Raw genomic sequence first — 130,663 nt, 5'->3', positions numbered from 1 at the left:
TTTTAAAAACAGGATACAGTAATACACACTCAGTTGAAAAGGGTTTCATGCACTAAAGACTTGACTTAATTTAATCAATCAAGCAGCACTTAACAACAACAACAAAAAAGAGTTTTTAGTGCTCCCTTGTATTGATTATGCCAAGTATGGTGTGCTGGTTGTTTTTGTGACGGGCACTCAAGCAGTCGCTGTTTTAACAGATGTAGCAGTATACTAATCACTATCCCACGTTGGATTGTGGGGGGTTGCACTCACTGAGCATGGTGGATGGTTGCATTATCACCTTGGAACGTGTGCTGGTCAGGGTAGACTTTCAGCATTGTGAGGTGGGCTTCAGTAGCAGTGCTCAGGTACTCACACAGCAGGGTAGAATTAGAGGACCCAGTCTAGTTAGCACATGGGTAGTGGACTTTATTGATAAAGTAACTAGCAAGTGTGTATATATATATATATATATATATATATATATATATATATATATATATATATATATATGTTATAGGAAAACTGCTGTGTACCAAAAGGTGCAAGAAAAAAGTAACGTAGGTACACACAAATGTGAATAATTGATAAAGAAAATCTATTATATCAGAACGTTTTGGACACGAGTCCTTCTATAGCTGGATGGAAAAAGCAGTGTATATATGACTTGTGTCACATAGCAATACTATCACAATTCGGATTCAGATGACAATTTTCTCAGTCGTATCCTGTATTTTATATGCGGTACATTCATAGGGAATGATAACTGGCTAACTGGATGAAAACAAATCAGATGCAAGTTCAAAATGTTTTCTGCTATCAGACAAACACGTTATTCACAATGATGTAATAGAAATTACAGGATTTGGTTCTAACAGAGATTGCAAATAAAAAGAAAGTAAGCCAAGTTAAGACATTCCTTTCACTTAAGAAAGTGTATTTAAACTGAAAAGAGGGCCATGAAATACCTTTCTCAGCCCACTAGGCTGCAGAATAAATCAGTCCCTCTAGACTTCTGGCAGGAAGCCCAAGGTAATAAACACTACAGTACACACATCTGTAACCCAATCTGCAGATTTACAATATTGGACACTTACTGGTTAATTTAAATCTGTCAGTAGTGTTTTAAGTTAAACCTTAAGCAGATTTGTATAACCCACTTAAGAGTTATTAGGTGTTCAAATTCTCCTAGACGTTCTGTTTTATTTGTGTTACAGATCTGCCATCCCTCTGCCCCATGTGATTCCCCCGCAGCAGCGCTGTGTTGGTACACACGTTCATTGCAAACAAACAGATTGTAAACCACAGAGCTGAACCAAGCCTTCTATCCACTATGCCTAAGGCTTGTGGTGAGGTCTGGCATCTAAACAATTGATTCATTCTTCTCAATACCACACATATGTCATCCCGTAACATTAAACATGAACTGTTTCTCTGTTCTTAAATGTTTCCAATGAGGGAGGAACCATCAGTGTAAACCTGAGACTGTAGGAAGAAGGGAATGTTGCATATGTTCAGGACCAACAACATTCTTAATTTGTGTTGATTTCTAAAGGGTGCGGGTACTGCCGTTTCATTTTGAGTCCATCAAAGGTTCTAACTCAGAACTCAATTCACGTTTTACCTGGAAGGTTCCAGGTTGAATGAAGTAACTCATTTCTCATTTGAATACAATTACGAATTTCTAGCGCTGTTGTTCATTATTTAATGTTCATGCAGTACTGTGGTTTTTCCACACATGGTGATGAAACCAACAAAATGGCTTGGTTACAGCCATCCTCATGAAAGAAATAAATCAATCCATGAACGTTCATGTGTTGTGTTTATACTGTATAACAAACACATTGTATGAAAAACAGCTGAATTCAGAGAATTATTTTCTTAAATCAAGTTTTGCATCTTTTTATTAACACGGCTTAATTTGGAACAGTGCAATTCACCCAAATAGTCTGCTGTTGTTTTTGAATGAATGCAAGAGGAATTCCAAAATGAGAACCAATAAAGAAATATTGACTTTGCATCACGGAATACAAGGAAGTCATTTATCACTAGAACTCTCTTGTATAATGCATGTTCTGCTTGACTAGAAGGACCCTCCTAATCAGCGGTCTCCAACCTGCAGTCTAGCCAGGATCTTGTTCCAGTGTTAGTCATGAAATGTATATTCATAAAACATACAGGGCCTTCAATTCTTCAAGTAAACTACATTTTTCAGATAAACTAATTCAGAAAATGTGGCTTTGAAGAATCTACATTTTTGAAGAAACTCAACTACCTGAATGACCAGTACAAAGAAACTACTGCACATACTGTGGCACAGTCCAAAGCCTGGATCAGCCCTCATAAAAGTTTGCCACAGTATTTGAGCAGTTTTACAGATTAACTGTAGTTTACCATGGTTTCCCACGTTTTTTAACATGCTCTTCCATACCACTTTGGAATTTATAATGCTTACCTATGCTTTACCATGTTTTCACTATGCTGTATTACATGTTGCTATGCTTTTACTATGGTCAACTTTTATAAGGGAGCATGGAGACAGATTAACCTTTAGCCCATGAAACAGGGGAGCCCTCCTGCTCAGGACTAGGGTCGTTGGACGGTCAGCATGTGAAAGATCGGGTTTCACAAGCTAACACTGAACCTGTAAATAAGCACATGACTTCAGTTTCCAGTTACATATTTGCAAGAAGTCAGACGGAATGCATCAGAAAAACATTTTTACCAGTGAAAAATAATATTTTAAAAAATCATGCACCCATTATTTTTGCTTATTTAAATAATCTTCATGTAAATTTAGAGTAAGCTGATTTATTTTACCCTTCTCAACAGTAGAAAAATAATTATAAGTAGTACACAAATTTAATGTACATTTTAAGGATGCTGTATATTGGAAATATAATTGTTTAATTAGAAGGGTTCACAATTCACACACTTGTTTTGGTTTAATGAAATAGAATGCCAAAGGGGATTTGCATCCATGTAAATGTTTTTAAAAGCCACCTGTGGCAAATGCATTGTTTAACATTAAAACTGACAAAGAAACAAAAATGAAAAGTGTCTTTGGCCCAATCCTTATAGTAAATGAATCCTGCTTCATTTACTATAGGTTTTGTTTGAATAAGAATACGAACAACACTGTTTTTGGCTGTACAATATGTACATGTGATATTAGATTGATTAACTCCAGAACCAAACAACATAAAAAATGATATAATGAATTGGTATTGCCATGAAAGACCTAGATTTCAGTTGCTTACTTGTCATTTTGTTGTGCATATTCTAAATTGATTGATTGTATTTAATATCAGTCTGTTTATTCTATCATATAGTTTATTGAATGTCTTGTAATACTGTAATTTATGTATCTTCAGAGGTCCACTGCTTTCATCTGAAACATCTTTCAATTACTAAAGAGTGCTCTGAGTTCAAATCATATGCTAATGTTTCTTGACCTTTCGCTAATCTGACAAATTTAATTCAGGTGGTGATGGTTCACCCCAGCCATCATTACTACGGTGTTAACCAAACATGTTGCCGTATATGTCACCCTATATTACTTTGTCTTATCATGTCAGACATCAATTGGCAGTCTCTCATAACTTTACTTGGCTTCTCTAGTAGTTCTATTCTCTGTTTTAATTTCTCATCACATTTCAACCCACCCTTTACACTGAGGAACCAAAATACCATGACAGCTTGGATCATAGACTTTTGTTGTGTTACATGACGGCAGTGGTAGCCACATCTTATAGATGTAACCACTACTTTAGCTGTAGCTATTTAGTAGCTACTGGAAGACAATGATAACATTTAGATTTGAGATAATTGTTTCACTATGCATGCTCTATGTAAGCCACTCTACAAAATATTATGATCATTGCATCTGGTTTCTGAACACATTTAATAAACATTCAAAATTGATGCAGTTTGTTTATAAATCTACTATATATATATATATATATATATATATATATATATATATATATATATATATATTGCACTGATTAAAATATTTATGTCTAGCATGGTTATCATTAGATTTGCATAAATGTCACATATCTGTATGTATTTAAATTAACATCTGGTTCTGTGGAATGGGCAACGTAGTGATATATTAATGTAGTACTCACTTATACAATCTTTATAATTCAGTTATCCTACTTCATCCCATATCACTGAACAGACCAATAGACAGGGAGTTGAATATAAACTGCTGCAAACAGTCAACATGTAACAGGTACAGGTTAGCATCTCTAGCTAAGGGAGACTGAACTGAATATGAAAAGGCTGATTATATACAGGTGATTTAACATTGTAAATATACAGTATATACACAAGAATTTGACAAAATGGTATAAAGATGCAATCAAAAAGTATAGCACTGCTTTATGACCCTGTGTTAACAGGTAATAACAGGGAACAGTTTATTGTAAAATAAATTCAAATAGGACTACAGTTTTTACTACAATTTAAAAAAAAAAATGCTTTTTTTGTATTTTCACATAAAGAATGGTAATTAATGAATGATACAAAGTTTACATTAACCCAGTCAGTAATGAACAGTTTATTTCAAACATTATTCTTCTCACATTTGTTGTCCTTTTAATTGTCAGATATGCCAATTGCCCCAGAGCGGTATAACCTTCGGGGAAGGTTTAGAGATCAATTAGCTGCAAGAAATCTGCTGGAGAAGACATTATTAGGATTGACTAAGAGACTCACAGCCAAATATTGGGTTGTTGTGGAAAGAAATGTGGTTTTAATTGTAAGATTTGCAGAATGTATGGCCTATTTTTATTATTGCATTGCAATGTTATGTACTGCAAGTAAAGCAAGCCAAGGCTATTCTTCTTATTCTGTTTGTTTAGGCCCATTTGCTGCTGTGAGGAATCACAGAACTTCGTCAGTCTGTTTGTGTGTAGTTTGTTCCTTATCTTTACTCCAGAGTTGGACCAGCTTATCTACTGCCTCTTAAGTGAGACCTGTCAGCACTGTTTGAGGTGTTCATTTGGAGGAGCAATAGGAAACATACACACATTGATATGTTATATATCAGGACTCTAGTGAAATGCTTTTTAAAGTAAACTTTTAAACCAGCCAATCTTAGCTTACATTTCAGTGGCTGCTACGTGTGGATGTAAAAGAAAATGGATCAGTAAAACTAACTTCTAGGGGAGATGTAGTGTAGGGTTGTGGGAGTGCCGAGACCTGAATGTACAACTGTGAAATTGCACACCTGACCCCACAGAAAAGATGTTTTTAAAGTATTTCTGTCAGTTTGTGACTTGAGCCATTATGTTTCATTGATACATTTTACATCATTATACAAGACCCAGCAGTTTTTACAACAAAAAGGAATATTGTTTTTGCTGTATCCCTTGCTGTCCCTATGAGTCAATATATTTTTAAACAGGATCCTGATTGTAGTGATATTTTCATACACATTGTGTGTCACAAGTAAACTAGGGAATTATACTGAAAATATTTCTCAACAGAGTATTTGTCTTATGGATGTCTATTGAGGGAACAGAAAATCACCAGCAGTGATGCAGGAGGGAGTCTGATCTGGATACACTATGACACAAGAAAAAACATTCTTATGTTGGATACTACCTAGTGAATACAGCAAAGGTAAAGTAAATATTGCAAACACTACAGAATGCTCTCATCGTGTGTGACGGAATGTAGGTGGCAGTGTAAAACTGTATAAATTATGTACAGTAGTGTTTAGTAACACCACAGCAGTGAAGTTGTTTTTGTTTGACCCCAGTATCAAGTTTCTAGCAACACCACTATTGACAGAAATTGTCTCAGGAAAAAGTAATGGGAAGAATTTTGGATTTAGCTACACAATACAGTAAAAGCAAGAGGGGCGGGGGGGGGGGGGGGGGGGGGGGGACTGTAAACTGAGAGTCATGTTTCAAATCTTATTTAAGAAAATGTACAAGATCAGTTGCTGTCAAGAACGTGCTAAATTGTACAGTCAGATGAAACTGTTTATACGAAATGCTTTTTGAGGTTACACTGTAATGCAGGTCTAATGTATGACTGTATAAGTTCATATGTCATCGTATCTGGAATTTCTCTTATTGTTACTCTTGTGCAATACAATGGTTCTGGCTGCTAAAGCTATGTAAAATGATGTATCTTATGATACACGCGGTGTGTTAACTTATTATAAATCACAAAAAAACAATAAGGTACTCGGAAACTGCTATTAAACTAAAATATAACAGTTAATTTAATGTTGATGTATGTTTCATGTACAGGATGGCATCTGAACACAAGATAAAATGGTTGGAATTGTGACAAATTCTTGACAGTTATTTCTCATGCATGATTTATAATCAATACTATGTTAGACATCAGCTTGGTATTCAAAACTGATTCCATTTGACAAAACAGACCTATCTGTGCTGCTTTGCCATCATAATAATTTACACTGTGTGTAAACCAGCACACCTCTGTGTAACAGATTTTTTTTTTTAGCGGTGAACTAATCTATAATGTTTAGTAGTACCACATAAATCATGCTAAAAGGACAAGGTTACATTTGTGATCTTTAGCTGTGTGTTTTACAAAATGTAGTGCTTCTTTTTTCTTCTTCCAGGAGCGTGCTTCAGCTTAAAGAGCAAGTAAATGTGGTAAAGTTAGCAATATGCTAAAGAACCTGAAATAATAATGTTTATAGATATCATTTACATTCTAGAGAGTCGTATACGTTGTTTTTATACGTAATCAGAATATATGTCATTAATTTAAAATACTGTATAAAACACAAACACAATTTTAAAATCTGAATAAAAATGCTTTTCAGCCCACAAAATTAGGTTAATAATATTGCCTCAGCAGCAGCTCATGCGTACTTAATCGCTTTATCTCTGTAGTTCAAATGATTTAGCCAAACTTAAGATAGAAACTGTGATTCAGTCAATTAAAATAGCATGCAATAACAGTTCTGTTAACAGTACAGTGCTAAAGCATTTGCAACTGACAAGGTCTTATAGCCGAGGTTACAGCAGTCTGCAAGACTGTACACAACTTATTTTTTCAGGTAAATAGCTGCAAGTGACTGCCAAACGTCTGTAATTTTTCAAGAGTGCAATCCATTCAAGTGAATTGTGTGAGGTCAAATAATAAGGACAACTTTCCTTCATGCAGCATCATTAATCAGATCAGTGGGCCTCTGGCTTCAAATTCTTGCCATGACTGCTAAATGTTATGCACAGAATTCAATGTGTTGTCTTCTAATATACAGTACCCTGTATCTAATGATGCAAAGCGCCTTATATGTTAGCATGGTATACTGTGGTAACAGCATAGTAAATTGAAGCCATGGCAAAGCACTGCATTATGGCACAATAATCTATAAAAGCATTAGGCTTTGGGGCTTTATGTTTGATTTATTTATACTGAGAGTGAGAGGAAGAATGCCATATACAGAATACACATTACATAGAATACATTTTAAACATGGTTTAAAAATGGCCTAAAGTATGACTAATATCTGAAATAGCATACTGGTAATAATTCAATTCCTCAATATACCCTTAGACATTCTCATTGCCAGGCATGTAAACATGTCCTGTGATAAATTATGATAAAAGACAATTGCAGTGCTCAGTATCGAAGTTAGGGTAAAAGTGATATTTAAATAGTTTAGTGCCAGGTGTGGGTCCTCATCTTCAATATATATTTTAGTCACGCTGGCCAACATTCACTTAAGGTTCAGATATGGTAGGCCCAAGAAAAGCAGCAATCTGTTAACACAACAAAGCAGCACTAGCTCTGCTCACATTTGAACGGTCTACATTAAAAGCCCTTGGGGATCATTTAATGCCATATTAAAATCGGATCTGATTAGCTGCTGTATAAAATATGTTTTAAGTATAGGATTTATTTTCCAGGTTCACGAAAGCATAAAGTTTATATTTTCCACTGCAATACAGAAATAGTCTGGATTTATAAATATGTTTTATTGTTAAAGGCTCTCAGTGTATCCCCTAACTAGTAAAATGTATTCAATGAATCCCGCACATTCTGCATTGAATAAATCTCCTATCTGCATATCCCAGTTCGGTTGGGACCAACTCCATACCAGCTGACCCACAGTTACTTAAGGTTATTCTAAATGGGAAGTAAGCTATAATGATTATGCATTTCTCATTGGATGGGCTTGTTTTGAGAATGTTGGAATGGTGTATGTGGTGGAATGTCTCCTGATTGGCTGAGCTTTTCTCACCTTGAACATTCCCTCCTAGGTAACTTTTAGTTTATGCTTACTAACTCCTTAACAAACGTTGTTCATTTTGTGTTATAGTAAGAAAATATATATATTAAACTATTTATAAACTAATAAAAAAGTGTAGGGAAATATAACCTTATGAAACTTACAAGATATCAGTATTATTCCAAAATGTATTGGCCAAAGTTTTACATTGCTCTGTTTTTCAGTGTGTGTCTTTCATGTGGAAACAATGAGTTCATTATTGCTGCACTTGGTGTGACTCCTCAAGCAACATAAATGTGCTTGCCTTTCTCTCCATGTATCTCTGTTGTGAGGAGACTTCATGGGGGAAACACACAAGCACCATTACTTATCTATCAACTGTTTATTGACATGTAACTGAACTTTAATAAATGGATAATTGCATATCATGTCAGCCTTGCGAAAGTATTCGGCCCCCTTGAACTTTGCGACCTTTTGCCACATTTCAGGCTTCAAACATAAAGATATGAAACTGTAATTTTTTGTGAAGAATCAACAAGTGGGACACAATCATGAAGTGGAACGGAATTTATTGGATATTTCAAACTTTTTTAACAAATAAAAAACTGAAAAATTGGGCGTGCAAAATTATTCAGCCCCTTTACTTTCAGTGCAGCAAACTCTCTCCAGAAGTTCAGTGAGGATCTCTGAATGATCCAATGTTGACCTAAATGACTAATGATGATAAATAGAATCCACCTGTGTGTAATCAAGTCTCCGTATAAATGCACCTGCACTGTGATAGTCTCAGAGGTCAGTTTAAAGCGCAGAGAGCATCATGAAGAACAAGGAACACACCAGGCAGGTCCGAGATACTGTTGTGGAGAAGTTTAAAGCCGGATTTGGATACAAAAAGATTTCCCAAGCTTTAAACATCCCAAGGAGCACTGTGCAAGCGATAATATTGAAATGGAAGGAGTATCAGACCACTGCAAATCTACCAAGACCTGGCCGTCCCTCTAAACTTTCAGCTCATACAAGGAGAAGACTGATCAGAGATGCAGCCAAGAGGCCCATGATCACTCTGGATGAACTGCAGAGATCTACAGCTGAGGTGGGAGACTCTGTCCATAGGACAACAATCAGTCGTATACTGCACAAATCTGGCCTTTATGGAAGAGTGGCAAGAAGAAAGCCATTTCTTAAAGATATCCATAAAAAGTGTCGTTTACAGTTTGCCACAAGCCACCTGGGAGACACACCAAACATGTGGAAGAAGGTGCTCTGGTCAGATGAAACCAAAATCGAACTTTTTGGCAACAATGCAAAACGTTATGTTTGGCGTAAAAGCAACACAGCTCATCACCCTGAACACACCATCCCCACTGTCAAACATGGTGGTGGCAGCATCATGGTTTGGGCCTGCGTTTCTTCAGCAGGGACAGGGAAGATGGTTAAAATTGATGGGAAGATGGATGGAGCCAAATACAGGACCATTCTGGAAGAAAACCTGATGGAGTCTGCAAAAGACCTGAGACTGGGACGGAGATTTGTCTTCCAACAAGACAATGATCCAAAACATAAAGCAAAATCTACAATGGAATGGTTCACAAATAAACATATCCAGGTGTTAGAATGGCCAAGTCAAAGTCCAGACCTGAATCCAATCGAGAATCTGTGGAAAGAACTGAAAACTGCTGTTCACAAATGCTCTCCATCCAACCTCACTGAGCTCGAGCTGTTTTGCAAGGAGGAATGGGCAAAAATTTCAGTCTCTCGATGTGCAAAACTGATAGAGACATACCCCAAGCGACTTACAGCTGTAATCGCAGCAAAAGGTGGCGCTACAAAGTATTAACTTAAGGGGGCTGAATAATTTTGCACGCCCAATTTTTCAGTTTTTTATTTGTTAAAAAAGTTTGAAATATCCAATAAATTTCGTTCCACTTCATGATTGTGTCCCACTTGTTGTTGATTCTTCACAAAAAATTACAGTTTCATATCTTTATGTTTGAAGCCTGAAATGTGGCAAAAGGTCGCAAAGTTCAAGGGGGCCGAATACTTTCGCAAGGCACTGTAAATACCTATGTATGACAAAATATAGCATTACCCAATGAAGATACCAGGTAATGCAATATCATGTTTTCATTTGAATGGCCTAGCTAGTGTTTTTTTCAGGGACTGCCCATTGATTTATGGAAAATAATTTCACTGACATGCATATGAGTATACACTCTGTGGCACTTATGAATAATGTTAAGTCAAAAGCACTGTTTTAAAATTCCCAAATTCAAATCAAGTTTCAATCTGTATATTCTTCTTGTAGCAGAAATTTGCTTTTACATTCTTGTCATTCTAGGCTCCATTGCAAACATCTTTATTTGACACACATCAGAGACCTGATGCATGTGGCAAGAAAAAAAAAGTAGCCATCACTCATGCCTCATTGGATTCCTATGACAGAACAATCAAACTGTGTGGAACCTGGCATAAGCACATCATTACTGAGTTCTGCCTTAGCATTTCTTAACTGATCACGAATGCAGAAGTCCTTGGTGGCTCTTGTTTTCTGCCACTATTTGTAGTTATTTGACCTTTTCTCAGTGGATAATCCGCACAAAGAAAGCCCTAATTACTTCTCCAGCTTGGAACGGCCCATCAGCACATGAATAATCAATAGGCTTGATTTAGGTATTGTGCCATTAGATGCTTATGCTGTTTAAAGAACATTTTTTCCATTGACCCGCCACAGCTGTAGGACAGTAACAAGCCTCAAAGCTGCTGCTGTAATCACAAGCTGACCAGCTGACTTTATTGGGCTGAGCTTGATTACCACAGCCTTCATTTAAGTAGCATCATTTTAGCACAGTTTTGAATTATCACAGCCACCTAGATGTATTTAACAAAATAACAGTGTTATAATTTGATACATATCCATACGTTTTGTTTGTGTGCAACTAAATATATTTCAGTAAATACACTCAACCTTGAAATAATATCCTCCTGCATATAAATTTGCAGATCTGTTATGTAAAATATTTAAATAACTAGGAAAGAAAGGTATTTTATATACAAAATAACTATTATTTTTTATATATCTCTCCTAGTGGAACAATTCCAAGACTCATGAAACAGTACGGTGCTAATATTATGTTTCCCATTTAAAATTATAACCCAATTTCCAACTGATTTGTGGCCCTACTGTGACGAATAACATTTTTCTGTTTTATGCATTTTGAGATTGAGAGGGGTGAATTCAAATGCATTCAAATGTGTACTTTGTTTCTGTTTTTTCCATTTAAAATACAATTAGTATACCATTTGCCATCTCTCAAAAATCATACTGTTAGTCTAACAAAGCTTATTCATACTTGCATTTGAAGGCTTTTTATGGCTGCAAGAACAAGACATTTCTAAATAATAAATATTCATTGCCTATAGAAAGTTTACACCCCCTTGAACTTTTTTCACATTTTGTCGTGTCAGTGCCTCAGAGTTTCATGCATTTAAATGAGGATTTTTTTCCACTTATCTATAAATCATACTCCACACTCTTAAAGGGAAAAAAGTTTTTATTGAGAAAAAAATTCTATATTAAAAATACAAAACTGAAAGATCATAATTGGATAAGTCTCCACCCCCCTGAATTAATACTTGGTGGAAGCACCTTTGGCAGTAATTACAGCTGTGAGTCTGTTGGGATAGGTCTCTACCAACTTTGCACACCTAGATTTGGCAATATTTGACCATTATTCTTTACAAAACTGTTCAAGTTCTGTCAAGTTCCTTGGGGAGCATTGATGGACAGCAATCTTCAAGTCATGCCACAAATTTTCGATTGGATTTAGGTCGGGGCTCTGACTGGGCCACTCAAGGACATTTACCTTTTTGTTCTTTAGCCACTCCAGTGTAGCTTTGGCTGTGTGCTTTGGGTCGTTGTCATGCTGAAAGGTGAACTTCCGTCCCAGTTTCAGCTTTCTTGCAGAGGGCAGCAGGTTTTCCTCAAGGACTTCTCTGTACTTTGCTCCATTCATTTTCCCTTCTATCCTGACAAGTTGCCCAGTCCATGCTGATGAGAAACATCCCCATAACATGATGCTGCCACCACCATGCTTCACAGTAGGGATGGTGTTCTTTGGGTGATGCACTGTGTTGGGTTTGCGCCAAACATAACGCTTTGCATTTAGGCCAAAAAGTTCAATTTTAGTTTCGTCAGACCACAAAACTTTTTGCCACATGGCTACAGAATCTGGCTACAGAGTGTTTTTTTGCATACTTCAAATGGGATTCAAGGTGGGCATTCTTGAGTAATGGCTTCCTTCTTGCCACCCTACCATACAGGTCAGATTTGTGGAGTGCTTGGGATATTGTTGTCAACTACACACTTTGACCAGTCTTGGCCATAAAAGCCTGTAGCTCTTGCAAAGTTGCCATTGACCTCTTGGTAGCCTCTCTGATCAGTCTCCTTCTTGCTCGGTCATCCAGTTTGGAGCGATGGCCTGATCTAGGCAGGGTCTTGGTGGTGCCATACACCTTCCACTTCTTAATAATCGTCTTGACCGTGCTCCAAGGGATATTCAAGGCCTTTGATTTTTTTTATACCCATCCCCTGATCTGTGCCATTCAACAACTTTGTCCCAGAGTTCTTTTGAAAGCACCTTGGTGCTCATGGTTGAGTCTTTGCTTTGAAATGCACTACCCAGCACTGCTGAATTTATCCTGAAATCATGTGAATCACTACAATTTAATACAGTTGGAGGCCACTTAACTTGGTGTGTGATTTTGAAGGCAATTGGTTACACCTGAGCTAATTTAGGCTTGCTATTACAAGGGGGGTGGACACTTATCCAACCAAGCTATTTCAGTTTTTATTTTTAATTAATTTTCTACAAATTTCTAGAATATTTTTTTTCACTTGGAAGTTGTGGGGTAGGATGTGTAGATCAATAAAAAAAAAAAACTATTTTAATTCCAGGCTATAAGGCAACAAAAGGTGAACATTTTGAAAGGGGGTGTAGACTTTCTATAGGCACTGTATATATACACAGTTAACAATTAATCTTGTAAACAGTATCAACTCTTCCAAACAATTATCTCAATTACCTTGATTTTTCATGGGCTGGCTATCAATTTATGGAAAACAATTTAACTTTGGAAAACTGACAGAGATATGATAACTATATAGCGGAATTTAATGTCGTTTGAGAAGAGAGAATATTGGACTGGGTAAATTATACCTAATAGAAAGCAGAGGAAGGCAAAGGATACTGGATTGTCTCCTAGCAATTCACAAGTAGACATTAACTTAGCTGAAAGCTAGTTAGAGACACTTATAAGGTAAAGGTGAAGTGAAAACTCATTAAAATATTGTTTACAGTAGGTAATTCACTTGCGCAGCACATTTTGAACATTCTGTTTTTCTTGCGGAAATAATTAAATCGATTTGAAATATAAAATGTTTTGCAATACTGTGATGCAATCAATGAGTTTACCACTGTAACTTTGCACAGTAGTTTTGTAGTTTTCCCAAGGCTGTTGACCATTTCCCATTTACCATTGTTTATCATCGTGTGCCACGTTTTTTTTAAATGTACTTTACTATATAATGCTTGTCTGTGCTTTACCATGGTTTCACTGTGCTTTTACTATGTTAAACTTTTAAAAGGGATAAACCCATCCATACATGACTGATAGCTCTGTCGCATATCACACCATTTTAAACTGCAGACATTAGAACATATATTTCAAATAAGAGCACTTTGCAGGAGTAAATGAATGCCCAGAATTACATTGCGCCTTAGTCAGTAGCCAAAGGCAGTGAAGTTAGAAGGAGTACATCTTAGCATGTCAGCATAGCCACAATGTCAGCAATCCAAGGGCAGAAGGTGCTTGATAATATGCCTAAGGTACCATACTTGTTGAGTGAAATGACAAATAGCTGTTCGCTTTGCAAAGGACTCCAACATGTCAGTCATCAGCCAATCAATGACACTTGAACCTACTTCAATCAGGTCATGACTTCAGCTCAGCTTGAAGAGGGCAATGCAGAAGCCTCACCTTTAAAATGATATATCGTACAGATTTATTTAATAATGCTCCAGCCCTCTTCAATATTCTTCTCCAAGGATATTTTATCTCCCGCCCTGTGTGTAGAGCCAAGCACCTGCTTGTTCTTCTACTTCTTACACAGAACAGGGAATTGGTAAAGGTCTTTCGGAAGCTGCCATCTCCCTGGTGGTGATGAGAGGGACCCGAAGGGATTAGCAGTGTGAGTTTCACAGTTTGTGCATGCAGCAGGGTTAGAAGGGCGTGCTTAGATCAAGGAACAAGCAGATTAAAGCAAACATGACCCCTCAGCAGTTCCTTTGCATGCGAATGAACGTCTTGTTTTAATGAGGAGCTCTTCTGTCACCCTCCTCTGAATAAGCTGTTGAGGCTGTCACCAATTTGATTGTTTTAAACAGCCCTTATCTTAAAGACTGCAATATTATTGTAATATTGTCAGTCATTTTATCATTAGAACATCATCATGCATTGTCCTTTATCACATGATTTCTCATGAAATGAAAGAAATCAAAAGGCTATTTTCAGTTATTTATCTCCTGATATTGATCTATAAACCCATTTTGTAACCACTATGATTTATATGTAGTGCTTTACTGTACTGTACCCATTATTATTGCTATAATAGGTTGTTGTACCAGACACATGTTAACATACCGTATGTAATCTGTTCTTGCTAATCTTAAGGGACAGGTTTTTAATGTATTAGTTGTTTACAACTAGCTTACTAACAAATGTTGTTATTTTTTTTGTCAATCGTTGTTGTGACCTTTTTATGAACTAATAAGGCTCAGCAAACATCTGATCTCTACTTTGGGTTTATCAACTCCAACTCCAAGATATTACTGGTGTGTTTTTTAGCAAAGGAGATGAGGTTTTGTTTTATTATATGTTTTTAAAATATAAAAATAGTTAATTATATATTTGCTCACTATTGACACAAAATAAGCAACACGTGCTAGGAAGCTAGCTGTTTAAGGCAAAAGAAAAAAATGAAGCTTAACCTGTACTCTTTCAGTTGGTTCATGATAATCGTATAATACCTAAAAGATTAAAAAGGCTACAGTGATATTGTTTGAGTTTGCATATGGGGGCTGTTTGAACTGTATCACCTAGGGAGCATCCTCAATCCCCTGTTTACTGTGCTGAAAAACATTATACTAATCTTGATGTCTTAAAGAGATTTTAAGTAGCCCATTTATCTCATTGTACTCTGACATCCCTAATTTAGGTTTAGTCACTTTAACAATGTTGGTCACGTCCTTTTCTGACACTCATTTGCATTTTATATACACACAAATATACAGATACACATTTAATATGGACCAATTAAGTGCTTATTAGAGGCTTAATCGGTCAGTTGGAACAAACACCAGGAGGGACACCGGCCCTCCAGGACTGGAATTGCCAACCCCTGCACTAGACACTCAATTATACACAGCTCTCCACTGATGCATATTTTATTTTGATGGTCAGATTTTTTTGGAAAAACCAGTATACTTATGCTTATATTATTGCCACAAATTCAAAGGGCATAATAATAGGAGCATGCTATAGACCGCCAAATTCGGACACTGAGCAAAATAATCTGTTGTACAATGACATTTGAAATGCGTGTAGAAAAGGAGAAGCCATACTAATGGGGGATTTCAACTTCCCCTGTATAAAATGGGAAAACCCGATGGGGGGCACGACGGATGAAATTGAAATGGTGGAAATGACAAATGACTGCTTCCTAACGCAATTTGTCAAGGCACCGACTAGAGGGGAGGCATGCCTTGACTTAGTCTTTTCAAATAATGAAGACAGAATAACTAAAACAGAGGTCAGAGAGCCATTGGCAAACTCAGACCACAGCATGGTCTCATTTGAAATATTTTTTAAAACCCCAAAAGTAATGACTAAAGCTAAGGTTTACAATTTTAGAAAAGCAAACTACGAAGGTATGAAACAGAGACTAATAAAAGTAGATTGGAGTAAAATAGAGAAAACATCCACAGAAAAAGGATGGCTGTTTTTTAAAAATGTAGTACTAGAGGCACAAAACAATTACATCCCAAAAGTAGACAAATCTAAATCTAAAACAAAATGGCCAAAATGGTTTAATAGATCAATTAAAAAAATATTCAGCGAAAAAAGGCACTTTACAGAGCGTTTAAAAGGGACCAAAAACAAAGCACACAGAAAGAGTACTTGGAACTGCAAACACAAGTCAAAAAGGAAGTTAGAAAGGCCAAGAGAGAGATAGAAATCAATATTGCTAAGGGGGCTAAAACCAATTCCAAAATGTTTTTCCAATATTATAACAGCAAGAGAACATTCAAAGAGGAGGTTAAATGTCTAAGAGACACAAATGGCAAAATCATAGATGAAGAAAAAAATAGCAAATATATTAAATGATTACTTTTCACAGGTTTTTACAAAGGAGGACACGGACAACATGCCCCACATGACGACCTGTTCCTATCCAATTTTAAATAACTTTAGCATAACAGAGGCAGAAGTGTTAAAGGGACTAGGAGCTCTTAAAATAAACAAATCCCCTGGGCCAGATGAGATCCTCCCAATAGTACTCAAAGAAATGAAAGAAGTTATTTACAGACCGCTAACCAAGATCATGCAACAGTCTCTTGACACAGGGGTTGTACCGACAGACTGGAAAATAGCAAACGTAATACCGATCCACAAAAAGGGAGACAAAACCGAACCAGGTAACTACAGACCAGTAAGCCTGACTTCTATTATATGTAAACTTATGGAAACTATAATAAGATTCAAAATGGAAAATTACCTATATGGTAACAATATCCTGGGAGACAGCCAGCATGGTTTTAGGAAAGGGAGATCATGTCTAACTAACCTACTTGACTTTTTTGAGGATGCAACATTGAAAATGGATAACTGCAAAGCATACGACATGGTCTATTTAGATTTCCAGAAAGCTTTTGACAAAGTCCCGCATAAAAGATTAATTCTCAAACTGAACGCAGTAGGGATTCAAGGAAATGCATGCACATGGATTAGGGAGTGGTTAACAGGTAGAAAACAGAAAGTACTGATTAGAGGAGAAACCTCAAAATGGAGTGAGGTAACCAGTGGTGTTCCACAGGGATCAGTATTAGGTCCTCTGCTATTCCTAATCTACATTAATGATTTAGATTCTGGTATAGTAAGCAAACTCGTTAAATTTGCAGACGACACAAAAATAGGAGGAGTGGCAAACACTGTTGAAGCAGCAAAGGTCATTCAAAATGATCTAGACAGCATTCAGAATTGGGCAGACACATGGCAAATGAAATTTAATAGAGAAATGTGTAAAGTATTGCAACCGGGCAATAAAAAATGTGCATTATAAATATCATATGGGAGATAGTGAAATTGAAGAAGGGAACTATGAAAAAGACCTAGGAGTTTATGTTGACTCAGAAATGTCTTCATCTAGACAATGTGGGGAAGCTATAAAAAAGGCTAACAAGATGCTCGGATATATTGTGAGAAGTGTTGAATTTAAATCAAGGGAAGTAATGTTAAATCTCTACAATGCATTAGTAAGACCTCGCCTAGAATATTGTGTTCAGTTCTGGTCACCTCATTACAAAAAGGATATTGCTGCTCTAGAAAGAGTGCAAAGAAGAGCAACCAGAATTATCCCAGGTTTAAAAGGCATGTCGTATGCAGACAGGCTAAAAGAATTGAATCTAGTCAGTCTTGAACAAAGAAGACTACGCGGCGATCTGATTCAAACATTCAAAATCCTAAAAGGTATAGACAATGTCAACCCGGGGGACTTCTTTGACTTGAAAAAAGAAAAAAGGACTAGGGGTCATAAATGGAGATTAGATAAAGGGGCATTCAGAACAGAAAATAGGAGGCACTTTTTTACACAGAATTGTGAGGGTCTGGACCCAACTCCCCAGTACTGTTGTTGAAGATTACACCCTGGGATCCTTCAAGAAGCTGCTTGATGAGATTCTGGGATCAATAAGCTACTAACAACCAAACGAGCAAGATGGGCTGAATGGCCTCCTCTCATTTGTAAACTTTCTTATGTTCTTATGTTCTTATGTTCTTATGCCTTTAGGACAGAATCATATAACAGGAATGTATTGTGCAAAAAGTTAAATATAAATTAAAAAACATATAGATATTTATGCAACATCCAAATATTGGCTACAGAAGCTTTAAAATGCAAGACAGGGTGCAAGTTGCTTAGCTGATCCAAATGCCAGTCTATAGATTTGAAAGACTAAAGATCACATCATCATGAGGCAGACAGAACTGACACTTAGCAAAGTGCCAAATGATTTATGCCAATGTCCTGCCTGATGATACTATTATAGACAGCACTGTCATTAAAGAGTCCCCACTGACTTCAGCCATCGTTTATGCTGCACAAATTATAACCAAACCCAAAGATCGAAACCCTCCTGCCTTTGGGTTAGAATGCATACATGGTCAATCATCACAGAGCACACTGAGGTTCTGCAAATATATATATACATATGTACTATATTGCTATTTCTAGTGCACACATATTTACAGTATTGCACTTTCATAAGTTACACAATATACAATTTTAAAAAAATGTCTTGGTAATGAATTTCACACAACTTAATGGTCTAAAGCAGGGGTGCCCAAACTGTGGGCTGTGGGTGCAATGATTTTGTTATATATAGTTGAGATTAAAAGCTCTTTATGCAGACAAGCAGACAATCCCAGCTCTTCTTTTGCATAGTGGTAAGACACTCATTTGTGGTGTGCAATGTCGCTAGTTCGCACCCAGCCTTCCCCTGTCACATCAGCATACCTGACAATTACACCATGTCAGATGCTTTAGACGTGCCTGGAAAGGAGTGGAAGGGGCACAAAATGAATAGTAAGAAAACACCTAAGACCACAATAGCTATTGTTTTACCTATTTCAAAGATTGTGCCGTACCAAATAAAATAAAAATTAGTTAGAAATTTCAGATATCACATGCAGATCATTGTCTCCCTCCTAAAACATTTTTTAATGCTGTTACATTTTCATAAATAAAATGAATACCTGTGGCTGTCTGCCTTCTGTGTAACTCCCTAAGTTCCCAGAAATGCATAACATAAAGGACATGCCAATCAACTGGAATTATTAACGGATGTAACTAACCTGGAGAATTATATATGACAATGGAGAGAAAGAAAGATACCTTAAGGAACAGTTTGAGATGAAATTACTGACTTGTGTAAGATTTACGATTCCCAGTTGTAGAGACATAAAGGTGAGTTAGACTTTACCTCCTGGGCTTTTACGCATTACAATACTCAGGTGTTGTTTTAAAAGGGATTAGTATACGTTTACAATCTGCTTCAGACTTTTTTACAGGTCCTGGAACAATTGCAAACAGACGCTGTGCTAATAAGTAAAACCAAACCGGCCTGTATTATTCCGTTGTGCAAATACTGCTGCACCACATATTGGTTATGCTAGTATTTACATCAAGCTGTTCCTAGCCATTTATCAAAAACAAAACACAAACTTCAGGGGGGGGGATGATTGATACAGGTCTATTCAGTGAATAGTCTTTCTTTGAAATGCTCTCTGGAAACCAGAGATTGGTCTTTAACCGTTCATTGCTGTTATTTAGCAGTACACACGTGGAGTCTTCTCACTTGAAGTAATGAAAGTTGCCAGTTAAATCATTTCCAGGTGTTGGAAAGCTGCTGTTTGTTAGTGTTTTTTTTTTTCTAAATGACAGATGGTGCTGACCTGGAGGATGAGACAGAAATCCTCAACTCATCATCCTCAAAGATGAGATCCTTCACGAAGCAGCCAGTCGCTCCTGTCATGAGGTAGACTCCTGCTTAGAATCACCACAGTCAGGCATTGATTGGATGCACTGGTGCTGACATATAGCCTTGATAATGCATGGCTCCATGGATAAGAAACTTATAATACTGATTAACCAACATATATTAAATTTATTTACTTTGTGATCAATATTTGATAAAAGTATTTATAAAAATAAAAAAAACATAAATAATTTCGAAAATCCACCCTCCTTCTGAAATAGTAAATTTCATCTTGCATAGGGCACAATCACCATTGTTAAGTTTACCTTTTTTTCTCTAACAAAGTCACAAAGTTTCAAACTTAATCTAAGAACGTTTTTGTTAGTACAGGTGCATTAACTACACTGTAGCAATGGTGCACTTTTGTTACATTATTTAATTTATTTCAATGAACAAATTAATATGACCAGAAAAGAAGGTTGTTTAAATACATCTTGATCACATGCGGAGTTCCACTCTCACAATCACACAGTCATTGTAAGCTATATAGTAAATATAGTAAATCAACCCACTAGAGCAAATACAGCACAAACAAACATCAGATGCAGTTTTCCATCTTTTAAACTCAAGCCCTTGGCCTTTTTTGTTTTGTACATGAAATCAGTTTTTGTGTTCTGTGCAGTTATTGTGCCAATACCTGGCTTTGTGTGTGTGTGTCTGTGTGTGTGTGTGTGTGTGTGTGTGTGTGAGAGAGAGAGAGAGTTGGAAGAAAAGAAAATGTCAAGTGACTATAATTAGCTGCGGCTGTGCACATTATATTTTGTTTTGTTTTCTTTTGGATTTAGTATATTAGTATTTTGGTTTTTCACATTTGTTATGTTTCACATTTTATTTTGTTTATTACCCAAAGGGAGGCACGTTGCTCCTTATTTTGTATTATTATGTTAAATTATTTTGGTTCAGTGTGTGTGATTAATTTGTTATATGGCACAGGTGATTAGAAGGAGAAAATAGTCCCATTCCCCAAAGTCTAGATGCAGCCAAGTGTTTTCCATTTGCACCAATTAACTATCATTGACCTTCCATTATAAAAAGGGAACTAAAAGTACAGGAAGGGTGTGTGTGGTTCCAGGGGGAATCGAACAGAGGACACAGGAAGTCAGCAATCTTGATTGATCGATCGATCGATCAACCGACCAACCGACCAACCAACCTGGATGGTAACAACAAGGATTATTTGGAACTCTAAAGGGTATACAGAAGGATAAAGACATGGCAGCTCAATGGAAGGAAGGACCAGTCAGAAACTGATAGCAAAGCTATAGATTAAAAGAAGACTATTAATATTATTACACCAAGGATGATTCAGAAGTAAAGACATTTGGCAGAAATATTTAGATTTACCGATATTAATTGTGACTTATGACAAGGTGTTGTACTGCTTCACTTCAAGGTACCCCCCTCCATGCCAGACACCCTGGAGGAGCAAACAGGCACTAACCAAGGGACAGACTGCCAGCTCCCTGTACACACCTGAGATGCAAGGTCCTACCCTGCTTAAGTTAAGTACCACTGGTTGGGGTGTGCGTGGTGAATGACCAGGGACACAGAGGGAGTGTGGAGATCAAGTGCTGTTTGTTCTTCTGTTGCAGGATCCTGCGTCATGGTGCTGGAGAAGGGAGATTGAGCCTGAAGGGAGCCAAATACAAGCCTTACACCAGGACGAACAAACGGATTAGGAGGTTCTTGGGTTGGTCACCTTCAACTTTACCTTTTCTTGTTGGCGTTTCTACCGGCACAGTGTTTGGCGACTTGGATTAAGTACAGGACCTACAAACTGAGTTTTCTAGGCCTTTTTGAGGCCCAGGTGTATATACTGGAACTATCGTTTCACCAGATTGCTGCTTATATTGATCGGGACTGTGTTGTGGTAATATATTGTGTGGAATTGAATAATTGTAATAATATCTCCCTGAAGTCATAAGTAGCCTGTTAACAATGTTTTATGGAAGGTTTTAGTGGTTTTACTTGGTGCACAGTTTTAGGTGTTTTTAGGATAGCTTTTGTACTGGGATATACTGAAAGGTGTTTTGAAGGGGGGGGGGGGGGGGTTGTAAATTGTCATTTAATGTAAGCTGTATTAAATTTGTATTATTTACTGTAATAAAGAAATCATTATTTTTTACTTACCTGTTCATGTGGTTCCGGTACACTCATTGGGGAAGGTCCTGTGGTCAGTTCAAAATCCAAAACAACCTGAGGGCAAAAGGTTATAAAGATAATTATAAAAAACGTAGACTTACCTGGAATTAACAGTATTAGACACTGACAAAAACATTATAGTCAAGAAATATAGATGGTGTAAATGTTTTAGAGACAACAGCCAGTAAAAGGCAATGTTTTTTAAGCAAGAGCCTTGCTTTTTTAAAAGCAATAGGTTGGCAATTTCTGCTGCCAAAACACCCTTATTATTAGTTGCTTAGAGAGAATAGTAGCCTACATGTACAGTAATATAAGCCTGATACATTTATAGACCTGTACAGTATGTGCAAATAAATACAGTCTGCAATATGGCAACTATTTATCTGCAAAGCACCACAATACAAAAAAAGAGTCACTAATAATAATAATAATAATAATAATAATAATAATAATAATAATAATAATAATAATAATAAGTACAAATAAGAAAACTCTGACCTGGAAGTATAATAGATAAAAACAATAAACCACAAATTATCCCTGAAGCTATTAGGCTACATACAATGAAGATATGAACAGATGAAAGTTTATACATCCCACGTAAGTAAATGAAACTAGTATTCAAATTACATTTACGAACCATGAATATTAAATCAAGAGCTGACAGACTCGGAAGTATAATTTCCATTGACTGAGCGCATACACAACGACAAACACCATACGAAACTGCAAACCTCATGTATACACAACCTAAATGAAACACACAAGTGGCACAAAAGAGTGATTTACAAGCAAAATAACTTTTATATATATACAGACCAAGTGCCTAAAGGTTTTTGTTAAAAACACGCCTGTATTCATAAACGTCATATAATTACAGGGCTCACTTAAGTGTGCCAAAAAATAGTGGATGCTTGTATTCAGATAGCACACTATTTAAAACAAAGTTTTCTGAAACCTCAAGTGCGCTCCAACCCACACTGAAGTGTCAATAAAAGGTAAACCATCACTATGAGTTTTGTTTCAGAATACATTCGTCCAATACTGTACTGTACTGAGCTCTTTCATGGCTCCTGTCAGAATAATAATATAGTCAGGCAGCGCAGGTGCAAAGTCTGAAGTGGTGGGCGTCACACTAAGTCCCTCACCGGCCTACTTCTTCCACATGGCCCAGCTGCAGTTTGACCCTACAGACTGCAGCCCTCCAGGGTTTCATTTTGAAAGCCTACTGTTCAATGACGATTGAAGGTTTATCTCTTGTGTTAAGGGACAATGCCAGGTGTTGCATGAAGTTGCAGAGGCATGTTCATTAAATACATGCAATGCTTTAATTAATAGTTTGTTATTATTATTATTATTATTTGTTTATTTAGCAGACGCCTTTATCCAAGACGACTTACAGAGACTAGGGTGTGTGAACCATGCATCAGCTGCAGAGTCACTTACAACTACATCTCACCTGATAGACGGAGCACAAGGAGGTTAAGTGACTTGCTCAGGGGCACACAATGAGTCAGTGACTGAGGTGGGATTTGAAGCGGGGACCTCCTGGTTACAAGCCCGTTTCTTTAATCACTGGACCACACAGCCTCTATTGTTTTTGAACAATATTTCAATGTTTCATTCTCATACATGCCTGTACTACAGGTTTAACAAAGCATTCTTTGTTAAGTAGTTTAATCCAGATTAATTTTGACATTTCGAGTACATCAATGGAAAAAGGTATTCACAGGATTAAAATCATATTCATATTCAAATTGGAAGGCTTGGAGATGAACATTCCTCTTTATTTACATATGCACTATATTGAGTCCATATTATAATTAGGAAATAAATTACTGTAAAAACATAGCCTGAGGGATACATTAACTTTCAAATGTTGATCCCTATGGAAATAATGTGTTGTAAGGATACATCATTTCTACATAATAATTTCCATATCTGTTCAGTAATTAATGAGAATGGTAGCATCAATGAGTATTGTTTAGCATTTTTCGATGTCTATTTACAGTACCAGTAATATCATAATTCATAACTAAAACAAATATTAGCATTCATTTGATTATTAAATCATTCAATGCAAGCTATTACCAACAGAATACACCTGATCTTTTTAGTAAATACTATGCTCATATTCCTCAACTTTCACTCGGCTCTTAAGATTGCCAGTGTTTTTCCACATGTTAGATCTTTTAGTGAAGAACACTACACTATAGTATGAATTGTGTCTAAAGCATAAGGGACCTTGGCCAGACCCAGCCCTTTCCTCCCTTGGAGATCCTCTTAGTTTCCTGATTGCTTGTTACCTGTGTTAATGATTTCCCGCAGGTTTTAAATACATAAGAAAAGTGTAGGTTGAATACATGTTGAATTATTCACACATTTATTTGAAGGGGGGTTAGGGTTAACATCTGAGTCTTTGTTTATAGTACTGTATTATAGAATAAACCTCACTGTAGTTAGTATCAGTATAAACTATACATATGTAATGGGCAGTGGTGTGTGATGCACTGCAATTACAAATTCTGACCCCTGTCAGAGAGGTGAGATGAGGCTGTGTGGTCCGGTGGTTAAAGAAAAGGGCTTGTAACCAGGCACTCCACGGTTCAAATCCTGGCTCAGCCACTGACTCACTGTGTGACCCTGAGCAAGTCACTTAACCTCCTTGTGCTCTGTCTTTCAGGTGAGACATTGTTGTAAGTGGCTCTGCAGCTGATGCATAGTTCACACGCCCTAGTCTCTGTAAGTCGCTTGGATAAAGGTGTTTGCTGTAATAATAAAGATGTGGTTAAAAGCTCAACCACAAATGCAGACAAGGTTGTATAGTGGTTAAGATGCTTTGTGCCCATCCTTTGGCCTGTTACACATTATGTACTATAATATTGTTATATGCTTTACAAGCATTGCATACAAAATGGCCTGTTTCTTATTGCTGTATAATGGGCTGTGGAAAATACTAGGGAAAATGGGATGTCTTCATGCGATCAGCAATCAGTTACAGTTATACTGTAGATCTCCAAAATTCCTCAAGGATGGCCTTATCTGGTCTATAATGTTGAACTTCCAACAGTGTTGGAGATATTTAGAGCTCCACAGCCCCATGTTAACCATCACATCTCTGTGGTGTGGATCTACTGTATATTGTGGTTACGCTTGGACATCCCCTAACCCTAACCCCAACCCACCCTTGTCAACTCTGAGATGATTATATCAATGAAAAGGGGTATAAAAAGAAACTGGTCATATTCCTTGTGTTGCGTACATGTGAACCTGTTCCACAATGTGTTTGTGTGTGTGATTAAACTGAGACGATTGTAACCCATGATCCCGCAACATATAGATGCAATGGATAATGTGTGTATCAGCTCTTCTTATCTGTATCTAATATTAGTTACACACAACTACAGCATATCACATGAGAACAGAAAAGGACAATTTCAATTGTGTCTTCTGTACTTTTACATTAAAGTAGACATCATCCTGTGTGGGCCGTCCAGTTCATGAGAAACCCAGATGTCAAAAGAGTAGTACAATCCACAGCACCAGCCTTGGGCTGTACACAGGAATAGATGAGACCTTAGCAAATTCCTTTACTTACAAATGGTTATGTGATCATAATCTGTGGTGCCATTTTCTGGTATGAAAATATACTGAAATTGCTGGACATGTACAACATGCTTATTACACTACCTAGTCATAAAATTTGAATGACAGCTGATTTTTCTCTTAGTATTGTTATATTATTATATTATCACTGGTATACATTATTATATGTGAATATAGGAGAACTGGTTTAAATCCTGATCCACTCACCAGTCCTGCTTTATCAGGCACATGTCAGTAGTTTACTAACAAAACTATCTAACTATAATCTGTTTCAATAAAAGTTTTTGCTCAAGAGCAAACTTCCAAACATTTTGGTACATTTATCATACCTTTGTCAATGGAAAATGTGTTTGAAAACACAGTGGAGATACTTATAGGCTTGATCTATTAATGTGCTTGTGATGTAATTTACTACATAGTTAATGATGTAACAATCTACTATTCCTTTCTATGTAAACCTTCAGGCATCATGGTATTGAATCTATTTATACATTAATTTCCCTTTATTCTTCTGTTGTGTACATTTTATAATTTAGTTTCTTCTGAAACTAGACATTTGAGGTCATTCATGTTTTGTTTATTTACTTTTCTTTTCTTATGTTTGAGAGGTGATTCTGTATTCTTTTATATAATGCTGTACCAGTCTCTCCTACCTATTTTATTTTGTTACATATTTTGCAAAATATAACATAAACAAGGTTGCTAGTTGTGCATGATGGGTTTCTTAAGACTGAATGTTTATTTTCTCTATTTGCAATTTCCCTTTGAACAGTACAAATATATCTGAAATATTTGCATGTGCTCTTACAGGTTATAATGTCCTTTAATGTGTCTGTGATCCATTTATGTTTACTGTGGGTCAAAATGTCAGCTAAAAGTCACTACTGGCACTTTTGGAAATATATTTTTCATTTTCTTCTGAATTAGGAAGTATACATAAATGCTTCCAAACTATTTTTGAAATGGTGGGTAATATATTAACTCTTGGCGATATGGCCAGCTTGAGTCATGACCAGTCGAGTGGGGGTGTAGGGAGTCATCTCTCCCTACACCCCCACTCGACCTCTCCGCTCCGCCTGCACTAGAAGACTAGCTCTACCACCGCTACGCTCCCCTGCCTCCAAAGCCCGCTCCTTCTCCACCCTTGCTCCGCAGTGGTGGAATGACCTTCCCACAGATGTCAGGACTGCCCAGTCCCTGACCACATTCCGGCGCCTCCTTAAGACTCACCTCTTCAAAGAGCACCTGTAGAACTCCTCTGTTTGTATCCTGGGACACTATCACCCTTCATGTAAATGTGCTTTATTTTGCTCTTATCAGCCCCCTATTTTACTGCATTTAATCCTGTACTTCAGAATACTGTAATCTGCCAAGTTTTTAATCTGTAGTACTTTGTATTTAATCACATCCTGATGTAACTATCACTATTTAATCATATCCTGATGTAACTATCACTATTATCTGCTGTATTATTGAATTGTGGTATGTCACACTTGTACTTTGCTTGAACAAAAGTTATTGTATTTCTTGCTCTTATTGTATTACTTGTATTGTAACGTTTGAAATGTTTTTGCTTACGATTGTAAGTCGCCCTGGATAAGGGCGTCTGCTAAGAAATAAATAATAATAAATAATAATAATAAACACTGAACTCTAGTGTGACAAGATCATGATTTTTAGTCACAATATTATTCCTTGCTGACCATAAACCATATTAATAAATCATTAGCATGTCTGTAGATGCACATGACTTTCATTTGTAGGCATGTTTATGAACAAGATCCCCTTTTACACTATTTTAAAGAAATCCCGATGGTGGTGTGCAGGTTTAGATATTTAAAGTCTTGCTTGCCAGATAACCTTTAGACTTTCATTCCCGGTTACACACTGTCCAAAGGCTTTGATGCCAGATCACTCCAGCTGAAAACCTTGGTCAATGACAGAAGGATCAGTGATGCTTATCATCACTTCACCAGACTCTGGACCATCAGCACCCCTCACCCTCAGATACTGCTTCCAGATCAGAAGGGCCATCAGTGACAAGCTGAGAGAAGTTCCATGTCCACTCAGGTCAAATTCAGTTCACTAAGTCAATCCAGGGTTATTGGCTGTCAAAGCTTTAACAGTAGAAACCATTGTATGTTCAGATATAAAGCAGATACACAATGGCTGACCTTGAAAACATAGTCATCTTAAATGTGGTAACATTTCTACATAATAATTTCCATATCAGTTCAGTGATGAATGAGAATGGTTGCATCAATGAGTATTGTTTAGCATTTTGCGATGTCTATATACAGTACCAGTAATACAAATCATAACTAAAACAAATATTAGCATTCATTTGATTATTAAATCCTTCAATGCAACTATTACCAACAGAATGCACCTGATCTTTCTAGTAAATACTATGCTGATATTCCTCAACTTTCACTCGGCTCTTAAGATTGCCAGTGTTTTTCCACATGTTAGATCTTTTAGTGAAGAACACTACACTATAGTATGAATTGTGTCTAAAGCATAAGGGACCTTGGCCAGACCCAGCCCTTTCCTCCCTTGGAGATCCTCTTAGTTTCCTGATTGCTTGTTACCTGTGTTAATGATTTCCCGCAGGTTTTAAATACATAAGAAAAGTGTAGGTTGAATACATGTTGAATTATTCACACATTTATTTGAAGGGGGGGTAGGGTTAACATCTGAGTCTTTGTTTATAGTACTGTATTATAGAATAAACCTCAGTGTAGTTAGTATCAGTATAAACTATACATATGTAATGGGCAGTGGTGTGTGATGCACTGCAATTACAAATTGTGACCCCTGTCAGAGAGGTGAGATGAGGTTGTGTGGTCCAGTGGTCAAAGAAAAGGGTTTGTAACTAGGCAGTCCCTGGTTAAAATCCTGGCTCAGCTATTGACTCACTGTGTGACCCTGAGCAAGTCACTTAACCTCCTTGTGTTCCGTCTTTCGGGTGAGATGTTGTTGTAAGTGGCTCTGCAGCTGATGCATAGTTCACACACCCTAGTCTGTGTGTGTCTGTGTGTGTGTATATATGTATGTATGTAAAGGCAGAATGCATACAGTATAAAGCGCAGGTTGTTGATTCATTCAATGGAAAATTATCTGGGAAGTTGTATGGCTCCAGTGGCATTAACACATATCTTGGGCTCATACCTTCAAGCTTTAGGTTGCAATGTAAAAATGACTAACGGGAGGTTTCCAAAGTCTAGAAAATGTCAGGCTTAGGAATATGCTATTGTTTTCAAAATATGTACAGTATTTCATTGTAATTCTTTTTCCAGCAAAAATGAAGATTCGGCTTGTATTGAAATTTATCTGCAGCAGTGCAGCCGTGGTTGTATGGACAGTGTATGTCTATATGTAAATCTCTATGCGTGGAGCTGCAGTTCTGGGTGTGAAATATTTTCCTCACAGCAACTTGGGGACTTTATATATAAAAGAACTGCACTCCCTTTGTATGAAAGCAACATAATTGTATTAGTCCTATGGTTGAATCAATGGAACTGGGGATGTAATGATAAGGTACAGCTGGCCTAAGAGTCTTTGTAATAAAGATTGGGCATGTTTTTCTTTAATTATATTTCAGTGTGTCGTCGTTGTTGTCAAATGTAATCAGTATTAAGCTGACTACAGTAGATTTGGGAACAAGGATGCCAACATGTGAGGTGAATTCTAAAGGAGAAAAACATGTTGTAGGTCAGAACTGAAATCAAAGCAAAATACTTTGGCATATAAATACTCAATTTCCTTTCACATCTGTACACTGCAGTTCATGAACTCCCACTGGCTATTCTGACAATGAGCTGGGCTTCCACAAGAGGAATCGTGAAGACAAACTGTTTCCCTTCCACATCAGCTTCCCAAGAGTCTGACAGAAAACATCAGTGCCCTATGAGTTCTCAGAGGAGGGTTCTTCATGTGAATAAGGCGTACCAACAGGATGCAAGCTGGAGTAATTATATAGAAATGGATTTTAAAGCCCTGGCAGCCCCATAATAGCAAATACACACCTCTGTAATTTCACTTCAAACTGCAATGCAGCATTGCATGCTAAATAAATGATTTTTTTTTTTTAAAAGCTGTATATCATTTAACAAACCATTATACATTCTGTATTATTTAATGAACAAATTTGAAATTATTATTATTATTATTATTATTATTATTATTATTATTATTATTATTATTATATTTATTTATTTATTTATTAGCAGATGCCCTTATCCAGTGCGACTTACAATTGTTACAAAATATCACAGTACAAAGTATTGCACTATAAAATATCACATTACAAATTATCACATTATGAAATATCACATTACAGAATATCATAATACAGATAAGAGCAGTACAAGATCAAATTTCAGTAAGAGCAAAATAAAGAATACATTTTTAATGTATTGTTGGTATTTGATGATGAATTATTTGTAGTACTTAATTCAATTAGATGCATTACAAGTCCCTCACAAAATGCTTCCTGTGGGTCTTGCTGTTATAGAATAGAATGTGGAACAATACCATCATTTAAAAAGAGGATCTTGTTCTGTTTGCTTCCAGAGTAATTAAATAAGAAAAAAAATAATAGTGGAGGAAAAACTCTTGAATATGCTTGCCAATGAGATTTACACAATGTTACAGGTTCAGTATTTATCAGTTTCAGGCAGGTTTAGTTCCACAAAACCTAATAGCTCACTATAGTTATGTATGACCATTAAAATACATTAGATTAAAAGCATTTAAACTACGCAGTGTTTATAACCAAGCGTTTAAAAACTTCAATTCTCTATTTTTTTCACAACTTCTTGCATTCCAGATAATTGAACACACCAAATCTACACTAGTGTTCTGTGCTGGACACTTCCATTGGAGCTACAGTGTTGTGGCATGAAGAATGCTTTAATAAAAGCCAATTTGTCATTTTATACAATATTTTTGTCTCTGGACCTTATTTCTTTTACACCCAACTAACAAATAAGAGCCTTTTAAAGCCCTTGGTGATTACAGTTTTAAAGGACAGTCAGGATACAAATGACTTGAAATCCCTAAAATACTGTGTTTCCATTGGTTTTTTGACACTTCCATACGCTAACCATTTGTCTGTCTGATGAACTGTCTGATCTGCACAGTCTTTTCCTTTGAAGGATCTTGAGATATTTCTGTTGAACTGTTCTTTGCTTTTACTATGATATGAAATGGGATTAGTCACAGGGTGATGAAATGTCTTTACCTTAGGACAGAAAGCTTTCTTTTATCACAGTTCTCAATGTCACACTGTATAATTTTCTTATTAGCAGAGATTACCTTTGGGCAGCCTTCACATTAGCTGTCAATCTGTCCGCACTGCATGTCATTTGCAACAAACTGAACTCAGTTCTGTCAGAAAGTGTACCATTAAAGACAACACTTTTGCCCTTTAAACAGAAGCGTGTGAAATTCCAGCAAGTCAATACTTTAAGGGGAAAACTGGTTCTTTTCTCAAAAGTGCCAAAAGAATTTGTAGATTCATGTCTCACTAAGCCATCAATAATTGGTTTACATTGCTAAACATTTGTTTTGAAGAATTTAAATGAGTACAAGTCACATTGTCTGAATCGTTCTGTAGACCATTCTTTATAGGTTGTAAGGTAAAAGTGTATACTACCAAAGACACCATATTTAAAGCCCTATTTTGAAGTATTTTAGCTGAATGATATTATTTCCTGTAACAAAATAATGTATTGCTAGTTTTAATATATATAAGGGAATTTATATATATATATATATATATATATATATATATATATATATATATATATATATATATATATACACATACATATATATATATATATATATATATATATATATATATATATATATATATATACACACACACATACACACACACATACAGTACTGTGCAAAAGTTTTAGGCAGGTGTAAAAAAATGCTGTAAAGTAAGAATGCTTTCAAAAATAGACATGTTAATAGTTTATATTTATCAGTTAACAAAATGCAAAGTGAGTGAACAGAAGAAAAATCTACATCAAATCAATATTTGGTGTGACCACCCTTTGCCTTCAAAACAGCATCAATTCTTCTAGGTACACTTGCACACAGTTTTTGAAGGAACTCGGCAGGTAGGTTGGCCCAAACATCTTGGAGAACTAACCACAGTTCTTCTGTGGATTTAGGCAGCCTCAGTTGCTTCTCTCTCTTCATGTAATCCCAGACAGACTTGATGATGTTGAGATCAGGGCTCTGTGGGGGCCATACCATCACTTCCAGGACTCCTTGTTCTTTAGGCTGAAGATAGTTCTTAATGACTTTCGCTGAATTGATGATCATTAGCACCTGTTTGGTATAATTGTTTAATCATACACCTGACTATATGCCTACAAAATCCCTGACTTTGTGCAAGTGTACCTAGAAGAATTGATGCTGTTTTGAAGGCAAAGGGTGGTCACACCAAATATGGATTTGATTTAGATTTTCCTTCTGTTCACTCACTTTGCATTTAGTTAATTGATAAATATAATCTATTAACACGTCTATTTTTGAAAGCTTTCTTACTTTACAGCATTTTTTCACACCTGCCTAAAACTTTTGCACAGTACTATATATATATATATATATATATATATATATATATATATATATATATATATATATATACATATATATTATATGTGTGTGTATATAATATATATGTATATGTATATTACATACTCACACACCGTAATCAAGCAATAAAAACACAATAAAACACAATTAAATACATACATTACAATATATTGTAAACTCTGTAATATAGTTAATTTACTGTGATAACTAACTGTGAAAACCCCATTTGTTTTAAATGTATCCACATATAATTTTGCAGTATTTCCTTGTAAAGATTCATGAAATATATTGTTTACCTGATTTTAAAAGGAGCAGTTTAAATGATTTCTTTAAGAATACATTAGCATGGCTATGATCATTCTATGAGGCTAGTTAGAGTGATTGCCTTCAGCATAAATTATCTGAAAAATAAGCAGCTGAAGCCCATATGGGCCATGCCAGTGCTTGTTAAGCTTGTATTAGTCACTGTAAGCACACACTAGTAAAAGACTGTAAAAGGTCTGAAACTGCACAATTATTTTGCCTGAGTAGCTGCTCATATGAAACTTCAAGGAAAACAAAGAAAATGATATACTAGAGAACCGGCTACATGTAATAATACAGATATACCTATGTGCTATGTGTTGAACATACAGTACACTATTAGAATAAATGTAATAGCACTGTTAAATTTTAACCCAATCTATCTATCTATCTATCTATCTCTCTCTCTCTCTCTCTCATATATATATATATATATATATATAGTGAAACGATCGCACCACTCACGGGTTCGTGCCCCTTTAAAATTACGACACAGCACAGAAAAATTGAGTTTTTAAGCGCGGTTGCGCTACTTTTAATTCAACACAAAAACAAACAAATACAAAACAAAACCCTAACTCCCTTTGGAGCGCTTACTAAACAGGTACTTTCCCTGACTAACTTGCAGGACGGCTAAGCCGTTTACCTGGCACCACACAACACACACTAACACAACATTTACTTCACTCTGGCTACTCGGAGACAGAACACCTCTTCTGCCTCCTTCTACTCAGCAGCCTTGAGCTGACTGACTGCTCCTCTTAAATACCCTGCACCTGGTCACAATTCTCAATTACTGCCCAGGTGCAGGGGATAATTAAATAATAAAACAGTTAAATTAAACAAAAGAACAATTAACAAAACTGATTAACTGAAAAACAAAACAATTAAATACAAAAGGTGAATTTTTTTCTTTTTTCTTCTTCAGGGAGGTTTTAACCCCCTCCCTGCTGTCTCACACAACACGCTGCCTTACAATATATATACTTAAACACAACTGTAAGGTATTCACAAACTAAACAATCATGAAAAATGTCATCTCATAACACAAAAGCATAGAATACTGTGGCCACTATGGTGTTTGTGAAACAACCAAGTTACTAACCACAAGCTAGACTATGCCATATCATAATAATTGTTTATACTGTATTAAACAAACCATGGGGTTGGTGCATTGACAATAACATTGACATCATTGTCTCTGCAGCAGTTGAGAATGACATTACTCTAAATTAGATTTTGCATCTCCCCTATACTGTAGGCTTACATGTCCAACAGATATTAAAATACCTTAGAATAGCCGCTGGTGACTTATCATCTATTTTTGTATATGTTCCTGAATGTTTCTTTTTACATGTAAGTTAACCATGCTAGCAGTCCATTGTGTGACTTCCACACACCAGTTTTATAATTAATGTGTAAATCTTAATTGCATGCCTTCCCTTGGCCTGCTTTCTTTCCAGCAGCCTAGAAAGCATGGAACGCTAGTAGTTGCTGAGTTTTATTTGCTTTATTTACTCAACAGGAGTTAGAACTGCCCTATATGGCAGACCAATGCATTGCATTGATGTTTTCCTGAGCCATAAACTGGGTAACACGAGCACGAGTCTTGGGTCATGCTTATCATGTACATGGTCATTATTATTATTATTTATTTATTAGCAGATGCCCTTATCCAGGGCGACTTACAATTTTTACATACAATTACCCATTTATACAGTTGGGTTTTTACTGGAGCAATCTAGGTAAAGTACCTTGCTCAAGGGTACAGCAGCAGTGTCTCCCACCTGGGATTGAACCAACGATCCTCCTGTCAAGAGTCCAGAGCCCTAACCACTACTCCACACTACTGCCCATAGAATCTATTGGTCCGCAGTTCTCCAAAACTCTTTAAGATCATACTGCATAGTCACCATATGTATTGGCACTCAGGCACTCTTAATGTCTTGAGTGCAGCCAGAGTGCTTCAGAATTGTAGTGGAGTACAGCTCGGTTTACAGGTCTGCTGCAGATGGTGTCAGTTCTCTCCTTTGTTTATTTACAGTTCTAACCAGGCTTGCTTTTTTCTTCTTCAAATCTTTTGCCAATTGCAGTGAGGTAAAAAAAAATGTCAGTGGTAACATTTCTCCCTTTTCCTAAGTAGGATGCCATTAGCCAAAGTACCACACTGTCATCCAGCCTTTGGTCAGCTGGGCAAGTCTCATCCTTGCCCAAGTAAGGGTAACCATTGACAAAATATTTGGACTGAATGTCCCTGTCAGCCAACACTTGATCCCAATTTTGAGTCCACTGACACCTTGCTTTTGTTGGAAAAATCTGCTTATCCACTGTAAGTGCACGCTTCTGGTCATATTCAAAGCAGCTGGTACAGGTGCAGGGGCTGATACATGAGTTGTATGCTCATACAACAACCTTTCCATCTCCAGATTCACTTTCAGATAAATTCTGTAGTAACTCTAAGCATTGCTCAGCAGTCTTACGTCTTTGGCGACTCATTTACATTTTCTCCAGTGTAATTGTGGAAGTCTAAATTCCTTTGGGTAACTTCTGACATATGATATATGTGTGGTCCAGTCATTAAGGAAAAGGGATTGTAATCAGGAGGTCCCCATTTCAAATCGCGGGTCTCACTCACTGACTCATTGCGTGACCCTGGGCAAGTCACTTAACCTCCGTGTATGGAGCTCTGTCTTTCGGGTGAGACGTAGTTGTAAGTGACTCTGCAGCTGATGCATAGTTCACACTCCCTAGTCTCTGTAAGTCGCCTTGGATAAAGGAGTCTGCTAAATAAACAAATAATAATAATTATAATATAGTAACCTGAGTGAATCTAAAAATAGGTCACAGGTGATACCTGCTCTCATGACAGACAATAGATGCCTGAGTTACAAAAGGCGATAACTGCTCACATAACAGACAGTAGATGCTACAAAAGGCTGATTGCATTACACCTTAGATTACAAGAAGCCATTCATGTAAGGGCTGCAGACTGATCTACTCACAAACTGATACTACTCAATACATCGCCTGACGACGTCCTGACTGATAAATACAAATAATAAAAAAGAATACCGTACTGTATAAGCAAAATACAATTGTTTTTGATGTAATGGTTAATTTGACTGGTCTGGTAGTTCTAGGTATAACCCCACATCACATACTTTATCAGAATAATTAATACATGTATTTAGGAAAAGTCATAAACGCACAGCCCCGTATCTGCCAGACAGGTGGAGTAAATTGACCGCCTTTGTAGTTCTAGTGTTAAACCACCAGATCCCAAAACACTATATATTGTGGTGGTGTCTGTTTTCTACTTCTGCTTAGGAAATAGAACAGTTGAGCAAGTGAGAGATAAAGCACATTTAGAGCACATGTTAAGTTCATAATTGACAGTAATTAGTATCTTCCAGTTTTCTGGGTATATAAAGACAATATTTATTTCACTTTGGGCTGCTTTGGAGAAAATACATTTATTAATGTGTAAAGTGTCTTTCGACAGGCACTGCATGGTATGAACAAAGGCAATCTGTAGAGAATGGATTCTTTAGGATTAATGTTGGCATATGGCAATACATTTTGGTTTACTTAATTCTAATATATTGCTGTCACATATTATGGCACAATCTTTTTAAGACTTTCACAGTGTACACTGACTGCCCTGAATGAGCAAACCCCACTGATGAGCAATTATCTCATTTTGCATTGGGCTAGGCTGTATATCATACCACATTTGACACTTCTTGTATCATTGGTCGCTGTACGTTTCCAAATCAAAACACTTTTCTTACACTTATAATTCCCTGCAAGTTCAGTGACACTAAATAATCCTTCACTTAATCCTCTCTCATCAAATGAAATGTCTTTGGCTTCAGGTATACCATTTTCCACCCATGTCAGATAGAAACATGTATATAATATAGAGTAGCAATCTTATAGTGTAATTTGGTTTCTGCTTTTTGACAATTTTCTAATCACTATTTACAGCAATTAGGATATCTATGGTAGTCACGATGAGTGTATGCTAATATGGACAATGGAGTCAATACCTACATATGACAATAGTTAATAGAAGAACATTTTATAGCTACCAAAATGTTATTCCCTTTCTGAAACAGGTGTTAAATTACTTGATATTTCTAAGTGCATTTAAGCCTTCTTTTAGATTTAGGTTCTGTGAATACTCGACACCAGATGTTTTTGTTACTTTTAGGCTGCAAGGCATGGAGCTCATCTGTTCAGTTGATCAAAGTATCTTTAAATTGTTCTTCAATAGAAAGTCTTTTGACAGCCGATGATAGACTTGGCTTAGGTATTACATTTGTTTTACTGCTGAAAGCTTTTCACAGTCTTCTCATTTCACCTCTTCATATTGAACTCTTTTCTCCTGACATACCGTGACTACAGTTATGAAGTACATTTTAACACTTTACTTGACAAAACATTGCCACAGAACATCTTACCTGTTTTCACAATAAACTGTTACTGCTTATTGTGGGTTATGTATACAATACTGTTGCTTTTGCTGTATATGTTACAATACCTAAAGAAGAAACTCATTTTTATAAGGATGGCAGGCTATTATACAGTTTTTATGTTCTGTATGCATGTAGATCTAGCAGGAAAACATATTCAAGGCCGCACCTAAATCTGTTGACATGAACATGAGCTGTTTGTAAATGATGCACTGCTGCAAAATTATATTAATCAAACATGGGATACAACAATAAAATATTAGCAACAGTGTTTAATAAAATATACCATTTTCAGAAATGTCTTAAAGTCTGCTCTCACAGAATAAACACATTTTTTAAATGATTCATTATACTTCTGACACACACGGGGGAAAAAACGATTCCAACCCTTTTTATTGTTTTACCATTTTAGACGAGTTGTTATTAGGTCCCGTCTAGCTATTAAGGTAATAAGTGTGATCTTAGAGGATGATAAATGTGCTCCCAGTTGATGTACGTAAAATACATTTCTCATGTAAGTTACTTTTCTTGTTTGACTTCTTTAAGACTAAACATGGTATATCATGACATTGTAACAATGGCTTGTTTTGAAGCAACAGAGATCAAATGCATTCAATCTGTATAAGAAAGTGGTTTGCATCCCTCTGAACCATGAACTCATTGTGGTTCTATCAAGGTGGATATTTTATACAAATTCAAGAGTGTTGTTCAACCTGAGCCAAAACCATTCGACTTCAAACAAGATAATAGAAGAATTGTTTAATAATATGACATTGAGTGGGATGCATGGTGGATGGCATGCCGTCAAGTTCCATAAACTCAAGACACTGCAGTGGTCTGGGCTGTGTTCAAGTACTCACACATTTGACAAATATGTTTGACACACATTACCTTTCTAGAGCTATTATTTGTAGCCAACAAAAGAAAAAGGCATGTCCACAAACATTTCAATACAAAAGAAAAAGGCATGTCCGCAGACATTTGAATAGTCAAACGCAGCCCATTGAGTGTTTATAGTATGGTTCCCACAGTGCAGTTAGGGTTTACCATGGTGGAATAATTTCTATGCAGCTTTGATACTGGTAGTTAATTAGGGATTCTTTATTAAAGTAGTAGTTAATGACCTGTATGGGGCTACTATAAAGTTGATTCCACCGTACAAGTGTCATGTAACCCCCCATTGATGGGATCTGCCTAGGTCCTGTCTGCAACGAACCTCGCTCGCTGTTACCTACGGGGTGATATTGAGTGGGGGGTGGAACATTGTTCCATAAGTCACCTAAAATCATCTTTGTAAATTCCGCTAGCTGGTCCTGCACCCCTCGCAATACCTCTGGCAAGCCGAGAGCCCCACTCGTTACAACTCTTGCTCCCCCTCATGGAACAGTCTCCCCTTTGGCATCCTTGAGGGTCATGGCTGGCCGCTGTCATACTTATCAATGTAACTCTTGTCGGATGCTCCTTTCCCGTAGACCACCGATGAGCTGGTCCCTCAGCAACCTGTCTCTGTAAACTATCCCATCGGGGTCCCCGCGCTGCAACCTGGAAAACAATTCTCGGAGCCGAAGGGAAAAGGCCCATACAGATTCATGCTTATCTTGTGTGTTACTGAAAAAATGGGTAAGCAAAGCTACTATCAGCACTTTATTCCCATACAATTCCTCTAGTACAGCACATATTTGTTCAACTGTACCACGATCACGTCTGTCAATAGCCAATATCTCTCTTCTGGTTTCCCCATCTAGTGCTCCCAATGACATGGCTGTCTTTTGTTCTGTGCTAAAAGATTGGCCATGTAGCATGGCTTGGATTTGGGCCTTCCATTCCCCTAATTTCATGTCCGACCCTGTGCCCTTAAATTTGGGTATCCAAGGTGCCCCCATAAAACATGGCATCACCATCATTAGTGAGCCTGCAGTCTGTGCGTCTTCTCCTGGCATGATGGAATAAGCTCAGTGGCTGCTCAATTCTACAAAAAAAATCCTGCCGACTGCACCAAGTGTCACGCCCCCCCCCCCCCCCTCAAGAGCCGGGATGGGAGTGGTCATAAACCTACACAGCGGGCCGCTTATACAATGTAGACCGATTATGCCAGCATGGTAGTTACCCGTGCAGAGAACTAGATACAACAAAGAAATAACACTTATGCTTTCTCAATGGGCATTCATACCTTAACAATACGCCCTGACTAAAGCTTACACAGGTTCGATAGTATTTCTTAGAAGAGAGCCACACCATCTGAAATCCACCACCAGCCAGGACAGAGACCACAAACCACATACATCTATTTAACAGTTTTATTTCATATTAATAACATTCAAATTCAGACTTTCAGGGTTCGCAACAATTAAAACAGTATTATTATTATTATTAATTTCTTAGCAGACGCCCTTATTCAGGGCGACTTACAATTGTTACAAGATATCACATTATTTTTACATACAATTACCCATTTATACAGTTGGGTTTTTACTGGAGCAATCTAGGTAAAGTACCTTGCTCAAGGGTACAGCAGCAGTGTCCCCACCGGGGATTGAACCCACAACCCTCCTGTCAAGAGTCCAGAGCCCTAACCACTACTTCACACTGCTGCCTAGTATGCATTTGCCTCTAGTGCCACTGTCTGGGATATACAGGCAGCCAAGCGTGGAACCACTCATTTCACACAATTTATTACAATTCCACATAAACAGAACTTATTGAAATTGTATGGCCAATTAACGCCCTCCTTCACAAGTGCCGCTCACCCAACCAAGCCCTGTACCGCTCAGCTCTAATTACCACACCTGTAGGGGGCTTCAAGTCAAATCTCTCTTTATCCCGCCCAAGTCAACGACAGTGCTTGTCCTGTATATCTCTTTGCAAGTTCTGACAGGGTGGGATGGGGGATGGTATTTGAAATCCTGTCCCACTCTGCACAGACAAGGCGGACAAACCCGTAATTGGTCCCAGCAGAATTAAAGTTTAAAACAATCCCAATAAAAGCTCTTACATTAATATTCTAAATAAAAACACTAAACTAAGATTCTACCTATTTCTCTAAAATACCAAATTTTTGCAATCTCACCTAAAAGTCTACTGCTGAGTAGCTATAAAATGAAACTAAGGCCCTATTTAGCAATGTTCGCAAATCCCTAAGGCAATCGCAAAATACTTTTGCGGACAGTTAGCGCACCAGAATCAGGCGCACGTGTGGGCAAACAGACTTTGAACATTTGCATTTCAATTGACATGTGAAAACCAGGTCTAAACTGTGCTCAAATTACATGGTTATACAATATACACTATACACTAAATTACGCTGTAACTGCTGCTGAAACTACCAGGGAATCAGGTAAAGAAAAAAGAGAGAGCACTGGATTTCTATGTGGCCAGACAAAGAGAGAGGAGGAGGAGACGTCCCCAAATATTTAGAAGTCATCAATCTTTTCTGAGCCTGTCTGACACACAATGTATGCAGCAATTATGTCTCAACACACAACCAATCACTGACATCTGCCTACTGCTTCAGGCTGACCTGGAAGGAGACATGCAGAGCACACTGTTTGCCTGTAGCAATATGACATGTTATGCCACTGGCTTTTTCCAACGTACTGTGGGTTACTGTATACTGCAGACATAAACCAGTCGGTTGTGCAGCTTTAGTACAGCGGGCAGGAGAATTCATCCATTTCCCTGTCTCTCATGAGCTGCAACAAAATACAAAGCTGGGTTTTCTTGGGAGGTTTTCTGCTGTCCTGGGAGCCATCGATTACACACATGTGCAGCTACACGCACCAACATATAAAACGTAAGGGGACCTATTCTGTCAACGTGCAAGTAGTGTGTGATCTGTGATGCAAACAACTACATCACAAATGTGTATGCAAACCATCCTGGCTCCACTCATTACTCGTTTATCCTTGCTAATTTGCAGGTGGCAGCTGTGTTTCAGTGGGATGACAGTCTGAGAGGCTGGTTGATAGGGGACAATGGGTATCCACTGAATCGGTGGCTGCTGACACTGCTGCTCAACCCCACGACCCCTGCCGAACAGAGGTATAACCGTACCTTTAAATGTGCTTGTACTGTAATTGAGTGAACATATGGAATCCTCAAAATGTGATTCCGATGTTTGGATGTTTCTCGGGGAACACTAGTACACTAATGGATGTGATGTTGGCCTTACAGAGGAACGATTACAGGGTTTGAGGGAAGCAGATGCTGAACTTGAAGCCCAGTGGTGGAGGTTGCAGATGCTGCAAGTGCCAGGAGTTCAGACAAAGCCTTATAGATGACTTTTTTTTTTTATTTTGTAAGTTTTCGCTCTCCACCTCCAGGCTGCAAAAAAAAAAAAATTCATAACCTTGCATGAGGGACTTGGTCATCTTCCTCACGGGCTGCTGGACATTCATTTTTTTGAGCTTTTGTCTCCTTTCTTCTTTTTTGGGGTTTTAAAATGCCATCCGGTCGCTATTGCAGATGCACAGGCGCTGTTAGAGGGAATGTTGAATCCTTATTGGTTGTAACTTTACTCCCCCCACTGTGCTTTGATTGGCTGGGTGCATGATTCACTATTTGATATGCATTAGCCCACGCATGAGACCCGACTTCTAAATCACGTTTTCGTGCGCTATCGCAGCGGTTCACTAACGCTGCCATTTTTGCCCGCGCGAAAGTGGCTGTGCACATATTTGCAAAATAGGGCCCCTAGTCACAATTAGCATAAAACAGGAAAAATAGACATATACATTAATAATTACTTCAATAGAATGGGGAAAAAGATGATAAAATGCAAATAGTGTGGTCCAGTGGTTAAAGTCAAGGGCTTGTAACCAGAAGATCACCGGTTCAAATCCTACCTCTGCCACTGACTGACTCACTGTGTGACCCTGAGCAAGTCACTTAACCTCCTTGCGTTCCATCCTGCGGATGAGATGTTAAATCAATGTCCTATTGTAAGTGACTCTGTATATAATGCACAGTTCACAGCCTACCTCTGTAAAGCTCTTTGTGATGGTGGTCCATTATAAAAGGTGCTATATAAAGATATTATTATTATTATTATTATTATTATTATTATTATTATTATTATTATTATTATTAAACCTCCAACACTCTTATTTATAGGGCTAATTAGAATTAGAGCTTGTATATACTAGCGGATTGATAATATCTGAACAAGGAAGGCAACACTGTAGCGACCTCTTATATCAATATTCAGTAGTGTGTTTTATACAAAAGGAAACAATGTTTAACTTGACTATACAGGGACACTAGTAAAACATTTAGAATAAGCTTCCTTCTAACAGAACAATTACCTTGCAATAATGTGGCTGTTAAGCAAACTGGATTAGTAAACTAAACTAGCATGTCTGTCCAGCTACTGCAACACCACTTCTTCTCAAGGTAGTAAGTAGGTAATAATTTGATCCTTTTTGATTTCAGTCAGGCTCAGCTCCGATATCTCCTCTCTTTTCATTTCTGTTTGTTCTCTTTCTGTCATTTCTCCATTCTCTGTTCTCTGTCCTGTTTGTTCTTTCTCTCATCGTTGTCCGTTGTCCGTTGTCCGTTCTGTGGCGGCTTCCTGCCTTTTAAACCCAGAGCCAGTCGAGCACCTGCATCTCCCTCCAATCTCTGCCACTGAAGATCTGCTAATTGAATCAATAGCCTACAGGTGTTCATAATCGCTGGGGGCTGAAATGCTTGCTTTGCAACAAATACAATATAAAATGTGAAAACCCATACCACACACATACATCAACTACAACGGTGCTCAATAATAAGAAACAAACATGATCAAAAATAAAATGAAAAAAAAAATCTTCAGTGTTCAAGAATAGATAAATAAATAAATAAAATTAATCTACATAACGTCTAGCAGCAAAGCACTAGTGACATATCATAAACACACAATCTAAGGGTACTGGACTGATAACACAAATACATTGAAATACATCAGCACTATTAATGGCACCTCTGAATAATTGTAATTTGATACTGTGGAGTAAATAGACTTTGAATGTTTATTTTTGAAGGTATACTCTGAAGTGAATACTTGTTGGAGCTTGAAAAATAAAAACAAGCTGTTCAATTTATGTAAGTGGATATTTTGATTCCTACTTAAAAGAATCAAAAGTCCCATAGAAAATATTTGACTTGTCTTGTATTAAACATCTAACACTGTGCAGGACTAAGTAACATGTTTTAGCAAATGCCAGGTTTCACTGAAATATTTTACTTCAAGATACTGACAGTGGAACACACTTACTTCTGTATCAAGACCTCAGCAATTATACGCTACTGGTTCCTGTTTACACAATCTTAAAACATGTAAGTCAATTTGGTTTTTTTACCCATTGACTTTTGTATAACATGCAATATATTGTGCATGATCATTGAAGAAATTATATTTTTCCATATTACTGTGGTAACAGTGTTGTAGCAAGTTGGCTCTTGTGGAAATGCACATTTGTTTCTTAAACCCAATTTATAACATCTGCATAAAGCATGATCAATATGGATAGAAGCCATGTGATTTCCATTACATCTGTGATGTCAAACAATGATCACAGATTATGTAGGTAGTTGAAATAGGTTATCATTTGTGAATACAAATAATACACATTCTAGCATGGTGAATATAATCAGCCCTCCGGTATTTATTTGTGGATACTGTGCTTTCAAACTGGTGCATTCCTACTATAGCTGATAAATGGGTAGAATTACTGCTCCACTCGCCCGTATTATAAGCTTATTTGAAAAGGCATGTAAGACATTGCTTTAAGCAACAACAACAAAAAATGTCAAAGGACATCATTAAATATGTTTTCAGTGGGTCTTTTTTGCAATATTATTAAGTGCAACAATCCATTCTGGGGTAGGAAACTGTGTGTCTCTGATCATTAACAAAAGTATAAAGAGGCAAAAACAATTTTCCAATCTGTTAACCATGTTTCCAACCAAATAGTTTCTATTATCAAAAAAATGACTTCTGTTAATTTCACAACCTTTTTCCCTCCACAGTTGAGTACCCTTAAGACTGCAAAGCCCTGGTCTAAACAGACCTGTGTTGCACAGAACCATTAAGGGATGCCTTTTCTCATATGTGAACGCTCCAAAAAACAAAAGGCAGCCCAGGGCCAGCCTAGATTTAAGCCACCATTTTGATGTGGCCCAGGGCCTGCAATCCAGGACCAGGGCTGGCCTTTACATATATATGAACACAAAGCAGACTTAGGGACGCCTTTTCGTATCACATTACTAATTTGAATATGTAGCTCAGTAGCAGGGATCCTAGGAATCCGTTTGCTGTGGAATAACAAGGAAAAACGCTGATAACACGGAAAGAATTTGGATTTTCTATGATGTCTGAGGAGGCTGTGCGGTCCAGTGGTTAAAGAAAAGGGCTTGTAACCAGGAGGTCCCCGGTTCAAATCCCACCTCAGCCACTGACTCATTGTGTGACCCTGAGCAAGTCACTTAACCTCCTTGTGCTCCATCTTTCGGGTGAGACGTAGTTGTAAGTGACTCTGATGCGTAGTTCACAAACCCTAGTCTCTGTAAGTTGTCTTGGATAAAGGCGTCTGCTAAATAAACAAAATAATAATAATAATTTTTTATTTTACATTTGGGGAGGGGGAAAAAACATGCAAGGCTTTTTTTGTATGTTTGCTAATAACGAAATCAATACAAGTACCATATAAACATTAACACAGGCAACTTTGCTTTAAATTACGTAAACATACCTAATAAAACTGCTTCCGGTATTCAAGTTCAGTGTTGAATGAGGCTTACTGCAGTCAGTATCCAGAGCTGTTCAAAGATGCTGAAAGCAATAACAATCATTCCTAAAGATCGGATCAACGAGTTTGGCAAGGATGAATTTCACATTGATGGTAATGTGCTGTTTAGTATTTCATGCAGCAAGGCTGTAGATTACACTCGTAGGCACACCATTGTAGAACACATGGAAGAGCTAAACATAAACTGAGCGAAAGGAAATGTAAAGAACAGCAAACTTGGGATCCTTTTCTGTGCTCAACGCCAGCGTCTCACGACAATCTGGCTGGAGAATGCTGCAGCTCTATTTTACAATAGCCATCCAGATGATGAAGACTAACTAAGTTGAACTAACATATATATAACAACATGGAACTATTTGTAATATTTGAAGTAAAAACAAAACCAAGTTTGTTTGTTTTATTGATTAATGGCACTGATAAGCTTGTAACTTGCTTAGAATTTGAAAGTGTAAAAATTTGTATTTTCACTGTAATATTTCAATGCCTGTTATTGTGATTATTATTGTTAATGTTTTCTACTGGCTATAGAGGACCAAAATCAAGGGGTCTGCGATAATTCTGGAGGGGCAGACAATAGTGGAAGAACCTGAGACAAGGGAGGATTGGCAGAGATGTCCCATCAGAATACAAAATCTTCACTCATTCCCAGTAGAAGCCACCCCCCAGCAAGTACTATGATATGTCTTCTGGGTACAGTAATGAAATTAGAGAAGAACATGAGGTAGTATTGTCCACAGAAAGGCCAGGGGTCACTGGGGTAGCAGTACAGCAAGTAAAACTAACATCCCTTGAAGGGACCCTGACAGTGGATCTACCAGGGGTGGGGCTGGGTGTACAGCAGCAACATCGCCTCACCGCCTTATTGAGGAAATGGGGGAATGTGTTTTCTCACCAGGAGACCGATTATGGTAAACGAATGTGGTTATGGGTGCTTCTGTGTGGACTACAGGAAGCTGAATTCTGTCACTCACAAGGACGCGTACCCCCTGCCGTGCATAGAAGAGTCTCTCACTTATTTAAAACAGGCCTGATGATACTCTACTTTGGACCTGGCCAGTGGTTACTGGCATATTGAAGTGGATCCTACAAATCGTGAAAAGACGGCCTTCGTAACCCCACTGGGCTTGTATGAATTTGAGCGCATGCCGTTCAGTTTATGTAATGCCCCAGCCACCTTCCAGCACCTAATGCAGCGATGCCTGGGATCCCAATTAACTGAGTCATTATTAATATACTTGGATGATGTGATTGTATATTCACCTGATTTTGATTCACACTTGCAGCATCCTGAATCTGTTTTCCAGTAATTCCGGAAGTACAGATTAAAACTGCAACCAAAGAAGTGTTATCTCTTTCGGAGTGAGGTGAAATACTTGGGCCACGTGGTAGGAAGTTGTTGGCTGTACAAGCTTGGGCCCCTCCAGCTATAATCAAACAGGTACGTTCTTTTTAGGGGTTTTGTGGGATATTATAGGTGCTTCATCCCAAAATTCGCCAAGATAGAAGGACCACTATATCGGCAGTTAGAATGGTGGATGGTCGATGGTCAATTCCTGTCATCTGGACTCCGGAGTGTCAGGTCACTTTTGAAGTTTTAAAACAAGCTCTTTTGCAGTTTCCAGTGCTTGCTTATGCTGATTTCACAGCTAAGAGGGAACTGAATGGGTAATAATGTATGCAAGTCGCAGTCTTCATCCAGCAGAAAAATATGATCAGAACTATAGTTCTTTTAAACTAGAATTACTGGCCCTTAAATGGGCCGTAACAGAAAATTTTAAGGATTATTTTGGGGGTGCCATTTGAAGTTTTTACTGATAACAATCCATTGGTAAAGCAGGACTCTACAAGGTTAGGGGCCACTGAACAACGATGTGCTGCACAACTGGTTAACTTTAAATGTACTATTAAATATCATCTAGACCATAGCAACACCAATGCTGACATTCTTTCAGGGGATGCACACCCATATATTTTAGTTGTAGTTGGTCTCTTTTCCAGGTTTGCTTGGGCAATTCCTACTAAAGACCAGACTGCCCAGACCACAGTGAAAATATTGTAGAAGCATGTGATACAACCATCCGGCTGTCCTGAACAGATACATTCATACCTTTGAGTCTAGTGTTATGGCTCAATCGTGTAAAACATAGTGTGTGAAAAGTCGGACAACCCCCTATTATCCGCAGGGTAAAGGGGTCTGTGAAATAATTAATCAAACTCTGATTTCTTTACTAAGAACCCTGTCAGAGGAGAATCTGTCTAGCTGGGCAGAGAATTTACCTGAAGTGACCCATGCATACAATAATACTCTCCAGAGTGGTACTGGGCTTGCACGTTTCTTCGTTATGTTTGGAAGACACACACGATTACCAGTTGACCTGGTATTGGGAGCTATTCCAGGAGAGCGACCTGACAATCTAGACCAGTTTGTAAGGAATCATCAGCATACATTACGGATGGCCTATGAGCATGCCGGTAAGCTGACTGATGAAATACAGCAACAGAGAAAGGGACGGTGGGACTGGAGATCTAAAAAATATGAGTTGATGGCTGGAGAAAGAGTTCTAGTATGAAACTTCAGACAGAGGGCAGAGGGAAAATTAGATGGGGACCTGGGTTATCCATAGTCATTGGACCTGTTAGACCAGGGCACCCTGTTTATAGGGTGAGGCCAGAAGAGATGGACCAGAACAAACCATAAATCGGTGAAATTTACATGTCTGTACCTTTCAGCCTGTCACCATGATTGAACCAGTCCTACTAGTTCCACCACCAGTTAAGGCCACCGACTGGATGGGGTGGGAATGGGCTATGTGGCTGTGCAAGATAGTTAGGCCACTAGTAATTGAAGAGCTCTTGCTTGGCCCTGCCATTAACTTTGTTCCTGTTACCCCAGAATCTCCCACTGAATTTCACAGGGTTTACCCTGTTATTCTTGTAGATATGCCAGTCTTACCCAGGGTTTTAGACAGTGTTACCGCGGAGGCTCCGGCAAAGTTACACAGGTCAGCGACCCCCTCGATTTATGGAATTATAGAGTATGGTCAGGGACGACCAAAATTTTTCAGGGGAGAATTTAAGAAGTAGAAATATACAGTAGATGTTCTTACTAATGTAGTTTCCCAAGGTTCTGTTTGCGTAAAGAGTGACAGGGCGTTGAGTGAGATGACGCCGACTAAACCGGGAGAGGTAGCACACCCGGTATCATAATTGATAATTGGGAGAGCTGGTGACTGTGGTTACCATCTTAGAACTACATTGATGGCATATTAAGACTGTACATTTGCACTTTGTATTTTTGTTTGTTTTCAGCTCCTCTTTGTGTGTGCTGCCAAGAAGCCACAGTGTAGGGGGAATAATTACTGTTTTATACTATTTATTAGAGGGAGGGATTTTTTTGTGTGGTAGTACACTGTGCTTAACCTGATGAGCTGTAGGGGGTGCTAATGTACAGAAGGTGGGATTGGTTACACTGTATATTGTATGGGTTTTTGGTCGTATTAATAAAGCATTGTAAAATTGACTTTTGGGGTGTGTGATATACTGATTTTGCCAATCGAGTTGATTCCAAGTGTAACCGGTTATTGAATAATTATTTAAAGCCGTGTCTTTCCCTAGGAGGGAGCAGTCGTATTAGGTGGTCAGTCGTGAGCTTGTCTTGCGAATGTCAGTCATTGTATATACAACCTGGTAGTCATTTGCAATCTGAGTGAAGTATCCATTACGAGAATAAATATTTATACCTGTGAACACTAGCAAGTTGCTGTTTCCTGTGTTCTAAATACCTCAGAGAATAATGTGATTGTACGTGGGAGTAAGTTTGGACCGTCACCCTGTTACTCACCATAACATTCAAAGTCAAAATAGTCAATAATATATACGTTTATATATATATATATATATATATATATATATATATATATATATATATATATATATATATATATATATACCATACAAATACTTCTGTGCTGCATTAAATATATATATATATATATATATGTATATATATATATATATATATATATATATATATATATATATATATATATATATATATATATATATAGCAATTCGCCACATTTTAGGCCTCCTTTTCAGTCACATATGTGAGTGCGCAAAGGAGCCTTAAACCGCAAATGTGAACTGAGTTGCAGACCTAAATATGCAGACCTAAATATTTAAGCTAATGGTCAATTCTAGGTCATGAAGATCTTGCTTGCTTTTAGTATACTGCCTGAGACCCCAAATCAGCTTTGCATGAATTTACTACAGAGAACCCACATTACAGGTTGGTACTAAAATACAAGAAGGTGCACCCATAGACCATTTCCATACTTTGCAAGCAACTATGTGTCAGACAAGGCCTTGCTAGACCTGTGAACTCTTGTTCTATATTCCCCAATGCTGGGTATGTTAAAATAACTGGTGAGAGAATTGTTTTTCTTGTCTTTTGTTTGAGATGGACAGTTATCACATCATTACTTTTGTTCTTTCCCTTCTAAAAGTAATGTTTTTCCCATGGTTATACTATGCATTTGCCATAGTTTATTCTGGTTTGCTATGTAATTAATATGCCTTACCATACCTTTGCAATGTTTACCTCTGCTTTACCATGCAATCACTATGCTTTATTAGACTTTGCTATGCTTTTACTATTGTAAACTTGTATCTAGGGTTAACAGTGCTCTTTTACACAAAGCTTGACCTGAGTAAAATAATACAGTCATGCGGTTTCAAAACACAAAATCAATAAAACACAACTTGCTTAGTCACTAGTGACTCAGCTAACAACTTACTTATATAATATGTATTTGTTATGCATTTTAAATGGAATTGAATTACTTTATTACCTGTTAACAAGTAAGTTACTAATATAATAACAAATGTTATTATATTACACTTGTTTAAACACACTGTTATAGATCATGTTACTTTAGTAGGCTAATGTTTGGTAAATTAAATGAGATTTTATATATGTAATATCATTGTGAAAATATGCATATATTATAAATAGGTTACTATAATTAACTAATTAACCAACCATTATAGTTAATCTGTCATTAAAGGATATCCTTTATCCAGGTTAGGTTTAAAAGTGACCCTTAATATCTGTGCCCTCATCATTAGAAACTGTAATAATTTACCCCCCCTCATACAGAAGAAGAAAGCATTGATTGGGTCTGAAAGAGAGTGGTCTTCTTTTCCAGATGCTCTTTATTTGGAGGTGTCAGACTTCGTGTCAGACATTGAAATTGTTTTCCTAACTATACATGGTGAGAACCTGATTCATTCAGCACCGTCTGTCTGTGGATCGTCTCTAAACGACACGAGCGTGTGTTCCATACAAGCGGCGTTCTGAAGTACTGGGCTATCTTTTAGAAATGACGCTACAAATATCTTTGGAATGGTGAAGTGGAATGTGAAGCAGAACGACATTACAGGGTTCTCTGTTTTCCTTCTGCTGTAATTTTGTTGCAGGGTTGTGGAAAAGCAAACGGTCTGGAGAGAGCATCATACTTTTCACTTTGCACTGTATTTCTAATGAAAGCCATGTGTGGGATGAAAAAGCCTACATTTGTTGCCTTCGTCGGAAATGTCAGTCTTTCACCACATTTCGCACAGGGTCGACTCAGGTTCAAAGCTGTACAACCCGAGCCCAGTATGTCCTCCTCGCTGAAGGCAGTGTGCGTGATGCTGACAAACATACAGATGGGTATACCGTCTTCTGATAATGATCTATGAATTAAACTAGATCCAAATCAAAGCTCATATTAAAAGCTAGTTTTCGTTGGTTTTTATTCAGTGTGAATATAACACTTTTAATTTGTATCAATAAATCCACTTGATTTGAATCAACATTTAATGATCAATTCATTCAGCAATGGGTATTTACATAAAACGTTTATCTGTGTATAGATGTAGCCTAATTAAATCAAACAATAACTTGTATACTAAATTTAATCTGTTTTGTTATACATTAATGTATTTTGTTATACACTTCAGTAATGTTCCCCCAGTTTAACTGGAAATAATTTAAATGGTGGCACTTTAATACATCTTAACAATGATGCATTAAAAAAAAAAAAAAAATAAACATATTGTGTCTGTTGTATAAAAATATCAACTCGCTCGGTGGTAGACTAATTATATGTATTATTATTATTATTATTATTATTATTATTATTATTATTATTATTATTATTATTATTATTATTATTATTATTAATAATAATAATAATAATAATAATAATAATAATAATAATACCGAACTCTCAATAAATATTTCCCCTGCTTAATTATTATTTTTTTCTCTCTTGGCTCATGATATAATCATTAGGGACCCTATTTAAAAATATTCTCAAGATGGCAAAAAGGGATTTACTTTTTGGAAGCATGTGCACCTGAACCACTAAAATATTTTCAATTTTTAAAAAAATGCATTTCCTAAAAACATTACAAAGCAGTCTTTGTAATAGGGAAGGTTCATATAATTTATATAACGCATCTTTTTAATGATATTACAACTCTTACTTTCCATAGGATACCCAACCAGCAAGCAGTCCTCAGTAAAAGATTGTAAGCTTTGTTTAGAAGCGAGGGTTTACCTCATACAGAATCGGCCTGCCGTAGGCTATTCAGTGGACTTCCTTGGCTTTGTGAAAACAGAATGCATTACTATCCAATTCATCGAAAACGTGCGCAATGTATTATAGTCTAATCATTTCTCATTTCTGTAAGTTTTCTCTGAATTGTTTTTTAAAGAAACTATTAAACAAGCATCCCGAGACGATTACCATAGTTTTTATAATTATAATGAAATAGTAATTGTGTGAACAAAATACAATAAAAAAACAAAAACATTTTGGGATATTTTTAGCATTACCGATGTGTTTTATCTTTAGGAACTTCACAAGACAGGAAAAGTTTTGTGACTATTTCTGACGTCTTGTTTTCTCTGTAAAATGCCTATTTACTTAAATCATGTATTGATATCACTCCAGATGACAACGTTCTTGCATATTCTCAATGCTTTGGGAGGCATGCGATTGTCCATCTGATGATAATCTCTCTGTGGCTTGAAAGCACAGAAATCTAACCGCGTTGTATCGAAATAACGTATTATCTATGCATTAACCTTAAATATGCGACACTGGAAATGTGCTCCTCGTTAGGGTATTCGTATCCACAGCTGAGAGATGCAGCTGTGGCCAAAAGTTTAGCATCACCATATATAATGAACAACTGTTGCTTCATAAAGTCCAACATAACCTGCTTAATAATGTTACGAAACGTGTTGAATTACATACCGCTTTGTAGTTTTTCATATCCTTAACGAAAAACTGACAAAATTGAAAAATGTGACATTTCAAAATCCAATACGAAATACTGTACTACTGTTATGGCTTCGGTAGATATCATTTACTAGTTTCTTTGACTACATGATTAAAAAAAAAAAAAAAAAAAAAAAAGATCAGCATTGTGTTAATATGGTTTGTTTTTGTTTAATTGTTATTATGTCTCAATTTTAAAATTCTAGGTGATGCAAAACTTTTAGCCATAGCTGTGCTACCTGTGGAGCTGCTTTTCGAGTTTACTCAAGGATGTTTTATTAAATCCTCGCTTTAGATAATAGCCAGCGATCATCATACCCTATTCCCACATTCTTATTTTCTATTTGTTGAAGGTGAAAAGACACTTATTTGTGTAGTTATCTATTTGTTGGATTGCGTTATATTTCAACGTATGCCCTCATGTGATCTGGTATTATTATAATTACATTATAACAATATAAACAAATATATTGATAAGGAGAACAGTAAACCAGGCTTGCCATACGATAATTGTTTAATTACTCTTTAAATATAAATGTATGCGATGAGTGTATTAACTTTTAATCTGTATTGGATGATGATAATAATAATAATAATAATAATAATAATAATAATAATAATAATAATAATAATAATAATAATAATAATATACGGTACATTTACTTTAATATTGACTGTTTTTTCCTCCCATTTTCAAAAGTTAGCAAAACTTCTGGCTGCTAGCCATCTCCGAACTCGTCTTAGCTTGAACTTTCTGTGAACCACAGATTAAACAGACGTCGGACACAGGCATCTTGGTGTTCACTGGCCTTTCAACGACCCTTTCAGGCCGAGTAAATATTGATCAGATTGCCCCAGAGGGAAACAGCGTTTTAAATTTGGAAAATGCACACTTGAGGGGTGAGCACGCACAGCTAAACCAAAACATTAGTATTTTCAATTAGCACTTCTATAGGTCCTACAGCATAACCTCCACTGTCACCATCTCCACACATGCATATTGATTGTGTATGTCTATTGTCATTCATATTGTAATGATGGATCATGCATTGTCGATGCAACTGTTTGATACTAGTTTTCAAACCATCGTGCATATTTGTTCCGTTTTTTTGCAATTAAGTTTAATTTTAGACTTGCAGTGGTACACCAGATACTATAGAGATCGGTAGATCGATAGATCGATAGGTTGGTAGGTAGATAGATCGCTTTTTAAATATGAACATATTGCTACTGTTAATTGCATGTTTTCTGCGAAAAAAAAGTTTTTATCTGAAACTATTAAAAGGGGTAGTTCATGTTGATGCTGTGTTCCCAAGGCAAGACTATACTTCATGAGAATGTATAGTTCGGGAGACTGTAGTGTTTACATGTATGTCAACAGCCTGCTTGGGGTAAAAAGGTCAACCCTTGGAACTGGAATGTTAGGTAGGAATTGTTTTTCTTGGTCGTTTACAATGGGACGCCAAACTGTATGCATATATAATAGCAAGCACATTGAATGCGATAAAATGTCAAGAGAGAGAGAGAGAGAGAGAGAGAGAGAGAGAGAGAGAGAGAGAGAGAGAGAGAGAGAGAGAGAGAGAGAGAGAGAGAGAGAGAGGAGATTAAGACGAGCCAATATGTTTTAGAAGCAAAAACGTTTTAATACATACAATTAAAGACCCGTAAACTTTGCTCTGGTTTCAGATACATTAAGCATATTTTAGAACTGTTCAATTGATTGTACAGAAATATAATTTAAGAGATTACAACTGATAAAACTCAGTGTTTCTGTGAGGTACATCAAAGCTCTGTCCACCATGCAAACATCCTCTACAAATCACATATACATTCGTTTTGCCACAATGCGGTTTCTTAACATCACGCATTTATTTTTAAATAACATCCTGAAATTACGAGGTATTTAAAGATTATGTAATTTGCATGTTCCAGATGAACCAACGATGACTGTCGTTGAGTACACGAAATTTCAAGAGCTCAACATTACTCAGTGCAATTTAGTTTTATTTATCTTCGTATTCACTGTACAAGTGAACTTTTCTGCTCCACGATGTATAGTTATTTTTCTTTATCTGATCGCACACATTACAATAATCAGTTTATTATATAAAATAAAAAATCTGCTACATCACCCGTAGATGCCATCTGTCTACTTCCCCTATTATCTTGTCATCTTTCTTTAAAAATTCTAAAAAGATCAAACTTTTGAACAAAATATATACAATCACTGCATCTCATTGAACACACGTATTACAAGACATAAAATTAACAGATGCCAAGGATATTAATTTATTTAAACACTCATATTGTGCATGTGTTTAAATTTGCCTCAGTGGACTGACTTTCTAGCAGCCTATGAATCTGGGCTTGCAAATCATTTGGCTGCAGTGCCATTTGGTTAAAGTGTTTCCCGTTTATAGTTAAACATGCAACCATGGAAAACTAGGTATATACTAAAATAGAAACCCGTTAATTTTACTTTTAACGAAAGCTGGGTTCCTTGTTCTTTAAATAAAGTTAATAAATAAATATAGAGTGAATTACGTTACTATTTCCAATGACAATGATTAATGGCAATATGGAAAAGCTTAGATCACAGCCAACACCGTGTTATATATCGTGTCTGTGATGTCCTAAATTGAGGTAGTTTGAGTTTCTGCAGAGGACGAAGCTGGAGAAGGTGTTGACGGTGTTGAAATAGATTTGTCTGATGACTCGTCGGCCTTTTCGTCATTTTCTGGTGTTTTGGAAGGAGAAGCCGGTATCAATCCCTCTTTTTCTCGTTTCTTTTGCTTCATTCTCCGGTTCTGGAACCAGATCTTTACCTGAGTCTCGTTAAGCTGCAAGGCAGCGGCTATTTCCACTCTCCTGGCTCTTGTCAGGTACTTGTTGAAGTGAAACTCCTTCTCGAGCTCGGTGAGTTGCTTGGTTGTAAAATTTGTTCTTACTGTGTTCGGCTGTCCAGCGAAACCATATTCTCCGACTTTCCCTGAGAAAATTAAAACATGTGAAATAGCATTTCGCGTATTGATTCGCACAGAAGTATTGCAATGCATGCACATGGAATGGAAATGTGGACATGGGGTAAAGGTCAAAAGTAAACACTTGGGACCTAAAGTTAACAGAATTTAAATGAAATGCACCATATTTAGAATTGGAAGGCTAATCTATTTTCATTGCCAATATATTTTAATAGCATAATCTTAATAGCACGATATTTGCTTAAGCAACTTGCATTAAATGTAAGTTAAAAATTGATTATTTCCGCCCTTAATGTACAACCTACCTTGTACTTTCCTATGTAACTTGTTTACTGTAAACGAACCCACCGCGAAACTCACCAGTTTTGGGCGGATTCCTTTTAACTTTCATCCAGTCAAATGTCTGTGTTGGGGTTGATGCCTCTGATAGAGGAGAGCAGCAGGTTTCCTGGTGACTGGCATGCAGAGGGGATAAGGGGTTATTGCAGGCTGACAGTGTCACATTCTGTTGCTCGTGTCCATAAACTGGATGGGGATACTGGATTGGACCCAATGCTGCTCCGCTGTAACCTTGGTGATGCTGGACCATGGAAGACGAAATATTCCCAGTGTACACAGCTGGGGCACATTGGGGATATCCTGCAGTGGAATCCGCATCCTGGCTCAGTGAATAGTGGCTGTAACCTGTGCAGAAATTCTGCGTGCCATAACCTGTGCTACAGCTGGGGTGGCTGGCGTAAGAGATCCCCAGACTGTTATGGTGCTGGTAAGCTCCAGGCTGGTGATGAGATGGGCCACCTTGGGTACCCCTGCCTACGATAAAGCGATCATCTCGGCTACAAGTATTAGCTGTGACAGCACAGGACTGAAAAGTTGTAATTCCATGGTCTGGGTGATAAGCCCTGGGTGAGCACCCGGTGTCTCCGTTGATGAGCGGGTAATCTAAAAAGGAGCTCATGCTCGCATTGTCTATCTGTCACTGACTGACCAGGTCTACAGTGATTACGGTCTTTCAACCTGGATGACCGTGCCAACTTGCCCACTTCCTCCATAGGGCCAGAAGAGAAGAGGTATGAATGTAAAGCGGTGTTCATGTGACACGTCACAGCCAATTGCTGGGCGCAGTTGCAGAGATATCCTTCTCTTGGCGGTGATGGATCACCGGTTTACTGGCATTTAAATTCGAAACGCTCTTCTATCAAGGTGACGCACACATCAACCCATTTAATGCATTGGTAGTTCAAACAATGGATGAGACAGAATGCAACAGAAATTGTCCAGGTCGCACATATTTGCAGGCTACTCCGATGTAAAGAGTAAAAGTGCCTTCTCCCAGACGGATAATATTGTTTCTATTACCTAAGAAAACAGCTGTATTAACAACATAATCGGTAAGAGAACGCTCATTTTCTTGTATTATCCATGTACCATAATGATTTACGATATTAATTATTTATTTTTATATATATATATATATATATATATATATATATATATATATATATATATATATATATATATATATATATATATATATATAATTTAACTAGCTTGTAACAGAATATGATTATACATGTTCAATTTCTGACAATGTTCTGCTTCAGCTGTATTATAATTATTTCAAACGACTTAAAATGTGTTTATTTTCATAAGTTGTAACCATTCTAAATGGCTTGATTACATACACAAGCATTGGTGATTTTCAACCTCTCAGAACCCGACAGGGAGACAGCTTATGTCGGTCTATATTCACAGCTGTTGGCATGGAAGTGAAGAGCTTGTGTAACCGAATACCATGTATGCTGACACTATGCTGTATTTTAAAAGCTCACAGAAGTACACATATTTAACTTTGTGTAATGGTACTTAAATAGCCCTTATACTATTCTAGATATAATAACGCATGTGTCTGCTGTAGGTGGAACATGAATAATGAAACAATCGGTGATCAGACAGAACATGCCTCTGACGTTGTCCGTCTGTTCGCTTCCTGTAGTTTCTGTCACAGCTGTGCTGAATGCATCTGGTTTTTGGGGAGGTTCAAATCCACGGTGACTTGTCTGGCAGTAGTGCAATTAATGCTTTCTGTCAATCCACAGCTGATCTGACCAAACTGTAACTGTAAACATGTTCTGAAAGTGTAGCTAGACAGATGTCAAGCAATGCATGTTTCGTAGATATCAGGCAGTGAAAATACTTTCATCCTTTAACAGAACTGTATGTGCAGCGTGTGAAAATCCAATAGAAATAAATAACTTTTTTACTACTACTACTACTACTACTACTAATAATAATAATAATAATAATAATAATAATAATAATAATAATAATAATAATAATAATAATAATAATAATAATACTAATAATGTTTTTAATTGGAGGAACAATGTAAATTCGTCAGCGCTTGTTTTGTAAACTCGCGCAACATGAGGCCTGACTGGGAAGCAGTGTTGAATAAAATGGCGCTGCCATACACATCTCCCAAACAGGCCACGCTCTCCCACTGACCAACACTTTCTTTTGTATTGCTTGGGATGCAAAGAGCTTCCCTGTTTGAATTCATCTGTAAAAATCTAAATATAAAAAACTGCTTTTTTTTTTTTTTTTAACTTGACGCGTTTTCCCTTGAAAGCCAATGGTTATTATTGAGGATATTTGCTTGGAATAAATAAATATATCAGGCAATAAATAGACGTTCTGGGACGGGGTGTATTATAAATTATAGGCCTATAGTAAAACACTGTTGTAACTTACTGCTGGTCGCCATTTCTTGTGTTTAAACAATGTACATTGTGAAGAATGAAACTTTGAAGAAAGAACACATTGTTTCCGTGGTATTTTGTTTCGTCCTTTGAAAAATGGGCCCCTATATAATTCTTTGCATCTACTTGTCATTAGGGTAGGCTGCTGCGGAGTCTAGGGTCGAGTGGTTTGTCTACTTGTGACAGATTATTGACAAAATGTCATTGTATTGCCTATATGATTTAGAATTCGATTTAATAAGGTCACACCCTGTTCTGTATGCACATAACACGACAAAAATATATTGATAGTTTCCTTCTTGTGGTGAAATATATGTAAACAATATAAACACGATGGCGTATAAAAGAAGAGTGAATTGCAGAAAACAGGATAATTATACAAAAAGTAAAACTGAATGTTTCTCTTAGGCTATATAGGAATTGTTTTTTTAAATGTAATATTAAAGGCAACGGTACGAAATAGGACAGGCCTTATCAACATGAACGGTTTCTTATAGCAATATGAAAGTGTGTGGAAAGGGATACTGCAGCACGAGTTCTAGTTTAAACCAGCAACGGCAACCACACTGGGGCCACGCCGCTGTTTTGCATAGCAATAAAAAAAATAATTACTGCCGACAAAGGTAATGCTTTTGGCCGGGATTCCCCAGTCCCCACCAATACGTAGGATAATTTTATTTGTGCATGTGCTCCTGCAGTTGATCTCTTTGATGCATTCTCATTCATAAAAAAGAGTTTGATTTATGAGTTTGGGAAGAATTTAATCTCGCCCTTCCAGCTACTGCTGCTTAGGCAACTCCTTTACGCTCTGCAGAGCAAATCGTCGACACATACATAGTCTGAAATATCCATGTGGCCTTTTAGACAATAATATATACTTTTAATGGCATGTTAAAATCGGCATTTTGCATTTGGACATATTTCCATTACAGATGGAAATAGTTTTTTTTAATGACTATTGCACAAAATTATAAATGTAAAGCATGTTTCAAACACATTGGTTATTTAAAAGATCAAATGTATTCATCAAACGGCGACAAAATTATTAAAGTATTAAACTCTGTTTTAACTTACATTTAGTTCATTTATGCGTTTTACACAATTTGAAAAATAAAATAAAATAAACACAATTAGTCAGAATCAACCAGTCAGCGCTTTTTTCTTTTTTCTCTGTTGTGTAAACTATGTCTGCAATAGAACCTTACCTATATTAAGTGAATGTGTTTCTTAATTAAAATACGTTTTGAGACAGAATCGGTTAATTGTAGACCTGCGTGATAACACAAAACTTTGTTTAATTTTTGGATGTTTGTGGTAGATAAATATGAGCGAAGGCTGATCTGTGTAGATAGGGTAATGATATAAAAAGAAGATAGAATTAAACTATTGTTAAAATGAAAACATGTCATAGTAATTTTTTTTTTTTTTCTTGTAGGGCTGCAGCTGAAGGATGCATGTCAGCTTCAGGACAGTGAAAAAGGACACGGCCTTCAATTTGTAAATTTTATTTTCTGCAACTTTGCTGTAACCTCCGAACTTTTTTGAAAATAAATACGTATTGTTATAATTGTGTGTTTTTGTTTTCACATTACTTTAAAAAAAAGTGTGAGAATCATAGAAGTTTGTTTTGCATGACTATTTATACCAGACAAGTTGTAGACTTTTGTATTAGAATATTTTAATTAATCTTATATTTAATTTACTGTATACAGTGTGTGCGATTGCATTTTGTATTATTACTCAACTACATTTAGTTAAACTGCGCTAATAAAAAAATATTTTTAACTAAACGTCTGTTTTGTACTGTTTTCGATAGCAAGAGCAAACAATGGATTCTCGTTCGCAATTATTTTCTAAATAAAACATGAAATGGAAATAATACAGAGACATTTAAAGAAAGCTACCTGTAGCAAGTACAATTTATTCTAACAAAATATTCATGACTATGTACCCGAAAGTGATACAAAAATAAAAGGACAGCAAAGAGTAACTTCTATTACAGATCCAATATATTGCTTTTGTAGAATAACCTAAAAGTGGTTAGTTCAATTTCAATCATTTTTTTTTTATTTTTTTATTTTTTTTTACAACAATTATAGTTTGGATATGAATACATTTGGAATTAATTAGCCAACAAAATGTACTGACCATGTCAAAGGAAAGGGAGATAAACCCAATCAGGTTAATAGGAGAATGTATAGATTACTTTTCTTACTTTTTTGCAATTAAGAGTCATGAGACGAGACTTGACTTTGTTTTTTTTAATAGTTCAGATGTTGCAAGTCGATTGTTGTGAGTGTGTCTGTGAAAAAATCAAAACTGTCCGTAGAAATGTCCACAGGGCTGTCAAGAGATCCTGGCAAACTGGGAGAAAGTGCATCTGAAAGATGTAGGCAGGAATCTGTCGAGAAAACGTTAAAATCCTGTAAAGAAGAGGCATCCAGGGGCTCGGGGCTGTCATTGTTCAGGCCAGCTGCGCAGTTCTGGGCCATTGTTGAGAGGCAGTTTTGAACAGTGGGTAACGGGTGCTGAAAATGTTTCAGATTTTTCTCATTGCTGCTTAAAGGCGACACAGTGAAACTTTGAGATTCTCCATTGTGCACATTCTGTGGCTGTTGTTGAGTCAGGGGATTTTGCTGAAATGTGTAACCTTCTCTTTCCAAAAGGGCGCCGGAGACATTGTTTAGAGCTTGCTCAAAAAGAGACTTCTCCTCCTCACTGTGCGCACTGTCCTCCAGATTCTTAAATTTGCCGTCGTCGTTGTGGTTTTCTTTGCATTGAGTCTGCCTTTTGTGCTTCATCCTCCGGTTCTGAAACCACACTTTGACTTGCCTCTCAGTCAAATCCAGCAAAGCTGCAATCTCCACCCTTCTTGGTCTGCACAGATACTTGTTGAAATGAAATTCCTTCTCCAGTTCCAGAAGCTGAGTGTTGGTATATGCGGTTCTTAATCTCCGTGATCCCCCACCACCGTTATCCAGAATCTCAGGCGAATCTAAATGACACGCACACACACACGCATATCATATTTAAAGTTAGGAAATAACAAACAACTTGAGAATATAGTACATAAAAAATTGCTGCAACAAAATGGCCGCCAAAATGCAGTAAACAAAAAAATCTATTGTTGCTTCTCTGTGCTACTGTGGTCCAGTTTAATAGAAAACATCCACACAGAAGCAAATAAACAAACGAACAAATCCTCAAAAACAGGAATAACAAATACAACTCCAATCCGCTCTCGCCACAATGAAATGAATGCATCAGCTGCTTAGCTGTGCAACAGCAATCTATCACTCTTCATTACTGTCAAATATCAAAACTCTGGAAGCCGTGCAAGGTCAGTCCCTAAATCAAATAAATCATGTTACATTGCAGAAGTTAGTTGAAGTTTTATGAAACACTTAAAGCATGCAGTAAAACCATTTAAAACTACTACACATGCAACACAACATATAATCACTTAATAATAACGACAATAAGACTAACAATAATCCTAATAACCATACATCTTGCGGCTTACCTTTCGGGGGGAAACAGAGCGGTTCTGTTGAAGTGGCTGTTGCTGAAGAAGTCGGCAGGTGATTTTTCTTAGACGCTTTTTTCTCCTTCATCCAGGGGTACTCCGGCGGGAGAGTGGCGGCCGGTAAAGGGCTGCTGCCATTTGGACTCTGTTTTGGCCGGTTGTGGCGAGGGTGGATGCCTGGGTTTAGGCTTGGAATGGTCTGCTCAAAAGGAGGTGGAATCAGTGTCGAGTGTGAAAGCGTCGACTTCTTGATTGATGAACTTTGAAATGTATCACCGACAGGGGGAAAAGATGTCAGGCACTCAGCAAGCGACGGCTGACTATTGATAAAACCAGTCTCTCGCTCAAATCCGTAATTCATTTCCTTCTTCTCAGAGCTTTAGAAAGTTAGCTCTTATTTTTATGTTTTGTGGCCCAGACAAAAATCATAAAATCGCTGCTGGTGTTTTTTCTAATTCACTGATTACAGCCGTATGGGGACCGCGCTACTATTAAACTATTGAATTCATGGAGACAAGGTTGAAATTGGACCGAATTGGTTGTCACATGATTACTTCTGCCCAATGACAATTTGGGGTTTAATCAAAAGAAGCCACTGTCTGCGTGATTGATCCAAAAAAGTATGTAAGGAACGCCTCGTTCTAGGTTAGTGCTGTTTTTATTTACACATTTAGAGCAGTTTTTCATTGCAGTAATATAACATTACATATTTTTAATCGTCAGTGTCAGCAGCTGGTACTCTCCCCTTCTGCCCCTTGCCCACTGCATGTTTTGTTTAAGACTGTCAGAAAAACGCCTTGCACCTCACAAATCAAATAAGCACTTAAATGTGACGCATCGAGTCATTAACAAAGTAATCCATTAATCTTGAAAGTTCTGACACTAGAACCCCCACACCCCCAGCTAAATAAGAAGTTTCACACAAGAAGCTCAATCATTCGGTATTTGATTTCTTTTGGATAACAGGTTTAAAGTATAATGGTATTGTTTCATTTAAATATAGTCTGGATAGTCCCTGTGCAATGCGGATAGCATAAAAGCGAACTCCACAATATTGTATGCTTCTTTCTTCCTACAGACCGACAAATAGAATAAGACATTCCAATATAAATACCCGCAGTTTTGATGCGTGTATAGCTTGTATCAACGTGTTATCTCATGAATATAAAGATTTGGTCATTGCGACGTTGTTATTGTTTATACAGGGTCAGTTGGTGCCGGTAAGTAACATTCCCTGTTAGTTGATGCATATTTTGAAATCATCCTGAGATGGATATTTGCTGTCGGCTTTTGTATCATTTTTCTACTTAAAGACGTGTTATCGTTATTGTTATTGTTATTGTTATTGTTATTGTTATTGTTATTGTTATTTTGTTGTTTGTTTGTTTGTTTGTTTGTTTGTTTGTTTGCTTTTTTGACTAGGCGAAAAGAAAGCAGTGTAGTCGTGATACATTATCAGTTTACCTTATGTTCAATTCTAAGTAAATTTCCTAAGTGTAGCCTACTTTTTCTATTTAGGTTACATGTAAATGAAAAAAAAACAATTGCCTAAATGATTGTTACTTTGTGAAATAACGTGCTGAAGAAGAAGAAAAAAGAAATATGTATTATATGAAATTAACATTTGTGTAACCGTGTCTTTTGGCCTAATTGCTAGAAAAAAAAAATCGTATTCTAAAGCCCGTTTATTGAAGTATTAAATATACTTTTATTTCATGAATAAGTGGAAATCAAAGATTCGTTCACATAATGAGCTAAGCGTCTTATACTTGTAAGGTGAATATTATTGTGGTATTAAATTTACTTTAGTTCATTGTTGAACTCTATTTCATTCTAAAAAAAACTAAAATAAAAAAAAAAAATACAGAGAAGGCCTGTAGGCCTCTCACAGTTTATTGCTTATATTCCAAACAAAGCAGCAAAGAGCCTGCGCGCGATCAATCTTGTTCGCCAAAAGGCCTGACAGCTTCTACCCTAAGAACACATTTAAAGCTTCTTACTCTCGTAGATCAAATGTTTCCAGGAAGAGAGGAAGAACACCGAGCAGCTATTGAGCACAAATATATACAATCGAGCTCTTGTCTTAAACCAGAGGTTTAGTAAGTAACCAAGCTTTACGTTTATATTTGTAAAAAAAATAAAAAATAAAAATCAGTCAAATAAAAAAAAGTTCTATTAACGGTACAACAATATCCAAACGTGGGCCAATGTGTAGGCTTTGGTTCAAATCTGTGAGAAAGAGACCGATGCTTTTTCAATTACATTAAGCTTTGTGTGTGAAATGTGAGTGGGTGTTGGCATTCTGCAAAATCCGTTTCAGTCCCACACAAGGCTTCGGGTAAAATACAGTCCCTTTTCATTGAGTGTTTTAAATCGTCCAGGACAGCTGTAATGAGAATAATACAGAAATGTATTTATTCATACATTATATGTGCATGTAAGTATATACGTATTGTTTTATTTTAAAACGAGTCTTCTAGAAAAATGCATGTCCATGAATCAATTATGCTGCTTGCTTCCTGCCAACCATATGTCACGGAAGAAAACGTGTTCCAGACACTTACTGAAATATCTACGAGAGCGAATAACATGCAGATGATAATAAATCACGAATGTGTAAGTATATTTTCTATATTATTATTATTATTATTATTATTATTATTATTATTATTATTATTATTATTATTATTATTATTATTATTATTATTCGAGGATTATATATTAATGGGTCAGTTATCGATATACCATAACAATTAAACATTTACCTTTTATATCTTTTATTTATCCGCATGAGCCTTTTCAGTGCCTGTGGTACTAAAGTATAAAGAGGTGGAGGTCAGAACGACACAAGGAGGTAAAGTAGGTCACTGTTGTTTTCTTGTAAGTCTCTGGATATTATCTAGTTCTCATTTAATAGTAGTAATTGAAGACCTTGGTTATTTCAAATTATCCTAGTTAGAAATAACTAATTATATTCCAAATGTATGCTTTGTATAATCTTTGTTCAAATTATGGCTAACGTTGTTATTCAAGCGGTCTATATGTTTCATTAGATTTTTATTTTCTTCTGTCGGCAAAGGCGTCTTCCTAAAAATGATGAATACTGGATTATGTATTTGAAATAAATTACTGCTTTTAAAATATCTTTTTACTGTATTTTGTCACGCACTGTTTTGTATGTTAGATGTCTAACAACGTTTTTCTTCATTGCATTAATGTATTAAATAAAAAAAAGTAGGCTAGTATGGGCCATTTGTTTACATATATATATATATATATATATATATATATATATATATATATATATATATATATATATATATATAAAATATATCATTATTCTATAATTATTTGTGTGATTCTCAATTGAATCACATAATAGTATTAAGGCTTTATGAGTTCTCGAGTTACATTTTTTAAAGACATAACGATTATAAAATACGTAGACTAACAATTGTCTTAGTAATTTATTATATTTGTGCAATTGTACCTGTTTGTATTTTACTGCATGTTTCGAGTGCAGACGATAGCTCACATTTATTGAAGCCAGTTCTTTTTTTTTCTTTCAATATGCAGCACAAAAATCATAAAGGAAATGGGTGACCCAAACTAATATACATAACCTATATATTGCGAACCAACAATCGGGTAAAAAAAAACAAAACAAAAACAAAACTGGAAAGACAGTTTAGTTCATAGGATCATAGGATACAGAGTCTTCCACATAAGCCGCGATTGTCCCGTCGAGCAATAATATTAAATTATTTTGAAATTCCTTGTTGAAGCGCGCATTTGAAAATATACGGTTCGTTCTACTGTACTAATGTATAAACATTAGCTTCCTATAATTAGATAATTTCAACTACTTATTTAAACCAAAAGGTAAATGTGAATAACTAAACAACAGACCCCTTTTTACATTTTTCTTTTTTTAGAGAAGCTTTGATGTCAGCAGAACCTTTCCATTTTGATGGATGTTTCTGTGCGGGGGTAGAAACAGAAGGAGCCAACATGGCGCGCTTACACAGCTTGTGAAGCAGTTCAACCTTTCGGCTTACATCATGCTCGTCAACACACATACACGTATTGAAATGAAAGCATTTTTCTGTCTTTTTTTTTATCAAACACTGATCGTGTATTGTAATCCTCTTTTGAATATGTTAACATGTTACCTGTTTCCTGTTCATCTGTACTTTAAAATTACTATTTATTTTCAGAGCACAACACAAACTTATAAAGGATGAAATTGAAACATACCAAAAACATTATTATTATTTTGGTGCACACACCAGTGTTAAAAACTCAGAACTCATATTAATACATACACAATGTATTTTTTTTAATTTTTATGATTTATTTGTCAGAATTAGAGCAGTATGGAATGTATGACAATGAAACAGAAATTTGAATGTTCCATATCAAACATTTTCCAGATTATTATTTCTGAATTGTGTACTGTCTTATTGCACCATTGTTGTTCAAACACCATTAAAAAAGTTTCTCTTTGAAATGTACTTGGGGAATGGTGTCTTATATTCATCGTGTGTTCAAAACAAGGCCAAAGAGGCTAACTAGAATATGAGTTGTACCATTTCTTTATAAATATGATCAGAATGGGGGTAAACAATTCATTTAGAATATTCTATTATCTCAAGAACAAATAAATAAATGTGAATCTCCATCGGAATACACGCACTGGAAGGCTTGATTCCCATAGTTATAGTGAAACCCTGTTCATGCGCTCTTTAGCCATTTTTAAAAACTGGAAGTGCAAAAGAGTTATTCTTCCAACTGGATAAATAAATCAAGAACAAATTTACATTTAAACATTTTAGAAAAAGCGTTCAAATACCCTGTTTTGATAAAAGTATAGAAAATAAAATAGGAAATTGTTAACACTAACAAAGCTATAGAGAAATTCAAGCAAGAAAGTATTGCTACAACATCACACATAAACTATAAATGTAGATAGGCTAGTCAATACAAAAAAGTGTGGGTTCAGAGGTAAGGTAATGAATAAAAGGAGAGGATATCTCCCCACAGCTAACTGCTCCATTACAGGTGCGTCAATTTGGGCGCTTCCTGAATCCTTCCCTGAGACGAATGATGAGAAGTGAGATCAGTATATGTTGGGTGAGGGTCACAAGGTCCATGGTGATGGTTGCTGGGTATGGTGCCAGCGCCATTGTAGTCCATGTTGCCAGATGAGTGAGGGAGGTGTGTCAAACCAAAAATGGAAGGTCCAGAATTAGCCATGGCATCAACATAATTGCTTCCAACATATACTGGGCTTCCCTGCAAATGAGGAGTCCCATAGCCACCATTGCCTTGAAGAAGGTGAGTATCATATTCAGGCGTAACAGCAGCTGCTCCAGTGTACCTCTTCTGTGGAGGCTGGCAATTATTAAGAGAGCTATTCAGAGGCGATGGATATGATGTGGAAAGAGCATATGAATTGTGATGAGGTTTGCTGTAAGCCGTTGGAGACTGTGGTTCATATGGTACACTGTTTACTAGCGAATGCATAGAGTTCAGATATCCTCCCGTGGAAGACTGGTGCACAGGACTCCCGGGGGACTGGCCTCCAGGAGATGGCATCATCCCCTTCCCCTTCTGATCCTTCTTGTACTTCATCCTGCGGTTCTGAAACCATATTTTGATTTGTCTTTCTGTGAGGTTTAGCAAGTTGGCCATTTCGACTCTCCTTGGCCTGCAAAGGTAGCGGTTAAAGTGAAACTCCTTCTCCAGCTCCACCAGCTGTGCGCTTGTATATGCAGTACGGGCTCTCTTTGAAGCAGCCGAGCCAGGGGGACTTTTATCACCAGCACAACTTTCAGCTGCACAAAAAAAGAAACAACAATATTAGGAGAAATATTACACTTAGAAACATCTATCTATCTATCTATCTATCTATCTATCTATCTATCTATCTATCTATCTATCTATCTATCTATCTTTAAGTACAAATGGTCAACTTAACTGTTTATAAATAGGCTGATTGAAGTTGTTTACATGCCTTCATATCCAAAGTATAAGTATCCTGTAGTATAAGCACATGTTATCAATAACACATTTTAAACACTATTGTGTCACTGAAAAATATTGATCTCTAAGGAAATTAAATTAACACTGTGACCCTTTTAATTAAAAAATAAGGTCCTTGTGCACAAAATTGTCTTACTGCCCACATTCACCTAATCAATACCTGAAACCATATATTGTGTTTTCTGGTACTGTTAAGACAATACTGTTTTTTTAAAAGATGTATGACATATATGGCTCAATGACTTAAAAAAAAAAGCCTCGGTAACTTTTCTAATTTACAAATATTCTGGAGGCCTTATCAAACTAATATCTAATAACCAGATGACAAATACTGCACTCATTAAATAAAAATTGAATTGTACCTGAACTGGAACTACTGCTTTTCTGTTTCGAATTGTGTCGGCTGTCCTTCATCCAAGGGAAAATGTGTTTGCTTGTGGCAGCATTCGGTGAAGTATGCGTGGGGTTCTTGCTTGTGCTGTTGCTGGGGTTTTGGGGTGGTGAGACAGAAGGGGGCAGGGGTGGGGGAGCAGCTTGGGGAGCAGGTTGCTGCTGCTGTTGCTGTTTATCCGGTATAATCGTTGGTTGGCTGGCCTGGCTACCACTGGTCCGCATGCAACTGTCTGTGATATCATTGGGTTTCTGATGGGGAATTGGAGTGGCAGGTGACTGCAGAGAGCAAGCGGGTCGATGGTAGCCACTTTCCACATGAGATGAAGGGGGGTATTGCTGCTGATTGCCATTATAACTGAAACCATTAGCTCCTTGATAAGGGTAGCCACTGTATATTGCAGAGCTGTCGTAGTAAGTGGCCTTTTGCATCTCGTTGTTTCCCAATATTTATTTCACAAACTGACAGGGTCTTGACACCCTTATAGAATAACATTGGCACCACTCTGTCATGTGACACCTTTCCTCCAATGGCCTCTTCGGGTAGACCTAAGGTTAGAAGAAGCAGAGTGTGTTAAAGAAATGGGGCAGATCCATCTTACTTTTCAATAGGAATCTGACATGAAAAGCTACAAAGGAAAAAGGAAAATATGGACAGCATTTTTTTTTTTTTTTGCTTTCTCGATTCGCATATGGTATACATTCTTTTAATTAACAAAATCAAACTTAATTTAGCACCAAACCATGCCTTTTCATAACATGTTAAACCCTTGGTAGGTTTATAATACTTTTTGTATAGGCTATATTATATTCTATATTAATATAATATAATATAACAAATGTGCATGCATTATTATTATTATTATTATTATTATTATTATTATTATTATTATTATTATTATTATTATTATTATTATTTCCTGTTGGTCAGAATTTATTATTTATTTTTTTAATAATGTTTACTTCCCTGTTAGATAGTTGGTAATATACTGTAACTGGAACATACCAAATAATGTAACAATGAAGCATATGGTTTTGTATTACAAATAAGATGTTTGCAACTACCCAATCGTGCATTGTTGTCTGTTTATTGTTTACAAACAGCATATGTTGAAAACAGCAGTACAACATGCAGCTAGGGTATTATTTAGCCACCTCTTAAAAGAATTAGCAACCAGATTCTGCATTGTAAAACCAAGATGGATTGAAAATCTCCCGGAACCTGAAAATCCAGCGTTCATCTCCATGACCACGGCTTGAACTTTTCTCCCAACCTCGCAATAATGGATTGTGTCTCGGACCTGCTCTGTAAGTTGATGTATGGGGGTCATTGGGCCGGGGAGTGGAGATGTAAACATGGGCCACAGAAAGCACTTCTATTTGGAGGAATGGGCCTTGTTAACTTACACTGTTTACTGAGCAAGACAGGTTTCTTTTATTTATTTAAATCTAAAAGACACATTTTCGATTGCGTTTAGGCGTGGGGTGTACAAAACTTTTTGTATTTCCTCTATTTTTTAGAATCCAATATTCATTATATATATATATATATGTGTGTGTGTGTGTGTGTGTGTGTGTGTGTGAGTGAGTGTGTGCGCGTGTGTGTGTGTGTGTGTGTGTGTATGTATGTGTGTGTGTTTGTGTGTGCGTGTGTATGTGTGTGTGCGTGTATGTGAGTGTCTGTGTGTGTGCGTGTGTGTTTGTGTGTGTGTGTGTGTGTGTGTGTGTTTCTGTGTGTGTGTGTGTGTGTGTGTGCGTGTGTGTGTGTGTGCGTGTGTGTTTGTGTGTGTGTGTGTGTGTGTGTGTTTCTGTGTGTGTGTGTGTGCGTGTGTGTGTGTGTGTGTGTGTGTGTGTGTGTGTGTGTGTGTGTGTGTGTGTGTGTGTGTGTGTGTAAAGAAAGTATGGCTATGTTCAAAAGAAGAGACCCTAGAAACTACTTGCGTGATAGGAAGCTTTTAAGCTGCCCCTTGGAACTTCCGAACAAAGAACATCTCGCTTCCATTTCTAAGGTTAATATCTTTTCAACTTAATGACTATGTTTTTTTTTTGTTTTTGTTTTTTTTAAACAGAGATTGTAAAACGATTAAATATGTTAGGCAGCAGTAAATAACGACTTTAATTTGCTGGCTATGGGTAATAGAAATATGCTTTTAATTTTTATTTGCACGCTGACCACAAATAAATTATACAGAGACAGGGATTTAAAAAAAAAAATCGTATCTACAATGCTTAGGGATAAACATGTACACCACCAACACCACAACACTGAAGCCCAACGGTCTATATGGAAAATTGACTTTTTCTTGCTATCCAATTGCAAGAAACCTTGACTGAATTAAAGTATACTGAACTACAAAGAATGTGAAATTAGATTCAATTATTTAAAGTCCACATCCTACATATCTATATGTATCTTCTTCCCAGTTAGGGCCAGGCTATTTTAGTTTACATTACCAATCTACAAATGCAGTTTTATCTTATTTATCATAGTTTTCGGTTCTTTTACAGTCGTTTTCGTCACTGAAACGTGGCTTTGCCTATTGTATCATATATGCATTAGAACAATTATGTCATTGAACAACACCATTAAGAAGAAGAAGAAGAAGAAGAAGAAGAAGAAGAAGAAGGAGAAGGAGAAGAAGAAGAAGAAGAAGAAGGAGAAGAAGAAGAAGAAGAAGAAGAAGGAGAAGAAGAAGAAGAAGAAGAAGAAGAAGAAGAAGGAGAAGAAGAAGAAGGAGAAGAACATCTTACGCTTAAGTATTAAAAGATCACAAAATGGTTCTAAAAACCGGTATCACTTAGATAACTCTATTATGACATTAATTTACGACGTAAAGAGTAAACCAACGCAAAATATTGTTTTTACAAATGTGTCAATATACAAACAAACAAACATAAAATAAAATCGAGAATGACATATATATATATATATATATCCTGTAGTCTATAGTTTACATGGGTTAATGGGTGTGCATGCATACGACCCTAAATTGTAGTCTGTAATGTTGCAATATTGTGGAAAACAAGACCCCCCCCCCCCCCCCCCCCCCCACCCTTTAGCTTCCATGAGACACAGAAGAAGTTGAGAAACGAAAAGAAAAAGCCTACGGGTATCAGTCCCGGTATGAAAGGAAGCGAGCTTGTGAACTCTTCTTGAACCGAGATTTAAGTCATATGGTCATAAATCACTGGGACATAAACTCCGCCATATACAACTGATAGCCTATTTCTGTGCAGCTTACCTTAGCCTCTGACGACAAATGCAGAACACGACATAATATTTTTTCATTCAGCAACAAAATCGATAAACCAGGAGTTCCGGAAAACTTTTGCTGAGAGTTGCAACAGATAACGCGTGAGTCCTTGACAAAAGAGCACGGCAAGATGGTTGCAGAGCTGCTAAAGAAACCGAAGAAATCTTTTTTTTTTTTTTTTTCTCGATTTGGAACGACAGCCCTAAGATTATTTTGGTGTGACCTGGTCAGGGAGATACGCGCTATCAGCTCCCAGGACAGCACTTATCTAATGCCAAAGACATGGGTATGTTTCGTATGAATATTTAATGTAGCAGCGCCTGTTTTAAAGATAGTCTCAGTCAAGAAGTCCTGTGCAGATCACTGTGTGAACTCCCCCCCCCCCCCCCCCCCCCAAACAGAGCGTCACTGTGGATCAAGAAAAATTATGCTAATGAACCACTACTTTAGACGCAAGGGCTCGTTCTATTAAATCTCTGTGCTGCAAAATAAGCTTCTTAAATAACGTGGGTATTTAATTACAGTCACACATTAAATAGAATGCACAGTGTTCTCGTTAAAATGTTTATTGCATTTTGCACAATGAAATCAAATACTCACAGATTGATTTATTGTATGGCAGAAAGTATAAACTCAAAATCAACGGGCTGGAAAATATTTCCATGATGTGCCAAATGATTTTGTGCAGTCGTCCATTTAAGAATTGTCTTTTGCATTATTGTAATATAGGTGTATTTTTTCCCTACACACACACACACACACACACACACACACACATATATATATATATATATATATATATATATATATATATATATATATATATATATATATGCAATACTTTGAAGCGAACAGGAATCGTAGAAGATTGACTAAACGAAGATGTTCCCATAATTGAGGTGTCAAAGCTACCGATTGAGTGCGAAGGGGCTTGAGAGAAAAGTTGCACCACAAAACAAAAGCAGAAGGCGAGCAATAAAACAGATATGAGCCAGCGTCTCTTCTGCATACCAATGCTTTTTTTTCTCATTTGCAGCAACGTAAGATTTATGACTTCACGCATAAAGGCTGTAAACAGAACATTAAAACAGTACCACTGGCAATGCTTTGGTTCTGAGGCACATTATAGAACAACAACAAAAAAGAGCAAAGCCGGACAGCGTAGGTGGGGAGAAAGGGGCAAAAATCCACCGTATGCATTTTAGCATTAAAGAAAGACCCCCTTGGTCAATAATCAACTCCTTCGTTTTTTGAAAGTGCTGATTCAGTATTTGTATTATTATTTTGTTGTATCTTCCTTACTGCTATACATTACTGCTACGAAACCAACGTCAGCAGACGCTTAGTTAATTTCGGGCAGTTCCTTCTGCGGTTGGCCGAGAAATTAGCCGAGAAAGCTCTGTATCTGATGCAATTTAAGGATCAAAAGCTTGTTTAGATTTAACTCAATAAAACAGGCACATTGCTCACAGTGCAGGAGCCGAATGGTGTTTTTATACACCAAGTTGCTAATTTTCGGAAGAGAAGGCGAATTAAAAGGTGACACGAGATTGCTTATTTTCGAGGTGTGACTATACTCGTTTTAAGTGATAACTTACACTACAAAGATATGCAAAAGTGAACAAATGACAACAGTGTTTTTGATGGTGTTGTTTTTAAATTATTGTCCGTGTTAAACATTCTTTAATAATGAAAACATATGTATTCTTTATAGAAACCGTTAATGTTTTGTGAATGTTTTAATAGCTAGCAGAAATATATGTATATATAGTTCGTCATCTCTTCCGAAAAATAGCTATTCTATCCAATAAAACACTTACCTAGTTGTGACTCAGTCTCTCTGAAGAGCCCGCGCGTCGGGGGATCTCGATTCCAGATATAATCTGTTAGAGGAAATAACATTGCAATACAACGGGGTAAATGCAAGTGAACACAGTATTGTTATAAATAACGTTTTTAAACGCAGATACTTCAATCTAATTTCCATGAAAGAAGCTCGTGTTAATCCAAGAACCACGAAGCAATACTTAGCTGCACAATATGATACACTGTTTTGGTTGCTGTTGATACGCTGCTGTTTTTTTGAAACAATACAATGTATTAATGTCGCGTATGTTTGTATTCCTGAAGATAACTGTGAAATAAATAATTTTAAGAACTACTGCTTTGACACTGTTATGATTTTTGGTTGAAAAATGATTTATTCCTCAATGCAAACTGTGCCACATTTATAAACCTGTTCGCATTTATCCTATTTCATTATTAGGGCTTGAGTGGATGATATTTGATCACGAAAAGCTGTGCTAGAATGAAACTAAAAAGCAAACAAAAAAAACACCTTGAAACAGGATGAAATAATATCTACCCGTGTTGGCTAGACATGCATACATGAAACAAGGTAATCCGTTAGAAAACAACATTATCGAACAGCGTTAGACATGTACAGATTATGCATTGCTTGTAACAAATATTTAGGATTTAACAAGTGCCGGTATTCTATTTCTTTGTGTTCTTTCCTCGTGACACACACAAAGGCTATCGTTTACTATAAACGAACTACTGTCCATTGCACTACATTTTTTTAATGGACTACCTCTCGATAATAATAATAATAATAATAATAATAATAATAATAATAATAATAATAATAATAATAATAATAATAATAATACCCGAAGTTTACAAAACCTATCCACATGTAATTTGTACACCGAAAGCAGTAAAGAATTCGTTAAGGCAGCTTGCCCAGGCGCGGCTGTCCCAGCTCACTGAAACATAAATCAAATCTCAACGCTCTGACCTTTCTAGAGCTGAACTCAATCCTGGATACAATTTTATAGAACATTTGTATCCTGATATCACAAAGGGAAGACTCTGTTTTGTTTTGTTTATTTTTTTTACAGTGTAAGCGGCTTGTCTTTATTTTAAGCAAATAATATTTAAACACAGTAGTTTATATATATATATATATATATATATATATATATATATATATATATATATATATATATATATATATACAGGCTGTGTTTTATGATTGGGGCACTATTAACCTACACGATAATAATAAAAAAAAAAAATGCAACGCAACACACAACTGCTCACTGATAATAACTGGTTGCTGTTGAAAGGCACACATTTAAGTGGTGTTTTCTTCAGAAAACACTTCTTTGGTTGCATTTCGTTTCGCTGTTTCCTTTCTTTAAACCCTTCGATTTGTACATCGGTACCATATGCTATATACATTGGGTTGGCTAACATAAGAGATCAAGTCTTAAATAATAAGTCGACGTGTATATTTATCGAATTATTTTCATACAAAACAGTTATCAAAAGCATCATTAATCCCAAAATGTAATGTATTTAACATAGAGCGAGGGCGACCTGGCTATACCGATCCCACAGGGTGATGGCTAACAATGGAAGGATATTATATAGCAGCGATTTTATATTATAAAAAGCCGACGTTTCCCGATTCCAAAATATATAACAATAATGTTCACAAATCCTGCTTCAGTAAGCACAATAAATGGTTGTAAAATGAAACTCTGGGGGTCTCTGCCATTTTTCTGACACCCCTAAGCCTTTTCCACTGACCTTTGCCTTGATCAGCAATAACTCACCACATTAATGAACAATCAACGGAAATACCTCAAAATAAAATCCATCCTCCTTGAAGCAGGGGTTCTTTTTTCCCTCTGTTCCGAAAAAAATACATCAATCCGTGAGAGCAGCAAACGACATCCAGAAATAAGCCCTCTTGAAGTAAACTATATAATGTCCTGACTCTTAACAGAAAGTGGAAGAGCGCAATCACAGCCGAAGCTAGCCCGGGTCTCCGCTCCAAATGCCACAATAATGCGCTGTATTATGCGCTCACGTGGTCATACGTCAAGTTAAGTCCTTTTATCTGATTCTGTGAATCATTAAAGGAAGTATTCATTGAGGCTTAATGTTTTACGTTTTTCAAAGTTTACACTCAAAACTGCAAGGGCTTTATTTGAAAGCAAGTCATGAACCCTGCATGTTCAGGGTCTTTTCTGCAAATAAAATTACATTTTAAGGTAAGTGTTAGATATTGAAGTATACAGATATTTAATTAACGCTCGTTTTTTAAATTTGTATGTGATTGTTCTAGGAATCTAAGTACTGGACCGAACATAGCTATTTGATGTTTCACAACACAGCAAGCAATGAAACCTAACATTTTATGCGTAAGGGCATTCCCATAAGGAAACCCCCTAATGGGTAGCCTGATTACCCCTCTGTATTGCCGTCGCCTCATTATAGTGTTGTACTAGGCGTGCTCAACACCTACACAGTCAAATAAAATAAAGCGTCTAATAATTACCTGCCAAAACGCAAAATATTCTCCTCAATGGCTAGTTGATTTTTGTCGCTGTAACACAGTGTGAAGAATGTGCTTGAATGTAATGTGGTAAATCTGAGGGGGCTGTTCAGAGTCTGGGGGGACCCTCTTGCTCAACCTGCTGTTACGCATTTCCTACTACTAGTTGAGTGATGCTCAAAATTATAGGTTCCTATTAAAAAAAGGCATGATGGTGGCCTACAGACCTGAAATTAGCGCAATGATCTGGATTTGAGTATCTTTATTGGTATTCTGAATATATAATAAGCAAACACGTCATTTGGTAATGAGACTCGTATAGACCTTTCTTCTTGGAAATCACGGAAAAGTGTAAAAACTTAATAAAAAAGCGAATATGTACACACAAGCTATACTCTAGGCTGTGTTTTCCATAGCTTATGATATAATACATTTGATTTTAAGTAATTTATTTACGTTCTTGATATTTTATTCTCATCCCGTGGTAGTTAATGATTCTTGTTTTTACACAAAGAATAAACGCTTTTTTTATTATTATTATTTTATATATATATATATATATATATATATATATATATATATATATATATATATATATATATATATATATATATATATATATATATATATATATATACTTACCTGGGTCATTTACACAATGAGTTGGTAATTATATGGACAAGTTAGTCACTATCAACTTAAATGAGTGCTTTGCAATGTAGTCTGCTGCCAGCGTGGGGCGCCTAAGGTTATGGCTCAAACTTTCTGCAAATTCCCTTCTGGTTGTTTCATTTTCAATAGGTATTTAATAACACTGTTTAAAAACATTCAAAGCTATTCTTCATAAAACGTAGTGAATACTTCGGAGTCCGTAGTGAGAAGGCGGCTTTTGGAATGTGCAACCCTCGAGTGTTCAGGACAATAAATCATTAGCACAGGACACAGACTGCTTCATAGTTTAAACACACTAATGTGCAGCAGGCACTCGCCTCTTCAAACTAGCCGACGTCCAAGTACGCTAAACTTTAATGGGCGACTTTTTACACGCGAGGAAGTTCAAAATACTTTACTGGGGACACAACTTACAACCCCTTTGTTTTACAGAGTTCGGATTCTGGAACCAATATCACGAAAGAGGAACATGTATTCTTTTCTTTTTTTGGATAACGAAGGACTGTTACTTCTGTAGGTACAACATGGCTTGTACCACATTCAGAATGGAAGCGAAAGAGAATTCTATTATCCAGGTCCTGGGAATTTTACGTAAAGGATTTTGGCTTGATGGACATTGGATTATTCTGGAAAATCAAAACTACCAGATATAAAAATGGAATTAAAATCGGTTGTATACATTTGATTGGAATTATTTTGTCCCTAGTTTCTTCTATGTACTCTGTTGCGCATAGTAAACACCTTTGTCATATTTTTGTCTTGTAAGTAATACACGGGGTGGGCAGCGTTGTATGCACTGTACCATCCCTGAATCATCTGTAATACGGCAATTCACACTATTGACATAATTCTGAATATCGACAAAATCGCAATATTGACAAAATACTGAAGTTAAGATTACACATGCATTTTTTAAAAATAAATCAAGGCTAAAGGAGTTTGAGTTCAAACACCTACGATTTTTAGTATATTGATGTGCAACTGTTATAAGTTCATGTGCAATTATGCGACTGCATTTTGAAAGAGCATTGAAAGGAACATTTTTCACTTCTGTTTCAATGCGCTGCAGTTGAAAAACATTAAAACTAGACATTACCAGAATGGCAAAGGAAACTGCTTTATATAGGTCAATCTGTTAACATAATGCCATTTCAGGAGGTTAAAACCCTCGATTACCAACCGATAATGTAAACCGCCTTGAACAGAAAGGACCACCAATGTATGATGCCTTCTTGAGGGAAGGTAATAGATCCACAATGCCTCCTTCAACCTTCTAACATCACTGTACTGAGTTATAACGGTAGATACTATAATAAATAATTAATACATCCTCAATGATATTAAATACAAAAACTGCTGTTGATTTATTTGAAATATTGTATTTTTTTTCAATACAAGCAAATGTGGGCTACAGACACAGTGACTAATTCTGATAATTCACGTTTAATTATATAAAAATTAATATAAACACACACACACACACACACACACACACACACACACACACACACACACACACACATTTTATATTTGTATTCCGTATATGTAGCACGATATTCCACGATAACAATGCAATAAAATGATGGTTAAAAAAAGAATATAATATATATACATGCTTAAGAACATTTCGTGTACTTTCTCATAATCATTTCAAACCGTTTTATAACAATGAGAGGCGTCATTTGGTTCAGCCTTTCATCCAATGCAAATAACATTCTTAGCTTATGTCATGCGGGTCCACACATTTCATTAGCCCGTATAATTCTTACTTCTGCCTATGTTGAGAACATTTGGAGCTGACTTAAGATATTTCAATTGTTTTGTAATATTGTGCTTCCTATATAGACATTAAAAGAAAAGCACTAGCAGTCCGATTAGAAAGTGTTTATGTTTGGTTTATTATGTTTAAGAGGTATATAGTTTCTTTGGTGTGTAATAATATGTAAACCCTTCTAGATGAAGAAGCAGTTTCTTTTTTAAGCTGTTGTGCAAGATCATTTTATCAGTAAAATGGCCTGGTTGTTGTTTTGTTTTTCTACATTGATGATTTCTTCACTGTTGTTTTTAATGATAAAATACGCAATTTGATCCCACGTTTCAATGCATTTCACATAGACAATCTTTTCTTTTTTTTTTTTGTTAGATGTAAATAATCCCCGTGTTATCTAAATGCCAATTTAGGAAGACTTATGTAGTATACTAAACCTATATATTTGTCATTTACTGGCATGCCTTTTAGAAACCGAATGGAGCTCTTCCTACAGTAGCGCACAGAAGTACTAGAACTGCTGCAAAGTATGCTTTACTTTACCGGGCATTCCAGTTTTAATTCCACACTGATAAAGCATGGAATGTGCAAGGCACAACCTGATCTCACAGCAACATCAACCACAATGCTTTGCCGGTGAAATATGTTTTTAAAACGTATATTCAAACTGTTGCATTTACACCTTGATGTTTTCAAAACGTATATTCTAATTGTTGCATTTATACCGATGAAAAGAATTGTGGGATATGTGGGATTGAGGGATATTTGGGTTATGGGGTCCCGCCCCTGCATATTGGCTGAGCGCCGCAGAGCAAGCAGCTGGCGGCACATTCAAATTTCAAACTACACAGAAAAACGGAGCACTTAGCTTAAATGTGTTTGAGCTACTGACTGTCTCTGTTGAACCGAATACTGTTTTGTTGTTACCCATATTTTTTTTATTCATTTAGCGTATTTGTTTTTAAGCTGCTGACTGACTCTGTTGAACCAAGTACTGTTTTGTTTTTACCCGTATTTATATTTTCATTGGCACGTTCTGAAAACATCGAGGTATAAATGCAACAATTGGAATATACGTTTTGAAACGTTCTGGTCACCTCGTTACAAAAAGGATATTGCTGCTCTAGAAAGAGTGCAAAGAAGAGCGACCAGAATTATCCCGGGTTTAAAAGACATGTCCTATGCAGACAGGCTAAAAGAATTGAATCTATTCAGTCTTGAACAAAGAAGACTATGCGGTGATCTGATTCAAGCATTCAAAATCCTAAAAGGTATAGACAATGTCGACCCAGGGGACTTTTTCGACCTGAAAAAAGAAACAAAGATCAGGGGTCACACATGGAGATTAGATAAAGGAGCATTCAGAACAGAAAATAGGAGGCACTTTTTTACACAGAGAATTGTGAGGGTCTGGAACCAACTCCCCAGTAATGTTGTTGAAGCTGACACTCTGGGATCATTCAAGAAGCTGCTTGATGAGATTCTGGGATCAATAAGCTCCTAACAACCAAACGAGCAAGATGGGCCGAATGGCCTCCTTTCGTTTGTAAATTTTCTTATGTTTTTAAGGCATCACAATTTCACCTGCAAAGCATTGTAGTTGATGCAGCAAAAACCCTGAAATACGTTAGGTAGGTAACGTTTCAGAGCCTAGTGAAAACGTTACCATGATAACGTTTTTGCTGTGAGATCAGGTTGGCAAGGTAAGTGCACGCGCTTCATTTCCAAATGGTTGTTGCCTGGCTTTCACTGGGTGGGACGCCTATGAAACGGTGATTTATTCAAGACACTAAATCGAATAAAGCAGAGCTGCAGCTGTGGTATCCAGACATACACACAGTGAAGTGGATTTTCATCGTCTGAGTTTGTGTTTGTACTAATTAGTCATAAAACAAACAATAATAATAGGAGATCCTAATAAAATGGTACTTTCGCTGCAATACTACCTGTCACACCAGACTCTCTTCTGATTGTATCATCAGCTGGAAAAAAACACACGTATGATAGTCCCGTTACACAGCTAATATATGTAAAATACATAGCCTACTAGGTAATTTGATACTGCAAGAATTATCTTGTTTACTGAAGGCGCGCAAGGGAAGTTGTTCCTCATTGGTCAGTTCCCTAGTTGCCGCGCGACAAAATCGCAGGCAGGGTGAACTGCTCCTATCAAAAATACATAATATCACATATTTGCTTGTCGCACCGCGTCCCGTGTGTAGAAGCCTTTACACAGGGTATAATCAATAAACTGTCTTAATTTTAGAAAGGAAACGTGGATATTCACTTCAGAGAAGACCCCGTCAGATGCCAATAGCGACTGCATTCGATTTCTGACCCGCTGCATTTATTATTTAACGAGTCACGTGACCAGGGAGATTACAATTTTAATACCTTGACAAGAGGCGACTCGCGTGACCCTTTGCGGTAGTGAAGTTTTGTTTGCTACTTCAATTAAATCATTATTAGTGTTGACATACTATGAGCTTTGTGTGAGTGTTATCAATAACTGATAACACTAAACTGCACCACAAGCACAAGCAAGCCCGCATTGCTTTGCTCGACTCCATTTCTCGATGTTGCTCCACTGTATTTATTACGAACTCGGAGATGAATCTTTCATGCTCTTTCCCTATACCTGTTACTATAATCATTACTTTCACTAACTTCGGTTATTCATATTATACACAAATTGTTAATGAACAAATATATATATATATATATATATATATATATATATATATATATATATATATATATATATATATATATATATATATATATATATAATTGTAAAATACATTCATGATTACTAAAGTCTGTATACATTAATCAGCATGTTGAGTTATATGACCCTGATGTTATTATTTGTAAACTAACGGGGAGTCTTGGACATTATCTGTGCTGAAGGGTCATTGATTTGAAGATTTCAGCGGTCAGTCTGCAACACAAAACGAGTCCGTTTGATGGAAAATGTGTCCTCTTGGTGAACTCCTCTGCTGTTCCAGCCTTTAGCTGACAATACCGACCTCTCAAACAAAAGAGGTATATTTTTACAACTTCTGAACACATCAACTGATATTTAAACACCCCCTCAAGCCCAACTAAGTCTCAAAATAGTTTTTAAAAGCAGAACGTCACAAACGAGTCAAAATTGCTGTTGTATATGAATTTAAACACATTGTCAATTCTCCTTTTTTATTAACAGTACCACTATAACTATAGCACAAAATGAATAAGAATTACGTGTATACATTAAAGTAATGCTCTCTTATCCTTTTTCACCCTTGAGATTTACTTTTCTCTGCATTTTTTTTCTTTTTCTGAGCGCTTTTTAGTGCTTACTAATTATAAAGACCTCGTTATGGAATGTTGATTAATCAATGATTCCTATAAAATAAATTAACTTTACCGTTTTACGCTTGCGTAAACCGGTAAAGAAACTGGCCCATTGAAAGAATTGCATTTTGTTTTATGTAACACTTGATCGTACACGATCTAATGGTATTTATTTTAGATTAATACCATGTATACATCTGTGCTTTTGGTTTTCTATTTATTTTTTTAATACACATATTAGCCTGCAGTTAAAATGAAACAATTTGCCAGAGCCTAGAAATGCATACTGTTGCATGCTGGTTTACTTGCCTATTTGTTACCCAAATACTTTGCTTATTCTTCAGTAGGTTGATTCAAAATAATGAAAGAAAACATACATACTTAAGCACTCTTATTATATTCTACTGCATAAGTGACAAGGCATGTTGCTTGTGATAACCTGGCATAAATAAAATTAAGTGTGAAAGTATGTGAAATACCAAGGTTGCATAGTCCTACTAGAAATATCTACAAAACAGCATAAACCAATTAAAATATTGAACAGCCTCATCTTACGGAAGTTCGTTAGAGGTGTAACATTGTTCATTATGCAGGGGTTTTTTCTGCCTAACAAAACAAATTCAGTTTATTCCAAGAAAAACCAGGAATCATTTACACTAGTTTTTACAAAAATATATTATTTATTCTGTTTTTTTTTTATTGACTGTATATAATAAATGTAATATTATTAAACCAATAATACAGATATTATAAACAACTTTTGCACCTGATTTCTAGAATTTTGGGGAGATATATGTTACTAGATAATATATATTATTTACAAGCTGGTGACGTAGAAACTGTGTGAAACAAAACCAACAAAAAAGATTACCTGTCTCTTTTACTCCTTCTTAGTCTTTGTTCCAAACCAAAAGAGCAAACACACAGCAAACCCGGAACAACATACAATTCTTTATAGAAATGTACATTTCTGGATTATGAACAAGCACTGATTTTAAAACCGTAAGCCAGTCAACAAATAAGCGGGGTTTTTTTTATATACAGGTCTCAGCATACGGATATAGTTCTTGACATACATTTTTATTTAAAGTTCTTTGTTTTTTACATTGTATTTTTCTACATCAACACATGATAACGACAAATAAATCATTCAATTGTACATAAAAAACAACACACAGACACACACACACACATACACACAAATTTTGAACTGTATACAATATCATACAGGAACAAGTATTACATCACAACTTTATATTGTCTAATACTGATTCCAAACTAGTAAAAAAAAAAAAAAAGCAAATTCTACATTCAGAATTATTTCTCAATATATATGTTTTTATTTTATTAAGGTGGCAAGTACAAGCGTGAGCAACCTCCAAAAAATGTACTCGTATTTAGCATCCTGTCCATCTCAACGCCACAAGAACAGCGTAAGTGCAGCCATACGGGGCTTCTGATTAACTTTTAATAAAGAGGGTATCAAAACCAATCCTGCTTAACTTAACGCCCTGCTAGACAAGAGCTCATAAAATACACCAGAAAACAGGTATTGATAAACAGGTAAACAGATAATTGAATAATTGCTCTTCGTTTTCTCAAGTTTTGGTCCAGATGATAATATAGTATAGCGCTATTATTATTAATATCATTTGAGTCTATTTGACTTCATTTTATTTTGGTGTCTGTTCTGTTTTTACTATAAACTGGAGGAATTCGGTGCCGAACCCGCTGCCTGTTGGTTCAGTGAAGGTACCTTTGATTGTTGAATTGCAGGAGATGAGTGTGAAGAGCGCACCTTAGTATTGGGCAGTTTGTGATCTTTCTTCCATTTCATCCTCCGATTCTGAAACCATATCTTGACCTGAAGTTCTGCCAAGCAAAGTGAGTGTGCTATCTCAACACGTCGACGTCTAGTGAGATAACGGTTAAAATGAAACTCCGTCTCTAGCTGAAGAACCTGTTGTCTGGTGTAGGCCGTTCGAGACCTCTTTGGCTCCTCTCCATTATAACTGGGATTTACTAAAGACAAGAAAAGTAACGGGAAAATCAGTTTAGATCAAATCTCAAATATTGATTAAAACAGGGGGATTTAGACGTCACTGGAAACCATAGTAATAGCCGGCACAGATGGTGTAGTACCAGGGGGAGAATATATATTTTGGGTTTAAAATAAACAAAGCCACATGGCCCAGACAACGATACACGGTAATACAATGTACGGGCGGTTCTTAATGACTGACCTAAGAGTTTGGTGCTCGTAAATTTTCTGGGTCTACAGTTACAAAGGGTGTTTACACCTCCTATTAGAAGACTGCCAGCCGTCTCAGTTTACACCCTGACGCAACTTACCCGTCTTAACATGCACTTTTCTCATCCAGGGGTAAACGATAGCCTCTTTAGCACCCTTCTGCGCGGATAGATGTTTCTCTCTGAGGCTGCATTCTGTGGTCATTGCCACAGCTTCATCGTTTGGATTCTGCCGAGCGATGTGGTTTTGAAGGACAGGCTGGGATTGAACGTGACCTCTCTGCGACAAGCCTTCCTGTTCACTGGAATGGATATTGTTGCAGTCGTAGGGCGCTTCCGTGTAGTTTGGTCGCTGATAGAGCGCCTCATGATGCTGGAATCCAGGATCTCTCGGGTGTTCATATTCAGGAGAGCGTCTGGTTACATAGTTGTTCTGCGAATATTCTTCGCACGAAGGGAAATTAGGCTCGGTGTAGTTGGAGTTTATCAAATACGAACTCATGGTCATTAATTTGTGAAGTGCAAAAATACTAATTTTTCTCGCGATGTCGTTTTTCTGCTCTCCCACAAAACCCTCCTACACCCTGTCAAATGTACACAGTTAACCAGTCATGTGACGAAATCCACCAATCAGAGCGCATCTGGTCGGAACCTTCTAAACAGATACACCAATAGTAAATTTGATTTGACGACACAAAAAAAAATGTTCAAGCGGTCAACATTTTGTTTGTTAATTAGATGGAAAATAGAGAATGGAAAAAAGGTATACAATTAAATACGTTCTGTATTATCCATGTGTACAAATACAGCATGCCACTAATTCTGTGTTATATGGTTTAGTGTCAGATGTTTCAAAACCATTCAATTTTCATTTCAGAAGCATCACTGCTCCAAATTAAAACAGGCGATGATACAATCCTGATTATTTGTTTAGCTTTGAAGAACAAACAGAAAATACATCGTAGATATAAACCGATACATTCGGAACTGCTTTGTGCCGTTTGATCATGGACGATATTTAATCTAAATATAACAAGGTTAATGGAATACATCACGGATATATTTCGTATTGTATTTCGTATTTTGTGTTGTATTCGGTAAACTGGTTATTGGACAAGATGTGTTTGTCTAATGGATTGAAAGCAATAGTCGCAACGTGTATAAAAAAAAGTCAATCGAATTGAAAGCTGATAAAGAAACCCGCAGTGTCTTACACAAGGGCAATGTTAGATAATGTCCCAATGTTCACGGACTTATGATTATGTAGTTGCAGGATGTATTTCTTAGCAAGACCATATAACATATGTGTGGTTCAGGTTTCCTGCTTTTTAATCCAGATTTGTAAACGATATATATTTGAAGTAACCTTTGGATACCTACTCGATAAAAAATACAAAACACTAAATCATTTTTGCTTTTCTTCTTAGTCAATAACGTCAGTCTATAAAACAATATACATTCCCAAAACATTTCTACTAAAACATTTAATCTGATATGCGTAAATTGGTAAAGGTATGCGTCATAAACGTAGAGATTATTGACTTCAAGCGAACATGTGATGCTATGAGACTAAAACAAACTGTCATACCTATAGAATACTAACGGCTATCTCAAAATAAATGCAGGTGTTTATATCTTTCTCAGGTAAGCGATATTTAGTTAAAAGTACACGTCAGATATTCTGTAAAATTGTTAAACAATCAACCGTTCCAATAATAATAATAATAATAATAATAATAATAATAATAATAATAATAATAATAATAATGTGATTGTGGTTGTTTTAATAACAATATTAGGCCTAAGTCTATAAAACACTGTGATATTTTCCATTGACTCTCGAAGCAATTCTTTTTAAGTATTGCATAGATTACAAATACTGGAAATTTAAAGAAAGATGTCATAATGGTGTTGTCTACAGTATGCTTCAACATTAGTAAACACATTAGTTTTGCAAAGGTGATTACTGCACGTAATACCGAATGTATCATTATGTTTCTAGACATGTTTCTTTAAATACAGTAGTTGTATTTTTTTGTGTAATTCAATTCACGTTTTGTCAATTACATCTAATTCCCAGTGCATCTGAGTCTTCTCATTAGCGCAATTATGGCCTTTGGTCGTGCACCTGTTTCTTTAAATGCAATTGGATTAAACTCTTGCCAGATCACAATGCATTTCTATTCAGCACCGAGAACCACAATGTATTAATTTACTACATGTCGTTATTGCTGCATATGAATATAGGTTATCCAAATATATATCCGACTACTACTACTACTACTACTACTATTATTATTATTATTATTATTATTATTATTATTATTATTATTATTATTATTATTATTATTATTATTATTATTATTATTATTATTGTACTTTTAATAGGTCTAAATCCAAATTGCTGGACCAAGAGTTACAGAGTCAACGCTTTGGCCACTCGCACAGCCTTCTTACCACAGTATTTTATAATCCGGCTTTAGCCTGCCCCACTGCCGCAATTGCATACTTCACAGAACTCTTAATAATTGCATACCTCTGTTCTAGAAACTGTTTCACACCATGTCGTGGCATCTCAAGCGCACAATGTTATTCTAATTATCAGACAGCAAAGAAATTACCAGGAAAAGCGCATCAGTGGAAATATGGACTCCTCGGACACTCTCCATGGGCCCAATACATTCCGCAATTATACAGCATACAGGTCCATTTAGTATGATATAGATACTTCTGATCCGACTTTTTACTATACGTCCTCGTCAAAGCTAAGCTACCCTAAGTTTTAAAGTGACCTAAAAGTGACACCGGGTGCATTTTATTCCTTATTAATCTTGGAAATTGACACTCTTTGTTAAATAACAAGGCGTGTCTTTCACGAGGAGAAATTTTCATATTTGTTAGACGCAGTGACCTGAAATTCACCTCAGCCTTGGACTTAGCCTTTTCTAAAAGGTCTGTGCAGTTTTGTATAGATAACAGAGTGCTTTACCCAGGTCAACTCCCTACAGAACCAGCAAGACACAAATGTGAAAGAATGGTTTTATAAAGCTTGAATTAAATCTGCCTTATATATCTTATTATTATTATTATTATTATTATTATTATTATTATTATTATTATTATTATTATTATTATTATTATTATTATAACCATTGCATGTTATTTGTACTTGAGGAACGCAAACGTGCCTGTAGTTAAGAGTGGGCTTTATCATAATGTATTTAAATAAGAATGTTTTTCGCAGCTTGAGCTGGCGTGGAGTATTTTATATTTTTTAAAGAGACCCAATCATCGGTCCTATTCAGAAGACGAAATACTTAAAAATGAAGTTAAACGCCTTTTTGTAGAAGATGCTTGGGCTTCATAGACATTGGCTCCTGCGATTTCTGAAGATATAAACTTCTGAAAAGAGTTGACGCTGTTACAAATACAAATTAGCTAATCTTTTCGACATTACCACTTTTTAATTAATTAATTAATTATTCAAAATAAAGCATTGCAAAAATGAACACAGTTTTAAGTAAAACTGATCTACAACAAAAACTGCATTTCTCGCAGATATTTAACATGAAGTGTGTGTTTTTTGTTATAAGAAAGCACTGAATTCAGCACATGCGTGTTAGTATTTGGAGTAGACACATGTTTAAACACAGTGCAGCAGCAAGTGTGCGCAGATGAGATACACCCCATTGCATATAATAATAATCATACGAAAAAAAGGTTTGTGAATAGAATTATTTTAAGATACAAAAATCTTCAACGTAATGCGAATTAAAATAGCAATATGCATTTCTGAGGTGTGTAATTGTAATAATAATAAAAAAAACGTAGTCATTATAGATTATATGAGACATATTAAGATTTTTTGTGCATATGAATAAGTAAACTAAATAATATACAATATGTTTTCTTTCCTGTATCATAATAGCAAGTAAATGCACTCACGCAATTTGATTCGTGTGATGCCAGACATCACATCTACGACGTTTACCCAAATGTCAAATTAATAAACCTAATTTATTAGTAAAGCCCAAACTGACAAGAGTTGTGTGCTTTTTTGATATGTTAACAGATGTAGTGGGGGATCTTTTGATCAGAACGCTGTTATTATTACAGGAATTTGATAAACTAGTCTATTCTATTTATATCGTCCCTTGGTTCTACGGTATTTTAAATTATTAACTTGTCAAATACATAATAATACTAAAAAAAAATATGACGCATTGTTTATTTTTTTCTGAAATAATAATGAATAGTCTATATGTTTGTATATATTGGGTAGTGTGCGGTAGTCAGTGAAATAAATATATCATTTGATTCAACTAACAGCAGAGATATGTTTTAGTGTGTTTACTTAAAATCTACATCTGTGACGAATACGGGTGGTTTTGGTGTTGTTGTTTTGATATCTACCTGTCGCACGTTTACAAGTGCTATGCAAAATACCCCGAATCCATAACTCTGGAAGATATACAGCATGTCCAGATGATGAAAAGAAATGCCCCGTCCCTGTATATAATTGAGGTCGACTTGAAGTCTGAGTTCACCTGGAGTGCAGAGTGATACATGCTTAATTCAGCTATTTTATCTTTTGTGTTGATAGTCAAGATCTCTGTATAACACTGGCATCAAACCTTGTCTGAGCAGATGACTAAGAGACGCTCAAAACGTAAACTTTTGACCCTCATTTTTTGATGTGCTTGTGTCCCCCAGCTAAAAGGTTATAGATCGTTTTTACCGCTGAGCACCCTCGTCTGGTGACCTGCTTTCAACAGTGAGGTACGTGATAAGAGTTCTATATAATCAATATATGGAATACAAAAATGCACGATGCATATTTAGACCCACATTTAGTATTAATCAGGATAGGAAAAATATTCATAAAGGAGACGCCGCGTACTCTGTTGGTGAACGTTTTTTCAGTTGCCTCTGTCAAGGCAAGTCCATCCCGCTCTATATGGTTAAATACATTTTAATGATTTCCTAGCGTTTTTACAAATGTTCATACTTTGCTCAGATGAAGGAACAACACACGCGTGTTCCTGATATTGTTTCCACTCGCGCGTTGACTGTGAACTTGGGCTAAAGCGAGCTCTGCCGGTGACTCCGAGGGTGTGCAGATTGATCTTTCTTGCATTTATTTGACCTAGCAGTGAACTGCATGGGAAGCTATTTGTTATGCTGTGGCACAATCCACTGAAAAGCATACGCCGTTTAGAAACCCTAAACAATGTGCACGTATTGGGATGGTAACAATCACAAAATCGGCTGCTGTATTTATTGCAGATCAATCTGATTTGGTGAAAAGAATGCACTCTCCATTATACATAACAAAATAATTTAATTATATCAATCACACCATATATCATTCTTATATAATAAACAGGCTATCCGGTATCGCATTTGCCAACATTGCTTGATGCAATAGATGCAGGTCTAGTGCCTTTCATAGTTTAATGAACAAAAGTAAATATTTTAACAGTAAAAGCAAAATAGACTAGTCATGGGTTTTCTTTTTTATGTTCAGGGCCTCGAATAGTGCAAACTGGATGTTTATATATTAACTAAAGCCAAATTGAATCACATGCCAAAGTTAAAACACAAACCTAGAGGTGTAGGCTTATATGGCTGCGTACCGTGCAATTAAACAATGACGAGTTGTGGACCAAAATATGATGTCATTATATCCTTTACGTAATATATCAAGAACGCTGCTTCCAAGTAACATATAATAATAATAATAATAATAATAATAATAATAATAATAATAATAATAATAATAATAATAATAATGTATGATATACTCCAAAATTAAGATAAAATCTTGTATTAAAGTCTTAAGATTTTCACGGTGAACTATACTTGGTTATAAAAACTACATTTTATACATTGAACCCAAGTATGAAAAATAACCTTTAATCTAACAAACTTTAAATATTGCATTGAATATGATGATAACACGAAGCTCTCAAAATAAATTTCCTAATTTTTGATAAATTTGTTATTCATAATTTAAGAATGAAAAAGGTTTCATACATACATATGGCAGTTTATCAGATAACTATGCTATGATTGCCTCAACATTCACTAAGAAGAAAGTGTCACACAAAAGTGCTATCTGTGAAGAAACTTTCTGGTTGATCAATCACAATATAATGATCCCCCCCCCCCCCCCCATATCCACAACCACATCAACATCAACATTTACATTACAAACGTGTCATATTGCAAAAGTTTTGGATTTATCAGATTGATAAGATTTGAACAAAGATTATGCCATTTAGAACAAAGACAAAAACAAAAACAAAAAAACCGGTCTACTTTGATTAAACAGATCCAGATAACTATGGGTGGAGTTTCTGAAAGTTAAGTGTTCATAAAACCAATTTTGTCCAAGCTTACCTTGAGCTGTTTGGCCCCATTTTTTCACGTCGTTGGTGTGTGCTGGCTCCATATCACACTCTGTAAGAAGAGTTGCTATTATGGTCAGGAAACACTAACAGCCTGCAAAAGAGTCCAATGAAGTCTTGCGTCAGTGTGATTACATGTTATGTGGAATATACGGTTGATGTCAACTCCCCAAAACCATAAAACTTACTTTAATGGCACCACGTGACTGTTTATAGCCAGTGAGCCTATCTGTCTCTGCTATGGATGATTTTACGATCTAATTTATAGACAAAACCCCGTTCATTTACCACCCAAATGTCATATAGCCGGAACTGGGGCTAACAAAGTTTACTGCTTTAAACTTTAAAAGGAGTTCAGCATGTAGCCAGTTAGGGTACAGATGCAGATCCCCTATTGCTGTTTAGTGACAAGGAGTCTTTAACCAGCCAAGCTATGGGTAAGTACAGTTACAGCTGATGTGCTTTATACCTGTTAACTATTATAAAAATGAAAGGAAACTATGAAAGTGGGATAGGTATATTATGACCGCTTGAAGAAAGTTCTTGAAGTGCCTAAAAAGTTTGATTTTAAAATCAGATTTTTAGCTGAAAGACGATATTGCTGGATAGAGAGGTGGAAACACATTTATCTGGAATCAGAAGGCCATAACGATAGTTCCTAAACTACTTTTAATGACAACAACGTGCAGTATCTGCATGAAATACTTAGGTCTACAGATAAAACTCCCCTTGCTATGTTTATTTTTTACAAGTCATGTGTCTATTACTAAACAAAAAAATGTTACATCAACTCATAATTACTTTGATCAGGAAACCGAAATTCAAACAGTTATTGTCTTTCCTTGTTTAAACAAAATAATCCAATAGAGCTACACAAAAACATCTGAATAGGCCTGCATACAAGTTACTATAGAAAGTTTATTATCGTTTTTTTTTTTTGTTTGCTTGTTTTGTTTTTTTTAATTTCCAGTCAGTCTTAAAAACAAATACAAAAGCTTATTACGATATGTTCAGACAGCCTGGACTATACTGAATACTCTTTTTCACAGAAAAAACAAAAACAAAAAACAACATTACTGTAGATGCGCTTTTAAGAGTTCGTGCAAAGAGTCATACAAAGGCACAGCAAGGACATACTGTTTTGGACTCATAGTTCCTTAACGTGGTCACAACGCACTAAATTTACACTGTTACAAGATAGGTAGTATTGCAATATTTAAATTAACGATAGCATCGGTTACAAAGAAAATAGGTAGTTTGAAACCAAAGTTTCTTTTTTTTCTTACAGCTTGAAGCTATTTAGACATTTAAGCATACATACACACACACACACACACACACACACACACACACACACACACACACACACACACCATTTTGCAGTTCGAGAGCAACACATAACAATTGTACTAAACAGATTTTACTGTTACTTCAAGTAACACACGCTTTCTTTCAGCATTACAGTAAATAAGTTAAAACATCTACTTTTTGTGTTAAGACTATACAGATTCAAGACAAAAGATTTACAGAAAGCAGGCCTACTCATTCAAGCATTATTATACGATAATAAACAGGTCACATGTTTAAAAGACTGGAATAGAGCAAGGTGGTGTTATTATTTTGTGTTCTTCTATTCTCAGAGAAGTACACACGTGTTTGGGAAGTCTCTATAGTACTGATTTTACGGTAATAGTCCATCTTCCATTGCCAGTACTTTGTGAAGTGCTTCGAAATTAAGTGCGATAGACGCCTCCTGCAGCTGCCATGCTCATGCTTTTCAGCTTATTATCTTTTTTCCACTTCATTCTCCTATTTTGGAACCAGATTTTAATTTGTCTCTCAGAGAGGCACAGAGCATGTGCGATTTCGATCCTCCGTCTCCGCGTCAGGTACCGATTGAAGTGGAATTCTTTCTCGAGCTCCAGGGTCTGGTATCTCGTATAGGCGGTCCGAGCTCGTTTCCCTTCTGGTCCGGCCATGGAGTCTGTTACACAAAAATGAGATTGTTTAAAAAGAATATAATAATAATAATAATAATAATAATAATAATAATAATAATAATAATAATAATATATATATATATATATATATATATATATATATATATATATATATATATATATATATATATATATATATATATATATATATCGCTCTGCCTGTTATGTTCATATATTGAAGATGAACTACGTCTTTCTAATTAGTGATCTCCTGATCAATAACAACAATCTTTGAATAATAATAATAATAATAATAATAATAATAATAATAATAATAAAGTTTTCTTTTACAGAGCGAATTTTCTACGGGCACGTTTATTAACGTTTTCGAGAGAAACCATAGAAATGAGTACAATAGATAACAATTCTATATTACAAATAAAATACGTATTTAATAGACACATATGTATTCTTCTCCAAATGCATTGCTATCTTCATGTGGATCAGGTACGAGCTACTGCTCTATTCTGCTCCAACTGCTACACGCTTCCAGTTAAAACAGCAGCAGCATGATACACAACACTATGTTACAATTTTACATCTCTTCACACAAACCAAACAATAAGGTCTTTACCGTGACTCGTGTGTAGCTTTCTCATCCACGGGTATATCTGGGGTTGTGATGATTCCGATGCATTTTGCCCGTTCTGTGAACTTATCTGGCCGTTGCTTGCCGGAGTGTCATCCTCAGTACCAGACGACTTTCCAAGCCCATCTCTGCATAAGTGAGTGCTGCTGCTGTTGTTGTTAGAAGTGGAGGAAGAGGTAGTGGGGCTAGCTATGGAGTTTTTTACAGCGCGGCGAGGCTCGCTGACAGGCGAGCTGGCAACAGTAGAACAAGGTAGTGGGTCAGGTGGAGGCGAGTGGGATGCTGTTGCAGGTTGGTTGTACCTGGTTTCTGCAGATGCTGTTGTTGCACTAGATGCATAGCTGGGAGCACTTTCACCAGCACCAAAGTGGTTCGAGGTCGAGCGCCCAGTGCTAAGATCCATCCCATTGTAACCGTAGCCGTACCTGCTGGAATGCATGGTCGCGGAATCTCTGTATTGCTCGTTCACCGAGCTATGATCTCCATAATTATGTAACTGGTAGTCCGTGCCATTAGGATAACGACCGCAGAATGAGTTTACGAAATAAGAGCTCATTTGTTGTTTTTTTTATTTTGGTTGTTTGTTTTTTTAATATATAGATAGATAGATAGATAGATAGATAGATAGATAGATAGATAGATAGATAGATAGATAGATAGATAGATAGATAGATGTGTGTGTGTGTGTGTGTGTGTGTGTGTGTGTATGTGTATGTGTGTGTGTGTTTGTGTGTGTGTGTGTATCTGTGCTTGATTTGTGGCTCTTGGTCGTTTTGTGCGTCTATAGCATCCCAGCACAATTTATGATGAATTATGGAAATGACTGGGACAAGTACTCGGTTCGCTCCTACGTAGGCACCCAAATATGGGGTACGACTTGGGATCACGTGCTTTTGTTGTCCAGTCGTAAATCCTGCTTGATGAACTCCAGAGGTAAACTCGTGCACAAATAGGAAAGACGGGTGGATGTTGAAGCTCAGGAGCGCGCACTGGAGGGGCGCCCTTGCTTCAATTTCTGCTTGAGTTATCATCTTGCGCCACCGTCTGGAGAGTGACGTGCACTGTTTTGTTTAACCGAGGGACTTGGGATTGGGGTCGAATAAAGGTTAGCATTCATTGCAGCACTATACGTTTTATTTATAGTTCCAGCAGGGCTACGACGTTATTTGTGTTTTCGCTTAAAAAAAAAGATTAACTTCGTGCTATTTTAAAGAGTAGACTTTAGATTTACATGCATATCTTTGTTTGTTACTGGTTTACGAATCAATAATAATAATAATAATAATAATAATAATAATAATAATAATAATAATAATAATAATAATAATAATAATAATAATTCGAGTGGTGTATAGAATAAAAAAATGTAAATTCAGTAGTTATAGGCAATGTTCACACCGTTCATTGAATAGTGTTATTTTAGCAACAATATTGTCCGTAAAATAATAATCTATCATTGCATTTAATAAATACGTGCTAGATTACAATGTATTCCCGTGTTTTCTCTATGTTAAAAAGCCATAGCTTGCATAAAAACGTGTTTAAATGCGTTGTTCCTCCATGATTTAATATTTTGCTCAATCGTAAGAAGAACGCGAACCTATAGTATTTAACATTTTTAAGGGATAGCATTTTTTCGGGATGACAATTAAGGCTAAGCTATATATATATATATATATATATATATATATATATATATATATATATATATATATTCGTTATGTAAAACAAACAAACATTATTATTATTATTATTATTATTATTATTATTATTATTATTATGATTATTAATAAATTAAGCCTATACCAAAAGACATTGAAATGCGGTCCAAATAACATGTATTCAGTTAATGATGTAGCCAGAAGCAGCTACTAAATATTTGTCCATATTTTTGGTTTGTTATTTAAATGTTAACCGATAGCTTCTAGAGAAATTGAAATAATAATTGAAACGGGTGTGGTGTAAGCAACAACAGTTTGTTTCAATAAACAAAATAATAGAACCGCAGACGTTTAATATTTACAGTTTGGAGAACATCTATCTATCTATCTATCTATCTATCTATCTATCTATCTATCTATCTATCTATCTATCTATCTATCTATCTAACTGTATAATGCACATATAATGTAATTAACATAAAACAAAATGCTTCTAATATAACCGATTTTGCCATTTACAATATTTTCATTACTTTACAGGAGTGCTGATAATAGTGTGTAAACAAACAAACAAATAAATAAATAAATAAATAAATAAATAAATAAATGGAACACGAAATGAACACCATTAATCAGCCGACATAACGCTGACACACATTAACCGCGCTGTAAATACACACACTACTCTTTAGATATTTTATTTATTTCTTCACGGTTTGACTGTGTGGTCCCAAGCAGCTTGTTTTCCTTTTTCCATTTCATGCGTCGATTTTGAAACCATATTTTAATTTGCCTTTCTGTGAGACAAAGGGCGTTTGCAATTTCAATTCGACGACGTCTGGTCAAGTATCTGTTAAAATTAAACTCTTTTTCCAATTCTAGAGTTTGGTATCTGGTGTAGGTCTGTCGTCCACGTTTCCCATGTGATCCATATATTGAACCTGAAGACAAACAGAACAAATACGACGGCTAGTTATAGGATGACATGAAAGCCATTTCAATAATTATATTATCAAAGTTAAATACAAAAAGTGCATTTATCTCATTCATGCAGCGGATACAATAATAACCAAAACATGTTAGAAAAAAAACAACTCTGGAAGCGTCAGACTTAATTCAATTCGGCATTTCTTTAACACACCTAGTCCACGAGTCGTTATTTTACCTTACTCTGCATGTTGCATATATTTACATAGAGCCTGTTTGGTATTGATATATCAGATGCTGTACCGGTAGCTTATTTGAAACAATTTTCCAAAAGTATAGCACATGCATTAATAATAATAATAATAATAATAATAATAATAATAATAATAATAATAATAATAATAATAATAATAATAATACAGTAAATCACTTGGGAATTATATACAATATTTACCATTGCAGTTGTTCATCATCCATGGATAAGCTGAACCCGGGTACTTCCGGTCGGGTGGTTGACCCTTCAAGACTTTGTTTTGTGCATACTCTGGTTCGGATTGTTGCTCAGCGTTGAACGGCATGTACTCGCTATGTGTCCTCTGCTCGCCGGCACTGCCTGCAGGAAAGGCGGTAAGTGGGTCCTTCTCTGGATGAAAACAGGATGGCCCATAATCACAGGGCACTCGTGTATCAAGTACTGTATTTGATTGCTGATAAAAACAAGGTGATGGATGAGTCTTGTCTTGGATCGTGGAGGTTCCATAAGAAGCTGGAAGGTGTCTTAAAGCTTCATACCCAGATGTGTACACGGGGATTTGACCGAGGAAAGAGTCCTGACTGCTGGTCAGGGCAGCGGGGAAAGCAGTGTTCACAAAGTACGAACTCATTGCGATTTGTTGTGTATTTGTACATCTGGCTTTAACTATTAGTAGTCTTTCAACTGGTTTGTTTCTAGATGGCTAAGCGCCAAAAGCCACAGCAGTAAAAGTAACCAGCTGATCGCGCACTGGCCAATAGAAATAAGTTTCCCTAGAAATGATTGCTCTCTGGAGAGACAGCGAGAAAACCAGTAAACTTGCCGTCAGCTAAGTCAATTCAGAAACAGCAGCTAGACAATTACATTAACAGTATGAATGTGTGAATTTCACCAGTTACTGGATCAAGCACAATAGAAAGAAAGAAAGAAAGAAAGAAAGAAAGAAAGAAAGAAAGAAAGAAAGCGTCATTGTTTTAACAGATGTCATGATCAATAATCTGGTAGGTCTCAAAGTCATAAAGGGGTTCATTGTAGTTTTCCTACTATAAACTATATATTCCTTAGCTACAGCCTATTGAATAACACGAAGACTACAGCATATCAATGATATTACAACTTTTAAACCTTTAGGATCACATTTACAAACATCTGTTATCATAAATAAGCGTGCTTGCGTTTTGTTTGATCGATGTGATATGTAGGAAATGTAATATCTAAATGGAAATAATATTTAAAAGAACAGATAATTAACTTTGCAGTTATGTGACAGTCTTTCTAAATGCCAATTGTTCTGATTTCCTAATACTTCGTAAAACGATACATAAGCATTAGTATCATGTAGCAATCGGATCAAAGCACATTTTAATGAAGTGACTTTAAAAACCAATTATATTTTGATAGTTTTCTTTTTCTAAAGGATAATTTAGATGTTTCGTTTGGTTGATTTTGTATGTCATTTTCAACGTGTCCTGTGTGTGTTATTTTCATGGTATTAGGTATCTTCAGTATTTAATAGAGCAAATAAAAGGTAAAATACACTGAGCACGGATTTCATCAATCGAAGAAAATATGTTTGTAGTTTTTTTTGTTGTTGTTGTTGTTTTACTCCTCTGTAATTATGTGCTGGCATGTATGTATGTATATATGTATGTATGTAGGCATGTACGTGTGTGTGTGTGTGTGTGTGTGTGTGTGTGTGTGTGTGTGTGTATGCATGTATGTATTATGTGTTATTTATTATGTATTATGTATTATGTTAATGTGTATTTCCATGTCTTATTTTATTTCAAGGTATGAATGTATTTTGAAGACGCATACTCAGATGAGACCAAAGATGATGGTATCCGGGCAGCAGTGTGGAGTAGTGGTTAGGGCTCTGGACTCTTGACTGGAGGGTTGTGGGTTCAATCCCCAGTGGGGGACACTGCTGTTGTACCCTTGAGCAAGGTACTTTACCTAGATTGCTCCAGTAAAAACCCAACTGTATAAATGGGTAATTGTATGTAAAAATAATGTGATATCTGTATAATGTGCTATCTTGTAACAATTGTAAGCCGCCCTGGATAAGGGCGTCTGCTAAGAAATAAATAATAATAATAATAATAATACACAAGTATGCGAAGGAGGCCTCGCGCTTTAGGTGGTCAATTCTATTGTGCTGTGGAATGTCTGGGCCAGTGTTTGTTTACAAAAATCTAATAGGCCCGATTTTTGTATTATTATGTTATGTTATATAAGTCTCGAGGCATGTTATTTAACGTACTATATATTAACCGATTTTCGTAATGTAATTTGATTTAGAATATTGTTTGCCTTGAAGCATGCAAATAAGAACAAAAAAGGAATGCCGTTGACTTAAGATGGAAATTAAATTTGTATCTATCGTAATGTGATTCACGTTGCTGCTATTCTTACAGAACAACGTGTATTATATAATGAGCTTACTTGTAGTTTCAATTCTTATTATTATATAAAAAAAAGGGGGTAAAAGGAAAATAAACCAGTTTTCAAATATGGAAGCCCCTTGGTCTAATATGGGGATTGTTCTTAGAAGTCATACGTCACACGAAAAGTCTTAAACATCAGTATAAACAGGGCTTTTAATAAAATACCACGGTATTTAACAAAACATACCTGTTTATCATCAAAGTTCACACAGAAACGTAGCCAAAATGATTCTTACTTTTAATATAGAGGGATATATGTTTATTTCTGCTGTTGATTTATTCAAACTTTGTATTTTGTTTGATCAGGTTAATTCAAGTATTAGCCAATAAGTGTTCATCTTTTCAATATTTGTGTTTGCCGTTATTTTAGAATTGTATAGGCTGCGTTTTTATTGTTGTATTTAATCATTACAAAAACTAGCAAACATAATATTTTGTTATTAAATGTAAGTATATTTTGAAAATATAGTGTGTTATTAAATGAAATTATATTTTTATAACATGTCTATGTGGTTTGTTTTGTTTTTCTTATTTAAATGTCTTCAATTAAAATTAAAGAAAATTAAACAATTTCAGACCTATTAAGGACCCTGTTCAAAGGATAAGCCATCAAAAATGGTAAGTAAATAAAACACTTTTGGTAGAAAGCTATTCAAATAACATAGAGTTCCTAAGGGATTCAAATTATTCAAATTGTAATAATATTTAGTTTTTCAACATTTTTAGAACTAGCCTGCAAACTACACATATAACGTATTAGTTATAGGGCAGCAGTGTGGAGTAGTGGTTAGGGCTCTGGACTTCTGACCGGAGGGTCGTGGGTTCAATCCCTTGTGGGGGACACTGCTGCTGTACCCTTGAGCAAGGTACTTTACCTAGATTGCTCCAGTAAAAACCCAACTGTATAAATGGGTAATTATATGTAAAAAAATAATGTGATATCTTGTAACAATTGTAAGTCGCCCTGGATAAGGGCGTCTGCTAAGAAAATAATAATAATAATAATAATAATAATAATAATAATAATAATAATAATAATAATAATAATAACGTATTAGCGCTACAATTCATCATAACAATTCGTCATTGAACTATTACTGTAAGAACGAGCCAGCTCTGCTCACTGTGACCAGAAGGTGGCGGTATCGAACAGGAAGCTACAAACAATGAGTACCTATTCCACATAGCAATAGATACTGACAAACACAACACCAACCCGTATCAATCTTTACAGTAGACTTTTTTTTTTTAATGCAGATATTGAATTAAATAGCTTCAGTAATAATATATAACTGGGAAATAATTCTGTACATTTTTTTTTCAGTAGCCAATGTATATGGACTGAATGTGAATAGTCATCTTTAACACGAGGCGCAGTTCTGCTATCTATCTATCTATCTATCTATCTATCTATCTATCTATCTATCTAACTAAAATCAAATGGAAACATTATTATTGAATAGCTCTATATATGTTTTTCAAGAAAAATAAAAGTAGACGGAAGAGTATTATTATATACATTATTATTTTCATTACTGGAAAAAAAATCCTTCTTTAACATGGTTAATCATAGCAATGTTAAACTTCACATAACATATAAGACTACAGATATCTGTTTGTCCATACAGGCTATATATGGACACACACACACACACTCACACACACACACACACACACACACACACACACACACACACATATATATATATATATATATATATATATATATATATATATATATATATATATATATATATATATATATATATATATATATATATATATAACGGCTTACTTTCCCTTCCCTTTCCCTTCTTAGAGGAATAATATAACACAGAAGCCGCGTTAAACAAAAGGTATATTTGCAGTTCAATCGACATTTTTCAGTAAAACGTCAGTAAAATAATAAAAGGTGCCTAAATTCACTACCTGCCTAGAATTCAATACAGTGCAAAACCTGCGTCATGAAAGCCTTGTCATTTAAATAAAGTGGATTTATGTACTAATTCCCAGAAAATAAACATTTGAATATATACATAAACACTCCATGTTCTTACTTGGCATGGTGTTTTGTGACCGCTGTGACAGCTGTGGCTCTGGTCGACGTGGAGACGAATCTTCTTCATGTGTTGTGGCAAAAGAAAGCAGGAAATGAGCCCGGCTGTATACCGAAATACCGCTGCTTTCAATCCAATCCGCCACACCTTGCACTGAAGGAATTCGAAAATGCCATCCAAGAGATCTTTACTGAGACGCTGTTTAAATGGCGAGCCCGTCCACATTGTCCACTGTTGTAAAATAAAGCACAAAAGAGGTGAAAGAACAGGAGCGATCCGAAGCAGGGCGAAGCTAAGCAAAGGAATGCAGCTCTATTCTCCAAAGGGACATTATAAAAAGTTCATGTTCACGGTTACAATCCACATGACCGTCAACGGCCAATAGAAATACCGAACAACTCGTAAAGTTGTATTGCAAACTTGTAAATTGTCATAAACAACAACGGATTAATGGCTTTTTCCTTCTCTGGGAGGGGCGGGTGACAGATAGGCGCCATTTTACAATGGAAACGACTCCCGAGTTTAAAATAGAGAGCATTCATATATTTTCATTTAAGATTATCAATGATGTTATGAGGTGGACGGCTTTCATATACCTATTAGTATTAATGGCAATGCTTTCCCTTGTATGTATATGTAATAAGAGCAAGAATCATTCAATTAATTAATTAATTAATTCGTTGCAAATATTAAGCCACTGATAAAATTGTATTAAGAAAAAATGGTGTCTTGGGGAAAATACTATACATGATGCATCATTTCAATCAACTGTATTGAACATACTTTTTGTTTCTGCTTGGGGCACCTGTTTTAAATAAAGGCTGTGATCTATATTATAAATAAATAAATAATTAAATAAATAAATAAATACAAAAATCTGGTTGTTTCTTATGCTAAGTGTAGAAGCATACAATGTGTTGTGATATAATGAACTATGGAAATACTGAGTGTGTGTTGTGAGATAATGAACTATGAAAATACTGAGTGTGTGCTGTGAGATAATGAACTATGGAAATACTGAGTGTGTGCTGTGAGATAATGAAATATGAAAATACTGAATGTGTGTTGTGAGACAATGAGAAACACTAAAGACAATGCAAGCTATAATGTTTATTCAATGTGTACAGCATTGCGCACAAACAAGATCCCCAGTGTGTTTTGAAAATACAGACAAGACATCGGCAAAAATCATACCATCAAACGACATTATCAGAATAAATATTGTATTTTACAATATTGCACGAGTATGAGTGCTCTTTGGGTGTTTTACAATACGCTTCACAAAGAACGTTATTAAATAAAACAACTAAAACTCTTCTGACACAAGAAATAATTACGTTTAACAAATTTTCCTTCGCTGCAGTTTCGATCTGCATGTAACAACAAATATATAAACATGCCATTAGCAAATTAAACGATTAATATATTGACACCTCACACGAGTAAAGTTTCAGTAAATATATAGCAACCCGCGTACAGCCCCTAACGAAATAAAAACACGCATATTCATGTTGGCAAACACGTTTATTTTTTAGATCACTACATTACTACACTTCACAAGAAAATTACGCAACATACAAACACACTTAGAAACGCTGCATGCCAATCTATTCCTATAATAATGTATATATTAAACAGACACATCGAAAAAAATATATTTAGCCTGACACTATGACATATAACAAAAATGAAATATTTTTTAAAAGAATGTTCAAATAGTATGCAAATTAAAGCTACATGCAGTTTATTGTTATAATAGAGCGAAGCATAATTACTAGAAATATATCTTCATAAGATATCAATTGATTCTGCATGGATACGATATTTCACACATACAATGTTTTAAAGAAAGTAGGTAGCTGCTCTGATTAACAAAGGCATTTAGGAATGTTACTGAATTGGAAGTGAAAACATATTGCCCAAACCCTTGTTTTTCAAAATTAATAACATAATAGGTAGGTTTTGCGTTAACTTAATGCACATACCCTAAAACCTGAAGACCACTTAAGAAATAGGTAGTTTCATTTAGTGCCATCCTCTCTCGGTCTAGATGCAATTCTTTTATTCTACAGACATTTTTCAAATTATTTTCAAAATGATTTAATACAACATTGTTTTTAAAAGATTATTATTATTATTGTTTAATATAAAGCCTGTCAACTATGAAATGTAACTCTATTGAATATATATATATATATATATATATATATATATATATATATATATATAATACAATAAAATATTTATAAGCATTTTCTAACAATTAAGCAACTTATTCAATCACGTTTAGTTTGTCTGTTAAAAGCAATTCTTTAGAAAATGCCCGTTCATATGTATTCTTTTTACAACGTTATTATTATTCAGATACGATTCTTTTTTTTTTTTATGATCCCTCCTCTTCGTCTTTCACTTCAGTTGTTGCTGTCGTTGCTGTGCTGGGGCTCTCATCATTGTGTTCTTTCTTCCATTTCATCCTTCTGTTCTGAAACCAGATTTTGATTTGCCTCTCTGTGAGGCACAGGGCATGAGCGATCTCAACCCGCCTCCTGCGCGTCAGATAGCGGCTGAAGTGGAACTCTTTCTCGAGCTCCAGTGTCTGGTACCGAGTGTAAGTCTGTCTCCCACGCTTTCTATCACCACCTGACAAAAAATAAAATTAAATAAAATACAGTTTTAAAAGCAATACGTTCGCTAAACATTCGTATCAAATGAACCATAAAGTGTATTATTCTTTTCTGAAATAAAAAAAAAAAACTTAAAGAAAACAAATACATTTTAAAAAATTAAAAAATAAAGGTAGGCTGCTTGATTATATCCAAATGCACCGTTTTATTTATTTATTTTAAGTGAAAGATGAAAAAGTAAAATTAAATCAAACACATGTAAGCAAGTCACCCACAAACAGAGAAGCGACATTTAAATTCTGTTTGTATTATTATTATTTTATTTTTTATGATTATTATTTTTCTTTAATTTGGTGGGTTTAATTCAAAATGAGAATACGGGCTTTTACAAGAAAATGTATAAACAAACCACTGAACTTTAAAGCAACGGAAGTGAAATGCATTTACGAGGATGGAACTCATTATATGCGCAATAAAAGTTTTATGATACTCATTTACATACAATGCCACGGGCTTTCAAGGCAAAAGCAGCCGGGCAATAATTAAAACCATAAAGCCTATACCCTCGGTGACTGTAGAGGAGAATGTACATTTACAGACTGCTCTTAATCCATACATTGATCATACCTGAAGTTCTCATCCACGGATACATCTGGAAATGTCCTTCACATCGGGGGTTGAGGGTAGCAGGATCCGTTCTTTCGCAATTGGGTTTGCTCGCCTCATTGTACAGAACAGGAATGTTCTGATCGAGGGAGTTGCAGTGGAGGTTGTAGGCTTCTGAGCCTAGGTTATACCCAGACGTGAACACAGAGTGGTTCTGGTAGATTGCATTATTCACATTGTACAAACCAGGCAAGCAGGAAGAAAAGGCTCCAGTCCCCGGTGCATACCCGGATCTCTGCGTGCTGGATGTGAAAGAGGAAGAAGTCGGGTCTACATTTTGAAAAAGGGAAGTCCCCGCAGTATATTTGCTAAAAAGAGAATTCACATAATAAGAACTCATAATTTTGGCCGGTGATTTGTTGGCCGGGACTCTTCGCTGTCCTTTTTACGAGGTATATAAATGACAGCATTGCACCCCAGATTTACACCAAACCCCATTTTCCTCAGGACTAACCTAGTTTGTTCACGTGACTTATCCTTGTGACTATGGCATCCAATGGTTACCTGCAGAACCACTGGAGGAGATTATAGCAGTGGAAATTAGCACAAAAAGTACATTTAAATATAATGGATCCGGCTAAATGCAGGCGGTTATTTCGCGTGTACGTTATAAAACGTGTAAGTTTTTTCGCGTGTCAGTTATATATCTAACAGTAGGTCATATAGTGCCTAGTCATTATCTTAGTGGCCTTAAATCCAAATAAGTAGGGATCATAACATTAAAAATGTAAGGAAACAATACCCGATGTTACATGTAGCCTATATATCAAGGATGAATGTAAAGCTATGAGGCCCTACTTACCCAGCCGTGTGCTAGGTATACAGTGTGTACGTTCTCCTGCTTCACATTATGAAATGTGAAAGTCACACTAGTAATTCACATTTCTATAAAGACACACATCAGGTTTTATAGACACCAATAGGACCTCTTTAGTATTTAAAGCATATTTTACATTTCTACCACGACGTGTATTTTTGTGATAAAATTAAGATACTCTTTTCAGGATAAAATTTAAATTGCAATACATGGTTTACAGTCATTTATTTCAGAGTTCCCTGCAACTTTCAACCGAATTCGAAACAGCAGAGAACACACTTCATGAAATCCCTAACTTACACATAGGCTGGGACCAACTCAAAACTTTGATAATCGCACTTAACAAAACTGTATTTAATAGCGTTTTCTTTTTGTGAGTAGAAGAAATAAGATACTTACAAAAAAAAAGCTATTAAATACAGTTTTATTAAGTGTGATTAGCGGGTTGTCAAAGTTCTGATTTGGTCCCAGCTATAATATAATATAATATAATATAATATAATATAATATAATATAATATAATATAATATAATATAATGTTTATTCCTAACCCTATGTAAATGCATGCTTTTTGAGCCCACTTATAAGTAACAATACTGGTGATGACTCCTGTTTTACATTGTAAGTAAACCCTAACCCTTAACTGCTAAAGACGCAAACACATGAACAGTAGATACATGCACAGATAACTGGCTCTGTTCACAGTAGATACATGCACAAATACCTGGCTCTGTTCACAGTTAATACATGCACAATACCTGGCTCTGTTCACAGTAGATACTTGTACAAATACCTGGCTCTGTTCACAGATACATGTACAAATACCTGGCTCTATTCACAGTAGATACATGCACAAATACCTCGCTCTGTTCACAGTGTTTCACAAGTTTTCCATTCGTTTTTCTTACTAATCCTCGGTACGCTGCAGTTTTAAATACTGTCATAAAATTCCCAGCAGCCAAATGAATTGGTTTTCAGTGAAGCTCTGTTCTTTCCACGGTCTAATCCTGAACCGGAAAGACTAACTACAGAATAAAGGCTCTCCCCACCCAGCTATATAGCACATCATAAACATTAATGAGAGCAAATGCATTCCTTTAGCGACCCCAGCAAACCAGTACGGCTGCTAAGACTTTCGAGTCTTTCTCGTTTGCGGCTGATGATTAAAACTATGCACCACGTTTTGTTTGTGCGTCTGTAAAAATGTGCTCGTGTTGCACAAAGAAAAATAAGGGCTCGTAGTGATTTTCACTTGCTATAGGTCTGTATTCTCCTGAGAACATCTAACCAAAAACTGTTTTATTCTTCTAAACCACACTTTCAGGGTTACAATGAGTATTCTTAATAAGTACTTTATTTATTAAATGCATGGGAATATAATTCAAATAATAGCGCTTTAATTATTTAAAGTGTTGCCCATATGTCTTTGTGAGAGGGGTTAATGCAGGAAATTAAGACTATATATATATATATATATATATATATATATATATATATATATATATATATATATATATATATAAACCTTTTGACGCCAAACCAGTCCTCAAAGGGGTACAGATGCTACACAAATGATTTGCGTAATTAACAATATAAAGATATATAAAAATTCATTGAATGTTCTCTATGAAAATCTGTTATTTTTTTTATTTATTTTTTTAAATATATTTTTTATGTTTGTTTAGCTAAGCTAATAGTTTGCTTCGGTTTTGACAAATACATTTTTGTCCAGATAATAATTCCAGCATTTACATTCCGTTTCAAAATTGAAATACATAAAATGGAAGAAGAGAGTAAAATATCTGAACACCCAACAGCAATAAGCTTTTTTAAAAACGTTTATTGTATGTTTTGTCCAAATCATTTCTGCGATTTTTATTCATTTTAAAATGCATGTCAATAACTTTTACAATACATAACGCTCTTTTGCTACAAAATTATCAGTGCTAGTTATATCAGCGATTACATTAAGGCAGCTTTGTTTGTCATCTCCATCCATATTAAAATATATGAAAGCCGGGGATATACTGTTGTCTAGAATAAAAAAAAGATAATTGATCATTTGTTTAAGAAGATAATCGTTTAATTTGCTTCTTGATATTTTTAATACGGTCCATATTATATGAATACTATATCAAAGAAAATAGCAGCCTATACATAACCTAACAATACAAATTATATTTACTTTCAGAAAGCGAAACCGGGAAGGCAACATTTGCATTAACACAGTATTATGAGAAGAGAAGTCATAAATAAGAACATATGATCTACACAGTTACCTACAACATAAACAAACAAACAAAAAAAAACAAGCTAACACAGTAAAAAAAATAATAATAAAGACACGAGAGAGGTTTATCCACGCGCAAGCACTTCATGGATCATTCATAAAATATTTAACAGATGTGGACTCTATAATCAAAATTTAGATTATGTTTAAATTTGTCGGGTTATCAAATACGATTCAAATTACCTTATGTAACAATAATAATAATAATAATAATAATAATAATAATAATAATAATAATAATACATAATTTTCTGTTTGTCGTAAATGTTTTGTGTTAGAAATGTTTTTGTTTTTCTTCTAATACATGTATGTTAGTTCCTCGAGTTGAGTTGAGTTCCATTAGCCTAATATATTTTTTCTTTCAATGTTGTCTTTTTGGTCCTGCTTCAAATTGTTTTATTACAAGATTAATATGTGTGTGTGTGTGTGTGTGTGTGTGTGTGTGTGTGTGTGTGTGTGTGTGCAGTGTGTGTGCGTGCGTGCGTGCGTGCGTGCGTGCGTGCGTGCGTGTGTGTATAATTATTTTGAGAATCCACTGCCAACCGGCTCACTATTTCTTAACAAGCATAGGCCTCTTTAAAAAAAAAAAAAAAAAAAAAAAAAAACACGAATCCCTAAATATTTTAAGAGGTTCACAATATTTTGGTGGAATAGTGCTGCCATCTACCGTTCGTATGTGGTAATAGCAAGGAATTCCAACTGCCCAAACAGGCGTTGCCTTTATAACATCAGTAAAGCGCATGAGCTCCAAAAAATGTACAAATTGTATTTAAACAAAACTATTGGCACATATAAAAACATATATCTGAAAAAAGATTAGGACGAGTTGGGTGACGGCTTCAATGGCATTTGGTGCAGGTACAACAAAGACATAGAGCATATCTCTAGGGCCCAGTTGGAAGCGGTCAATAAAGAAAGTTATTTCCGCCGGCCTTTTGTCTAACCCCGCAGAAAACAACAAATGGATGGTCTATTCTGGAAACAACCTAATTGTAGCTGGACGGTTGTAAACTAATTAAAAGTCGAATTCCAGACAGTATTCCAGACCCTTCGTTTTATTGCACAAGTCTCTGTACAAGTCTTTGAAGTGTCTTCCGTCTGCAACATAGGGCCAGTTTCAGCCCGAATGAAATTGCATTCAGTAGTTTCTTGTATTCTTTTAAATTAGGCTTCATTTAAGTGTGAGATTAGACGTAATTTCAATCCATGTACACGCAACGCTGGCGTCGTGTATATTGCAGGTCTTTCGACCCTGGAGCGTTTTGCACCCCATAAACGGTTACAGTAGCAATGTTATTTTATTGCTGTGTAGGGCTAGCAACATCCTCTGCTAAGACTCGCAGCTATCTGCTTAGGGCAGTCCGGAATCCAAGAGGACAACATTTAGCAATGTGTGTCTCTTGAACACTGGGGTTTGTTTGTTTGTTTGTTTGTTTGTTTGTTTGTTTGTTTGTTTGTTTGTTTGTTTGTTTTGTTCTGCCCAAATAGGTAATGTTGTTGAAGCTGACACCCTGGGATCCTTCAAGAAGCTGCTTGATGAGATTCTGGGATCAATAAGCTACTAACAACCAAACAAGCAAGATGGGCTGAATGGCCTCCTCTCATTTGTAATCTTTTTTTTTATGTTCTTAAATCTAAATGCCGCAGTCAAACTTAATATAGGAACAATAGGAACTATAACTATATATCGAACTTTTAAAAACCTATATTTAATCTTCACAATTTTAACTATTACTGATAATTCGACGCCCGTATGAATTGTGGATTGTGTTGTTTACAGAATGGTGGATTCTATGTGATTCTACAGTATTTAAGATTTCCATTACACGAGAGTAGATGTTAAAACTTCATGCTGATTTGAACTCGGCTCTCGCCAAGATAAGCACCAACTAAGAAGCAGTTCCTATAATCGCATTGTTTTAAAAACATTTTTAAAATCAGTTTTATTAGATTACTGTGCAGACCGCCAAGATTATCAATGCTGAAAGCCAGTTTGAGATAGCAGCCTGTTGTAGGCAATTATTCATTCTTTCTTTCTTTCTTTCTTTCTTTCTTTCTTTCTTTCTTTCTTTCTTTCATTTTAAACACACGCACATACATCCAGTTATTATTATTATTATTATTATTATTATTATTATTATTATTATTATTTTTATTATTATTAATTTATTAATTTATTAATTTATTAATTTATTAATTTATTTAACCATTTTAGTGCCAAATAATGTAATTTCAAGAAATGTCAAGAAATGATCATGCATTTAGGAGCAATCGAAGAACACCGGAACATCATTGTGTTGAAAGTGACTGATAAATGAATACCCATGGACATTTTGGGAAGGCACAACCTTTTATTAAAATACAAACGGAACTACATTGGAAAACATAAACGTTTTGTCAACAGGCCACGAGGTAATCTTTCCAGAATGTATACAGTGTTTTCTTACAAACAAAAGTGGTTTAATCTATACACACGCGTCAAAGCATTCAGCCTTGCTCAATAACGTCACGAATAAAACATTACATCTATGTAAGCCTTTCAAATATTTTATGCTTATTTTTTTTACATGAATAAGGTAGTTCAATTAAATTACATATATGTAGTCAAAAACATCTAACATTTGTTCAGTGTTACATAAATAATATCAAAGTATTTGTTCCATTTTATCCTTAAGAGACAGCATATCAAGTTATTCTGCATTCAGTTAAATACGTTATTTTAAATAGGTGCGACAACATGCACCCCATACATTTGTTAGCATATCTCATTACTTGCATTATGTTTGCTAGTTTTATTTATAACACCCACTTATTCTTATTTACAATAGTTTAGTTTCAGCGACGCTTTCCTCATTCCCAACCTGAGTTAAATCGAGATGTAGTTTCCACAATCACAACAGGCTCAACACCAGAACACAAATGTCCAATCACACAAACATCGCTACCAGGCTAAGACAGCGTTTTTAGGAGCAGGTAGGTCTGCTGCATTAAAACAAATACAATTCACTACGGTACACAGATCGAACTGAACAGCCCATTACCAAGTTGTGCAGTAAAAGATAGTTTTCATGTAAAGAATATTTAACTTGTAAATCGATTAAAACTCCATACAAACGTCTTGTGAATTCCCTGTACTTTATGAAAGCCAGTTACGTATTCTTTTTATATTTGCCATTAAGGAAATTTGTGCTGATGTCATGAAATGATATGCTATGCCCTCGTTCAACGAGGCCTGCATGGTTTGCATGTTTTGTAGCAACAACTCGACTAATATCACTCGTCTTTCGGCCGATCTTTATTGATTTTCTTCATCTTCATCCTCCTGTTTTGAAACCAGATCTTAACTTGTCTTTCGGTAAGATTTAGCTGTCTTGCCACTTCGTATCTGCGATCTCTGGTGAGATACATGTTAAACAAAAACTCCTTTTCCAACTCTAACGTCTGGTGTTTAGTGTAAGGACAGCGCTTTTTTCTTGTCGAGCTTGCATGCAGCCAGTTGGCAGCAGGATTATCTGAAAAAAGGTTCAAAATTATAAAACAACAGTTTTATACATATTGACATTAACCATTTCACAGGACAATAACCATTAACCATGGCATAGTGCATTATATCACATTTCAGACGACATTATAATTCCATTGATTATTTAATTTTATACAAATAGATAATAAAGAAACAAATACATACAATAAATAAATATACTAAAATTATGAACTACGTTTTCCATATGTTCTAATTGTAAAGGCCGAGTTCCACAGAGTAACAGCTAATGCACCATTATAGAACATCAGACACATTTTCAGTGTTTGTTTTTCCGTCTTGCTTTTATCTTTATTTATTTTATTATTTTAGCATTGTATTATTTTATCAGATTTTATTGAACTTTTTTGCATTTACAAATGTATTCAAAGGACGATTTCATTGACAGCATTTAACACGGTTTGTATCATTTATTTATGTATTTATTTATTTGTTTATTTACTTATTTATTTATTTTAGCACAGATTATTTAGAAAAATATTTAATATCGATTTGCAGAAAGAACGCTCAACACGATAGACTTACTTGGATCTATTTCTTTTTTGTCTTCAACCGCACTATTGTCGGGAAACGCAATTTCACTGGATTTTTTTCCCTGCTCTCCTGAAGAAGACAGGCCAGGATATTCAGACAAAACCAAAGTGTGTGTATCGAAAGTGTTGCAGTCACCTCTCCTGGTCAGCGGCTCGGGTTTAATGTCGTACTGCCTGTTTGGTGGTAATCCGGGGAAAGGCAAAGCTCCGGGCATTGGCTCCAGTAACCAAGAACGCATACACCTTCCATCGGTTTCTCCAGCCGGAGCCTGGTGATGCGCGTACGGGTGATACACCGTGGAAGCATTGCTGGGTGGCTGAGTGTGAACGGGGCTCCAGGTTGTGCTGAATACACAGGGTTTAGGCTGGAAACTACATGGTGTCTGTTCACTGTGCTCAGCCAAAGCTGGTTGCCTTGCCTGTTGAACCACTGGACCAGAGGGATATCTGGACTGTAAGAGATCCTCGCCCTCGTGGATTATAAGAGAGTCTACATAATAATTGGCAAGAGTCCCTGAAGTCGACATTGCAAAAAAACACAGAGCGCGCTATCCTCAGTAAATAAGAAACTGTAGATTTTCAAGTATCTTGGCCTCACAAAGAACTACAGTCAGCTAATAAATTGAACGTTGCCTAACATTCTATTGGGTCCGAATCGTCACGTGATCCCACCAGCAGAACAATAAAGTATATATCAGTCCGCAGACTGCTAAAGGGTCAATGTTCTCCAGTCATAAAAAGTAATATGCTTTTATGCAAAGGGATATTATTATTCGATATGTACAGTGAAGTTTATTTCAATCGTGGCCAAGAGATTAACATCTGAAATGTGTAGAGGAACTTCTAAGGGACTATTTTATGTCATCATTAAAAAAAAAGATTGTTTCTTAGCAGACGCCCTTATGCAGGGCGACTTACAATTGTTACAAGAAATCACATTATTTTTACATACAATTACCCATTTATACAGTTGAGTTTTTACTGGTGCAATCTAGGTAAAGTACCTTGCTAAAGGGTACAGTAGTAGTGTCCCCCTCCGGGGACTGAACCCACGACCCTCCGGTTAAGAGTCCAGAGCCCTAACCACTACTCCACACTGCTGCATTAATCAGTCCATCAGAAGCTTTTTGTTCTAAAGAATAAATTAAAATCGTTAACCTTCATATAAATTGAGCGCGCGAATGAAGCACAAACAGATTATTTGTTGAAAATGTTCAGTGTATAAGCGCGAATTCACCTTGTTGTTTCTGTGTATTTTTAAAATTATTATTATTATTATTATTATTATTATTATTATTATTATTATTATTATTATTATTATTATTATTATTATTATTCCACGGTTTTGTGTCTTATTACATATATGTTTCCTTTTTTATGTTCAGGGCCAGTTAAATGTGATGGCTCTCCTGGTGTTCAATTATTTTGTGAAATTGTTTAATATGGGCGTGGGAACTGCATTCAGGTTTATGGAGAGACTGCAAAACAATTTGTTTCGATGCCAGTTTTAATATGTGGTGTGCACTTTGAAATGGGCGCAGAATTCCGTTTTCACATTCCAAAACAAACAGATGTAACAAGCCTGCTGATATATAAAAGAGCACATGAATGTAACTTCTGTTATTTCACAATTTAAATATGGAATTTAAACAGGAGGCACACATGGTTTTAACACCAAATTAACAAATACCCTCCCCTCTATTAAAGATGTATAAATAAGGTACGATTTAGTTTAAATGTTTTAACCCAAGTTTTATATTTTCTATTGTTTCATTGTTTTTATATTCTTAATACATACGTTATATGTCTATTGATTACGTTTTTGTATAGGTATATACGGACCAGTTTGTTTGTCTCTTGTTGCATTTGTAGCTTATAATCAACGCTCACTTTAAAAGAAAATATGTTCTAATTAACAAACCTAGTCAACATTCTAACACCAATCTAGCCGACTTCCACGATATTCTGTTATTATGTGTTTATGGTGATTGGGTTAAACGTCTCTTTATGCTACTTTGAATTTAGAAATTACATTCATTAATTTTTATTTTATTTTTGATGTTGTTGTTGTTGTTGTTGTTGTTGTTGTTGTTGTTGTTGTTGTTGTTTCTTTTGTCTATTTGCGAAATTACCTCGGCTGGACACAGAAGAGGAGCGGAGGGTTATATGGGACTAAATCACTGTGATTCGACCTATATCAAGTGCGGTGTTTAAAACCCAGTATATTATTATTATTATTATTATTATTATTATTATTATTATTATTATTATTATTATTATTATTATTATTATTATACAGTGCTGGCGGCATATAATCATATACAGAATTTACAACAGAGACAAACAAGCAAACTAAAGAAAACATGACGCACACATTATTCAAACGATTCGGACACATTAACGCAATTGTTCTGCACTGCAATAATAAATAAAAATAACATATATTTGGTAATTATTTTAAAAAAGGTAAGCCTGCTGGAAAACATTAGGCTATATAAATATACACATAAACAGAACACGACAAATATTGCAAAATATACATACAGAATAATATACATTTACATAACATGTTACAGTCCACTGAGAAATCCACGACCGCTTTTCTTTGAATAAACTGTAAGTTAGTTATTTTAATGCGTCGTTCATAATAGGGCCAATTTAAAAATACTATAACTATAAAAAGAGAAAACGTGAAGCTTGAATTGGAAAACACATCACATTTTATTCTGAGCATTATTTTAAAAGATGAAATATTACACTGTTTATTGTCAAATAATAAAGCTAAGTGTGGAAAAAAAATGCAAATAAATACGAATATACAATGCGTGCAATTACGGTTATAAAACTGATCACAACGCACGAACACCGGAGATGATAATAATACATAGCCTTGCAAAATATAAACTATGAGGAAATCACTGGTACCGTTCAATTTTCTACATACAAATTACAAATCACAATTCTACAGCTGTGTTTTTGGTACCCAAGGACATAACTGAGTTTATTGAATGCTATTGACTATACACCTTTGATATCAGAAATATGCTTAAATCTACAGTTTATTTTGACACATAAAATGAATGTAACATTCTACAAATACATAAATACAAACAAAACATTGACAGTGTGTTTTATGGCGACACACCAGGTTTTGTACCCTGGGCAATACAGTTAATTGGTATTGTAGACTGAACGGAGATTGCGTGCTGTTAAGTCAGTTGAATGGTTATTTGCGTATTTTGTCAGATAACCAGCCTGTCTCCTCTAAACATCTGCAATAAAGGCCCTGTCTGCTGTTGTGTTTAGTGTGTTACACTGCAGGTCCCGACGACGCTTTCCTGGCAGTCCAGCGAGGGCGCTGTTGTACATTTGGTTCCTCAGGCAACTTGGAGCCATGCTAAGTGCAATGATCATAACCGAGGCCTTGTGACTCTGTAAGGATTAGCGAATGTTTAAAACAAATGGCCTATTGACGTTCGTCTTTTTTTTCTTCTTTTTCTGAAAAGACATGTGTTATATCAGACAACAAACCTGAAGCTGGGCTTCTATTTAACCCCTCGTACCGGTCGTGCACATTTGCAGTTTTAAATGGGAACTGAGCATATTGATGTATATTTTGTTTGTTTGTTTTCGTTGTTTTTTTTAACACCATATTCTTAAACAAAATATTACAATTTACACCTTGTGATTTAAAAAAAGCAAACAATTATGATATTAATATTACTGACATAATACACGTTAAAGTAAATGCTCTGCATGCATGCTGATGAGTTTAACTGGAGCAATTGAGACAGTTCCGTGTTGTAGGGAAAGAAAATGGAGCCCCAACAACATGAGACTACCTAAATCACACAGCAGTCCTTCAAAGCATTTCTTTTGTTTCCACAATAAGAACACATAGAAATAAAAGAGAACAACAAAGTTCTCGTGATAATCCCGAACTCTCTGACAAATGATCGCTTGGTAGTCCCCACTTCATTTCACAGATCCTATCAATCATAGATTATGTTGGCCTCTACACATTTTAACCATGTATTGAACTGATTTTTAATGAGATCTAACCATGCTATATTAGTAAATAAACGTATTTCCATGTGGATACATATAAACTGGTACGGCACTCCAATTGAATATGCCCTATATATTAAAAGACACAAAATATATTTAAAAAAAAACACTTGTGGTTTAATTTTCTTCCAATTAAAAGAGGAAAGGCATAACAGCCCGTCCTCTCTGTGGGCTCACCTTTTCCGACGCTCTTTTCCCGCAGATTAAGTTAAGTGTTCCTGCATTCGAAAGATCCACCATCAGTTCCAGGCTCAAAGGAACTCAATTTCCTCAAGTTAAGCAATGTAATGTGCTTCCTCTTTCTCTGCAGCTTTCACTCAACTGAAACCAGTCGCCCAAGACAGCAACAATCCAGATATACTAGCTAGTCATAAAACTTAACAAAAGCCGACAAACCTAACAGCACTATTGCTATATGGCCCAGACAAATTACGACCGTCTAGGTAATATTTAAATGGCTTTCCAACTGTAATTGCGGGCAGTAGGCAGCTGTAAACAATGTGCAAGACTAGAACAAATTCTCAAAAACACGTCTGTTACACAGGTTGTCAAAAAAGATATTCGTTAAATGCATAACACCACACACACACAGACACACACAGACACACACACAGACACACAGACACAGACACACACAGACACAGACACACAGACACACACAGACACACACAGACACAGACACACACACACAGACACACAGACACACAGACACAGACACACACAGACACACACAGACATAGACACACAGACACACACAGACACAGACACACACACACACACACACACACACACAGACACACACACACACACAGACACACACGTTTAAAATTTGAAGAGGGAAAACTGCTGCGTACTAAAAGGTGCAGAATCTAAAAGAAAAATGTAATGTAGGCACGCAAAAATGTGAAGAATTGATAAACATCTATTATATCAGGACGTTTCGAACTACTTCTTCAGCTGGATGGAAAAATCAGTGCTATGAGATTTGTGGGATACAAATGCAGCCATGGCGCAAAAAGAACGCGAATTCATTTTCAAATTAAACACTTTAAACCCTCTTGGAATGAATATTCTATTCTGAAGTCATTATCCAGAACTTTTCTTTTAAAAGACAGCTTGTTTGTAACAACAGCTTGTTTACAACCGTGCTTTTTGCATCCAGCTGAAGAAGAACTTGCAGACCGAAACGTCCAGATATTATAGATTAGATAGATAGATAGATAGATAGATAGATAGATAGATAGATAGATAGATAGATAGATAGATAGATAGATAGATAGGATAACATAAACGGTTGTAGCGAATCAGTGCTTTAGGAAAAGTCGGTTTACAAAAGAAATAAACCTGTTCAAAAACAGTGTATAGAGCTGATCATTCATTAATAATGCCAGACATATCTGCTTTCATTATAATACCACCACCATTATTTTATTATACCACAATAAGTGACCATTACTTTTCACAGTATAGAATGAATAACAATCTTTTTTTTTTCTTGGTCTATATTTTTCTGAACCAAGCACATGTTTTTCCATTGGCAGAAACAGAAACATGGCAAATTGAACATTATAAAGTCTGCCTTTCAATGGCAACGCCATAGTCAAAAGTGTTTATATACACGCAACAACTGGGTTGTATACGCAAATATCTGCATAGCATTATGCTAACATGTCTAGTTAAAGCCTCATCCTTTTGTGAGATGACGTATTAGATTTCTGGTATATGCTCAGTGTTATTCTACACACTCACTTGATCTTTATATTGAAAATAAAGACATCTACCTCCCTTATATCCATGCATCTCATTTCATTTCAGTCGAAATTTGAACCTAATCTAGTAAATAGAGTAAACATCTAATTGAAATCAATCCAATTAAGTCCTTTGGAAATTATTTGGTTTTTGAAAAACTTCCCATGATGTTTAATATTTCATAGCCCACAATTTAAAAATAATGATAAAAAAAGTAAAATAATATAAAATAGACCCTTGTAAACCACAGACGTAATTCTAAGAAATTATATTCTTCCAATTATTTAACACTTTTACCCACAACATTTCAATTGTAATGATACACAGTCGAGCAGCAACTCGTTTAGGGTGTGTGTGGAAAATGCAGGCAATCTCTCAAGAATTTGAAAAAAAAAGGTAGAAGATAGGCAGCTGTGGAGTTTATCACGAAAAGCTCAAATTCGCGGTGAGCTCGCGAATCCTGTTCTCCCGGCTCATTTTCTTCAGTTTCATTCTTCGGTTCTGAAACCAGATTTTGACTTGTCTGTCAGTCAGGTGGACACAGCGGCTGATCTCTAGGCGCCGCTCTCGAGTCAGGTACATATTGAAAAGGAACTCCTTTTCTAGCTCCAGAGTCTGGTGTTTGGTGTAGGGACACCTTTTCTTCCTTCCACTTTTCGCTGTCAACCAGTTCACAGTGCTTTCACTTTTTGTATCTCCTTGAGAGAAGGGGAAAAAAGTCACATTTTTTGTTTGTTATGTGCCTTTGACTGTAAGCCAGTAGGTATGTGCAAGGCCGGTGTAATTCAATGGAAATTTCAATTTAGTTCTAAATGTATGTTGTTTTTGTCATTCTCGTTTTAACATAGCAATACTAACTGTGTATAACACAATATTAAAAAAATCGTGAATTTTCAGTAGTAACAATGATATAATTGTATGTATAGGCAAATAATGCAATATATATTGTAAAAATAAAAAAGCTAAAAACGTTTTATTCTAACGTTTGGTGTGTAAATTGATGTAGCTTCTATGTGTTTCAAATAGACTACATAAGATAATCTAATACTGAGGAATTTATAGAGCTACACAGCATATACGCTATTCCTTCAAAATGTATGTTATACGTTTTATATATTTGTTTTATGTATTTAGCTTTATAGGCTTATTTATTGGCTGTCTTTAATGTTTACTTTGGAATACTAAGCTAAAATCATATTTAATTTGAGTGGTTCCACTAATGTTATTGTGTTGGTTTTCTAAACTATTCAAAAAAGAACATAACTTGGTCAGAACGTAATCAGAAATGTTAACTTAAGCAATAAACTGTGAAGTGGACGTTAATTTTTACAACAGTGATCACGCCCAAATATAAAAAGGTCACACGGTCAGAATAAACAGCGGTTGTTGCCACATGTGTCACTGAATGTGTCTTTTGATTGTCACCAATCTACCTTTATGACAGTTATTTACCTACCTTTGGTTGATTTGTTTGGACTTGTTTTGCTGTTTTCAGTAGGTTCTGGTGAAGATTCCTCTGCTGCCTGAGAAGCCTGCGTCTCTTCTCTTTGAGAGAGACCAGTTAAATTACTCGAGGAGGCTTCTTTGCCCGCTTTCTTTCCAGCCTCTACCAAAGCAGAAGAAGACGGGGGTGTATCTAAACGAATCTGAGGCTGTAGAAGAAACTGAGAGGTACCGGCTTGAACCCCGTGATAAACCTTGGGATTTGCGTAAGTCTGAGACAGGCGGAAGTAGCCTGGTACAGGCACGGTGCTGCTATCAGTGGCAGAACAGGATCCAGGTATTAGCCTTGAAAAGGAGAGATCCTCTGCCGTTGAACCTTTCGGGCACTTCTCTGACTCATACAGGCAATAAGCACTCTCCTCTTTAATGTTCGGAGAAAAGGAGCAAGGCGCTACCTGCTGCTGGCTCGCAGGTTGCTCCATGCGGCAGGATCGTGGCGGATCTAGCCATACCTCCATCCCCGGCATGTAGGGGCTGGACGTGGGGACCATAGCGTGAGAGTTACCCTCGTTCCGTTTACCCAGTCCAGAAACAAATCCACAATTCGGCAGTACGCAGGACAGCTCTGAAGCTGGTGGCAAGTAGTCACTGCCCTGATAGTAACCCCCACCTCCTTCGCCTCGGCTGCCATTGATCAAGGAGTCTACTAAAAACGAGTTTCCAGCCGGGCTGTCTGAGCATGACATTGTTGTGGTATATTTTGGCGAAGGGAGAAGGCAGCCCTTTCTGGCTGACATTTCTTGTGCAAAACATGCCGATGTGATTAGAGAGAACCCGACTACACTGTCCGAGCTGACAACCAATGAGAGCTCAGGCAGAGCAGCAGCTCCTCCCAAAGTGAACTACGCAATGGCAGGGGTCAGATCCGCCGTCGGTAAAGATCAAAACAAATCAATACACGTTTATATTTCATTTGTTCATTTTGAATATAGAGAATTTCCATTAGGTAATACTCAGAATTACATTCAGAAGGATTACTTCACTGGTTGTACAATTTATCATGTCCACAATTCATATCGGAAGGGTCGGCTACGCTTTGGAATTTTAAAAATATCCTAACCAATATAGTAATTAATCTCAAATATTTGCTATTAAAACCTAAACGTAAGGCCTTCTATGAAAATGGTGCAACGAATAGATTTTTAAAAAAGTTTTTAAATGGTATTTCATAGCAGATGACAAAATGATCAATTGTTACAAGCTGCCGTCAATGAATTATACTATTAAGTTAGTTAATTGAAGGTAATGCATTTCTATAGGTACAGGGTTAAACGTCAGACGTCAGCATTAAACAAAGTACACCAGCTTGAATTGGCAGTTAGCCTAAATGGTGTTTATTTTCAAGTATTACTAAAAATGATACAGTTCATTTTAAGACTGAGTTCAAGTTCCAACTTTGGGACACAGGTTTTCAGACATTTGGGTCTGCAGATTCTGAAGTCTGGAAACTGTTCTGACTTGTTGACAAATAAGCATATATATATATATATATATATATATATATATATATATATATATATATATATATATATATATATATATATATATATATATATATATATATATATATATATATATATGCTCATTTGTCTATATAGTTGCAAGTTGGCATTGTGTATGTCCATGTAAACATGCCTAATGAACATTTACCATAAAAAATAAAAATGCGAAAATACACCGCGTAATACTGCGAAGACTTACAAAGACTAGCAATACAGTATGTAGGCCTACCGATCTCGCACAAGATGCACAATATTTCTAAAACCGCGAAAATATTAGGAAGCTTATAATAATATACTTTTTGATATTAGTATTGAACATTATGTTTTTGAATTTTTAGCCAAATGAACATCTAAACTTCAACCATTAATTGGAAGCAGGCTGTTGGATTTGTGTACAGGAATCAGCGGGACAGGAATGCCAGCTCACGGCCATATTATTTTAGTTTCAGGGGCCATCTGCAAGGGGCCTTCGGCTCATTCGGCTGCGCTGTTGTTTCCCTAAAATAATAAAATGCTCATATTAAACAAAATGTTATTAAACCACTGTGGTACATTGAGGAAATTATACAATTAACAAAATGCATAAATATATCACGTGTATTAAAATAAAAGTAGTAATAATAATCATCATCATCATAAGCGTACACAACTGGGTTAAACCCGCATCGTGTTTATGTGTTGTGGACAGTTCCTTGTCAGGTTCCCCTGTCACAGGTTTATACATACATACATAGCCACATGAAAAGCGTGTCGGAGCTCGACGATTAAGTGGTTATTAATAGGCTTAAGTTATGAATGCAACTCAGTAACATGCAAATTCATCACAGCGGAATATGTGGTTTTGTTGTTAATATAATACATTCTAAAATACTAAGGACTAAATCCAAAAAACAAAAAAATCCCAGCATGTAACAGTGAAAGCAGTACTTGAGGAACAGAGAAAAACAAAGATATATGAGCCCAGCAAACGTGTTTTTAATTGCAGTTGCGAGAATATAGTTTGGCTCAACTGTGTAAGACAAATTACAACCTGACAGTTTCACATTAGGAAAATAAAACGTTTGTGGCTGGCGTTGTATTAAGATATAATTTGGGTTATTTTTTTCCCCCCCTAATGGCTTTCCTTTGGACGACTGAGTAAACAAAGCGCACAGAAGGCGCTAACCCCGTCATTGTTTTTAGACTAGATCGTGAACTTTATGCGTGTTTTTGTTTTCTCACCCTGCAGGTCAATTCTCTTCTAAGACCATCTAAAATATACATTCCGTAAACTCATAGTAAACCGAAATTAATCGGACATGAATTAATGAGAAATGAGAAAATATTACTAAAAAAACAACTCAAAAGGGGCACATTTTTTCTAGAAAAATTCTACCAACGAAAAAGCACAGACATAAAAGAAAAGAAAGAAGATAATAATAAAACTGATACTGGCTATGCGTAAAATATCAAAAAAGATATTAAATAGACGGTTGGTTTTCGGAATGGCGATGCTCCTCCTATCATCTTGTTGTTGTTTAAAATATACATAATTATAAGTCGTAAGAAATAAATGCGACTTCAAAAAACATGAATGTGTGCATTTTACCAGCTTTATTCAATGTGGCTGGTTGTGGCATAGTATTGTCAAATGTATCATTACAGTGTGTATTATAATCGAGCATTTTATTACATCCACCGGAAGCTGTTATTTTTCACCAGAGACAAAATAAAACAGAAGCTTTCAAAGGCCCACAATCAAAAGAGCATTCAAAGCTGCATTTATTTCTAATAGCAATTTATACACCGAGTTTACAATAAACTGTAACTTTGTTGAAATTTGGATTGGAAATATATTTTCGCTTTTATGATGCTTAATATTTAACAGATCATATTTAAATGTGTACCTTTTTGGTTTAGGCTATATATATATATATATATATATATATATATATATATATATATATATATATATATATATATATATATATATATCATGTCACTATATGTCACCCTTTATGCTGACATTTGTTTTATTGCAGGATTTGTCTCGATCAGTCCGCTTCATTTGTACAGTTTAGAAACGGTTCAACCCATGCAGAAGGTGACACATTCGTACAGTTTAGAAACGGTTCAACCCATGCAGAAGGTAACACATTTGATCAAGTCACTCGCTTTTCTGGATTACGATATGGCACCCCATGTAATGTACAGAGAAAGTGCAATAATATGTTTTTTACTGAAACATAGATAGATAGATAGATAGATAGATAGATAGATAGATAGATAGATAGATAGATAGATAGATAGAAGCAAAAAACGTTATTGTGCCAATGTCTGCTTGATATATATATATATATATATATATATATATATATATATATATATATATATATATATATATATATATATATATATATATTACTGAAGCTAGTTAATAATGACATATCTGCATATTACTAATTATTTCAGAATACAGTAATATTAAAATTAAAAAGTGTCCGATTCTACTAGTAGACTTGTTACTACTGTCACACTAAGAGAAGAAGAAGAAGAAGAAGAAGAAGAACAAGAAGAACAAGAACAAGAAGACCAAGAAGAACAAGAAGACGAAACTATAGTGTTGCAAATGCATTATAAATAATAATCCTATTATTATAACTTATCGTTTAATTGCATTTAGAATAACATGTAGCCTATTGTAAATCATAGAATTATACTGTTAACAAGCAAACTATTCAGATGATTTTAAAAACTTCAAGGATACATTTCTTACCTTCATGAACTTCAATCTTGTCTTTAAAAATAGTAATATAACAATTGAATTTACTTATTTTAATTTGTTTTACACTTGTTACATGACTTTTTTTTATACAATGATAAACCAGTTCCCCCTCAGATATATTTCAGGATACAGATCGGAATCCTGTTAGGATTTCTACATCAACTGGTTTGAGATTGATCTGAAGGCTGCCACCCTGTGGACAAGCATCCTGGTATGGATTCCTGAGTATACCAATATGACGAATACGGAGCCCGGCCAGTCTGCGGGAAAGGGACCTCAGTGCTCCATTCCTTCTTTTTTACTCCTTACAAACAGTTAATAACCTTGGTCTCAGACATTTTACTGCCGTGCTCTCGGATTCTGCAAATGCACCAGACTCAGACAGTTTTTATGACCAAGTTGCCACAACAACAGGGAGGATGTGCTGTAATTAGGTCGGGATTCCACAGACCCTAAACCGATGAGTTCCACGACCAATCTTCTTTTAAGATCGAGCATAAAAAAAGAAAAAAAAAGAAAAAATGCAGTCTTCTGAAAGTGAATGTGCTTTTCCCATATATATGTATGTGTGTGTGTGTGTGTGTGTGTGTGTGTGTGTGTGTGTGTGTGTGTGTGTGTGTGTGTGTGTGTGTGTGTGTGTGTGTGTGTGTGAAAATATCATTTGAGTAGAGTGGGCTGTGTCGCCGGCAGAGGGGGGTCTGGGCAGTATGTTGCCCCTCACCCCAAGCGTATAGGTGATGTCTATAGGAATATAGAAGTTCAAAGCCAATACATTAACAGTTAAAATTAAGTATTTTTTATTATTATTTATTTATTTAACCTTTAAACATGTTTCAAATATTGCAATATTGTATAACAAATACGTCAAATGACGAATTTACCAAAAACAGTCTTCAGGGTAAATTAATTAAAGGGTTTATAACTTTAAAAAAGATAAGTAAATGTGTTCTCATATATTTTAAATACTTTCTGTTCCTAATCATTTATTTTAAATTAAATGATGCAAGGATTTTATTTATTTATTTATTTAAAAGAGGTTTGCATTAACAATCGCCACTGACCGAAAACATGTGTTTTGTGAGAGCCTATCCCTTTGACCTCGTTATCTAAGAACACCTCTTAACATTAATTGTTATTCATTTACCTTTCAGGTAGTAAATTAAGTGTTTTGATTTGGGCCAAAAACTATAATAAAAAGGAGAACATCTTCAACATTAACAAAACCCGAATATTTTAACCAACAACTTCGAAATGTACACAATTCAGTTTTTATTATCAATGTGCCTTGTGTGAGTGCGCGCATGCAATAGGTTTTTTACAGGACACAAATGGTAGGTATATTTACACATACAGAAAATATTTCTGGTGAAATGGCACTGTGATAAACAGGTTTAACTAAACACCAAGAAAAGTGAACCATTTATATGTGTACGCGTTTTCTGTATATACGCAAGCACATTTGTTGATAGAAAAATACGTTTTATTTCCTTAATTACAACGTTACTTAGCGCAAATGGAGTACAAAATAACTTCTACGTATGTAGATTTAAATGGATGTCTTTTTTTTCGTTACAACCATCAAGTGAGGTTTTTTTTTTCCAATTAATGAAAAATGCCCCCACTGGTTAATAAGAAACTAAGCGTAAATCTTGGTTGCATAATAAAGTAAATTCATGAATTTCAATGCCATATGTTTAAAGGCATTATACAAATACCATTTGTAAACATTATCAGTTAAAAGACAATGGTCTGTCCCATAACGCCAGGACCCATACTCTTGCTCTTCAAAAGTAAACATTGAACTGGGGTTATTAATGTCTCTGTGTACAGTACATTGCACAAACACAAATGAAACCTTGTGACATTAGAATATACACTGTTTACATATAAACCCATATATAACCCTGTATCTACACTCTGTTTAAATGTATTTTTGTATGGTTGTATGGAATCGCATCACATAATATACCAGCATGACTATGAAAGCTCCTAAACATTACGTGTACAAACGTAGAAACACCCAGTAGGGGTAAAACATTATTAAGTGTTTGAGATTGCGAATTATACAGTCTTAACAATCTTAAAATATACTGGGTTAAAACATTATATTCATTGTCTGTTGGTGTAAATATATATATATATATATATATATATATATATATATATATATATATATATATATATATATATATATATATATATAATATATATATATATATATATATATATATATATATATATATATATATATATATATATATATATATATATATATATGTATAGTAACACACACACACACACACACACACACACCAAGGTCCAGGTGCACAAAGTCCTGTACCGGATATAATATGAATCCGCAGTTGATTTAATCTACTTTCTCATTGACAGATCAGGAACGCAATTTAAACACGGGAGCAATATTTCACATAACATTCAATTAAATATTCAATAAAATGTGAAAATGTGTTTCTTTATGGGAAAAACAAATAGATTTATACACACGCCACCGGGGTTGTAAAATAAATGTTACATCACTAAGGGACGAATAAAAACAATGGTTCCAGTTTTCTTTTCTTTTCTTTTTCTTTTTTTTTTACATCTGAACAAACAAGCGACGCCTGAAATTATTCCTTTAAATTATCTTTTCATTGTTCGCTGATGTTGTTTGGTATTTATAATTTGTATTAACTGTTGTACCTCGACATTGTCACAACAGAAGAGAACGTTGGTTTCCTGACAAATGAAGATGTATAGAGTTAAACAGCCTTAAAGCAGTGGATTGGTAGTGTAATACTGTAACCGGTCTCTGTTCAATTTCTTTTCTTTCATCCTTCTATTCTGAAACCAGATTTTGACTTGGCGGTCGGTGAGGTTGAGCATTCGCGACAGCTGAAGGCGCTTCTCCTTGTTGATGTAGACACTGAAAAAGAATTCCCTTTCCAGTTCTCTGATTTGGTATTTTGTGTAGGGGCATCTCTTCTTTCGAGTACGCTGGCTACCTGCAAAAAAAAAAAAAAAAAAAACATGTAGATTGAATAGATTCTGCAAGAGAATGGAAATGGTTAAACATTCAATGGTTAAACATTCAATTATGAAAATGGAACAGCAGGGTCATCGGCTCCTATTGGTTATTCTTTATTTGAAATACCAGTAGAAACATTCTGTTTCAGATGTGCTATTCATTTTGGTAAACTCATTTTTTCACTAATTCTATACTTTATATATGTAATCCTTTCCCCAATACCCCCAATATAGATCATATCTTCATAAGTAAGCATTACCATTACGTGGGGACTATTTTCAACGTTACCGTTTTCGATACAGATCCGACACAGTCCATTCTTTAAGCGATATCTTTAGTGAACCTTAAACAGTATGTTCTCGGATTGTATTGAGCTTTTAATTAAATATAATTAAACCAACTGCAATATGATCACCAATCCAGTTAAACGCACAAAGAAAACGAGAAAATGTGCTTCTTCTAAAAAGTATTTTCGCAAAACACGACTAGCATGTGTCTCTAGCAGTTAAAATAATGTTACAGAACTTCTACAGTACAGTGCGACTGAATAACACACATGTTCGCAGTATAAACATATTGACATTTACTAATGGAATTGTAGAAACATATGGCATAATCAAATGATATTTATGATATTCATGCAACAAACATGCATGCTGTATATATGTAAAATGATCCCGTTCAACAATTACATATAGGTAAGTATACAAAACTAAATTCACCTTGAATTTAGTATATGAATTTCAGAGCGGCATAGATGTGCTTTACATAACCTATTAACTGTCTTATAATACATCTCAGATGCGTGTGTAGTATCACTATAATTAACGTTATTGTGAAAAAATAAATAAATGTAACCCCTTTTAACATTCCGTATTATAAGAGTTTTAAAAGAGTTAAAAGAGGTTTTTTTTTTTAAGCCAGCGATTGGCCTGGGGTATTTCACGGCCAATTTCAATCCCAAACACGTGATCATGCAGTTTATAAGAACGTTTTGTTGGGGGAATCTACAGGCCCTCCATAAACCTTATATGCTTATAAAACAGCATATAAAAATGTTAACAGCAGCGCGCGAGATTGCAAACTTTCTCTCATAACCGGGGCGCTGTCTTTATACGTACTGCTGCTGCTAGATTTCTCTTCATTGTTGCCGGAAGAGGACTCGGGGCTGCTGCTTTCCTCTCCTCGCTGTTTCTCCTCCGTCTCCCTGCATGTCTCAGAGCAGAGCATTGCAGCAGCAGCAGGTAATTTGTTGCTGCTTTTGTCCCCAGAGTAATCGGCTGGTGGGTTTTCTGAGTTTCCATACGCCGTCTCAAAAAACTGGTCAAAGGCTTGGGGCAGCACACCATTTCTCCCCACGCTGCTGTAGAAACTGGACGTTGCATTGGAGCTTGAATGGTACACAGCGGAGCCGTTTTTCACGAACATTTCCCCCATGCTAGTTGTAGGGGAAGGCAGGCAGTCTCTGTGCATAATCTCCTCTGCTGAATAGCAATGGGATAGATTGCTTCGGTGGTGCCATTTATTGGATGCATCAATGGCATAGTCCCTGAAGGTTACTTCTCTCACAGGTTGAACCTGGGGCAGGTTAGACGAATAAGAGTACGTCATGGGGCGAGAAGACGGTGTCTGGGGTAAAAAGGAAGGGATGCTGGAGAAATCAGGACCCGAGACGTAGTACGTACAACTGGGCAAATACATGTTAGAGCCCACAGAAACTCGCTCATCAAAATCCATCATTACTCTACCTCGGGCTCCCCGGAAAAGCTGTCCTTAGCATGGTTCTCCTTACGCTGCTGCTCCTGCCTCTTTGAAGCAGATCCGTGGAGTAAAAATTTTGAGACGTAAGCTGACGTGGAGATCTATCTCCATCCATTACAGGGAGGTGCAGATCATGTGATCAGATGCACAAATTGGCAGATATTTTCTGTGTGTGTGTGTGAGAGAGAGAGAGAGAGAGAGAGAGAGAGAGAGAGAGAGAGAGAGAGAGAGGGAGAGAGAGGGTGTGTAAGAGTGTGTGTGTGAGAGAGGTCTTTTTTTTTTTAGCTCTCTCGAATCCTTGCGTCTATTTTCTGTTTCGATTCTCTGTTTCCATTTGTGTTGGCTTCAAAACCACAAAATGGATCAATCGGCATTCATTTTCATGACTCGATGGGACAGTAACGGTCTCTATTGTACATATAGAATAGTTTCATTTTTCGGAAAAATCACAGCACTAATCCCACAGGTCGCACTTCATATTCAATTCAAAATGATATCATATTACAGGTTATTTTAACTGAGCAGAAACCTTCTTATAATATTTTACACTTCAGGACATTTTCCCCTTTTTTACATTGTATTTATTTATTTATTTATTTATTTCATATATGAATCCATGGTACTTTGCAAACTTTGTTTAGGCTATTTTATTATTAATTGTGCCATAACGCAGTTGTAAATTATTTTTAAAATAAACTGCGAAGTCGTTAAATGTGCATTTTTGTCCCTCAAAAACCCGACATTCCTCCTGGGCGTGTATTGGGGGTCACCATGAACGTCTTTTATATTTTCTGATATATTATATCTTATATTTATTACATTTATATAGCGCTTTTTATAGCAGAAAAAAGAACAAACCACAATACATTTGTATAGCATGTCACACATACAACTGCCACAATCCGACCATTTAAATAACATATTTAAATAACAGTATACACATAATACAAAAGCAGCCAAGTTACGTTAAAATCCACTAAGATAAGAAAGCCATTGTATAAAAGTGCGTTTTTAGTCTTGATTTGAAAACTGTAACGATCCCAGCTTCCCTGACAAACGAAGGCAGAGCATTCAATAATTTAAGAGATCTAGAAGGAAAAAACCCTGCCTCCCGTGTTGCTTTTGTTGACCCTAGGTACAACCAGCAGCCCCGCATCCTGTGATCTCAGAGTGCGGTTTGGAAGATACGGGGTCAGTAACTCCTACAAATAACTAGGTGCTAATCCATTCAGGGGCTTGTAAGTTAACAGCAAAATCTTAAAATCAGCTCCATCGTTATTCTAATATCTGTTCTAACTATATATATATATATATATATATATATATATATATATATATATATATATATATATATATATATATATATATATATATAAGACTATAATAAGGTTTAAACCGTGCCTTATTTGATAAATAACAATATGCTACGACTAATATTTTATTAAAGCAACACCAATTTTCAATTGTAGAAATGCAAGAACTATAGTTTGCAATTATTTAATTCACTGTTTTATTATTATTATTGTTGTTGTTGTCGTTGTTGTTGTTGTTGTTGTTGTTGTAAAATGGTACCACTTCTCCACAACAACGCACGTCTGTTGGATGACGGATACAAATAAGAAAATAAATACCTTCAAATACACTTGGGCAATAATGAGATAAATATTTCTTAGCTACATTAAATAAACATGTCATAACAGGTCGGGCTTCAAAGCAATATCTATCTTGACATGACAATTTTAAAAATCATTTAGGCGATGCGACTCAGAGACCACTGTAAAAGCATTTGCTCAAAAAATGTAATAATTGTGGAATAATTTAAATAGTAATACGCATGTTTTATCTAAATAGCTGCATACAGAAATGTATTTAGATATCTACTGAACAGCGAAGGGGTATTCCGATTTTAAAGAAATTAGGCCGCTACTTCTAGTTTTGGCAAAATAATACACAATCGGTGATATCACTCTGAAACAGAATCTAAGAAAGGCAATTAAGAGTTCACATATTTGCCTAAATAAATGTATTTCCAGTAAAACAAGCTTTGCCAAACAATACAGTCTCGTGGTTGGAATTAAACAATTCTTCTTATAATAGTGTTTAATAGTGTGAAAACATATCACCAATTACTATGTAAAATGTATTCAAATACAATGTGTCAATGCCTATGCTTATTCTATTTACTGAAAATGATTTTTTAAACGCCCTCAGTAATGTTGTTTGATTAATAAATAGTTGATAATGGTTTCTTTGGAACAGCTCCAATGTTGCTTTTTTATTTTTGGAATGTTTTATTATCATTCCAATGTGAACGTGTATTCAATACCACCCAACCCCTGTGTTTTGAGTGGTAATTATTATTATTATTATTATTATTAGTAGTAGTAGTAGTAGTAGTAGTAGTAGTAGTAGTAGTAGTAGTATTCTTTACAAATACGCTTAGATGTAAACAGTTTAGTTATTTTCATGAAGTTGTCGATTAGGCTATAATACTTTCTGCCAATGTTTTATTAGCATTAGAGACGATAATAAAATAATCTACCAAATGTGCAGTGCTCATTGTATTAACGCAGGGTATTTGCGTGTAAACATCTTGACACCATAACCTACAGTTCCATAGTTCCATCGTCTATTGATTTATTTTTCCCTTTATACTATTTTAGGTACTAGCAAAGGTAAAGTTTTCATTGAACTCAGTAAGGCGTTGTTGTTGCCATAGTGTTTACATGTATACATAGTGATACGAGTCAATGGAGCCCGAGTAGGTTTATAGGCCTCATACGAAACATGGTCAAACATTTATATCTGCATAGACTAGAATAATAACACAGAAGAACAGATACATAAAACGATTCATAGGCTACTGTCTAACTCTGTGTGTGAGTGTGAGTGTGTGTGTGTGTACGTGTGTCAGTGTGTGTGTGTGTGTGTGTGTGTGTGTGTGTGTGTGTGTGTTTTGCCATGTTTCGTATACAATGACATTAATAAAATACAAAAAAATATGATCTGTTCCATATTTTAATTTAAGCACAAGAAAGACGCTTCCATCGCGGCAACGTGCTCTCCGCCCTGCGTGGATGTAGACACACTCCTGCACTTGCATTAGGGCTTTTAAGATATAATTGAATACAGGACGCCTACGAAAACCCATTGCAGCTGACCTGCGGTTTTCCTGCACTTTTGGCAGTCAACTTCAGCTTTTGTCAGAGCAGACATGACAGAGCTCACCGAGGGTGCTGTGGAGACGCCACCTACATGGAATTATTGATACTCTCAGATGGAATTAACGCCCAGGCGTCCACAGAAATTAAACAAACTTCAGATGTTGCGGGTAGAATGAGCCCGTTAAAAGGTTTGTACGCTTATATATGATGTTAATCTATGCCAAACTTTCCCACTCCTGTTTTTTTTTTTTTTTTTTTTTTACACCATGGCTTTACGTTTTCCGCGAGATGGTCAAGGGTGTCTTATTGAGGCCTACAGCGGAAGCCTAGAATACAATGATTGATTGATTGATCACCACAACGGTTTTATTTATTTATATATTTATTTATTTATTTATTTATTGGTTTGTTTTTTAACTGTTTTACTAATTAATGTTTGACGAGGTAATTCATTTACAGTGCTTTAAAAATATATAGCGAATTACGGAACTGTACCGCTGAAACAAAGAATGCGATTTGTAACTGGCTTCATAGTGTTAAATGATATAACCTTGTACTCGCAGTAAAACCAAGTAAAAGGGCTCCTGCTCCCACGGCATTATTTAATTGTCCATTATAGTAACACACCGG

At 35.9% G+C, this 130,663-nt stretch overlaps 9 protein-coding genes, 2 long non-coding RNA genes and 1 pseudogene across 17 annotated transcripts; 2 read left to right on the top strand and 10 right to left on the bottom strand.

The window, feature by feature from the left end:
- Positions 1-53,969: 53,969 nt before the first annotated feature.
- hoxa1a (homeobox A1a) lies at positions 53,970-56,312 on the bottom strand. The gene is made up of 2 exons (XM_033992544.2): positions 55,689-56,312; positions 53,970-55,336 (listed from the first exon to the last, which is right to left on the bottom strand). Exons 1-2 carry the CDS (start codon positions 56,284-56,286, stop codon positions 54,981-54,983), a joined length of 954 nt encoding a protein of 317 aa, XP_033848435.1. The 5' UTR covers positions 56,287-56,312; the 3' UTR covers positions 53,970-54,980.
- Positions 56,313-59,986: 3,674 nt separating this feature from the next.
- hoxa2b (homeobox A2b) lies at positions 59,987-62,015 on the bottom strand. Its single transcript, XM_033992543.3, has 2 exons — positions 61,614-62,015; positions 59,987-61,085 (listed from the first exon to the last, which is right to left on the bottom strand). Exons 1-2 carry the CDS (start codon positions 61,975-61,977, stop codon positions 60,352-60,354), a joined length of 1,098 nt encoding a protein of 365 aa, XP_033848434.2. The 5' UTR covers positions 61,978-62,015; the 3' UTR covers positions 59,987-60,351.
- Positions 62,016-63,972: 1,957 nt separating this feature from the next.
- On the top strand, positions 63,973-66,130 carry LOC117394362 (uncharacterized). The gene is made up of 2 exons (XR_009311419.1): positions 63,973-64,470; positions 65,552-66,130. It is a non-coding gene; the product is annotated as an uncharacterized LOC117394362 (long non-coding RNA).
- LOC117394355 (homeobox protein Hox-A3-like) lies at positions 65,024-90,184 on the bottom strand. Of its 7 annotated transcripts, XM_059011257.1 has the most exons (5): positions 75,657-75,926; positions 74,929-75,003; positions 73,126-73,188; positions 68,024-68,600; positions 65,024-67,453 (listed from the first exon to the last, which is right to left on the bottom strand). In XM_059011257.1, the coding sequence occupies exons 4-5, from the start codon at positions 68,481-68,483 to the stop codon at positions 66,672-66,674; spliced, it is 1,242 nt and encodes a 413-aa protein (XP_058867240.1). In that variant the 5' UTR covers positions 68,484-68,600; positions 73,126-73,188; positions 74,929-75,003; positions 75,657-75,926; the 3' UTR covers positions 65,024-66,671. The 7 variants fall into 7 exon arrangements, with proteins under 7 accessions (XP_058867240.1, XP_033848430.1, XP_033848431.1 ...); XM_033992539.3 differs by lacking the exons at positions 74,929-75,003; positions 75,657-75,926 and adding an exon at positions 90,085-90,184; XM_033992540.3 differs by lacking the exon at positions 74,929-75,003.
- LOC117394361 (homeobox protein Hox-A4-like) lies at positions 82,179-85,407 on the bottom strand. The gene is made up of 2 exons (XM_033992548.3): positions 83,785-85,407; positions 82,179-83,454 (listed from the first exon to the last, which is right to left on the bottom strand). Exons 1-2 carry the CDS (start codon positions 84,188-84,190, stop codon positions 83,132-83,134), a joined length of 729 nt encoding a protein of 242 aa, XP_033848439.2. The 5' UTR covers positions 84,191-85,407; the 3' UTR covers positions 82,179-83,131.
- LOC131709171 (uncharacterized) lies at positions 90,176-98,469 on the top strand. Its single transcript, XR_009311421.1, has 2 exons — positions 90,176-90,529; positions 97,314-98,469. It is a non-coding gene; the product is annotated as an uncharacterized LOC131709171 (long non-coding RNA).
- On the bottom strand, positions 91,038-94,316 carry LOC117394358 (homeobox protein Hox-A5-like). The gene is made up of 2 exons (XM_033992545.3): positions 92,667-94,316; positions 91,038-92,076 (listed from the first exon to the last, which is right to left on the bottom strand). The coding sequence occupies exons 1-2, from the start codon at positions 93,235-93,237 to the stop codon at positions 91,826-91,828; spliced, it is 822 nt and encodes a 273-aa protein (XP_033848436.2). The 5' UTR covers positions 93,238-94,316; the 3' UTR covers positions 91,038-91,825.
- LOC117394360 (homeobox protein Hox-A6-like) lies at positions 94,486-96,447 on the bottom strand. The gene is made up of 2 exons (XM_033992546.3): positions 95,724-96,447; positions 94,486-95,283 (listed from the first exon to the last, which is right to left on the bottom strand). The coding sequence occupies exons 1-2, from the start codon at positions 96,151-96,153 to the stop codon at positions 95,024-95,026; spliced, it is 690 nt and encodes a 229-aa protein (XP_033848437.2). The 5' UTR covers positions 96,154-96,447; the 3' UTR covers positions 94,486-95,023.
- A 3,906-nt stretch (positions 98,470-102,375) lies between the features above and the next one.
- LOC117394198 (homeobox protein Hox-A7-like) lies at positions 102,376-104,507 on the bottom strand. Its single transcript, XM_033992274.3, has 2 exons — positions 103,278-104,507; positions 102,376-102,666 (listed from the first exon to the last, which is right to left on the bottom strand). Exons 1-2 carry the CDS (start codon positions 103,654-103,656, stop codon positions 102,410-102,412), a joined length of 636 nt encoding a protein of 211 aa, XP_033848165.1. The 5' UTR covers positions 103,657-104,507; the 3' UTR covers positions 102,376-102,409.
- A 4,194-nt stretch (positions 104,508-108,701) lies between these two features.
- On the bottom strand, positions 108,702-111,463 carry LOC117394882 (homeobox protein Hox-A9-like). Its single transcript, XM_033993560.3, has 2 exons — positions 110,490-111,463; positions 108,702-109,935 (listed from the first exon to the last, which is right to left on the bottom strand). Exons 1-2 carry the CDS (start codon positions 111,022-111,024, stop codon positions 109,697-109,699), a joined length of 774 nt encoding a protein of 257 aa, XP_033849451.1. The 5' UTR covers positions 111,025-111,463; the 3' UTR covers positions 108,702-109,696.
- LOC117394919 (homeobox protein Hox-A10-like) lies at positions 109,830-118,577 on the bottom strand. Its single transcript, XM_033993657.3, has 3 exons — positions 117,771-118,577; positions 114,743-117,012; positions 109,830-109,935 (listed from the first exon to the last, which is right to left on the bottom strand). The coding sequence occupies exons 1-2, from the start codon at positions 118,552-118,554 to the stop codon at positions 116,738-116,740; spliced, it is 1,059 nt and encodes a 352-aa protein (XP_033849548.3). The 5' UTR covers positions 118,555-118,577; the 3' UTR covers positions 109,830-109,935; positions 114,743-116,737.
- Positions 118,578-124,368: 5,791 nt separating this feature from the next.
- LOC117394916 (homeobox protein Hox-A11-like) lies at positions 124,369-126,999 on the bottom strand (annotated as a pseudogene).
- Between the last annotated feature and the right edge of the window lie 3,664 nt (positions 127,000-130,663).

Source organism: Acipenser ruthenus, chromosome 3 (assembly GCF_902713425.1).
Source record: "Acipenser ruthenus chromosome 3, fAciRut3.2 maternal haplotype, whole genome shotgun sequence".
Taxonomy (NCBI): domain Eukaryota; kingdom Metazoa; phylum Chordata; class Actinopteri; order Acipenseriformes; family Acipenseridae; genus Acipenser; species Acipenser ruthenus.
The sequence above is the reverse complement of the archived record's forward strand: the minus strand, read 5'-3'. Positions and strand labels throughout refer to the sequence as shown.

Excerpts from the sequence above, each read along its gene's own strand:
- hoxa1a (XM_033992544.2), bottom strand. The coding sequence starts at position 56,286 with ATGAGCTCCTTTTTAGATTACCCGCTCATCAACGGAGACACCGGGTGC. Across the intron at positions 55,337-55,688 it reads AAGGAATCCGCCCAAAACTG|GGAAAGTCGGAGAATATGGT; the intron begins GTGAGTTTCGCG and ends TAATTTTCTCAG.
- hoxa2b (XM_033992543.3), bottom strand. The coding sequence starts at position 61,977 with ATGAATTACGGATTTGAGCGAGAGACTGGTTTTATCAATAGTCAGCCG. Across the intron at positions 61,086-61,613 it reads GCTCTGTTTCCCCCCGAAAG|ATTCGCCTGAGATTCTGGAT; the intron begins GTAAGCCGCAAG and ends CGTGTCATTTAG.
- LOC117394355 (XM_033992539.3), bottom strand. The coding sequence starts at position 68,483 with ATGCAAAAGGCCACTTACTACGACAGCTCTGCAATATACAGTGGCTAC. Across the intron at positions 67,454-68,023 it reads AAGCAGTAGTTCCAGTTCAG|CTGAAAGTTGTGCTGGTGAT; the intron begins GTACAATTCAAT and ends TTTTTTGTGCAG.
- LOC117394361 (XM_033992548.3), bottom strand. The coding sequence starts at position 84,190 with ATGACCATGAGTTCGTATTTGATAAACTCCAACTACACCGAGCCTAAT. Across the intron at positions 83,455-83,784 it reads AAAAGTGCATGTTAAGACGG|TAAATCCCAGTTATAATGGA; the intron begins GTAAGTTGCGTC and ends TCTTGTCTTTAG.
- LOC117394358 (XM_033992545.3), bottom strand. The coding sequence starts at position 93,237 with ATGAGCTCTTATTTCGTAAACTCATTCTGCGGTCGTTATCCTAATGGC. Across the intron at positions 92,077-92,666 it reads AAAGCTACACACGAGTCACG|ACTCCATGGCCGGACCAGAA; the intron begins GTAAAGACCTTA and ends TTTGTGTAACAG.
- LOC117394360 (XM_033992546.3), bottom strand. The coding sequence starts at position 96,153 with ATGAGTTCGTACTTTGTGAACACTGCTTTCCCCGCTGCCCTGACCAGC. Across the intron at positions 95,284-95,723 it reads GATGATGAACAACTGCAATG|GTTCAATATATGGATCACAT; the intron begins GTAAATATTGTA and ends GTTTGTCTTCAG.
- LOC117394198 (XM_033992274.3), bottom strand. The coding sequence starts at position 103,656 with ATGAGTTCTTATTATGTGAATTCTCTTTTTAGCAAATATACTGCGGGG. Across the intron at positions 102,667-103,277 it reads TCCGTGGATGAGAACTTCAG|GTGGTGATAGAAAGCGTGGG; the intron begins GTATGATCAATG and ends ATTTTTTGTCAG.
- LOC117394882 (XM_033993560.3), bottom strand. The coding sequence starts at position 111,024 with ATGTCGACTTCAGGGACTCTTGCCAATTATTATGTAGACTCTCTTATA. Across the intron at positions 109,936-110,489 it reads CAAAAAAGAAATAGATCCAA|ATAATCCTGCTGCCAACTGG; the intron begins GTAAGTCTATCG and ends ACCTTTTTTCAG.
- LOC117394919 (XM_033993657.3), bottom strand. The coding sequence starts at position 118,554 with ATGTCAGCCAGAAAGGGCTGCCTTCTCCCTTCGCCAAAATATACCACA. Across the intron at positions 117,013-117,770 it reads TCCAAACAAATCAACCAAAG|GAGATACAAAAAGTGAAAGC; the intron begins GTAGGTAAATAA and ends CCTTCTCTCAAG.